General features: G+C 41.0%; 1 protein-coding gene across 2 annotated transcripts; it reads left to right on the top strand.

Moving 5' to 3' along the window:
- The first annotated feature begins 50,621 nt into the window (after nucleotides 1–50,621).
- On the top strand, nucleotides 50,622–99,806 carry KCNJ15 (potassium inwardly rectifying channel subfamily J member 15). 2 transcript variants are annotated; one of them, XM_055276960.2, is made up of 4 exons: nucleotides 50,622–50,711; nucleotides 53,898–53,979; nucleotides 96,094–96,191; nucleotides 98,401–99,806. In XM_055276960.2, the coding sequence occupies exon 4, from the start codon at nucleotides 98,419–98,421 to the stop codon at nucleotides 99,544–99,546; it is 1,128 nt and encodes a 375-aa protein (XP_055132935.2). In that variant the 5' UTR covers nucleotides 50,622–50,711; nucleotides 53,898–53,979; nucleotides 96,094–96,191; nucleotides 98,401–98,418; the 3' UTR covers nucleotides 99,547–99,806. The 2 variants fall into 2 exon arrangements, with proteins under 2 accessions (XP_055132935.2, XP_063495367.1); XM_063639297.1 differs by lacking the exons at nucleotides 50,622–50,711; nucleotides 53,898–53,979; nucleotides 96,094–96,191 and adding an exon at nucleotides 97,402–97,449.
- Nucleotides 99,807–109,365: the final 9,559 nt, after the last annotated feature.

Here is a 109,365-nt window from a genome sequence, read left to right as displayed (position 1 = left end):
AACTTACCTAACATAACATAATCTACATAAATCTACAAAATAATGTTGTTCATGAGAAAGGCATATTCGATTCAAGCTTATCCACCTTAAATTGCTTCTGCATAACCAACCTAGAAGTATACAGAGTCCCTTCTGTTAGTTCTTTTGATGGATTTTTGCTTTTTTTCTCCTGAAAGTAAAAAGCAGGAACATATACTGTGATTTATTAGGTTTTGCGTCTGTGACAAGGAATGCAGTCCTGGAGAGGGCGGTAATTAGCTAATGCTCCTGGAATGCTGCTTCCTTCCCACCAGCCCCTGGAGGTCAGCAGGCCAGGGGCGAAGGCAGCTTTGTCCTGCCCCTATGGGAGGTTGTGTTTCTAGACCCAGTGTCTTGAGTTTGCTTCGGGGCTGGCATCTATGGAGAGCAGGGAGCATTTGCACTCCTTGGGTAAGAGGCATGAGGAGGGGCAGCGGTGTCCTAAGCTCCTAGGGACTCAGTCTATTCTTGACCTGCCATCACAGGGGTGAGTTTGGCCTGAATGAAAGTCACACACCCTGCGCAGGCTCAGGTTTGGTTTAGTCCACAGTTTTTCAACCTCAGGACTATTGACGTTTTGTCGTGGGGGCTACTGGATGCACTGTGAAATGTTAGCAGCATCCCTGACCCTCCACCACTAGATGCCAGTAATGGCTGTAACCGTAATAGGTTCGCTGCCTGATGGGCAGCCAGCAAGTCAGTACACCGAGACAGCCAGTTGCAGCAGAGAAAGAGGGTTCATTGCAGGGCCGCTGAATAAGATGGGAGGAAACCTCAAATTTGTCTCCCCGAGGAGTTTTAGGGTTAGGGTTTTTAAGTGTTTTAGAGTGGACCAAAGTGCGGAGATAAGTGGTTGATCAAAGAGTGCAGGGTGAAGGCATTGGACAAGAAGATGAAGACGCTGTATTCTCATACTGATTCGGTTCCTCTGTGAGGATCTTGTAACTGGTTGGTGTCAGCTGTTCCACTGAAATTCAGGATCTGAAAAGCATCTTAAGTAATTTTTTTTTTTTTTTTTTGAGACGGAGTCTCGCTCTGTCATCCAGGCTAGAGTGCAGTGGTGCGATCTCGGCTCACTGCAAGCTCCACCTCCCCGGTTGACGCCATTCTCCTGCCTCAGCCTCCCGAGTAGCTGGGACTATAGGCGCCCACCACCACGCCTGGCTAACTTTTTGTATTTTTAGTAGAGACGGGCTTTCACCGTGTTAGCCAGGATGGTCTCGATCTCCTGACCTCGTGATCAGCCCTCCTCGGCCTCCCAAAGTGCTGGGATTACAGGCGTGAGCCACTGCACCTGGCCGCATCTTAAGCAATTTTTAAGCAAAAGCCTTGTGATTCTAACCTCAAAGATGCTATCTATAAGAACAACAGGGATACAGATGGTCAGTGTCTAGGCCTACCTGACTTTCTGTTACAAGGAAGTGGGCCAAAGTGCAGCCTGATTAATGCTTAATTATAACTATATTTCTGTACAGAGTTCTTGTTAAGAATTATTGGGCCCAAGATTGACCTAATTTTCCCAAATTATTTAAGATTAATTATAACATGGCCTCTCAGATTGGTTCAAGGGTGGAGTGAGGGGAACCATGCCATTTGGGAAGAGCCATTCTGACATGTCTAATAAGTAAACATTGCTTTTCTCTACCTTACTCAATATTCTTTACAGATTTCAGCAACAGCCTAAAATAACATTCCACACATTGAATGCATATACTAGTTCACAGTGAGGCCCTAGAGTACTGGAAGCAAAGCTGGGAAAAATTAAAAGTCTAAATCTTCTACACAGTAAATGCAAACATGAACTGGACACTCTTCATTTCTTCCATATTTCCTTTTCTACCATCTTTAAACTATTCTCAGCCTCAGATGGACTGACGCATTAAAGCCCTAGAATGTGGATAATTTATGGAACTTGAAAAATGCATGTCTGGGAGCCATGGAGAGGGGAAAAGGGCAGTCCCAATCAGACCCTCAGTCTCCTCTTTGTCTTTCATGTACTCCCTAATGTCTACTCCATTGAGTGTACTCTTGGTACCCAACTCCTTTAATGGGAGAAGCTTTCAGCTGTTGCTCAGGGTATTGCTGCTCATATGCACTAAAGCCATTGAGCACACTATCCAGGGGACCCTTACCAGCCCTATTGGATATTTGCACTATTGGTTGTCCTGAGGTGACCTCAAGGATGAGTCACAGGAGTTAGTCAATCTTTCAAAGGGAGTGTCTATTCCCTCTGCTGGGAGATCGTGTGTTATTTGATGCAAATTTTCAATACAAACCCACTTTAAATACAGAAGACATCCCAGATGGAAAGGAATAACCTTTTCAGACAGCTATTCTTCAATTTTGTTTCTGGAGACATAATTTACTTCGATGGTAGGCAGGATTCTAAGATGACTTGCACCTTGAATAATCCCTTCGTCTTGAGTAGGGGCAAGAGCTGTGGATATGATGGGATCTCACTTTGTGTTATAATGTATGGCAAAAGGGACTTCTACAGATGCAATTAAGGTCTCTTAACAGATGAGTTAAGGTAAAGGGAGACTGCCCTGGTTGGGCCTTATCTAATCAGGTGAATTCTTATGGTCTTAAAGTCTGAGACAGAAGTCAGAGAGAGGCATGTTCTTGCTGGCCTGGAAGAGGAAAGCAGCCACAGTAGCTAGAACCAAAGAGTGGTCTGAGAGCTGAAAGCAGCCTCAGCCCAGGAGCCAGCAAGAAAATGGGGACCTCAGTGCTACAATCACAAGGAACTGAATTCTGCCAGCAACCAGAGAGCTGGAAGAGGACCCTAAGCCTCAGATGACCTTCCAGCCCTGGCACAATAACTTATGTTGTTTTAAGTCACTAGGTCCATATGTAAGTTGTTATCTGGCAATGGAAAATCAATACACCTTCATTTTTGTCAGGCCTCTGAGCCCAAGCCAAGCCATCGCATCCCCTGTGACTTGTACGTATATGCCCAGATGGCCTGAAGTAACTGAAGAATCACAAAAGAAGTGAATGTGCCTTGCCCCACCTTAACTGATGACATTCCACCACAAAAGAAGTGTAAATGGCCAGTCCTTGCCTTAAGTAGTGACATTACCTTGTGAAAGTCCTTTTCCTGGCTCATCCTGGCACAAAAAGCGCCCCCACTGATCACCTTGCGACCCCCACTCCTGCCCGCCAGAGAACAAACCCCTTTTGACTGTAATTTTCCTTTACCTACCCAAATCCTATAAAACAGCCCCACCCTTATCTCCCTTCACTGACTCTCTTTTCAGACTCAGCCCACCTGCACCCAGGTAAAATAAACAGCTTTATTGCTCACCCAAAGCCTATTTGGTGGTCTCTTCACACGGATGCGCATGAAAATTTTATTTTGTTGCTAAATTGGATATTCACTGTATTTTCTTATTTGCTTTGTTCTTGATGCTCTGGTATCTAGGGCCTTGTTCACGAGAGGAAACAGCCCTTCCCAAGGCTTTACTATCCCAAAGATTGTAAAGGACTTGCCCTGGAGCATGCTTTTCATATGAAAACTAACCAATCCAGAGGCCTTACTTTGAACCATCTTCTCTCTCTGGCTCTTACACTCCAGGAGGCAATGTTCCTCTGCTCTGATCATCTCAGGACCAGGTACCAGACAGCTAGAGACAGCCCCTATACCCTGGAGCCTACCAACATTACTTAATCTAGCAGATTGTACACCTACCTAGTCTGTTTACCCTGCCTCACCTGTTCCTTCCCATGAAAATCACAATAAAGATGTCTGCCTCTGCTTTCCCCATTTCCCCACTCTGCTTCCTTATAAACTCTGGTCCTTCCTTTTGTAGCCCCTCCTCTTGGGACCTGTGAATAACAAACTATCTTGTCAATGACAGTCATCTTCTGATTTGTTGGCCTCATCATACTGGAATAATAATAAAACCTATTTAAAACAAACTGTTAGGGTCGTTTTGCTTATACATTTCTTCTCTATGTGTTCTAGTCAGATCCTCCCAAACTTCAGAAGTGTCAAAAAATACTAAATGCAGATTATTAAATCTTGACCTTAATTAGGTTCCATTGAGAATTTTTTAAACAAAGATTGTTTTAGTATTAAAAAAATCCTTCACAAGGGATAACAAGCACATTTTGGCTTTTGGCCCTCCTTACAGATTTTTAGCGTAAGCTGAAAGGAAAATAAAAGTATGGGAAAGATTTTGCCAGACGAAACAGAACAATAGGCAGAGTTCCATGTAAAATGCCTGATTGGTGCAGGCAGCCAGTATCCTCTAATGGAAAAATTCACAAATGTAACAAAAATAAATGGTGCATCATACATTATGTTTGTCAATACTTTTGTGATGATTTATGCTAGAATGGCGAGCCAGAGATTGCCTAATTTTATGTCCTATGCTTTAAGACCAGCCTCCCATACTTTCCTGAACGTCTGAAGAGCTTACAAAAGGGCTTTTGCTTTGTTTTACTCAAAGAAAAGTGAACTCTTTCTCTTACTAATGATTTGAGCATTTTCCTCTCAGGAAACAAATAATATTTAAGCAAGTGATTTAGCATGACACTATTGTTTGCTTCTAATGTAAAAGGCCTATTACAAAGAAAAACTAGATATGTATAAACAAATTATTTTGTTAATAATGTGCTGTTCCTTTACACATCTTATTATCTTGTATTAATAGCTCTAGCCATATTGACATTTTTAGTTTTATCTATACGTGATATTTTCTCTAAGAGGCAGATTTTAGAGGCCAGTCAAGCATTTGGATATAATTTTCTGCAAGGAGTTTTTTTTTTTAATTTACAAATAATGGTATCACATACCTGAGCATCTGCAAATAAATTGGTAACTGCTATAGTTACAAATAAACACACACTCATGTATGCACACACAACCACGATCATACATGCCTCATACATGCCTCATCCCTATGCCTCTCCCTTTTCTATGCACACCTCATACATATAGGGGGTATGTATGTGTATACCTGTGTGTGTGTGCATGCATGTTTTAAATACTAAAACAATCTTTTCATTTAAAAAATTTGCAATGGAACCTAATTAAGGTCAAGATTTAATAATCTGCATTTAGTATTTTTTGACACTTCCGAAGTTTGGGAGGATCTGAGTAGAACACATAGAGAACAAATGTATAAGCAAAATGACCCTAACAGTTTGTTTTAAATAGGTTTTATTATGTTTGTGTGTGATACTCTTATCAACTAAATGGGCAGTAGATTTGTATTATGGCAAATATATCACTTTAGAATTTGACATACCTGTGACTGACACCCACACTACAGCATACTTACTTCATCATTGTAACTTTGGATATTTTAACATATTTGGATGTTCATTTATTTTTACAACAGGAAGAATAATTCCTATCTCACCAAGTTACTAAGACGGTTAAATATGGCTCCACCTGCCTGAAATCCTTTTTCTCCTGACCATCCACACTGATGTCTTCTTGTCCTTCGAATGTCGCTCACTGTTTTAGAAAGGATAACCCTGACTAATTAGCTAACATAGCCATCTAATGACTGTTATATCCCTTGATTCCTAGCACTTGTTTATGTTTGCTTTGATCATATTCACTTAATTAAATATGTATCTTACTCCCTCTGTAAGAGAACAAATGCTATGAGAACAGGACCTTGTTTGTCTTGTTCATTATTCTAGCATCCAGTGCCTGAAAACATGCCTGACACATAGTAGTCACTTGACCAATATTTGTATGAAGGAAAGAAGGAAGGAAGGAAGGAAGGAAGGAAGGAAGAAAAGGAAGAAGAGAGGTTTGGTGGGAGGGAGAAAGGGAGGGAAGGACAAAGGAGTGTGAAAGAGAGGAATGAAGGGAGGCAGGAAGAAGTTTAAATGTCCAACACGATGACTAACACATTACATAGGCACTCAATATACTTCAATTTTATATTTTATAACCTGTGAATTTTGGTAAGTTTCTTAAACTCTTTAGGCCTCGCTTATCTTATCTGTAATAATGGTACATGCAGTACCATCCATTAGGATTGTTATAAGGAATAAATGGAAAACAAAGAAATAAATGCAGAGTATATTGCACTGTGCAGAACTATATACTCATTAAATATTACATATTAATATTTTTGTTACTTTCCCCAAATGATATCATCAGACACAAACTTCTGAGCTCAATTAGAATTTATAACTTATGGATATGAATTTGCTCAAATAGTGTTACATTTCCTTTTATAAAAATAACCATTTGAGATATCTGAAACTTGAACTCTTGGCCTCAAGTGGTTCTTCTGCCTTAGCCTCCCAAAATGCTGAAATTACAGGCATGAGCCACTATGCCTGGCCATTTGTGATGGAACTAATAAGCAATCAAGGAACTGCTTAACCGTACTTATAATTATTAAGTTAATGTGACCAAAGTTAAACTTTAATACAAGGAATGTATGAGCCCTTAACTAAAAATTATAATCCCTTTGCTTGTTTGATGGCTGAATCAAATAAACCATAAGGAAACCACTAGGAAATTATACTCGTTTTCAATACGTCCTTATACTTCTGAACAGATACAGAAGCCACCTTAAGTTTTAATTAAGAACAGTTTTTCTGACCCCAAACAAAAATAAAACAATAAGGTAAAGTGCCACCAGAAAATGAAAACGTGAGTAATGACTTTCTTTTCATTGCCTGATGGGTATAGAGAGTTATTTTTTCCCATACAGCATAGTTTAATTTTTTTTAAGTTTCTTATAATGAAATTACTGAGGTACTTTAATGAAGATTTCCTGCAAAATAGATTAAAACTTACAAAGTGATACAAGATTTGTGCTTTCAGCCAGAAATTGTCTTTTAATTGGCCAATACAAAGACAAGAGAAGCTAAGGGAAATGGAATACCATTTGTGTCATTTCCATCACACCATTTCTTATTCTCAGCACTTACTGAGTGTGTAACTGCTGAGAGATTTGCCAGGTGTTCACTCACAGATTGATAGCTCCATGTATAATTCCAAATGATAGAGATGGAGTGTTGTGTCCTCTGATAGCAGAAGCAGCAGCCACTGCCTTCCCCACAAACCTGTCACGAAGAAATCAGTGGGGACTGGATTTTGCACTGACCTGGATAAAAGGACACTTCATCATAGCAACAGCCTGCTGGGAGAGGAGGGAATAGACCCTGCTCTTGCTGCTGCAGATGCCTGCAAAGGATCTTTACTTGGAGGGGTCTTGGAGCTCCTTTCTCCGCAGCTACACCAAGTGGCCAGGTATATCTGCACATATACAGTAGCCACCTGCTTTCACTGTTGCATGTTACACAATGAATCTCACCATGGGAGTAAAGATGCTTCTGGTTCTTCAAAGTGAGAGAGGAAGAGGAAGAAGAAGAAGAAGAGGAAGAAGAGGAGGAAGAAGAGGAAGAAGAAGGACGAGGAGGAGGGAAGAGAAGAAGAAAGAGGAGGAGGATGAGGAGGGGGAGGAGGCAACGGCAGCAGTGGAGGAGGAGGGGGAGGAGAAGGAGGAGGAGGATGAAGAAGGAAGAAGAAGAAGGAAGAAGAAAGAAGAAGGAAGAAGAAGAAGAAAGAAGAAGGAAGAAGAAAGAAGAAGAAGAACACTGTTTGGTGGGAGCTATATTCCAGGCTCCATAGCTTGTTACTCCAAGTGAAGAAAATGGGGCTTCAAGAGGTTATGAGGCTTAACTGGCAGGATGAGGGAAGTGAGGGTATGGGCGTGTGTGTGATGTAGCAGCAGCAGCTTGTCCCAGTGGGAAAACCTCACCCTGAGAGGTCATGGGAGATCCCGAGAACCACATAGCACTTCCCATCCTCCATCTTTCCTTTCAGTACAGTTCCCCACAACCTCTACTACCACCCCCACCCTCTGCACCAGGCTCTTATCTAAGATTTTTGGAAAGAAGACCATCAGTTCAACAAATGAGCATAAAACAAGACTCTCACAGCTGGACCCTCTCCCACAGTTTGCGCTTCCTCCTGAGAGACTCTTTGATCTCTCTTGCCATTGTCTTGGGGCCATCCCAGTGGTTCTTCAGACGTGCCTGAATATGTCTACATTCCACCAGCAAATGCCCAGACTGAGGGTCACACACCTACCCACACAGACACAAAAATAATCTCACTCATCAACAGTGGTGCACTAAGTCTAAGGTTACAAGGAACAGTGACACATAGGAAGTGTGTTGTCAGATAAGAGAGTTATACACTTCAAGGGACAACCAAAATGGACTCTAGTGAGGACCTGCATGGAAGGGTCCTGGTGTCTGTGCGTGAACATGGGAGGGACACTTAGGTCTGTGAGACCTCAGGAAAGGCTTCTGAAAGCAAGAGGCCCTGAACTGAAACAGCTAGGTGTCTAAGTGTTCTGTGGCTGCAGGCAAGAAGCAAGGACAATCTAGGTACAGGGAAGTTGATAAGGGAAGGCTCAGAGGCAGAAAATACCTGGGTGAATCCAGAGCCCCCATCTCGCTTAATATGAGAAAAACCTAGAATCCCATGCGGGGAGTGGCAAGAGACCAAGCTGCAGTCAACAATCATCCTGCTTTTGTTCTTCGACTGGCTCATAGTTTGGACACAGGCATGATCAATTTGTTCATACCATTGTAAGACTCTTATCTCTAAAAGCACAAAGAGAACACATCAGAAGTAGATCTTTACATGAAACGAAACCAACTAACCATTTTGCCCAATGAGCTACTTTCTCGTCTGTTTATGTTTTTCTGTTTCCTTCTATTTCTATTTAAAAGGCAAGTTAAAAAAAAACCCAGTAAGATAGCATAGTATATGGAAAATAGCTCAGGCCTTACAGCAAGACATCCTAGGTTGAATTCCATTTCTGCCACCTACTAACCTGATAAACTTGGATAATTTCCTTAACCTCTCTGAGCCTTGGTTTATTCACCTGTGATATTGTTTGGCTCTGTGTCCCCACCCAAATCTCATCTCAAATTATAATCCCCACATGTCCAGGGAGGGACCTGGTAGGACATGATTTGATCATGGAGGCAGATTTCCCCTTTGCTGTTCTCATGATAGTGAGTGTGTTCTCATGAGATCTGATCGTTTTAAAAGTGCGGCACTTCCTTGCTCTCTCATTATTTCTCTCTCCTGCTGCCTTGTGAGATGTGCCTTGCTTCCCCTTTGCTTTCTGCCATGATTGCAAGTTTCCTGAGGCCTCCCCAGGCATGTGGAACTGTGAGTCAATTAAACTTCTTTTCTTTATAAATTACCCAGTCTCAGGTAGTATTTTTATATCAGCATAAGAATGCACTAATACAACCTGTAGTGTGAACCTCAAAGTCAAGTTGAGAGAATTGAAGAAATGATGTAGATTATGTACCCTGCATGAAGCCTCTCATGTTATTCAGTGGTAGTTGGCTCCCTCTCCTCACCTTCTTGGGAGATTCTAATTTTGTCAAAGGATCAGTCCTAGATCACAGTGGCAGTGCTGACATTACTGTAAACTTCAGGCTAATGTGCCAGCATACCATCTAGCCATATTGCAATGGAGAGGTCATGCAGGGGTACTGTAGGAATCAGTGCCCAGAGATAAAGTCACCCCTGCTTTATGCTTGAATTCATGCTCTCTGAACAAGAGAAACTCATGTCATCTGTCTCATCCTGTAAAGCACTGCTGAGAACAATCATGCTAAAATAATTTAGAGAGAGAAAATGTTAAGCAAAGACTGTCAAAACAATACTCAAGAATACCAATAAGGAAGCCTGTTTTTAGTTAGCAAAATCTCTAACTAGGGGAGATTAAACAGCTCTTACAAAAGTGCACATTATACAACTATTTCATCACACGTTGAGAGCCGACATCTCAGGATCCAGCCATGAACCAACATCTGAAATACCTTTTCCTGTAATCCCCTTCATCTAAGAATAAACACTTTTAATGAAAGTCCCAAGAGGAAGTAAAAAAGAATTTGTTTTTCCAGTTTCTTTTAACAATCTTTCCTAAAATAGGGGGCTATTCTTGTTTACACTTTCCTTATAACAGTTCAGTCAAATGTGGCCACTGCTACAGCTTCTAGCAAGTTCCCTGGGTGCAGAGAATTGGGACCTGGCACCAGCAAGACAAGCAGGAACCAGGATTTGGGGGGATTTTAATTTACTAACTACTCTTTATCCTTTTGGTGAGCTCGCATTTCCAACCTTGCCAAGAGACACATCTCCTTGAACTCTGCTGTCCTGTCTCAATGCAAAAGGCTTAAGAAGGATCATTTTGTTATTTCAAAACACTAGAGCAAATACTTCCAAGACTGTCTTGAAAAATTCTTTGGAATTAACATCAAGCACTTACTATATAATGAAAGAGTCATGCATATACGATTGTTCTTTTAGCTAGAGGAGTGGTTGGTGGTAATAATGGGAACAGAATTTGAGAGCCAGATTTTAAGTAGGAATGTAATAACAGACTTGAAGATAAAAAAATATGGCTTTCCCTTAGCAGGAGGAGTTGTTGAAACCTGAAAAGCTCTGTTTATGGTTTTACCAGGAGCTTCTAACATCATGTAGAAAATGGATGTACAAATGTAATTAAACACAGTAATATGAAACTGCATGGAAAATTTGGCGGGGAATCATATTTTTTTCCTGATTATATAAGTAATACACATGTTCTTTGTGGAAAATATGGACATAAAAATATGGCATGTAGAAGAAAATTAAAATCATACAATTATACCACAAAACAATCATTTTCTGATGTATATATATTATTTTTCTAAAAAATTGTATTTATGCCTTATTCTTATTTGTCCTGTTGCTTTTTGCTTTATGCTTAATTTAATCATATCTTTAAATTGTAGTATGTGAACGGCTATCTCCCTAGGACACGTACTGCAAACGTTATATTTCTTTAAGATCTAGAGTTTTATCTGAAACATTTATTTGAATCTTGCAATCCACTCCAAAACATACCCACATTTGTTTTACTATCAAATATGTAGCATATAAATATAAAATGTAAACTGCTTTGTAGGTAAGTAAATATTATATACATATAGACATAAAATATAAACTACAAAATTATATAAGGCATATGAAAATAATATTAATGAAATGTATAAAGCTGTACATAAATGAAAGATGCTATGTCCTCTTTAAAATTTTAATTTCATACCATTTAAACATGTCTGCTTACCACATGCCTAAGAATTTCTTTGCCCAACTTGAAATAGCAACCTTAAAATACTCTATGTCACTGGAAAAAACTTGATGGCAATTTTTTATATACAACCCCACATGCACACACACCCACACGCAGAAGAATAACATCCATTTAGGGACTCCTTGGACAAAATTTCAAGTCTTGAAGAAGTAGGTTTACTCAAGCAAAACTAACCTCCTTTCCAAGTCTGGAATAGGTATGAAATGTCCTTTCACTAGATATAAATTTATCAATGTACAGAAAAGTAAAATCAATGGGTCTCAATTTTTCACTTCAAAATTTCCTTCCTTAAATTTCATACAGTTTGGGCACCTGTTGTTCCTTGCTGGCCTGTAAGAAAATGAGTCACCATGTGCAAAAGATGAGCCATAGATCTGTTCAGAAATAGTCACTCATGTTTGACATGACAGCTTGTTTTCCATATATTCTCTTGGTTGTTATTTTACATTGCATACATATAATAATAAAGTCATATTTTCTCCCAGCATGGCTTTCTAAATGGAGTTAAATATATCAATATTTTATATCATACTTCACAGAGTGTCATGGCTCCCCATTTTGCCACCTGATCCAGACTGACAGTCACCGCTGTAGGGGACCATACCATATACTTAGGCATGAGAAAGGCCCATGGGTTGAAAGACAGAGAAGCATCCCTGACCCAGTAACTTACCATTTGCTGGAGGAACGAGCCCAGCCTCGGCTGAAGAGCTAGTTGAGGAGGTGTCTCCACCACCCAATGCAACGAAGTCTAACATTTCACAGCTAGATCATCATTCCTTTGGCTTTAACCTGCAGAAATTGTATTGCTTCCCAAAATGCATATATAAGTGAGGCAAAGCCATACACTTTAATCAGTCATCTGCAATAGTGTTTCTCCAAAAGGGGCGGCCAGGCTGTCTGCATCAGTATCCTGGGGTAGGAAGGGGGAGGGTGGATGATTGATTGGAGATTTCTGAGTCCCATCATGAAAGATTCTGATTCTGTAGATCTGTGGAGGCCTCTGGGAGTCTTCATTTTAGCAAACATTCCAGGAAATTCCTGTGGACATTAGAATTTGAGAACCAATCATTTATACTCGAAAGTGAATGTACTTATGAATCCTTCCTTGAGAGCAGAGGAGTTGCTTACTAATCTCTGGGGTGAATTCAGTGACCATCACTAACAGACAGAAAGAGGAGTCTGGATAAAGCACAGGACAAACCTCGCTTTTTCTGGAGTTGTCATCTATTAAGTGCTTTCTTGGAGAGGGTATAGTAATTGTATATTTCATATAAATACACTGTAGAAAGAGAAAAACAAATATTTAGATATTTGTGTCCCCTTCTGGTCACCTACAAAGGGATTTACATGGCACAAATTAAATCTATCCACTCACCCTGGAGTTCTGTCCTTCCTTCAGGCAGGAACCCCAGCAGAGTGGCCCAGGGACAGCTGTTTTTAAGCAGCCTCTGAGAGCAACACAGCAGGTCCCACCCAGGAGACCACAGAGCTACCGTGGGGGAAGCCACCTGCCTCCTGTATGAGTTCCCTGGGGTTGCTGTGACAAAGGACACTGACTGAGTGTCTCAGATAATGGGCATTCATTGTCACACAGTTCTGAGGCTGGAAGTCCGAGATCAAGGTGCTAGCAGGGTTGGTTCCTTCTGACAGCGATGAAGAAGAATCTGTTCCTGGCCTCTTTTCTGGCTTCTGGTAGCCTTGGGCATTCCTTGGCTTGAAGGTGGTCATCTTCTTCCTATGTCTTGAAATCATCTTCCCTCCATGTGTCTGGCTCTGTGTCCAAATTTCCTCTTTTTGTAAGGATAGTGGTAATATTGGATTAGATCCCACCCTAATGGTCTTATCTTAAATTGATCATTTGCAAAGACTATTTCCAAACAAGATCTTATTCCACAGGTACTGCTGGAGATTAGGGCTTCAACATCTTTTGGGGGTCACAGTTCAGCCCATCATGTCCCCTCTTCTCCTCAGGTCTGTCTGAGGCTTGCTGCTCTGTCCCTTAGTGGCTGAGGACAGCATGCTTGCTTGTGGCCATGCCTGTAGCTCCACTTTGCTCTGAGAGGCTGAGCAATGCCTCTCATCAGTCTTCCCACAGCCCCTCGAGGGGCCCGGCACCTACTCAGTGACCCATAGGGATCCGGTAGAAGGAGCAAATCACAGCAAGGCCATAAAGAATTTAAAGCTTAACCCAGATGCTGAGCTGGGATGCAAAGCAACAAGCTAGAAAATTAACAGGCAGGCCCCAAATGGTCTTGCAGAGTCTAATGTCACCAGGTTTCTCTGTGATGTGGCTTTTATTAAACACTTCTTAATAATTTGTGTTATTATGTCTGAGCTTAGAAATAAATTATACTCATTCTCTGGAAATATTTTTAGACTTTGCCTCTAGGTCATGACCAATAAAAGGTTTAAATTCAAATACTGAATGATCCAAGGGCTTGCTTCCTATAGAAATATCTTCATCTATGAGAATGATAATAGTGATAACAGCAAATATCCTTGGGGTGCCATAATTTATAAAAATTATTTGTTTTTGGCCGGGCGCGGTGGCTCACGCTTGTAATCCCAGCACTTTGGGAGGCCGAGGCGGGCGGATCACGAGGTCAGGAGATCGAGACCACGGTGAAACCCCGTCTCTACTAAAAATACAAAAAAATTAGCCGGGTGTGGTGGCGGGCGCCTGTAGTCCCAGCTACTCGGAGAGGCTGAGGCAGGAGAATGGCGTGAACCCAGGAGGCGGAGCTTGCAGTGAGCCAAGATTGCGCCACTGCACTTCAGCCTGGGCGACAGAGCGAGACTCCATCTCAAAAAAAAAAAAAAAAAATTATTTGTTTTTACAAGTAAAGAATTATTTACTTGTTACCTCAGAGGAGACTCAAAAGGAATATGACTATTAGCCCTCAGTGGAAGCTGAAATGTATCACCTATCATAAGGTATCTAATCTATTTCCCATGATGTTTACTTTTTGTGTCTGAGAATGTTGCATACTCTCATTCAAAGTCTTTCCCAGAAGGAACCAGTTGATAAAGCCACTGGCTCTTTCCAGCATCACACCTGTACTGATGCCACAGTGGACAGCCTTTGATGCCACAAGACCACAGCTCAATCTCCTGATTGTGAGGAGAACAGTGGGGGTGTTCTCACTGCCCCAGGGCATTACTAAAACAGGTTTGATCAGCAAGACATTAAACAACAGAGATTATGCTTAGGAATCTAATATGCCACTGTGTGCTTACTGTTGTCTAAATATTAGGAAACACAATCCCAGATTAGTGGGTTAGATTTGTGTTCAAGGGGATAAGTTGGAATGTGATGCCCTCGCTTCAGGTGAACTCTCTTTACTTGAAACACTTTTAGGTTTACTGGAAGGACTCATTCTCGGGAGGTCATGCTCTTTTTTACTTACGTCTTTCATCATGTTAAACATTTATTTTATATTCTCTTTCAGATTGGCTTCTTATTAACCCAGGTTACTGAGGTTCTAATTATATTTATTTTGTTCCCACTGACCCTTAAGTGGAGTATATTGTGTCCTGGTATATTTTTTTTTGAGACGGAGTCTTGCTCTCTCCCCCAGGCTGGAGTGCAGTGGCGCGATCTCGGCTCACTGCAAGCTCTGCCTCCCGGGTTCACGCCATTCTCCTGCCTCAGCCTCCCGAGTAGCTGGGACTACAGGCACCCGCCACTGCACCCGGCTAATTTTTTGTATTTTTTTTAGTAGAGACGGGGTTTCACCGTGTTAGCCAGGATGGTCTCGATCTCCTGACCTTGTGATCCACCCGCCTCGGCCTCCCAAAGTGCTGGGATTACAGGCTTTAGCCACCGCGCCCGGCCCCCTTGGTATATTTTTATATACCAGGTTTTATATTTGCTTCTGCTAAGATTCCAAAGAGGCATATTTGTTTGGGAAAATTTGCAAGCTAATTTCTTAGCTAGGGAATTCCTGAACAAAGAAGGAAGTGAAAATCTGAGCCCCAACTTTGTGTTTGGAAAAGGGCTGCACTAATGAATTAGGAGATTCCTGCCTTCACACCTAAACCAGGCAGAAAGGGATAGACTTCCCTGTTGCAATCCTGTGCTAATATGCAGGTAATTTTCTGGTCTTACCTTCAGAGTTCTGTCCGAATGGAGGAAATCTCACTTCCCACTCTCGCTTTGTGTGGTTCTGAGACCTCAACTTCTGTCCATGTATGGACATTGAAAATTTAGGTTTCTGGCTGGCATGTTGACTCCATGCTTTGGGAGGTAATCCCACTACTTTGAGAGGATAAGGAAGGAGGATTGCTTGAGGCCAGGAGTTTGAGATCAGCTGGGCAACAAAGCAAGACCCCATTGCTACAAAAAATTTAAAGAAATTAGCTGAGCACAGTGGCATATGCCTGTAGTCTCAGCTACTCTGGAGGCCGAGGCAGGAGTATTTATTGAGCTCAGGAGTTTGAGGCTGCAATGAGCTATGAGTCAGGCTGGGAAACAGGGTGAGACCCTGTCTCTATAAAAAAAGAAAGAAAAATTAGTCTTATATGTTTCTAAAACCAAAATCCACTCCATTCCCACCTGCAAGCATTAGGTCACATGTTTCTGGCACCTCAATTGAAGCATTTTTTTTTTTTTAAATGCTATACAGACTTTCTAAACATTTGCAGCATGAACATTTTCAGGTTATCCAGATTGTTGTCACGCTGACCACATACTCTGACATTTCCACATCAGCATTTATAACCTCACCTGGGCTGTTTTTGAAGCTGAACTCAAGAATTTTTCCTTAGATTCAGCATAAAGTAGAATTGGAGAGCCAAAATATGAAACATATCCTCTTCTAAAAAATACCCCTAAAAGTAAAGCTAACACCTCAGGTGGCCCTCTTGGTGTTTTAAATGATGAATGGCATATCTGTATTTCTTCCATTAGTCCACCAATACCAAGGCCTCCGTTTTCTAGGAGGACTTGGGCACAGAACCATGGTACTGCGGCTTACAGCAGCAGGTGCAGTCCCACTAACAACCAGCAGATGGCGTAAGTATAACCAGCCCCGAGGGAAGGGCCCAGCGCTCCTGAGATCAGGAATAAGAAAGGAGGGAGTCGTTTGTTATTTAAAGGAAAGGTTGAGGACGGGCTTGAGCTGTGTGAAATTTGAGATATTCAGGGAAGCTGATATGTGTTAATTTGTTCCAAGTAACACATGAAAATATCTTCTGCCAACCCAACTCTGTTTACTTTTTTAATTTCCTCAAAAGAAAAAAAGAAGTGATTGTATCAACAGTGGGACAGGAGGAAAAACAAGGAAAATATCCAAAGGCAGGGACAGAAGTCTGCAGGTTATATTAATAAAACATTTTAAGCAGGTGGGTCTTTCTTTGAAGGCGAAGCACCTTTCATTGGCTTGCCACTCTGAATAAAAATTACCCTCCAAACACAAAATAAACACAACATTTACCATGCCCTGCCAACTTTGCCTTTGCATGGAGTTACCATGGACTTTCCTCGTTGTGACAGGAACTCCAGCCCCTTCTGAACCTTCAACTGCAACTCTGAGCAGGTGAGAGTGCATCCCTACTTTCCCCACTGTTCTAGGGTATGGTAAGACAGGCTTGTCTAAATCCTGTCGACTCCAAGGACTTGTAGAAATTCCTTGTGAGACAAGAATGTCTGTGGAGAAGAGTGGTTTGGTAAATAATTCTACCACAAAGACACATGCAAGCAAATGTTAATTGTGGCCTTATTCACTATAGCAAAGACATGGAATCAACCTAAATGCCCATCAATGACAGATCAGATAAAATGTGGTCCATATATGCCATGGAATACTGTGCAGCCATAACAAATGAATGAGATCATATCCTTTGCATGAACGTGGATGAAGCTGGAGACCATTATCCTTAGCAAATTGACCAGGAACAGAAATCCAAATACCACGTTTTCAGTTATAAGTGTGAGCTAAATGATGAGAACTCATGAACACAAAGAAGGGAACAACAGACACTGGGGTCTACTTGAGGGCACAGGGAGGGAGGAGGGAAAGGAGCAGAAAAGATAACAATTGAGTATTGGGCTTTTAATACCTTGAAGCAGAAGTTAAAAAGAGAAAAACAAGTTTTCCTATACTTGGCTGACTCACTCCAAGGCTAGCAATAGGCAGGGCCCTAGTGGGGCCTTGATAACACTATCTGAAAAGCCAGAGCCCAAAGGAATGAGCTCCAGAGACTCTCCCAACACCTCCTCCCCCAAGCAAGTATAAGAAAAACAGTTTCTTCTTATCAATTTCCTCCTTTGAAATTCTTTCCCTATACCATTATCCTTTGATCTGCTTTCACAACTACTTTTGTAACTATTTCTGCAAGTTTGCAAGGATTTTGTAAGTTCTTGTTTTCCAGCTGTGCCATATGGTGAAGGTCACAAGACAAGCCTGAGTTGTAAAACATGTCGCTGTTTGGTAAACTGCCTTTGTTCTGCTTCTGTGAAGCTTGCTTGCCCGCCCTGCAGGTTTCACACCACTAGCTGGCCAGCTCCCTTCAGTTGCATGTATAAAAGTCAAGCCCTGTCTTTGTTCAGGGCTCAGCCTTTGGATGTTAATCTGCTGGGCCAGTGGCCACCTAAATAAAATCCTCCTGTTCCACCCATTGGTCTCTTCTGTCCCTTAATTCCCACAACAACCTGAGTGATGAAATAATTTGTGCAAGAAATCACCGTGACATGAGTTCACCTAAGTAACAAACCTTCACATGTACCCTAAACCTAAAATAAAAGTTTAAAAAACTTTATGGTTTGGCAACCTCAGTTATCAAGGGTCTCATCCTACCTCACATGCTCCACATAGCAACAGAGAGGCACCCAGGCACAGGAGCACACATGCACTCAGGCGCCCACACACACTACATGGAGGGCTGCTTCAGCCTCTCCTTCCCTCAGCACCAGCATCCTGGGATTTCCCAGAGGAAAAAACCAGGAGCCAGTCTGGGTGGTCAATGTTGAAGCACAGAGGATTTAGAATGGATTTGCACAACAGATAGCTCTGTGTCTAGGAACATCCTGATCTCCTTCACTCATGGCCCAGGTCATCTGGGTTTTGGGATGAGGGGTGCTACATGACACACAGGGCAGGATGTCAAGATGAAAAAGTCCAGTGTAGAATTTAGTACCAGAGGAGAGAAAAAAAAGAAAATGTGCACAGATCAGGGTGTGATGACTTTGATGATGACCATTTCTTTGAATTGGGCAGGTTGGAAAAGAAAAATAAGCATTGAGTGGGGCAAGTGCAGGTTAATCTGGGAGAATGTAAGAGACTGTATATTGATCCCTGGAGATGTTCCTGAGGACACAGGGGATACTTCATTAGCATGTAGGCTCAGTGATAGAAAGGATTCATCATTTTGTTGCAGAGGAAAAGTTCATTGCTGTGAGATGTCCAGTTTTCATAATATGAAAAGAGCATATCACAATGAGTATTACTACTCAGTGATGAGTAATATGTGTTTATGAATATGCATGTGTAAAACTGAGTTTTTTTAATCATTATATTGAATGTGGTTTTCCTTACTCCCTCTTATTGCTGCAACTCTTTGTGAAAGTGATGCAATTCCCTTTATGAGTTACTGATTCAACACCCTCTTATCCAATTTGTCACATTTTTCTCATTTCTGGACTCACAGTTCTAATTCAGTTTTCTCCTGGGGTTTCAACATGGTTAATTTTTTTCATTTGTTCCTTTTTAACCTTTGTTTTAAATAGTGGTAGAATAAATCACACACCTTCTTGCTTTGCTTGAAAATTAACTTTTGCATCTTCCAATCAATAGAATTTTTGTTTAGGTCCTTGAATACAGATTGAGAAATGTAATGGCTACATTACCAAAATCCACTAAATTCAGGTAAAACATTTTTGTTTTAATTCCATTAAATCTTGTTTAGGTTTCTTTTTCTTTGCATAGGTATTAATAATACTTATTCTATTTCCAATCTAACATTGATAAAAGATAAATGCACTTTCATTTCTCTGAATACTTCTGTTTAGGAAAACCTTCTACTAAATGTGCAGTGAGTAATTTTAATATTCTATTGAACACTCACTAATGTTACAGTGCTGAGTATGATAGTTAAATGGAGACCCAGAGGAAGCCCCATCTGTGGACAGTTATAATTGTACTTAGACCATTTTCCTAACTGGGCTGTCCTTTAGTTCCAGGATACAAGCTGAAAGTAACAGTAATAATCTACTCTTTAGATTTAATGTGAAAAATAAGGGCAAATGTTTAAGCTCCTAGAAATATAAAATTGTCAAAGTTGTTAATGCTAACTTTGGTCATTTAAAAATAATTTGCAAAACAGAATCCCAAACCAGCTTTCTTACCTAGTGATAGGGCCCAAACTGAAAAACCACTCTCTGCTGATGCAGAAGCAGACAGGCTCACAATTTTTGATTGAAGCGAGTGGAAACTCCCCTGAAAAAGGAGTTTTTTAAACAGCAACTAAACCTCAGCCCCCAACTGAAAAACACTGGAAGATCAGGGATTCCTGGAGGAAAGAGGTCCTGGACTTCAGCAATCGTCCTGTTGGTTTAGGCTACAAGCCAGCACCAGGCACCAATAGGCAAGCTGCTACAGGCCAGGTCACCTTCACTCAGGATCCCTTTGTGGTTACCAGATGTCAATTGAGGAACATTATGAGACAAGTCTCAATCATTTTAGGAGGTTTATTCACCAAAGTTAAGGGCGTGCATCCACAACACAGCCTCAGGAAGTCCTGATGACATGTGCCCAAGGTGGTTGGGGCACAGCTTGGTTTAATACATTTTAGGGAGACAAGAGACATTAATCAATAAATGTAAAAAGTACACTGGTTCTGTCCAGAAAGGTGGGGACAACTCAAAGCAGGGAGGGTCTTACAAGTCACAGGTAGGTGAGAAGCGAAAGGTTGCATCTTTTGAGTTTCTGATAAGCCTTTCCAAAAGGAGACAATCAGAATATGCATCTATTTCAGTGAGCAGAAGGATGACTTTGAAATAGAATGAGAAGCAGATTTGCCCTGAGCAGTTCCCAGCTTGAAGGGGCCCAAGATATCTTCCTTTCACAAAGTCTTAATAGAAGCTGAAGGCTTCAGATTTAACCCAATTACTGCTGTTAAACATTGCATACAATGGTTCTCAACTAGGAGTGATTTTGACCCCCAAGGGACATTTGTCAAAGTCTAGAAATAGTTTGGTGATAACAGCTGAGGGAAGGGATGCTGTGAAATCTAGTTGGTAAAGGCCAAGCGTGTAGCATTCTGAAATACACAAAACAGCCTCTTGCCCCACCCAACAAATAATGATTTGACCCAAAATATCAACAGCAACAACATTGATAAATGCTGCTACATTCAACCATTTTTCTAAAAGTACTAAGAGATTAAAATTTATATCACATGACTAATTTATGGGATTAGAAGTTTTTAAGAGCTTTGTCAAGATATGATTCACATACCAAACAATTCAACAATTGAAGTATGTAATACAATGGTTTAAGTTTGTTTACAGAATTGTGCAATTGCCACATTACATTCTATATTTTAATTACCCCAAAAAGACAACCAGTACATTTTAGTCATCATCTCTCCATCCTCCCTCTGCTCCCTACCGTAAGCCTTAGCAACCATTCATCTACTTTCTATCTCTGTAGTTCTGCCTATTCTGTACATTTCACATTGATGAAATTATACAGTATGTGGCCTTTTGCATCTCATTTCTTTCACCTAGCATAATGTTTTCAAAGTTCATCCATGTTGTTGTCTGTATCGGTATTTCATTCCATTTTATTGCTGAATAATGAGATTTATAACTATACTGCTGCGGAAATCAGGAAAATGGAGAGACCACTGGATGGAAAAGGAGGATTTTATTGAGTTCACTCAGACACGGTGGATTAATATCCAAAGGCTGAGCCCTTAACAAAGGCAGGGCTTGACTTTTATACACACTTTGGAAAGGGGGCTGGATAGTTTGAAACAAGCTTATAGTGGCACAAAATGCAGAGGCACGAAAGCAGGTAACAAAGGCAGTTTATCAAACAGTGACAGGCCGGTAACTCAGGCTTGTTTAAACACATAATGTGACTCCTGCTATGTGGCCTAGGTGGCTGTTATCTAGGCTTGCCCAAGCTTATCTTGTGTCCTTTGCTGTGCTGCCTGGATGGAAAGCAGGAACTTACAGAAACCAGCCACAGAAAACAGGAATTTGCAAACTTACAAAACTTGCCAGGGTACAGTAGCACATGGGGCTGGGGTGGGTTGGGGGGTGGTGGGGGGCAGGGCTTGAGCTGCCTAAAAGAAAAAAAAATTTGTTTTTCTTCTTTTTAACTTCTGCTTCATTCCCCCCTTTGATGCTTTTTATAAATGAGGTTTAATGGAAAGCATCATTATTATTTAATTCTTCATGTGAAGGTAGTTAACTCTTTATTTGGCAAGAGTTGATATTTAGTTAGAGCCATTAGTTGAGTGGCAGTTTGTTTCTCTACAAGAGCCTCTGTAGCTGTTTGGATGTTCTTAACAAGGAGAGGTAGGAGACAAGGGAGTATGAGGCAGAGTCCTAGTATGGCTAAAACTATTCCTACTAAGGTTTTAAATCCTTCGAGGGATAAAAACCAGCCCCCAAAGAGGAAATCTGAAGACCATCTTTTCCAAGCCTAGACTGGAACATGGGCTAATTTTTGGATTTTTGCAGTTATATTCTTGATGACCTTTCCATTGTCATCAATCTCTAGGCAGCAATTAGTTAAACTGAACTTTCCACATACCCCTCCTTCCTCAGCTAGGAGGTAGTTTAGGACTAATCTATTTTAATAAATAGCATTCATTATTTTTGTGGCTTGCTGGGCTAGCAGATTTAAGGCCTTTGCTCTATCATTTGTGATAATTTTAAGTACTGCTTGTAACCTTATCATGTGGTCGAGCATGTAAATAGCGGTGTGGTATTCCCTACATTCCACCTTCTGCCCAGGTGGCTGGGTCATAATATTGGATTATTCTTTCAGGGGGCCATTCATCGTCCTTGCATTTCCCTATGGTTATGCCCCTTTTATTTCTCCTTTTAGTTTCATCATAGACAGGGTACCCTAAGGCTTCTCCTTGTTTTAAAGGGATTAGAAAGAAAGATGTTCTAATTGTGCCTAGTATGCAGGCCCTTGGCCATTTAGTTGGCAGTTGCCAATATGCCCACAGTCCACAGATTCAGTAGAGGCCGGAGGGTGCCTGCCAGGCATTTGGAGCTTCAAATTGGTACCAAGAGTAGCATATTTATACCCAGCAAGGACAAAGGAGGTCTTTACCCTGGGGAGGGGGCTGAGCAAAGTGGCAAAACAGCAGTAAAACACTAATATTATAAGGAAAGCTACTGGACTTAAGATTTCTAACCATATTGACTTCCCTGATGATGACTCAAGCTTCGGCCATGCGTAAAATAGTCAGCTTCCAGGGTGACTAGAGCAGGGCTGTTGCCTCCTCAGTCTTCAGCCATGCATCGACCGGTCAGCTTCTGGAGTGACCAGAGCAGGGCTCTCATTGTCTTCAATGGCAATTTGGTCCCGTCATAGGATTGGCCAGCACAGATGGTCTGGATCCTGTTGGCTGGTCCATTCATCTCAGGCCACTGGCTTCAGCCAACTGTGGTGGATCCATGGTACAACTACTGCAACTTTAATGGCAGAGTGAGTGGGCAAGATTACAGTATGGGGCCCATCCCATATGGGTCTCAAAGTGGCTGGATTCCATTTTTTGACCCAAATAGCATCCCTGGGTTTGAAGGGGTGTGCCAGGTCTGTCAGGCTTATGGGCATTCTTTCCCATACCCAGCCATGGATACCCTGCATGGCTATCCCTAAAGCCTGCATTTGCCTTCTTAAAGTTAGTTCCCCTAGTTCATGGAGATCACCCTTAACTTGACCTATGATTGGGGTTGCCGGCCAAACAAGATTTCGTAAGGTGAATATGTGGTTTGTTTGGTGGGGGTGCACCTTACTCAGAGGAGGACCATGGGCAGGACCTGATCCCATCTTAGATAGGTCTCTTGGCAATATTTTTTTTAGTAGCTGTTTGAGTGTCCAGTTCATGCACTCTATGTTTTTTGAGCTCTGCAGCTGGTAGGCTGTGTGTAATTTCCATTTTATTTTTAATAGCCATACCAGTTCTTGAACTATTTCAGCTACAAATGCTGGTCTATTGTCTGACCCAAGAGTCAGGGGCAGTCCAAATCTTGGGATAATGTCTCTTAACATTACTTTAGTTACCTCCCGTGCTTTTTCTGTTTGGGTGGGGAAAGCTTTGACTCATCCTGACAAGGTGCAGATGGATACTAGCCTGTACTAATAGCCCCCTGCTCAGGGCAGCTTTGTGAAGTCCATAAGCAGGTTTTCACAGGGTGTGGCTCCCATTTCCTGAATTCCCAGGGGCCAAGTAGGTTATTATGGGTTATTCTGGGCACATGTTAGACATTGTTCGCAAACAGCTTGGGTGAGGGCAGTGAGTCATGGCACATAGAAGTGGCATCCCAGTAGCGATTGTAGTGCCGTTTTCCCCATGTGAGTCTCTTGGTGGAATTGTCTTACAAACTTAGGGGCCACCATTTCAGGGATGGCTAGTCTCCCATCAGAGAATTTCCACCATCCTTCTTCAGTGCATTTTCCAGTTTCTCAGGCAAACCAGGCCTTCTCATTCGGAGAGTAACTTGGGATCTCGGGGAGGGGAGGTTCTGGGAGGAGAAGCATAGCTAGGGATTCCTTTTCAAAGTGTGGAGTAGTCATTGCTGCCCGTTTTGCCTCTCTGTCTGCCTTTCTGTTTCCTTTGGTCTCTAGTGTTCTTGCTTTTTGGTGCCCTCTGCAGTGCATAACAGCTACCTTCTTTGGGGCCTATACAGTGTCTAAGAGTTGTAAAATCTCCTCTTTGTATTTTATTTCTTTTTTTCCCAGCAGTTAAGGGTCCTCTCTCCTTGTGTATAGCTCCATGAACATGCAATGTGGCAAAGACACGTTTGTGTCTTTGTGATTTGGAATCAGTGTAAATATTGACCTTTTGGTCTCTCATCAGCAAAAGAGCCCTTGTTAGGGCTATTAGCTCTGCCTTCTGGGCTGATGTTCCAGTGGGCAGAGGCTGAGCCTCTATCACTGTGTCCAATGTTACCACTGCATAACCTGCCTGACGGACCCCTTCCAGTACAAAACTGCTCCCATCTGTGAACTACTTAAAAACTGGGTCCCTGAGGGGTTGGTCTGTAAGGTCTCTCCTGCTCAAGAATATTTCATCTACCATTTTCACACAGTCATGGAGTGGAGTTCCCAGTTCAATCAGGAGCAAGGTGGCTGGGTTAAGGGTGTTTACTGTTTCTAATGCTATGCGGGGATTTTTGCATAGGAGTCACAGGTACTGAGTCATTCCCAGATTTGATAACCAGTGATGCCCGCTCTGGTTCATTAGAATTGTAACTGAATGCAGTAACTGGATGGTCAGCTGCTGCCCTAGAGTCAGCTTGTTAACTTCTTGTGCCAGTAGGGCAGTGGCAGATAGTGCCTTAAAGCAAGGAGGCTATCTTGGTGCCACTGAGTCTAGTTGCTTGGATAAGTATGCCACTAGGCGATGCCACAATCCTATGAATTGAGTCAGGACTCCTACAGCCATTCCCTTTTGTTCATGGACATATAGAAAGAAAGGCTCAGTTATGTCAGGCAGTCATAAGACTGGGGCCTGTGTTAAGGCTTCTTTGATTTTTTTAAATGCTTTCTCCTAGTCAGCCTCCCAGAGGAGGGGTTCCTTTTCTCTCCCTTTGAATCTGGCCATGTTCATTATAATAGAGGGGTCCCTGAGTTTCCTGGGGAGGCATCTGCAAAGCCTGGGCATGGCCAGACTGGAGGCGGCTGGCTTGATCATCCTGACTTTCCTCCTTGACCTGGGGCGGTGGTTTTGATTTTTCTTTTTGAGGCAAGGCCTGGGGTTCGTTACCATTTGAATTTGACTCCTTGGGGGCTGGCCTCAGTAAAGGGGGGTAGATTGGACTGTGGGGAGGAGGGATTCCTATCTCCTCTGGTGATTCTTGCAGAACTGGTTTTTTCCTGTGGCTTTCCCTTTGTTTCTGTAGCTGACAGCAAAGCTGATTTTTCTTTCACTTTAAGCTCGGCTTGAGCCACAGGTGTTTTGCAATAAGCTGTCAGGCAGGGCTGCAACCATGCAGGTCAGTTTTGGACTATATGTAGCCATGAGTCAATATAAGGAAATTGGTCTGGATGCCCTGGCTGTCCTCCCACCCCAGTCACCACCTTAAATACATGGCCAATTTTTTCCCTATCTATAGTTCCTTCGACCAGCCATCTGACACCAAAAGAGGGCCATTCTATTTCACAGAGAGTTCTCAACCTCTGGAGTCAACTTGATCCCATAACACTCTGCATAACTTTTCTTGAAGTTCTTTAACATACATTGTAATGGGGTGGGTTTCGACTGCTTCCCTCCCATTTCCTCCCAGTTACGACACAACTTATTCACTCTTTTACTTTCTCTTCAGACCGATTAGACTGTCTCCCTCATGGGAACTTTCAGATGCTGCTTAGCTTTAATGAAGGGTTCATATGAGTCCCAAACCTGGACCACCACAACTGCTAAATTGTGGGGTGCCTCCCTAAGCCATATGTGGTAGCCCCGGAGGACGTTCGCCACTAGTCCTGGTTGGTCCCACGCTTCACTAGGGGCGTATGGTCTATGCTAAGAGACCTGTGGCCCCACACACTTCATTCCCCGCGTTGACTCCTTTTAGAACTGCCTCTTTCACGTGCATTCACACACTTGCCTGCTCCCGGTTCCTTTTCTCTGGGTGGGGTGTAGGTTTCATCCGACTTTGTGAGCCACTCTCATGTCCTGGGTCAGACTACTCGGTGCACCCCGGGAGTTGATCAGGCTCCCTTTCTGTGCTTATGGGATGGATGGGTCCTGCCTTGGGACCCAAACCTTACCATGGTCCTGTGGTGCACTATCCCTGGAATCATCCTGTAATCTCTTAGGTTCTGTTGCGCTGTTAGGGAGGGGTACTGGATCACGGGAGAACCGATCCCTTCTCTGGGTTTAAGTTCCCCGATGGCGTGCCTGAGGTCATGGGTCTCCGCCAGCTTGGGGCCCCAGACGCACAGGCAAAGGGGACAGCAAACCTGTCATCTACACTCCTGGCTGGCTCACCAAAATATTGCAGGAATCAGGAAACTGGAGAGACTACTGGGTGGAACAGGAGGACTTTATTGAGTGCACTCAGGCCCAGTGGATTAACAACCAAAGGCTGAGCCCTGAACAAAGGCAGGGCTTGATTTTTATACACACTTCTGAAAGGGGGTTGGCTAGTTTGAAACAAGCTTACAGTGGTGCAAAACGCAGTGGCGTGAAAGCAGGTAACAAAAGCAGTTTATCAAACAGTGCCAGGCCTGTAACTCAGGCTTGTTTAAGCATGTCATGTGACTCTTGCTATGCGGCCCAGGTGGCTGTAATCTAGCCTTGCTGAAGCTTATCTTGTGTCCTTCACTGTGTCACCCGGATGGAAAGCAGGAACTTACAGAAACCAGCCACAGAAAATAGGAATTTGCAAACTTACAAAACTTCCCAGGGTATAATAGCACACGGGGTTGGGTGGAGGGTGGGGGTCTCGAGCTGCCTAAAGGAGAAAAATTTGTCTTTCCTCTTTTTAACTTCTGCTTCAATACCACATTTTGTTTATACATTCAGCAGCTGATGGGCATTTGGGTTGCATCCACTTTTTGGCTATTCTGAAGAGTGTTACTATGAACATTCATGCACAAATTTTTATGTGGAGGTATGTTTTTATCTCTCTTGGGTATATAACTAAGAATAGAATGATTGGATCATATACTAACTCTGTATTTAATATTTTGATAAATTGCCAAAATTTTTCTTTTTTTTTATGTTACCACCCATAACGGTTGAACATTCCAATTTCTTTGCATCCTTGCCAACACATGTTATTATCTGTCTTTTTCACTATAACTATCCTTGTGGTTTTGAAGTGGTATCTCATTGTGGTTTTGATTTGCATTTCCCTAGTGGCTAAAGATGTTGTACATCTTTTCATGTTTTTATCGACAAGTTGTTTCTCTTCTTTGGGTAAATGTCTATTTAGATCCATTATCCTTTTTTAAACTCAGCTATTTATACTTTTATTGTTGAGTTTTTAAAAATTCTTCATGCAGTCTGGATATAAGCCCATTATCAGATATGTGATTTGCAAATATTTTCTCCCATTCTGTAGATTGTCTTCTTTTCACTTTCCTGATGGTATTATTTGCAGCACAAAAATGTTTAATTATACTAATGTCTAAATTATCTATTTTTCTCTCTTGTCAGTTTTTTTGTTTTTTTTTATTGTCATCTCTAACAGCAGTTCACAAAGTTTGCTTTCATGTTTCCTCTCAAGAATTTAATAGATTTAGCTCTTCTATTTAGGTTTATGACCTAGCTCAAGTTAATACAATGTCCTTAGTGAGTTATCTTGGCACTACTTATTGAAATTAAGTAGTTTACTTTTGGACTTTCAATTTTATTCTATTGATCTATATGTTTATCCTTATGTCAATACCATACTGTCTTGTTTATTGTAGCTTTGAAATAAGTTTTGAAATCAGTGTGAGATCTTCAATTTACTTCTTTTTCAAGATTCTTTTGGCTACTCTGGTTCCTTTGAATTCCCATATAAATTCTAGAATCACCATGTCAGTTTCTACAAAATAGCCATTTGGAATTTTGATAGGTATTGCATTGAATGTATACATCAATTTGATGAGTGTTGCCATTTTAACAATATCAATTCTTCCAAACCATAAACATGGGATGTCTTTCCCTTTATTTTGGTCTTTTAAAATTTCTTTCAACAACGTTTTGTAGTGTGCAAAGTGTTACATTACAGCATGATAGTATTCACTGTACAAATCTTATAATTTTTCATTAAATTTATTCCCAAGTATCTTATTCTTTTTGGGTGTTATAAATAAAATTGCTTTCTTAATTTCTGTTCAGATTCTTCATTGCTAGCATATAACATTGCAATTAATTTGTGTATATGGATCTTGTATAATGCAACCTTTCTAAATTAATTTATTCTAATTATTAGTAGATTACTTAAATTTTCTACATACCAAATCATGTCATATATAAATATAAGAACTTTTCCTTTTGTTTTTACAATCTTAATTTTTAAGATTTATCTTGTTTACCCAATTTCCCAGGCTAGAACCTGCAATATATTGTTTAATAGAAGCAGTGAGAGTGGACACACTTATGCTGTACTTGATCTTTGGGGAAAAGCATTCAGTCTTTCACCATTAAGTATGATATGAGCTGAGATTTTGTATTGTTTGTTTTGTTTTTGTAGATACCCTTCATCAAGCTGAAGAAGCTTTCCTCTATTCTAGTTCATTGAATAGCTTTTTTTTTTTTTTATCATAAATGGATTTCGGATTTTGATACATGCTTCTTCTGCTCTATTGAAATGACCACGTGTTTTTTTGTTCTTCTTTCTATTGATATGGGGCATTACCTCGACTGATTTTTTAGATGTTAAACCAGCATTGTATTTCTGAGATATATCCCACTTTGTCATAGTGAGTGTGTAATCCTTTTTGTATGTATCCATATTTAACTTGCTTGTATTTTGTTGAGGACTTTTGTGTTTATATTCATAATAGGTGTAGGTCTGGTTTTTTTGTGGTATCTTTTGTTTTTGTGTCTATATAACTGACTTCATAAAATGAACTAGGAATTGTTTTCTATTTTTTCAAAGAATTTTTGAATAATCATAATCATTTGAATAAATGATTCTTTAAATAATTGGTAGAATGCACTAGTGAAGTTATCTGGGTCTGGGCTTTTCTTCTGGGAAGTTTTAAAATTACTCATTCATTAGAGTTTTTTTTTTTTTTAAGATTTTCTATTTCCTCTTGAGTCAGTTGCAGTAGTTTATGTATTTTTAGAAATTTGTCCATTTCATTTATGTCCATGGCATACAATCTTTCATACTATTCCCTTATGTTTTATTTCTGTAAGGTTAGTAATAACATTCCCTCTTTAATTCTTGATTTTAATAATTTGAGTCTTCTCTCTTTTTTTCTTAGTCAATCTAGCTGAAATTTGGTCAACTGTGTTGGTTTGACCAAGGAATCATCTTTTGGTTATTAAGTTTTGATATAACTTTTCTAATTTTTATTGCATTAATCAGTGCTCTTTTTTTATGTATTACTTTCTTATGCTTACTTTAGGTTTCATTTTCTCTCATTTTTGCAGTGTCTTAAGGTGGAAGTTTGGGTAATTGATTTGAGATCTTTCTTCTTTCATAATGTAGATATTTATGGCTATACATTTTCTTCTAAACATTGCTTTAACTGCATCCAATTCATTTTAGTTTGGTGTGTTTTTGTTTTAATTTATCTCAAGGATTTCTGAATTTCCCATATGACTTCTTCTTTGAATCACTGGTTATTTATGGTTATTTATGAATGTGTTATTTAATTTCCAAATATTTATACATTTTAAAAATTTTATTCTACTATTAATTTCTGATTTGATTCCAATGTCGCCGGAGAATATACTTTGCATTATTCAAACCTTTTAAATTTACTGAGTCTTGTTTTATGGCCTAGCATATGGACTGTCCTGAAGAAAGCTCCATGTGCACTTGAAAAGAGGATGTATATTCTGTTTGTGGGTGGATGGTCTATATATGTTTGTTAGTTCTAGTTTGTTATAGTGTTGTTTGTTTATAATTATATATCCTTTGTGATCTTCCCATTCTATGCTTTCTTGAAAGTGAGGTTTTGAAGTCCCTGACTATTATTGTTGAATTGTCTGTTTCTTCCTTCAATTCCATAAGTTTTTGCTTTATGTATTTTGGGACACTGTTGTTAGGTATTTATATGATTATAATTTTTACAATTTTCTCATAGATTCTCCCTTTTATCATTATTATGTGTCTTCCTTATCTCCACTAACATTTTCTGGTCTTAAAGTTGATTTTGTCTGATATTCGCATAACCACTCTGGCTCTCTAAAGTTGCTAGTGGCATGACATATTGTTTTTCATTCTTTTACTTTCAATCTATCATCTGTGGACAATATATAGCTGAATCTTGTTTTTTTATCCAATTCAACAACTTATGCCTTTTGATTTGACTGTTTAATCCATTCACTTTGCATAATTATTACTATGATTGGATATATGTCTGCCATTTTACTCTTTGCTTTCTATATGTCTCATATCACATTTTGTTCCTCTGTTCCACCTTTATTATTTTCTTTCGTATTAATGTTTGAAGTATATTATTTTAATTTTTAGTGATTTTTACTGTATTTTTAGCTGTTTTCTTAGTGGTTGTCCTAGGGCTGTGTAGACTGACTAAGAAAAAGAGAGAAGACTCAAATTATTAAAATCAAGAATTAAAGAGGGAATATTATTACTAATTTTACAGAAATAAAAATTATTATAAGGGAATAGTATGAACAGTGTATACATTGACTTATCAGAATGATGTGTACCATCTTAATGTGAGTTAAATATAGACACTTTACTCTTACGTAGCTCTATTCTCTCTTCCTCTTTTTAAATATTGTTATTATACATATTACCTACATATGTAACAAACCTAACAATATATTGTTATAATTATTACTTTATATAGTTATATGTCTTTTAAAGAAGCTGAGAGAAGAAAGGAGAGAAATACGTATTTATAGAATTTCTTTCATTAATCTTCTTATTTATTCTTTCTGAGTCTCTTCATTTTTTTCCTGTGCATTCAGATTACCAACAGGTGTCAACTTCCTCCAACACAGCTCCACTCCCTTTCACCTCCTTTGGGCTATTTTTGATAAATATGTTAGATTTATATTTGTTATAAGCCCTAGATTGTATTTTGAATGAAAGGTCTATACCAAGCTTGTCCCACCTGTGGCCCAGGGACCACATGCAGCTCAGGATGGCTTTGAATGTGGCCCAGCACAAATTCATAAACTTTCTTAAGACCTTGGGGCTTTTTTTTTTCTCATGAGCTATTTTTAGTGTTAGTGTATTTTATGTGGCCCAAGACAATTCTTCTTCTTCCATTGTGGCCTAGGGAAGCCAAAAGATAGGACACCCTTGTGTCCAATTATTCTACACAATATAGAAAAATGATTAGTTACTGCCACCCTGGGTTCCTAGCAGACTAAAGAGAAACAGCCAATAGAAACAACTTCCTTCTAGCAAGATTTAACAATGGTAATTAAGAGACTTTGTAACCTTGTGATCTGTTCAAAAGACTGCCCAAGGCTAAGCCTAAAGGAACTTTCCAAGTTATTAAAGAGAGTTGCACAACTCCGGAGCCTTTAATGAACAGGACAGCAATGCACTGCGACTATCAGAACCACTTCAATGTCTGATATTCCTAGGGTTATCGAGAACCAACATGAATATTGCAGTTAGAATTACTAGAGAGCTCCTTTTTCTTATAGAAACACTTGAGTTTATGCATAAAGATATCTTTTTTCAGAAGCTGAATAATGAGCAAATGCTTTTTTACAATGTTTTATATTTTTGAATTTTAAAATTTGTTCAGCATCCTGAGTCAGACAAGTAAGAATGAAATCAAACGCAAATCTGACAACAGAGATGTTTTGTGACTCATGAGTAAGCCATTCAGGTACAGACGATACCTGTCAGGCAGGTTGGGTGTGTTGCTAGATCACTTTCTCCATGCTCAAACACAGATGTGATGTCTAGACACCGACATAAGGTATTTCATGCTAAAATCAAGAAATACTGGGAGTTCCACTGAGACCTTAACTTTCAAGAAAAATAAAAACAGTGTACTCAATTGAAGAGTAGCTATAATCACTCTTTGGACACAGAAACGTTGCACTCTTTTTTGAAGGTTCTTTCTTGAAGCAGACGTTTCTTTCCATTTCTTTTTTTCTTTGTCAGAAAATCATTTCACAAACTGCTTTGAGATTTAACTAAATTTTCTTATGTTTTTAAAAAAAGTTGAGCTGGGACGGGGCATGGTGGCTCACTCTGATCCCAGCACTTTGGGAGGCCAAGGTGGGTGGATCAAATGAGGTCAGGAGTTTCAGACCAGCCTGGACAACATGGTGAATCCTCGTCTCTACTAAAAATACAAAAATTACCCAGGCGTCGTGGCATGCACCTGTAATCCCAGCTACTCAGGAGGCTGAGTCAGGAGAATGGCTTGAACCCGGGAGGTGGAGGTTGCAGTGAGCCAAGGTCGTGCCACTGCACTCCAGCCCAGGCAACAGAGCAAGACTTCATCTCAAACAAACAAACGAACAAAGTTGAGCTGGAATTTGAGCTTATTTATTATTCCTTGAAAATAAAGTGTAGATACCCTCACTCCTACCGTAGGGAGTGCCACAGCAAAAGCTCAGTGAGTATAATTTGTCTTCCTGTTTTTTTTTTGTTTTGATTGCACATTTATTCTATCAATAATATGAATGTATCAAATTTTGTCTTTGCAATGTGGACTGGCAAAATTACTAAGATACTGAGTACTTAAAGTTACTTATAAAATACTGCTTAAAGATATCAACATCTGTTCATCTGTAAAGCACTCTAGAAGTTGTTTGCAATTTTTACTGACAACTACGTGAAATATAAAACATTTGGATCTCTGATGAACTTCAATTAGAGATTATTCTTTCCAGAATATATCATTTTTCTAATGATAAATGGTTTAGATTGTGTTAATATTTCTGTTCCACAATTGTATTATTTCCTTTTGCCCATAGACTTTTTATTCATGCATTTCTTCAAAAAATAAATATTATATTGTTTCATCCCAATGCTTATATGGAGGCTCAGGAGGCTCTGCATCCCGACCCCTCCGCTTTCTGTCTTACCTGCCAGGTCAGGATGGGAAATACCATTGGGTTTATTGAGGCAGGGATGGTGAGTCTAGCTTTCAGTTTCCTGTACCTGGCTGACATGATTTTCTTCACTGTCACTTGCTCTGACTGGTACTTGTATCCATATAGAAAAATATAGACATAACAAAAGCTTTGAACAAATGAAATCAAATTCTAATTCTATTAGAAGCCACCTGATACCATTCTCTTAACGCCTTTTTAGAGTATTATTGCCCTAATACCCTCCACCGGGGGGTAGGGGAGGAAGCCTGTATTCTCCTCTCTCTGCATATCTAGTACTTTGCTAGTGGCTGACTTGGTGCTCCATAAACAGGCCCTTTCTTCCTGACACTTTCATTTTCTTAAGCCCATTAACAGCATGAGATAGACACATATGGGTGGATTCCCAAGTCAGATGCTTGGTTCTGAAACTATCTTTAAAATCTACTGTAGACTGATTTTCAGACCATTTTCCAGCGATGGAAACAGGCTCTCCCTGTGAGTTTATGCAGCCTTGTTTCCCCTACTGTTTCACCCAAAATGAGGTTAGCCCTGGAAATTCCAGTGTCCCTTAGCTACAGGGGCCCTCCACTGAGAATGGCTTACTCCTAGGTATGGTACAAGTATTATGTTTGTTGCCTGTTCACATCCCAGGAAAAATACTGATTTCTGCTCCTGAAGTCATAAAAGATTATTCAATCGTGAGCTCTATGTTTGGGACTATCTTCAACTATAAGCGGCTGCACACATTCAGCTTGTTCTCCTGACTGAAGGGTCCAGAAGCAGACAGTCTATGGGTGGGAGGGTAACTCACAATGTCGTCAGGGACCCAGTTCCTTTTCATTTCTACTCAGTCATCCTTGGCACAGGCGTGTTGCTCTGCGTTACAGGAGGGCTGTTTGGTCCACCAGCAGCAGGAGGAAGGGAAAGGGGCAATGGGCAGAGATGACATGTCCATTGGCAAACTCTTATAAAGAGATTTCCCAAAGGCAGGACCAACTTCTCACCCAAAATTTAGTTCAGATGTTGAGACTGATGATACCATATATGCATCCACTAAGAAAGTATGGAAAGGTTTATTACTCACATAATGATCCAGAAATAGCTTTAGAGACCGGAGAAGAGAGACTGGCTTGGCATTTATTGTGGGTAGAGATGAGGCTGGGGTGAAGGCTTTTGCACGTGGGTAGAGGCTTGTGGGGTTTAAATTTCCCACCAATTCCAAAGGAGGGAGCACCTGGGCCTTCTTATCACCTTCCTGGATATGGAACAAAAGGAGAAGAGGGAGTAATGGGATTTGAGTGCAGCCAGACATCAGAAATGTAGTCAGACTCTTTATTGCACTGTCTCAATACCCTTTTCCTGGCATCTTACAGCAGGCTGAGACGTGGTGTTTTAGACATGTGGTGGCCACAATGGAGGGCTGTTAGCACAGAAGGAGTGCAGGATGGAGGTGAGCGGGGGGCAGACAGCAGGCTCTGCCAGCCCAGCCATCTCATCTTTCCTGCTGACCTCCATTCAGAGATGAAAAATGACCTTGGCTGTCCACCAGGAACAATGGTTTTGAGGCACCTGGCTCACTTTTGTTACATAATCAAGTCCAGTGAACTACAGTAATGTGGCCTTTTCCAAAGCTTGAAGGAGTAGGAGGAAAACCATGAGAAGGAAGAAGAGAGCTACCCTTTGGGACAGAGCGGGGCCCAGTGAGTGTGTTCAGCTATAAATACGGGCATCCTAAAGATCCATCGCAATGGTATGTCCTTCTGTTAATTGCAAAGACAAAGGGAACACACAAGTTAAAAACAAGAACAACAACAATAATAACAATAGAAAGCAAAACAGCCTAATTCTGTCCTCTAGGCTGGAGACTGTAATTTTTTCCCCACCATGGCACACTGTTAAGTTTATTCTAGGGTGAGTGGGTGCCCAAGGGAGGCAGTGAGTATGGCTGAGGTCACCTGTTGGCAGGGTGCTCAGGGACGGCCACAGGTTCTACAGGGCCCTACAGGGCCTGAGTCTTTAGTCAGTTGGGAAGCTCCACCTTCTGCCCCAGCCCAAGGAGGTTGGGGCAGTCACGGATGTAGCAGTTTTCGTAATTCTCAGGGATCAGTGATGAGCACTGAGCAGGCTTGATTCTCATACACATATGCAGTGGCCTGGTCTTCCTGCCTTCGGAGGGTACTCAGGAAAGGCAGCCAGTGGGACAGGAAACTCGAGGGGTCCCCATCAGCCAGAATCAGCACCATGTTAGGAATGTAGACAGGGTGGACACACTGCACCAGAACTTTGGTGTCCTTGGCCTGGCAGTCTCCACAGATCGCGATCTGCCTGAGGGTCTGCTGCTGGGCTGAGAGGGCACGGACCATCTCCAGCAATGCCACCGGGACACGGTGCATGTGCTGGGAGAAGGCAGTCAATAGGCACACACACTTGTCCATCCAGTCCTTGTGACTAGTGAAGCTGTGCATCCAGAGCAGGTTGTGGCCTGACACGGAATTGGCGCTGGGCTCTGGAGACTGTAATGTTTTAAACTCTAGGAGGAATGTCCTCTGAAAGATTGCTCAGAAGAGGAAGTCTTTTTCTCCACTGGAAGGAAAAGAGGGGAGAAGAGTCAGAATGATTAGATAAAAGTGATTTCCAATATGTTATTGTCCAGAGTGTGGTGTAGAAAAACAAAAGTATAGTAAAAAATGATTCTTCCTTTCAGTTCTCTCTTTTACCTTTCTCTCTCTCACATTTTTGTACTCAGATGTTGCTCCCTGGATAAAAATAATTCTGCAGTTGAAAAGCAAGTCACTTGGGAAGATCTGGAAGTTAAAGCCCTACCAATAGTTTTCAAATATGACAATAAATGTCTGGGCAGTGATGAAGGGCAACTTGCAGAAATACCGTTTTTCATTAAGAAGGTGGTTATTGGTTTGCTATTAGAGGAGGAAGAAAAGATCTATGTTTATGGTAATGATGGAGAAGCATTCAGAACTAGCTGTTTTTTGTGTTTAATATTTCAGTGAGGCAGGTGTCCCTGAAGGCATATTGACACTTACCTCTAAGTATTCAACCAGAAATCTCTTTGATTTGACATTTATTTTACAACTTTGATGTTTGTGACCACTGCTCAGTTCCCACAGGTTGCTGTTTGACCACCCCAAGGTCACAAAGCCATGAAGCCAGAAAATATGTTCAATTCAATAGCTAGTTATGGCTCTCAGCTCAGGGACCCCACCTCCCCAAAAACTAGCAGTCTAGAGGACTCCCTTGGCAGAGAATCTGAGCACATGCGTTCTGACAAGCCTCTTCGGGGGTCCTGATTTATTTTTATTTTTTCCCTTTTTCCCCTTTATTCTCTTGATGAGCAAAAAAAAAAAAAAAAAAAAAATTCCATTGTAGCTGGAAAGGCCAAAAAGGTACTTAACTTCAACCACATTTTTGGTACCCTAGGAAAACTAATTAGAAATAATACACAGAGAACAAGGTATGGCATAGATGCACAAGATCTTTGCAGGCCAGTGAGCGAACCAAAGATACAAGAAATTATGGGTCTGCCAACCTTAAAGTAAAAAATTGAGTTACAAACAAAATACAAGTGCCACCACTCCTAGTGTGGAGAAGTCAGCTTGGGCGCATATCCCAACTTTAAGTAAAGTAGAAAACATTTCTTTTATGCTTGCTTTGCCGTAACTCCCCTACAGTGGAAACAGGACATTTTTGCCATGAATTTATCATTTGATGCAGACGTTTGGTTCAAGTTTCCTGATCTTGTCAGCAAAGTTGACGTTAAAACATTAGAACAAGAATTGTGGTTTATTTACGTTTTCTTACAAGGTGTAAATTTGCATATATGAGCATTGTTTTTATTGCAGCCTCTTTGAGAGCCTCTAGTTTTGGAGCGTATGCCCTATTTTTTCTCCATGAATAGTTTGATAGTTGTACTTAAATTTATGGGTTCTTTCTACCTCTTTCTACCTCTATTTCTCCAAGTACCAGCACATTTTATTACAGTGATTGCTGCTTTCCTGTTTTTTTTTTTTTTAATGGCCATCAGGAGATATAGACTCCCACCGTAGCATTGCAGGTGGCTAACCCCGTCTTGACCTCTAGACTTTTCTAAGTCTGCAAAGAATGAAAACAAGGAGGAATTTGCAAAGTTCATCAAGTCTAGACCTTCCTTAGAGGCCTAATGACTATATTTGAAGCCACTCTGGCCAGTTTTCCTGATTGGAAATGGTTAAAAAGTAGCTAGGAAGTTCTGAAAAAGCAAAAGTGGTTAAGATAACAAGTTAAGCATTAGCAAGGAAGTTTTTCTTGAGCTCAAGTATTAATACATGGTCCGGGCTTTAGGAGTAATTTTACACCAGTTGTCTGTTTTCCTTTTAGAGGTGGATGGAAAGTTGTTCTCAAAATGCATCTGAGTTGTTGAATATCCATTATGTTACAGGGAAGCCATTCCTTCTTCCAAAACAGTTTTAATTTTATGGAGTCTAAGTTAAAACAGGAACATTTATTTTCTTATGGGTAAAGTTCCTGGAATGCTCTATTACGTGGATTTAGTACATTTTTTGACCAAATAACACTTGACCAAACATTATTTTCAAAATTGACCTCTCTTTAAAAGACAGAAAGATTTAAAAATATGGTTCCTTTTGCTGATGAGCATCATACTTTGGCATTTAGTCTGTAAAGCCCTGGCATTTAGTCTGTCTTCCTGGAGCTCAGTTTCTTGAAATGCACGTCTTGCATTCAGGGCTTTCATACTCAACAGGTGGTACCAGCCACTGGTGTTCTGCTTATAATAAAAATTGTACATGTGTATTAGTATTGCTCTTGAAGTTAATAAACACACCCAAATCTGGTTAATTTGTTCAAATTATTGACAGATTCTCTGTGATTTACTGGGATTAATGAGTATGCAAATACAAGGAAGAATGCCCAGGATAGAGAACATCATGGAACATATTGTACCTTATTGTAAAATAAAAATAGCCCTGGACAGCCCATGGAATGCGTTCTAACAGCATAATCAGTTCTTTACTGTGGTTTTCCTGCCAGCTGGGGAGCCCTGCGTCACACAGGGTGGGTGCCAAGTGTCTGGTTTGCACTTTGGTAAGATTTTTCTTTTTCTTCCTGATAATTTTCAGGTTTGCAGTTTATCCAAGTGCAAAACATCCAAGCTACCTCCCTCTGCAGTGGAGTATTGATTTTGTTCTAGATTTCTTAGCAAAGGTTGGGGTATTAGAGTTCAAAACACAAGTGGGCAGGGTGAGCCCACAGTCTCTGTGATGGGGCCTGCTGGACACTCCCAGTTTGCTGGCAAATGGCAGAGGCCTGGGACAGCACGGTGGAATTTTCATCTTGTTCAAATGAGCTTGGCCTCTTAGATCCAGGTCCTCTGCTACCAACAGCGAATTTGTTACAGTGTGAAGTGTTGAGGCAACTGCCTAAATAAGTCTGGGCAAAATATACTATCAAAGCACTCTGGAATTTCCACCCTTCATGAATTATCTCACATTTTAGTCTAAATTGTTTAAGAATGACTTGCTCACGGCTGAGTGTGGAGGCTCATGCTTGTAATCCTAGCACTTTCGGAGGCTGAGGCAGGAGGATTGCTTGAGCTCAGGAGTTCGAGACCAGCCTGGGCAACATGGTGAAACCCCGTCTCTACTAAAATACAAAAAAATTAGCTGGCCATTGTGGCGGGCACCTGTAATCCCAGCTACTCGGGAGACTGAGGCAGGAGAATCGCTTGAACCAGGGAGGTGGAAATTGCAGTGAGCCAAGATTGTGCCACTGCCCTTCAGCCTGGGCGACAGAGCGAGACTCCATCTAAAAAAAAAAAAAAAAAAATGACTTGCTCCCTTGCTCCCTTTTTGCCCTCTGTCCACATGGTTCCAGAGTCGGTGTTTGCCCACTGTCCAGAGAGGATTATTCTTAACAGGCTGATGATCCTGGAGCCCACGGCCACCCTTCTGGGCTCTAGTCACCTCTAATCCACGTCGTGTTAATTGGTCATTTTGTTTTGTGCAGGCAAGACTTGGAAGTGCAGTTTTCATACCATCTCTTGATTGTTTACCGAAACAGAAAATGTAACTAGGGAACCAGCAATATGGTAGTTACGCGCTTCCCAAATCAACCTGAAGTTGATCCTAAATGCATGCTGTTTCCACTGGTGCTTCTCTGATGCAGTTTCTGCCCCAATGATAGTGAGCTGGGGTTACTGTGAACCAGGATTGCACACGGGGCTATATGTGGAAACTTCGACCCCATGGTGCCTGCCACACACTCACACACATACTCTTTGAGACCCAACCAAACCAGCACTTAGGGGCAAAGAGTTTAAAGAAATGGGGCTTTATCCAACATTGGAACCATTTTAAATTCCCCAAGTAGCTCCATTTCAAGTTCTTCAGATGGCCTATGAAAATCGATAGGGCGTCTTTCCCTAAGCCCTTGCCCTCCTGCCTCCCCTGACACACTCCCAGCATCTCTCTTCTGGAGGCCTTCCCTGCTAAAGCTCTTTCTGTGCAACTTCTTGGCTGACTCCTCCATCCCCACCAGGCTCTATCTAACAGCAGCCTCATCAGGGCCACCTTCCCCTCCTGCCACCTGCTCTGTGTTCCCCCAGCCCACATCTTCATTACACAAACTATTTATTTGTATGCTCACTTATAAGCTTAAGGGAAAGAGACAGTAAGCTTGTCTGGGTAGGAAGTCTGTTTTGTTTACTGCAGTATCCATATCCTATGGAAGGGTGCTGGGCCCACTGTAGATGCTAAATTAAAACCTGATAAATGCAGAACAAATTAAATGATTAAATCAAATGGTGTAGTATGTAAGGAAGAAACAAAGATAGGGATTCAAGCCCTGCCTTTCTACCTGGCTGTGTGACTTCAGCTCAGTTATTGAACTTCTCTTGCTTTTAATCTTCTTATCATTATAATTATTGAGATTTGGGCCACATTTTTAGAAAGTTAAGATTTTGGGTGGCTTTTTGAGCTTTAACACTTTAAAATTGTTTATCTTCTTTTCTGATTTTTTTTTCCTGCTGGGCTGTAATTTTCTTAAGGGCAGGATTATAAGAGATGCATCTGTTTATTTCCTGAAATTTACAGGACAACACTTACACTCAGGTGCTCAATAATCACTTGTTGGAAATAACCTCTTTTGTTTTTTCCCCAGAAAGGCTGTTTCAAAAGGTATATTTTACAGTATTTGATCTGCTAGATCGAGGGTTGGGAAACTTTTTCTGAAAGAAGTCCAGGCAGTAAATATTTTGAGTTTTGCGGCCCTACTTCTTCTTTTTTTTTTTTTTTTTTGAGATGGAGTCTCACTCTGTCACCCAGGCTGGAGTGCAGTGGCATGATCTCGGCTCACTGCAACCCCCACCTCCCAGGTTCAAGCTATTCTCCTGCCTCAGCCTCCCAAGTAGCTGGGATTACAGGAGGCTGCCACCATGCTCTGCTAATTTTTGTATTTTTAGTAAAGGCGGGGTTTTGTCATTGGCCAGGCTGGTCTCGAGCTCCTGACCTCAGGTGATCTGTCCACCTCGGCCTTCCAAAGTGCTGTGATTATAGGTGTGAGCCACCATGCCCGGCCTATATTTCTTTACCACAACTCTGCAACTGTGCCATTTTAGCCTGAAAACAGCCATAAACAATTTGTGAACAAATGGGCATGGCTGTCTTGAAATGAAACTTTATTTGCAAAAAACAAATGGCAGGCTGCATTTGACCTGGGAGCTATAGTTTGCTGGCCCGGGACTAGACAGTTATTGTCATAAAATAACCATTTTCTAAAAATGAACTCTTTGGTTCCACTGTGTTTCTGAGTAAGTTACATGAGATCATTTAAGTTTCATTTCTATTGTTGGCCATTTGTTATATGAATAAAGATTTGCTAAGTGACCCTTAAGCTTGGGTCTTTATTTCATTTTTAGATTATATAAGGCTTGACCCACTTAAGAAATGTAACCGTCTTTTTCTTTCTCCTATTAAATGTTTTTTGTCTTTGTGACTACCTTGTTTACACAAACTGAACCTGAGACAAAGCCTCTAGTGACTGCTTTTTGTGGTTAAACTGGTTTCTTACCCACCAAAGTCTAGAGGAGGGAAAGAAAGAATTGTACCAGATTTGATGTGTTTTGTGTAACATAAGCCAGATTGTACCTCCTTCTCTCTCCCCAGGTCTGTATACAACTTAGGACCAAGAGGTGGACTTTGGTGTCTTAGTTCAAGCTCTAAAAATACCAGGGAAGCAGGGACGAGGGCACATCCCAGGCTTGGTGCAGAAACCTGACCTGAATTGGACCTTAAGATCAGAATATAGACCTATTGTCTTTCCTCACCTGGCTGTTACCAAACTAACTTCCGCATCTCCTGGAAGTGCTTTCTATTTCATCCAGGCAGTGCCCTTATCTGATCTGGAGTGGGTTTATCTCTGGGAGAGCTATTGACGTGCCTGACAGGAGAGGACACTGAGAGTACCTCCAGTCTCCAACTGCCTCCTCCGGCAGAACTGAGCAAGTCCTAACCATGCCAAAAACAGCATTATCTCTGGTTCCATCTTAGTCCCTGCACACCCTAGGATTCAAGGACTCAAGTAAGTTGGGGAGGGGAACATCTTTTCACCCCTAGAAAACCTTGTCTCCTCCCAAGCCCTGAGAGGAGAGGACTGCTGCTAATGAGACGGTGGTGGTTAGTCTTGTAATTTTTACGGTATTATCTGCAGAACGAATGACTACCAGCAGGTACTCTGAATGTCTTTTCTTTCTAATAAGACGTAATGAACGAACCAGATTGTGGCCTTGGAGCTGACCAAAGGATCAGCTAAAGGAATTGGACACATCCTGAGTTAGTTAACACATGGGTATTGTCGGTCTAAGATGCTCTTTAGGGGCTAGTGACTCATTCATGATGTGCAGGAAATGGCACAGACACCCCCATGACCACAGAAGGTTTCTACAGGCGCCGTCGTCACAGGGTCTACAAACAGAAGGAAGTCAGAGAGAGAAGCTCAGGGGAAGGCAAGGCGGGGCTGGAGACCTGGATTCTACATCGGAGTTTACTGCATCCTGGTTCTATTCCCAAAGTCCTCTCTGTGTGGCCATATCCCTGATTCTCAACCTGGCTTCATTCCAGTCATCTCAGGACCTTACAAACAACATTGATGTCCAGGCCCCACCCCAGACCAATGAAATCAGAATCTCTTGGACATTTAAAAAAAATGAGTGATTCTTTCTGGGTGATTCTAATATGTGGTCAGGGTTGGGGCCACTGCTTTACTTCATTACATCATGACACTAAAAATACTACTGGAAAGAAAAAAGGAAGGCTACCATCTGCCTTCCAATCTCTTCAGCTGGGAACCTCTTCATAAACTGTATCTGAAACCAGGATATGAGATCCTTATAAGTAATTCCATTTATAATAACAAAGAAAGAAAAGAAAGAAAGAAAGAGAGAGAAAGAAAGAGAAAGAAAGGAGGGAAGGAAGGAGAGAGGAAGGAAGGGAAGGAAAAGAGAGAGAAAGGAAAGAAGAAAGAAAGAAGGAAAGGAAAGAAAGAAAGAGAAAGAAAGAGAAAGAGAGAAAGAAAGAAAGAGAAAGAAAAAAGAAAGAGAGAGAGGGAGGGAGGGAGGGAGGAAGGAAGGAAGGAGAAAGAAAGAATGAAAGGTGTTTACAGCTGGAACTCAAACAGAACTTTGCCTGACACGTGTTCATTTTTGGCCATTTTTGCCTTTTTTTGTGGTGTGAACCATTACTTCAGCCCAGTTAACCCTGAGACCACCCACAAAGACTGAATTCACAGGTGGCTATCCAGTACAGTGATTCAAGGTGAGGACTGTGAAGTGAGATCGAGATTTGAATTTCTGCTTCTCAGTTCACCAACTATTCGATTTCGGGCAAGTGACTTAATTTAAGACTTAGTTTTATCATTTATAAAGTAAGAAGAATAATACCTATCTCACATACTCTGATTTGTTGATATGATAGTCAATATGCTATAAGAATAAATTAATAGTTAAATGACACAGTAGACATAAGGCATTTAAATCTAATTCCTGATCCATAGCAAACCTTCAACAAATAGCAGCTGTTATCACTAGAGCTAAAACGAATCATGTATCTAAGCTAGGGTCTGGTTTCTTTGCTGTTTTGGATAATGTCTCAAGAATAAGAATAAAGCCCACTGAAGAAGTCTTGATTTTTCTTAAAGCTATAAACTCACTAGAGTTTTTTGCATGTTGCCAATTTCAATCAGTTCCAGGAGTATTGGTTACTGTTGGCATATATGATGAGATTAACTTTTGGAAGAATCTGTGGCATGCAGGCCAAAACCATTCTGAGGCTGCTTTTGATTTGCTTTGAGTTTGTTGCAGCTAATGTGAAGGATGCAAATATTTCCATATTCCCTACTATCTGCTAGGGGTCTTCAAGAGATGAGTTGCAGTGACCTGGAGGTAACATTTTAAAAATGCTAGTTAAGGTTAGTGTTAAAAACATAGACAAAGCTTGAATCTCTCCAATACTTGATTTTAATTTTTAAAAAAGAGGAACATATTACAAAGCAAGCAGAATTTCAACATAATCTTTAGATGGTAAATTATGTTTTACATTAGTCTGCATTATTATTGCGCCTGGCTGGTATGAGGAGTGTGTGTGTGTGTGTGGGTTAAAGGGAGCTGTTATTTACCTGCTTATCTATCAGACTGGTAATACCAATCTCACTCTGAAAATTTAACATCAGGGATTTACTGTTCATAATAGAATAAATGCATATTGAGAACCTCACTTGAACTTAGCCCTTCTGACAGGAAACTTTCAAAGTTAGAAGTTACACTGAGCTTGAATTTTAAGAGAGAGGAAAAGTCATTTAATAAATCTAAAAAATGAAGGATGGATGGATGGATGGATGCATAGGTAGATGGATGGATGCATAAGTAGATGGATGGATGGATGGATGGATGGATGGATGGATGGATGGATGCATGGATGTATAGGTATATGGATGGATGGACGGATGGATGGATGGATGCATAGGTAGATGGATGGATGGATAAACAGATAGATTGATGGATGGATGGATGGATGGGTGGATGGATGGATGGATAAATGGATGGGTGGATAGATGCATAGGTGGATGGATGGATGGATGAATGGATGTATGGATAAACGGATGGATGGTTGGATAAATGGATTGTTGGATAGATGCATAGATGGATAGATGGATGGATGGATGGATGGATGGATGGATGGATGGATGGATAGATGCATGCATGCATAGGTAGATAAATGGATGAATGGATATGTAGGTAGATGGATGGATTGATTGAATAAAATGCTGAAGTTAATAGAATTCTCTGTTACTCTGTATGCCCATATGTTCTTCATGGCCACATGTAAGGTTAGCCTTATGATGGAAGATTGGCATTAGTATTGTCATTTTTATTTCAGCTTGTGCCTAGGTTACATGTTCTCGTATGTTCCTCATAAACATTCACATGGTCCAGTGTGCAACTATGAAAGAAGCTTCCCATGACCTGTGCCTCCCAACCTCACCCCATTCACTGCAATCTGAGGAAGAAATCCAACACCAAACACTAGAAAGCACCTTGCTGGTGTGGGCTTCCCTGTTAACTAAACTAAAATTCCATCTCTAGGACTCAGTGAACTGACAAGTGTTATTGCTTCCAAACTTGGGCTATGTTCACTCCATCCAGGCGCATTTCTACAATTTAAGTAAGCATTTTCACTATAAACTTATTGCTAGTAAGAGCACACCACATCACAAGGAACAGCAAATAGCAGACATATCTTTGCGCCTTCATACAGCAGCACAGAAATTATATCTGGTACTTGACTCAGTGTCAGGTGGTTTAAGCACTTCATCAACAAATGAAGAACAGAAAGGGTAACTGAGCAGCAACAAATATTTCATTAAGTTCTGTAACCAAGATAGGAGATAGATTCTCACACTTGATTGCTGGGAATACACACATCCTATAAAAGCCAGGAAAGTTAACTAAGTGGCACAAACCTTATAGCTTATCAGTACAATGCAAGGCACTTCAGGAAAACTGGTATGATAAAGCTTGGTTTCCTAGGAACAAGCTAATTAAATTATATTTACTCAGGTAATCTAAACTATTTGACTATTGAAGTGGTTCAACAATAAAAGAACTAGAATAAGACTCAGAAAAGCCTAGTACCTACATTGCTCTCCCTGGGAGGTGCAGCAGCACTTTGAGGGCATGCAAATTGTTTAAGATATTTTAAGGCAGCTCAGGATCTCTGCATACGTTCTAGTGAAAACAGCAGATCTTGAAGTAACTGAAGTACACGGCTCCTGTGTCCCACAATTCAAACACGAGAGGAGATGAGAACTCCCGTATTATAAGATGGCTTTGCACATTATTGTTCCTAGAGGTGAGTTTTCAGGCAAAACAGAGGGATCTCCCTGTCTGAGTGCAACCAGCAGGAAGAGGACCTTGATGCTGGCCACCTTTGCCCCTCACCATGGAGCTTCGTTCCCTGATATCTTCTGACAGAACACACGTGGTGCAGGACAATTCCCATGCCCTCCCTTCTCCAAATTACATAGGGATCCTGGGAGGTAAACTGTTTTTCTCAGTTCACTAGTGCAAAACCATCTCAGATAAGTCAATCTGCTTGCCTCAGGTCATTGAGTTAGTAAGTAGCAGCTCTAGAATTTGAATCTACAGCTAAGACCAAACCTACATTTCTCCCTTGCACCCTCAATGGACTTTACTCCTTGCCAGAAAGAAAGAATATAACCATTTAATGTCCCAAGGCAAGAATTACAACTTCGGTTCAATTTTGCTGTTGGTGTCCACACTGTAAAATGAGATTTGACTGGTAAGATAAGACATACCGCTGAGCAATTTGAAAAACAAAACATAATGACGTTTGCCCAAGAGATTGCAATGATTGTTTAAATTGATAACCCAAGTACTCTTTCTGATGTGCGTACTAGGTGATATATGTTATTTACTGATTGATAAATGGTAAGGCTGCACCTTTAGAATTACTGCTGCCTATTAAGTACACACAGATTTCAGAAGGGAAGTGAGCATAGGTGAGTTTTCAGTCATAACTCAACTATCACTCTGAGTTAGGGTGACCACAATGGCAAACCAAAGCCAGTGGAACAGAATGGATGACAGATAGGAAATATTCTCCAGCATGTGATCAGGAATAAATGCATGGAGGTGAAACAACTCCAGGAATTTTTCTTAATGAAGGAGGAAAGAAAATACAGTCACTGCATGTCTAGTCTGTATAGGTGTAGTCAAATACCAAGGAAACTAAAGGCTGTATGTTTGACTTTAATTTCAGAAGCCTGACTTTGGCTCAGTCATAATTCTCTAGCTTTTATTCTTCAGGTCAGACAGTCAAGGAGAAGAAGAATAAGAAAAATCAGTACCCTATTATTAGACATTCTTTATCATCTCTTTTTCGGCTGGAGTCTCCATCATCTCTACGTGCACATTTGATAAGCTGAAGTGCAATGATAGAATAAGATGATCTTGGACAGCTTTCTCTTTGAATTCATTTTTAGCTTAATGTATTTGTTGTGGCTTCTCTAGGAAATGTTTGCTGAATTAGCCCCTGTGCCTTGCTAGGGCTGATAAGGAATAGGCGGGATTTAATAGTCAAGAGTTTGAGTTCACAACACCCTCTTTCTATACTCCTGCTAGTGCTTCAGTGTGAAGTCCCTTAGATTTTTATGACAACTGGGCTGAGATCTTTCACTTTACGTAACTTAGCCAATTCGCATTGCTCAGTTTTTCCACAATAACTAGAATATTTGGCAAAAGGGTACAATTTTGCAATGGGAAAGCTCCCAAAGTGAAAAACCTAGTTGTTTACCCAGTTCTCCTGCTAATAATAAATACCCAAGATGAGCCCTGGGACTTCTCCTAGGCCCTCTTGCATTGATGCCAGGTAGAAGGAGGGGTATTGGTGCAGAATCAGGGTTTGAATGACATTCTTCTGTGTGGATATTAGAGGGATAAACTGTATGGATTGATAGGGAAGTGGTTCAGGATGTTACAAATGAGGACGTTATAGCCTAATATTATCACTACATGCTGGAGCAAATAAAGGGCCATAAAACATGCAGTGCGTACCCAGCTAGCTCTTCCAGAGGCCGAGAACTAAACTTGGAAAAGGGTGAAAGAGGCCTGATCTATGCTCAGGAATTGAAATGTCATAGCAAGAAATATCAGTACAGGAGAGATCTGGAGGTTCACATGCTTCAGACAGTTTGATGGAACTTGGTGATGAAGGATGTGCCGGAATACAGCAGGTAGAATCAAACACCTGGCCTGTCCATTGATATTGCCAACTTGAAAGACAGATCTCCCATTGGCTTGGTGATTTGTTTTTAAAGCTGAAATGTGTGATTGATCATCAGTCAAGCACCAATTGACCAATTGCTAAAATATGAAAATGGAAGGAAATGTAGAATGAATCACTACTTTTGTCTTCCCTAATTGATCTTTGAAATTATTCAAGTGATGATCTCATTTTCTGTAATATTCTATTTCAAATATTGTAAAGTGGGTCTTGGAGTGTTGGGTTCAAAGTTAATCTGTTGTATGTAAGACAACGTGTCTGGCCATCTGGTAGAGATAGGGTCCACGGCACACATACCTCACCGTCTGGTCTAGGAGGCTCCCTGTACAGTTGATTCAGAGTTAAACCACAATAAGACAACAATAGAAGAGGTGGGGGTAATACAAGCCAGCATGCCACACATTGACGAATGATCCGGTGAGGCTTTCAAAGCAAGGCAGGATTACTCTGGTTGCAGTGGGCTGGAGAAGGTAACTATACTTAGCAGATATTGCTTTTCTATTTGCCAGCCCACACTGTCAACAGTGGAAAACAGTCATTATCCTATCCCTTCTTTGATGGGAATTGCCACAAAATAATTCACTTGGTAAAAGCCTGTCTGAGGTGAACCAGGAACAAACGGTGTGTATTTAACATGTGGTGTAAGGTTGCACCAACAATAAAGGAATAAAGTTCAATTTGAATAAAGCAAGAGGAAACCGGATCACCCTTGGGTTCATGTCAGCGGTTGCTTCACAGTTTCTCAATTCTGAAGCCATGCTGCTGATAGGGACCTAGAATCACCAACTAACTGCAGTAGAAGTTTAAAGGACACTTCCATACGGAGCCCCTATAGAGAGAGGCGGGCACTTCATGCACCCAACTTTTAAGTATGTACATTCCCACCTGACAAAGTTAGATTTTACAGACGCCATGGCAAATGTGCACTCAGTGCTAACAAATTAGGATATCAGGCATGTATTAATGCTTTCATTTTCCAATTATTTTTTATTGCATTTAACAGCTGACTTCAAAAGAGATGAGGACACACAGAGGAATAGGGTGACCCGTAGTCGCAATTTGCCAGTGAGTAGGGGATTTCTTAGGATGTGGGACTTTAAGTGTTAAAACCAGGGCAGTCAGTGGAAAGCCAGGATTGTTGGTCACCTGACAAAGGAATGACTTGGAGGTAACATTTTTATTAAGTAAATTTTGCATTTTTGGATAATTTTTGAACCATCTCATTTAAGGAGAACGTGAATAAAATAGCTTCCATGTCTTCCTGAGGAGGAATGCTTTGTGTTGAGGATGGTGGGTGGTGGGAAGATGGGGAAGCCTCCAGTGGGAGGCTAAAGGTTGCTTTCAGCCCCATTTACTTCTCCCAAGGGAAAGCTAAAGGACAAGGGGAGACAGGCCATTCTATAACCAAAGCCATTTTTCTTGTGATTTCTTGCTGTCTAAACTCCATGAGGCTAAGGCTAGAGTTACATTGCTAAGCTGTCCCAGAGGTCAGATCACTTGGCTCTTTTAATCTTTACTTAAATAATCTTTAATTATTTGCTTTTCATTTTTCCTGGAATGTCAACAACCCTACTTTGTCGCTATCTATGGAAATCTTGTGGGCTGCACTCAATTGTTCCCACCTCTGGAAGGCTACCTTCAAACTCCCAGGTAGAGTAAATTCCCCTTCCTGTGGACTTCTAGAATATTATGGTCCTATAACACTTATCACAATATATCATGGTTAGCTATTTGTCCATCTTTCTGCTGAATGATAATTTACTCCAGTTTAGGAACTGGAGGGTCTTTGGAACTCAGCAAAAAGAAGGCATCTGATTTAGTTACTAATCAAACTAAATTGACATGATACCAGTAACAAAGGTTTCTGTTAGTAACAAGAAAGCCCTGCTAGGATTCTCCTGGCATTTTGAGGAAAAGACCATATGCATAATAAAATCTCGTTCATCTTAAATGGAATTCCACATTTTAATGCTGAAATTCACGATTTTATTTTAATTGGGAAACTGACAAATTGGAGGAGGATGGGAACATTGAGGGATTGAGGAGCGATGATTAGGGGTAGTAATAGCACCTGCACCATGGATTGGAACACATTCCAGCACTCACAGGATTCGCCATCACAGCCAGTGCTGCTGGGAGTCTGCCCCAAGCCCTGTGAATGTTCTGCACTGCTTCTGAGAGCCCATTCCTGTGCTTCTGTGTGTATATTAATTTTAACAGCCTGCTGCCCCTACCACCATCTTCATAAGATTGCCCTTGGGCTATGGGAGCCACTTCCACTTCCGTTGCAGATGCAGGAAGCCGGAGCCCTTGGGAAATTGCATGCTCCCATCACCCTTTATACTCTCAGTCAAAGACTGATAGGCAGCATCATGAAGGCCCAGCTCTCCTACCTAGGATGCTATTTTCACTCCAGAACTCCCTCCCCAGGGTTAGGCAGGGACTGGGTCTTGTCCTTGTCCTAAAATTGTACCCTGGCTTCTTCCTTTCCTGACTTGCTTTCCCCACACCACTTTGGGTTCCTCCTGGGAGTACTATTTTAATAAATTGCCTGTGCATTTTTGTCTCAACGTCTATTTCCATATAATCTACCTCCAGACAAGATTTTAATTTTGTGGCTTCCCAGGGCAAGCTTCTTGCTAGAAAGACCCAAAGGCAAGTAGGTCCTCACCTCTGGCCTGTGAGGTCTGGAAATGGGTACCCTTTATGCTTCAAGACTCACCTGTATTCCAAGGAATCATTTTCAATGCCTCTAGGATAAGGATGGTGAGAACAAACTGGAGACAGCTGGCCATATCATGATGTACCTGTGGAGGGCTCTTCAAGCTGCTAGATTCATGGGAGATTCTGAGGAAGTTTTAAGAACTGTTGTAAGCTTCCATAAATAGCTCCATATCTAACCCAACTTAAATAGAATTTATTCCAAGGTAAAAATATTTTTTCCCTCTCATCACACTTTAAGGTTTTTTATGTCTTGATTCAAGCCAAGATGAGGATTGGAAACATTATAGCATTTTTTTTTCTTTTTTGGAAATTATTCTTGGGGAACAGTTCTCTTGAAAAGTTTGGTTCTTGTGAACTCTTCTGCCCAGTATTCAGATGTCATTTCAGATCTTCATAGAAAAATCCAGACTTCTATGCATTTTCTATGCAAATTTGACACACCTAAGAGTCTCTCTTTCAGTTAACTGTGGAGGTGGGGGTTGGGGAGCAGAAAGAAGTAAACACAACTACTGAATAGTCATTTATATTTGTTTTTGTCTTCAGCTAAAAGGTCAGTAAAATTAACCATGTTCAATTATGAAATGATTAGCTATGTTATTTCATGTAATCTTATACACTAGATTTCCCGCTGTACTCCTTAGAACCAGATTGTGAAACAAATTTTACTCATTGGATGAGAGAGAGATTGGATGGCAGAAAATATTGTTTTGTCAGGATTAATAGTTTGTCCTATTTCCCTTAGTCAGCTTCAGAAATTTCCAGAAATACTTAGATCATTCAGTTGTTAAAGCACGCTAAACAAAGCCTGGCCTCTATGACAGAAGTCACATAGATGCGCATTTTAGAATTTCCCCACTCACCTTTCAATGCTGCAGTCATACATTTATAATGTCTCATCTTCTTTGGTAAACTGTCAGATCTGCAGCCTCAAAATCTAATTGTTAACATATCACCAAATGAAAAGTGACAAAAACAGGTAAACATCACCAAAATGAAGGACATTGTCTTAGCATTTAAACTTTAAAATTTATTTCTGCTACTCTGGACTCATTTTTTCCTTCCATTATCTTTAAGATTGTTATAAATGAGTATCCACTCTACTGCATATGGTCCTACAAGAACTAAAACTTCCCAGAGTACTAAACTATGGTTATAATTCATGCAGTGTATAACTCAATGCTGAGAAGAAGCTACACATGCATATATATGCTCAAAATATAAGAATTTAAGAAAAATGTACGATAATGAAAAATGCATGGACTGAAAGTGAAAAGAGCTGTTTTGAGCTTCAATTCATTGCTCTGTAGCTGTGTGACTTTGCACAAATCACTTATCTTCTTTGGCTTCCATCTCTTGCCCTTAAAATACAACTAATCATGCCTACATTTTGGTCTGAGCATGGAATTAACAACATTTCTGGCAGTGTTTTACAAATTGAAAAAAGGTGTTCCAATGTTAGTTTATTAAGTAAAGCTGAGGCTGGAAATACAGATTAAAATATAAGGAGATAATTAAAGTTCCATGGTAATAAATCATATCTTCCATATGTAATCTTTTATCAACCCACTTGACAAATATGCATATTTTTTGAGGGACTATGATGTGCCAGATATTGCTGGAAAGAGGTTTGGTGAACGAGACAGGTACCATTGAGCTCTAGACTGGAACACAGATGGTAAACGAAAAAGCTTTAGGGCAACTTGAGGCAGTGGTAAGTGAGATACACGACAAAAGGGAGTCTTGGGGAACGGAGTTGGATCCAGACCAGATCAGGTAAGGATGTCCCAGAGGAGGTGCCATTTGGGCTAGGACCTGAACAATGAGTCAGCTTGGTGAATGAAGGCCAGAGGGGACCAGTCCAGGCCGAGGAAACAGCCCCTGCAAGTCATCCCACTTGAGCAGCTGGTGTATACTCAGATCCTTTAATTCTCAGTTTTCCCTCTTTCATCGTTCTTCACCTCTGTGCTTACCTGTTTTCTATGGGACTTTTAGCATGTCCTCGCAGGAGGTCTATCTGATTCTAGACTGCTGGAGTAAGGCTGTACCAGCTTTAAGAAGTCCAAATCTTGTGGACTTCTTAATCCTCCTGCCCTAAACCCCTGGGAGCCCAGTGTCTTCTTTCCAGGGCCACCATTTTTACTCCCAGGCTGAAAAGGAGTCCCTTGCTTCCAGGGAAAGAAAGAGCAAAACAGAAGGAGACTGAGGCATACCATCTCCACTGGGAAAACAGAAATGGAATGATTTATGCACTGAGCTTTGAGTCAGGAGGGAGAGGGGGGAGAAAATAAGGAGGTCTCAGCCCTTCCTTCCTAAAGACAGAATGACACCCCATCACTTCCAGCTCCCATTTAGTTCAAGCACCCAGAACAGCAGCAGCTGCACTTGGGGTGAATTGCAGAGCCCAGTACTCTGGGGAGAGGAAGTATCATTCATTTCCAACAGAAGCAAAGTGTTCCTCACTCTGTCTGCTCTATGTCAAACCAGATGCCGTGGTCTGGCCCCACTGATGTGCCTGGGCAGGGGACGTGTGGGTATATCATCGTCTCCCATGGGAAAGAGACCCTTTGCGTCTCTTGGCATTGCCTTTGGACCAGTGTAGAGGGCCCTCTCTAGGGGAAGTGCTTGTGAAAAACCCATTCCATCTCTTAGGATTGACCACGGTCCCCATGAAGTCTGGCCATGAGAAGGCCAGGAGAGCACACGAGCCTTGGACTGGGCTCCCTTGATGTGGTGGCTGTAAGAGTCACTTTGCATAGGATGGACATATAACCCCATTCCCGAAAGAAGCTTCCTGTCTCTGCTTCCAGAGATCTTCCATTAGAAGCCTTCTTCAAGGATGGAATTCTGAACATTTCTCATAAAGATGCCAGACTATGCAAGAATGCTGGAACCTAGATTCCAACACATATCCCGAAGCTCAGTTTCCATGATCCAGAAGAACCAAATTTTGCCCATGTCTATTCAACTTCTTTATATATATATATATATATATATATATATATATATATATATATAAAATATTTATCAAGGAAAGCAGGGCAATAGAAAAAAAATCAGCTCATTAAGGGGGTTGAGCTAAAAACACGAGTTTTCCTCTGTGGCATTTTGCTTAGCTATGTTTGATATAGGTATAGTCTGTATGGGTTCGTTCTGATTCCCCCAGGAGGCAAGAGATTTTGTTAATATTCATTTGGGGAGGAGAGAGGAAAGAGAAAAAGAAAACATGGGATAAAGGAGAGATTGTTAGAAAAGGTAATCTGGTTATTTATTTATAGTTTACTTAGCCAAAGGGACCTTAAAAAAGCTTTGATAAGAATGGCCAAAGTTTCTTCAAAGATTAACTGGCATTCTTTAAAAAGGCATCAGTTTTCTTTTGCACAGGTGTTTGGAGAGCCCGGACTGGATGCCCACTAGAATCCTGTGCTCGTCTGTAGATTTCCTTAAGACCTTAAGACATGCTGACATCATGGTCTCCTTTCTCAGATTCCTTCTCTCTTTTTCTCTTTCTCCCCCACTCTCTCTCTCTCTGTCTCTCACTTTCTCTCCTTTCCTCCCTCCCTCCCTCCTTCCCTGTCCCTCCCTCCTCTGCCCAATGTCTCCCAATCTCTTTCCTTTCTCTCTTCAGTTCCTCCAGGTAATTCTTACTCAAACTTGTACCAACTTGTTTTTGACTGAAAGTGAACGGTGAGAGAGTTTTCTTCATTTTGAGGAACCCTAAACACCTATCTTTCCCAAGGCAACCTGTCTGGACTGAGCATTTCTCTGACTTGACATAACTTCCCATCCAGCCAGGAGTCTGCACTCTTCAGTCTTTGCAGGTAAGAGGTACACGGCACTTATGTCAACTCTGGGGCATGTGGCATGCTGGAGGTATTTTTGAAAAACTTTACTTCTAAAGGTATGAAAACGTTGTGATTCTTTTAAAGCTTATTTAAATCATTCAAGACGCCCGTGCTTATCTGGGGGAATTTACAAGTGCTGTTTGCATGTGGAAAACGGAATTTTACTTAATGATGAGACAAAAAAAGTGTTTTATTCTTGCTCGTGAAACAATATCCAGATGTTGTCTTGTTTGCGGTGGGTGTACGGGGGTCTAGCTTGCGGGAGAAGAATTACTCCGACTTCTCTTTGCAAGGGTCTGTCAGAGCAAGTTTGTTATTGATTTTCAGCGATTACATAGTTCTTTGGCTAATTCTGAAGCAGTTACTTTCCTTTGTCAGTGGGGAAATCAGCTTAGATTGCCGTAAGGCGAAACCTCGCCGGAATATTTTAAAATCTGTTACCTATCCTTATGAGAAAAGTTATGTAAGTTTTCTGTGGTAGGTGTAAGGAATGTAAACAATCCTGAGTTTGGAAACATTATGAACTTTGTTCATGACCCATGATTAATATGTTTTTTAATCTGTGTATAATTTCATGAGACTTTAGACTATCCTCAGCTAATAAATGTTATACTGGGTGAAATTTCCACATTGCTCCTGTAACGCCAACGTTTGTCTCCTCTGTACTTCCGCGTTTAGTCGCTTGAAGGAAATAAGAATTTATTGTTCAATAGATGTTTCTTGACCTCATAATTTCCTTAACCCACAGGTTAGAAAACTTACAACGAATGTAGTATTTAACTGTGGAAAACCAAAGACCAAAAATGTGTACCATTAATTCAAATGTTTAGATTTATCTTTTTCCCCTTAACCTGTAAGAGGGATTTTGAAAAAAAAAAATCCAAGTGATTCTTAAAATTCATTTTTTGCAACCTCAAGATCACATGCACACACTCACACTCATGCACAATCAACCGTTATCCCCAATCCTATCTTATTTTGTCCTCTTGTGAATGTTTAAACAAATATGAAACAATCAGTAGTAATAGCCTTAGGTGACAAATTCTCTCCTATTTAAAATTGTCCTAAAAATCAAAAGAAAAGTGTCCCATAAAGCTATAATACATTTTTAAATATCATCATTTTGTGAAAACTAAATACAGTATCAGAGACACTTCCAGCCAATTAATTAAGTAAGTAAGCACTTACCTCACACACAGCTTCCCCGGGCGCTGTTCTTTCTTTCCATACCTTCTAGGGTTTTACTTTTTAGCAGTTTCTCTCTTTCTCTGTTAATATAATAAGTGACCATCCAGGGAATGACCCAGAGGTCACAAGGCAAGTCTTCCCAAAATACTGAAGATTAGAAGAGTTTAACCAAATTGCTGGTAGCAGCATGTCAGAAACCCTCATCAAATAACGGAACAGACCTTTCTTCACTGAATTAAATTAACGTATAAATAGTCTGGGGGTTTGAGAGAAATTGCCTTAGTTGAACTTTGTGATTCTGGTTGCTTAAGGAAAACACATTTTTCTAAAACGTCCTCTCTCCATCTTTCCACTCCTTCCTCCCACCAACAGTTGTGGTCATTTTACAGAAAGTCTTATTTCCCCAATTTCCTCTCCTCACACTTCTCACCAGTGCAGACAGCCAGTGTTTCGGGGGAAAAGAGAGCGAGACCCCAGGCTGCACATGCCAGCAAACCTGAGAAGCCAACAAAAGCAGGTCTCTGGGCTCTTTCCCATAAGGCTCGGCACAACCTCACTCTGCTTCTGCATCGAGGAAATCTCGAAAGGGCTGTGCTTTCTTGGGGCGTGTGTGTGTGTGTGTGTGTGTGTGGTGTGCAATTATATACCTGAATAACAATGACATACTCATTACAAGAAAACCCACCAATATGTGGCTTTAGGCATGGAATAGAGAGGCAAAGTTATTCGGATTTAATCAGTACATGTCAAATCCTTGAAATATCCTTTCCCGTCCAATCCCCTCTCATCTGTTTGGAGACTCGAAGCAGCCCACGAACTTTTTTGCATACTTTGCCTCAGAGTCCAGGGTTGCTTATGAAATGTATTTGTGTGGTGGATGCGTCAGAGTCTTAGAGCCAACATAACAGTCCAGAGACTGAGCTGTAAGCATGATAAAGCTGTAAATGACTGGCCCGTGGGAATGCGTGTTGAAGGCATATACACCTCCCTAATCATTTTCTTCAGTCTTTAATATGTAAGTCATACAGCTACCGTTATTTTTTTCCCCTGCAACAATTCAAGCATTGCACCCCAGATTAAATCGTGTATCTCTAAATATGTTGTTTTAATTCTTTCAAGTAAAAATAATTCCACACTGAAAATTGTCAGAAAGCCACTACATGAGTTAATATTAACTTTTGTGTCTGCAAAGATGAGTTTGTTGCTTATTCATGGGCAAATACAAGAGGCAAGTCAGACAGAGGTTATTGTCTACCTTCTCTCTCTTCTGTCCTTTACCTTTATCTCATAAAAGCCACCTCAGGAGTGGGGCTTTTGGTGCAGTCGATGGTGGGATAAGGCTGGGCGGTCTGGATCTAGAACAAAGTGAACCAAGGGTGGGCCTTACTCTATGGCCTTCAAGGATGCAGTGCCCTGGAAGGAGACAGGTCTGACCGAACACACCTGGCTCAAGTAACTTCCTGGTGCCAGTTTTGCAGACAGGTGAAGGAGCAGCGTGACCCGGTAGTAGCTCCAGAGACAAGCAATCTAAGAAGTGCTAATCTTCCCTAAAGGAACACAGGGAGCCTGCTCCCACCTTTAAAAAGAGAACTAAGGGCAGAGAGGGAGAGAAACTAAGTTATAATTTATAAATAAAGGTTTATAAACATTTAGGAAATGCAACTGCTTTCTTGGATCCTTTATTTATAAGTTCTAACTTAGTTTCTCTCCCTGTATGCCCTCGATTCTCCATTTAAGAAGTTTTATTTGCTAAATATTACTCTGTTGAAATGAAAGAAAAAAAATGAGGGAGTAGATATTTCTGATAAAAAGGCCAGGCGAGAAAGTTGAACTTGACAAGTGTAGCCTCTGGAACACGTCTCTGGATGAATTCAGATGATAGTAGGGGGATCTCCGCTCATCGTAATGCAGCTGGAATACACATAGTGAAATCTGTCACATGCCCAGGGAGAATTTCAGTCAGAAATATCTGTGCTGTTTTCACAAGGGAAAGGTCAGAGCTCCATGAGGAGTTCATGTATCTGCACTTCTTTTGATGGGCATTGTGCCTTAACTGGAGAAGAGATCAATAAGCCAATAGTCGCCACTATCCAATTTGAATCCAGAAGTTCACACATGACCTAATTCCAGAATACAGTTCGTGCTTCTAGACAAAAAATTCTAAAGCCCACAATTCCAGATATTTTAGCCACTATACAAAGATGAATCAGGGTCACGTGATCATGCTAACGTCAGAAGATGCAGGAGAAGGACAAAGTTTTGCGTTTTGGTACAAAACACACATGTGCCAGCCACCTGATTCTTTTCCAGTAGGGAGCAGTTGAGTGGAGGGGCATGTCTGCACTACCTTAGGACTGAGGATCTACAGAGGGAACACTGGAAAGAATTAGCAACAGAATAAGCCAGGTTTTGTTTGATTCTGTCTCTCCCACCCTGCAGCTCCAATTCAGAGCAGTCTTAATGTGCAGGGATCCACGTAGGACCAGCCAAGCAGGCCCTCTCGTAGTAGCCTGGCCAGAAGTTACAGCGGCTCTGTAGGCCACTCATTCCCTCATTCAGAGTTCCGACATCCTGAGCCTGCCCATGTCCCTGGGATTACAGATAACACGAATCCTCAGAGTCACCGCTGGGCCATCAAAGAAAAAAGAGGGTGACACAGAGAAGGAACACCGCAGCGGGGAATGCAATTCTTAGGGTGCTCTGAGGACCCAGGTGCCTGGGTTTGGGTTTCATTCACATCTTGCTTCAGTCAGAGCTGCCCTGGTGTCAGGCGGATGGCTCTGGAACTCATGTGCATTTTGTCTAGTGTCTATACTGGAGGCTGATGAAGATTTTATGGACCTTTAAGATTGCACAATTTGGGAGCTTTCTTTAGAGGAAACAAATGCAAAATTAGGTCTGTACTATTAAGTACAAGGATTTGGATAGGACCTGGGCAAGTGAGGAACCCTGAAGCTGAAGTTTCATTAATTTCTTGATAAATCCACTCTGTGTCATATATAGTAAAGCCCTGATACTTGTCTCTTGAATGAATGGTTGAATTAACTTATGTAAATTTTAGCTGCTGGCTGCCCTCTCAATAACTCTGAAAAATGATAAGCAAAACATACCAATCATGTTTATCCATATCTAGTGATCAGTGATATATGGAAAACTGATCTCAATGCTATCTAGAATGTTTCTCATTTCATTGGCACCTTGCCATTAAAGGTAGGTCCTTGTACTGTGGTTGAACCTTTAGGTCATATCTCAGCCCAAGGGTAAGATGCTATCAAAGCTGCTTTTCCTATGGTAGAGTATGCGAGTACTGAAATTAACTGTGTACTTTTTCCACTTGAAAAGCCCCCAACTTAAAACCTAAAAACATTATGCCAGTTGTGCCACTAGACCCTAGAATGGTATTGAATGCATGAATAATAAGCATCTTCTTGAGCAGACTTGAGGGCTTGCCCCAGTGGAATATCTGTGTCTCTGGTGAGAAGGCTTCCTCTTTTTTCCTTAGTTTCTATTAATGCTGTTTCCAATTTTCGATAGCAGTTAATTGTGTCATTTCTTGGTAGAAATGCTGGCTAAACCCATGCCTACCAGGCCAGATAATGTTCTCACTCAATGATGTTTACATTTTCAAATATTTGCAGATTGATATCTTGCTTCATCTTAGACCTCTTTGCCAAAAAATACAAGGTCAGCTCCCTGAATCTTGCTTTCTTATTTCCTGAGTTATCCTTCATGTCTATTCCAACCTTTAAAGGACAAATTTGAAAAGTTTATCCTTTGCTTTGAAAGTTCATGAAATTTGGCATCTTTGTACTCTTCTTACCAATGCCATTCCCACATATCTGCTAGGAGGTAAAGAAAATATAATGAACCCTGGAGCACCTGGCTGCTGTGACTAGGATGCTCTAAATACTAAGAAATAAGAAATCTGCCCTGTCTTTTTTATATTGTCAGAAGTTTATGGAAATAATTTATATATGGACAGTAAGCTGTATTACATACACACACATGCAAGTGACAAAGGCAGTGTGGGTATGTATTTAGCTAGGACATTAATAACAAAACTGACTGTGTAGGTATAGAGAGGCTATCCCAATGTCAACAACATCAGAATACAGTAGTACTGTATTTTGAATGTCTTGTTTAATATATTTCAAATCTATAATTTTGACTTACAGTCAAAATTAAATATTAAGTGCACACAAAACAATTGCCCTCTAAACAGTATTTTTAAAAAGTGACGTCATAGTGACATTGACATCTGACATCTTTTTTTTTTTGAGATGGAGTCTTGGTCTGTCACCTGGGCTGGAGTGCAGTGACATGATCTTGGTTCACTGCAACCTCCACCTCCCGGGTTCAAGAGATTCTCCTGCCTTAGTCTCCCAAATAGCTGGAATTACAGGCACCTGCCACCATACCTGCCTAATTTTTGTATCTTCAGTAGAGATGGGGGTTTCACCATGTTGGCCGGGCTGGTCTTGAACTCGTGACCTCAGGTGATCTGCCCACCACAACCTCCCAAAGTGCTGGGATTACAGGCCTGAGCTACCGTGCCTGGCCGACATTGACATCTTAACGTCACTCCTTAAAATGAGTTGGATATAATGTCAAACGACTTGATTCTTGTCAACAGGAATGCTGTGATAATCTGATTAAGAAAGACTCAGGGTCTTGGTTCCTAGGCCCTATGGACAGAAGAAGGCTAGCTTCTCTCAGGCAGGCCAAAGCTGCTTTGAGGAGGGAAGGGGAGGTGAAGTCTCCACTCCATTGCTAGCAGGACACAGCTGCCTGGGAACTGGGGGAGAACTCTCAAAGGCTGACCCTATACTTCCTGTCTCAGGAGTCAGGGGACAGGGGTGATTCTGCTGGTCAGAAGGCAGGAGGGAGTGTCCTGAAACACAATTGAATTTGACAGCAAAGCACTGTCTATCCTGGGAAGTTCTGCTGGTGAGCGGAGTCCTGTGAGGGTCCTGGTAACCCTATCCCTGCAAGAAATAAGAAGGTCTGCACTCAAATAGGTTCAGAAAACCTTTCCTAGTTTAGGTCCCTCTTGAAGCTTCACAGCAATCACTAACATTTAAAAAACCCCAAGAAGTTCTGCAGCAAAGACATTCTTTAACTTTGAATCCAAGTTGTACATCCATTTTGGACTGCAGAACTGTCCACCACCTCCTCACCGACCACAGCTATGATTCCCTCCTCTGACTAATGTTTCACACAACCCCACTGGGGATGCTTTGGCCAACTGTGATGGGTGTGGAGTGGCAAGGCATCATGCGATCCAAGAAAGAACATGTGTGATGTCCAGGCTCCATTTAGGTGTAAGTTGTACTACTGGGGCCTGACTACCTCTGCATGTGACTGGCCAGCCTTCGGGATTGCAAAGTGGCTGCTTACAGTCAGCCCCAAATAATTTTTTTTACTTTCTTTCTCTTTTTTTTTTTTTATATCCACCTTATTCCTAAAAGAATTTAAGTGAATTTACAAAGATACACACACACACACACACCATGAAATAAAAGAAAAATAAGAATAAATGTCAAAAAGGCCATTTGATTAAATCATTTGCTTACATAAATTTGATCTATTTTTAAAAATCACAGTTAAATGCACACAGATCCACAGTGCCAGAATCTTACTTTTGAGCTCAACATTAAATATAGATCTTAACTACATCTGAACTTAACTTAGCTTCCTATGTGAACCTGGGAATCAACTGGGCACTCACTGAATGTAGCTTTACATGCACTGTATTTTACAATTCTTTTGAAAGACAATGTCCATTTTCCTCCGTGGATCTTTTAAATTTTATTTCACCTTTTACACCCCTTTATGTATAATTTGTTTAAACTTTCTTCATTGGCTTAAACTCAGGTCTGGCACTAGCCTAAAGGAATAATCTCTGGTCCATCAGGCCTGGGCTGGGAACCCTCTGTGGGATTCCCTCCCTGTTCCTGGAGATAGCTGGTTCGCCCTGCTTGGCCCCACTTTACAACGGCCTGCCTACTTGTCCTTTTTCCCTACAGGGCCGCAAACTCTTTGACAATGGAGATTTTATGTAATTATTTCTTTGTGCTTTCAGGGCATGGCCCAAGGTATTCCTTAAGCAATATGTATTGAATCCACAGGCACTGACATGAAAGGCATAATTTTTGCTATAATTACATCTTCACTTTCACCATGAACTTACATCTACCTCATCCTGCAAATGCACAGCAGAGACCTTTTTATCTGAAGTCTTTTGAAAATATGTGTATGTGAAAATGGCTAACTGGTGTGTTCTCTCCCTTGGTGAATATTACAAAGTGATAGATTGGCTGCTAGAATTGGGTAAGTGGGGTTATTAAGGAGGCAGACATCTTATTAAGGAGTGAGAAGAAACAGGGAACCATGTGCTTAAGATATAGTAGTTGTGTAAACCCAGCAGAGAAGAAATAGAAAACATGCAGATTATTTTAGAAAGAAGAAAATGAAGAAACTTGAAATAAAACAGAAAAGTAAATACGGAGCCAGCAGGGTTCAGCTTGGGAGTGTGGGCTGGAATTTTGATTCTGAGGAAGAAAACAAGGGGAAAAAAATAAAAGGAAGAATATACTGCAGTCCCAGGCTAGAAAGGGGTGATTTGATCCATGGGGCAGCAAATGCAGAAAACAACAAAATTAGCATCATTTCAGTCTCCTTCAAACGCTATGTCTAGATCTGGCTTGTGTTAGCATACCTGTGGCAATAAAGGTATTTGGCTCTGAATGTGTTTTAAATTTTAAATTGAAGAGAATTTTCTAACATTTCCCCATTTTAAAGATGAAATATTATAGGACTAAAACTTGTAAGGGCCACTTTTCTGTGATTACAATCAAGTGAATTTCATTGCAGCTGGGAGCAGCCTATGCCAGTACATGGCATTTCAGAGTCTAGAGCTGCATGAGGATATGTGCATTTAAACATGAATTGTATAATTATAGACATTAACATGTCTAGTCCAATATCCTGGGAATGTTCCCTAAATGATACTTTCTGCACAGTGCTTTGCTTAGTTTTCAGTATCTGAAGAAATGGTCTGACTTGCTAGAAATGTATATTTGATGGGTTTTTAAATCAACTCTCACTCAGATTTTGGATAGTCAGGCTTTAACCCTCAGTGATCTTCACCAAGTATATTCTTGCCAAGGGCTTACTCTGCAGGAGGCTGGGTGGTCAGTCTTATGTCGATTTAGAAGATATAAGTGAGATCAAGGACTCAAGGAGATCAAGGAGCCTCCAGGCTGCTGCCGGACAGAGGTGTGGATAGGAAGACATGGAAGTAGAGAAACAGTAAAGAAAAACACCCAAAGCACAAGAAAGGCTGCAGTGCCCAGCAGAATGTGATGACATTGACATGAGAGGCCCTGACAAAGTTCCAGGAAAGTCAGAGAGGGGAAAGACCAGATCCCTTTGGGACGACTGTAAGAGGCACTGGGAAATTTGAGACGTGCCTTGCAGAACAAGAGGACTTCCAGGGTCAGGACGGGGAGAAGTCTTCAGAACAGGAGGGTGACAGGAGTTACCATGCACCAGCAGGAGGGTGCGGGAGGCCAACAGTGTGCATAGGGGCTGAGCTTACTGCAGGGAAGGAATGGGAGAGTGAGGGCCACAGTCAGGATAAAGCTGGCAGCCAACAGCCAACAGTGCTGAGCACTCCTGAAAGGCCAGGCAGGGCTCTAAGTATTTCTTTTTGTTTATTTGTTTGTTTATTATACTTTAAGTTCTGGGATACACGTGCAGAATGTGCAGGTTTGTTACGTAGGTATACACGCGCCGTGGTGGTTTGCTGCAGCCATCAACCTGTCATCTACATTAGGTATTTCTCCTAATGCTCTCCCTCCCCAGCTTCCCACCCCGCTGACAGTACCCAGTGTGTGATGTTCCCCTCCCTGTGCCCATGTATTCTCATTGTTCAACTCCCACTTATGAATGAGAATCTGTGGTGTTTGGTTTTCTGTTCTTATGTTAGTTTGCTGAGAATGATGGTTTCCAGATTCACCCATGTCCCTGCAAAGGACACGAACTTATTTTTTTATGGCTGCATAGTATTCCATGGTGTGTATGTGCCACATTTTCTTTATCTAGTCTATCATTGATGGGCATTATGGTTGATTCCAGGGCATTAGGGTTGGTTCCAAGTCATTGCTATTGTGAACAGTGCTGCAATAAACATACGTGTGCATGTGTCTTTATAGTAGAGTGATTTATAATCCTTTGGGTATATACCCAGCAATGGGATTGCTGGGTCAAGTGGTATTTCTGGTTCTAGATCCTTGAGGAATTGCCATACTGTCTTCCATGGCTCTAAGTATTTCTTAATCCTCACACAGGCAGGCTTTCTTACTAACCTCTTTAGAGATGAGGAAAGCAGGGTGCAGAGATTAAGTAACACGCTGAGGACACAGGCTTCAGAGAGGAGTGAAGCTGGCCTTTGAAGCTAGGTTGTCCATCTCTAGAAGCCACACCCTTAAGCCTCTGCTGCAGGAGGTGGGAGTTAAACATAGGCAATGAGGAGTCATTGAAGATTTTGGTTTTCTGGGTCCTGAGCTCCTCTTTAGAAATACCAGTCTGGCAGTGATGATTAAGTGACTAATTCAAAGGGTATTTTGAGAGACTGAGTGAAAGGAATGAAGACCTGGACCAGCATGGTGGCTGTGGGAAGGGGCAGGAGAGACACCCGTGCAAGGGGGATTCAGCAGGTGGAATCCAGGGTTTGCACTGATTGGATACAGGAGTAAAGTTGCTTAAAGAGGGAGAGGTGAGAGAATGAGGATGCCATTGTTAGGAAACAAAAATCCGGAGATGTAGCTGGATTTAGGGAGAATAATATGCCTTCAGTTTTGGATGAGTCAGTTCTGGACTGCTCTCATTCCAGGGGATGTTGGAAACAGAGACTGGATCCCTGAGGAGATGCTGTTGGTGAGCATTGATTAGCACCATGGGACTCTGAATGGGCACTAGGGTAACTCAGAGGATGCCAAAAGAAAACAGAAAGATATAATAAAGGAGGATGAGCACAAGACCTTAGGGAAATAATTACAAAGGATGGGGAAGAAGAAAAACCCACCATGCTGCAGGAGAATGAACTCTCAGAGAGGCAGACAGATGACAAATGAGTCTGCTGGCCCACTAGTAACGAACAGTAGGAACTTTCTGAGGAAGACACAGTTAATGGCACCACCCTTGACTCATATATCAGAGAAGGGGAGATGGAGGGAGTTGAAGGGAAGAAACAGTGGAAGAGGAAGCCTTGGTAGCACCTTGCCAACTCAGTTCAGATGAAAAGCCTGAGAGGAACTGAGAGATTATCATTTGGCTGGCAGAGCAGAGTTCTCAGGGTCCTGGAAGCTGGCTGCCTTCAAGCCTATTAACGGTGAATGTTTCTCATGCTCTTTTTTGCTAAATTTGACAAACCTATTCCCCTTCCTTCTCAAAGTCAACTGAGTTATTCACTCAGTTAAATCTATCATGACTTAAGAAGTATATGCTTAGCTTGGAGAGGGGGTTACATCTGTTCTTGTAGTCACATAATTACTGGAGACATGAAGGAAGATTCCAGCAACTCAGGCCCCTTCTGAACAGGTTGAATACCTGGTTTTTATGAGCAACCCACTTCAGTTTTCTGAGAAGCTCTGAGTAACTACAACTAAACTACAAGTCTATTCTTGAATATGTTTATAATAAAAAAGAAAGATAATGCAGTTATTTGCTAATTGCTGCAATGATTAAAGCAAGATTTTTCAAGTTTATCCTTTCATAAGACCGGCAACCTTTTGAACACAAACAGGATCTGACAAAGATAGTAATAATGAAAGCAGGAGAACAAGGAAACAATGCCAGTTTTCTTTAGAACAATCGGTCGCCACTGACTTCTAACCTACCTACAGTTTCAAGTTTCTTTGGCTGGGACTATATTCTGGTTTTTCAGTGCTGTACTGTGATTAAGGCAAACTTCAGCAAAAAAGGAAGTGCTGCATTGTAGTAGTATTGAAAGTTATGTAGGTGGATTTTTAAAAAAATTACAGCCTAAGTTTTCTTAGCAAAAGTCAAATGAATAACAACACACAGTTTGGAAACATTTGGAGAGGAGAAAACAAATATCTGATAAGAGTACTTAAAATTTGAAAAAAAAAAAAGGTGGGAGGAGAGTGAGAAAAAGCCCCTGACAGGTAATGGTGGAAACCTGACAAATGGAAGGTCATTCTAATGAGAGAGGCGGCCTGGTCTCATGGAAAGAGACCGGCCTTTGGAATCTGACCTTCCTGGATGTGAATTCCAGGTGTGCAGACTCCTGGCCGCAATACTCTTGGGAAAGGTGCACTAATGTTCTGAGCTTCAGTTTCTTAGCACATTATGGGGTATATGGGAAATAGACAGAGGTGGGCTACTTCTCTCTCCACTCCAGGATGCCACCCTCCCACTGTTCCCCACCTTCCTTCTTCCCCAGGACCAGGCTTATCCCTAAGACAGCTGGTAAAGGAAAGGTTCGACTTGGAGGTAGAAGCCCTGGATTGGAGTCCCCACCTATGAGCTGAGGGATCCTCTACAAGTGATTCAACTTCTTAGTTTCTCACCTGCAAAAGGCAGGGAAATTCCTGCCACAGGACAACAAGGAAGTTAAATGACATGATTTTTTGTGAAAGTGTGGTGGAAAGCACTTCTGTCTTCTACCTTATGAATCAGTAGGGAATGAGCATTCTCAAAATGACCAAAATGATTCCTAATTTCCTTTCTAAGGACCTGATTCCTTTTTCATACTATCTTTTTGTTCTAAAAACAAAACAAAACAAAACAAAACTTACTTTATAAAGAAAGCCTGAATTCCAGAGCCAGAGTCTATCCATTAAAAACTTTCAAGCTTTGTTTTTTTAAACTTATAAAAGGCATTATACCCTATGGCCACTCAAACTTTCATAAACAAGAGTTGCAATGTGAAGAAACTCACTTGCTGGGTTTGCCTCTATGAACAACTATTGTTGTCAATGCAAATTGAATCAGAAATTACCCTTGTTATTGTTTTTTTCTGGGGTTGCCTCTCTCATTTCTGTTAAAAATACACAGAAACGTTAAAAAAGTAAGGAGAAGAAGGTGATAAAGAAAAAGAAAATCAACTTGGCATGCAAGTGAGCCTTGCTCTGGAATTTGGGTGGGTCTAGGAAAAAGCACCGACCTCAGTGGAAAACATATATGGGTGTGTGGGAAATCCCTGTAAACTATAAATTGACTACACAGTGCTTAAGCTGGTGTGGAGAGAAACCACAATGCTCTCTGAAACCAGAGAGGAGGGGACAGAGAGTAAGTTTTGCACGAAGAGAGCACAAAGTGTCCCTGGGAGACAGAGCTGCTGGTAATTCTTAGCAGGCTTAACTGGATCTATTGAAAGTGACCACTGTAAAACACCACTGTTGCACCCTGGGGTTCTCTGTGGGATGCCCCTACTTGTATCATCCAGGAACCCTATGGCCTGACTCTGCCTCACCCACACTTCTTCCCACCGCTCCCCAACAAGGCCCCCCACCCTGTTCAATTGCTCCTCTATGCTTCCCTACTTCACTGCCATTGCCTGTGCAGTTCCATTTCCTGGAAAGCATTCTTTCCCTTTTCTATTAGAATCTCATTATGTAGCTTTGAAGCCCTTCAAGGCCTGTCAAGACTCAGCTTTCCCTTCCCCATGGGGCCTTACCTCTTCTACACTTTCTAAATGTTATCTTCTTCAGGCTGAACAAAACCTAGTGTGTCTCTGTGCTACTAAGGACTAATCAGATGCTGTGTCCTGATTCATTCGGTGTTGGTGCATCCCATAGCTCCAATCAGATCACCAGCCCCGGAGGGCTGACAGCACGTTGGACTTGGCTGAGCTAGAATCAGCTCCCTTTTGCACGCTGAGCTGAGTGCATGCAGCTCTGCATTTGTAATCCTAGCCTAATGCAATGTGAAATTTATTATCTCTCTTTTTACAAATGAGGAAACTGAAAATCAGGGAGACAGTGTCGCTTGTCCAAAGTCACCAGCCCAGTTGCCTTTCAAAAGGCATCTCACTCCATCTTCAAGATGACCGCAGGGCCTGAGCTTTCAGACTTTAACTCCTCCTAGAAGCTCATAACCTGAAGATCTGAGATTTGAACCCAAGCCTGTCTGGCTCCTACCCTGTACCTTTCCCACTGTAGCATATTGCCTCCCTGTCACCAAAATGCCCAACACGAAGTTGAACACAGCATAATATCAAATGAACTTGTGATCATCACGTTTTGTCAAAACTAAGAGAACATAAAAAAAATCAGCAAATTTGACCAGAGCAATGTATTTATGGCAAGACCAAGGCAAAACTTGATTCCGCGTTCTTTGCTTTATAGTAACAGACTGAAAAGGTTCATAAGTATATTCATATTTAAGGGAGTGTGTAACTGTTCTGCCTGGGTCAACGTAGAATTCCCTATACGTTGCATGCATCATCAGGAATTTCATATGCAGCAGAAAGGCATACAGCCTGGTTTCTCCAACAGCCAAAGGCATTTCTGAGTGACAACACCACTCTGATCTGGTGAAGCCGAGTCCATCCGGACATTGGGGAGCCCCAGGCCAGCAGGGTTTCTGCTAAGTGGACCTTTCCAAATCCTCTCTGGGACAAAACCTGGTTGGGCATCTTCAAGAAAAGATGCTCTTGTAAAGCTGGTGTAGCTGCTTAAATAAGCCCCAAATAGAGTCTAGTCAGTCTCTCTGTGCTTTTCTTTAAATTTCCCTTCATAGAAAGCTAAAACTTAAAGAGCTTTCAGAGAAGCTAGTCTGACCCCATCTCCCAGTATCATTGAGAAAACTGAAGCTCGGAGGGGCTGGGTCACTTGCCTGAGGTTTTGCAGCACACAGAAGAGCTCGTTCTCCTAATGTGGCCTGGAACTCCTCACCAGGCCTCCTCCTATCCCGGGTGGAAACTGAAGAGGAAAAGATGAAGCTGAACTCAGGCAGAAGCAACATATTTAAACTGGTTTATCGTTTGGCAACAGAGATCAGAGGAGTGAGTGGAAAGAAACTGAAAATCAGTGAAACATTTGCAGTTTAAAAGAGGCATGCGATTCCTGCTTTTCCTAAGCAGTGGAAATGTGTTTATATGTCCTTCCTAGAGCTCTCTCATTGCTAATGTGGTCCTATAAGGGGAATTCCTGGAGACTGAGCTGGGTGTATTTGAGTATTCTTCTCAATGGAAAGCAATGAGCTTGTGTGCTACACTGCTTAGGCCACACGATCCCCCAGGCCTGGGCTGCCAGACATGGCCGTCATTGCTCCATGCAGATCATGCCCATCCTGTGCAGAAGGTCACTATAGGAACACATGGCACAGGGAAGAAAACGCCCATAGAAATTCACATGGCGCTTGTCTAAACCGAAGGCAGGTGAGATCCACCCACTGTCATGGGAAGCTGCTAGCATGCTCCCATTTGTTTATAATAATTTCTCCACCGTAAGAGGCTGCTTTTAAAAACAAATGGCCAAAACCTGCGACCCCGTGCCACAATTGAGACAGAAAGCATGGGACTGTGACAGTTTTAAGAATTACTAAAGTATGAGGCTTGACCAGATCATTTTTCCAAGGATCCAGAGCCCTTTAGAGAGAATTCAAGAGGGAGAATTTCTGGTGACTTCTACCATCTCTGAAGAATTAAAAAACTCACTTGTGCTGCTTTCCAGGCCTCTGTGGTAGTTAATTCTGCTTGGCAGTTTTTGTTATCAAATAGCTTTTAAAAAATCTGGAGCTATCTCAGATATAAATACCTTATGATGCCAGAGGACTATCTTTCACCCATAAAAATTGAAGCCATGTGCCAGAAGCCCTCGTGGCTCAAGGGCTGTGTCCTTGGACACGGATGAGGGCAGCTGGGCGGTGGGACCCAGGCTCTGCCTGAATGCTCAGCTTCTGCAGGCTGGGGTGGAGAGTGTGCTCCCGCCTACCGGCTCGGCCAGCACAGGAGCACGTAGCCTGCAGGTGTGGGTTGCACACAGGCTACCCCTGCAGAGTCAGTTCCCCAGATCTCTTCATCACTTCCCCAGATCTCTGGGATCTTCAGCTGAGATTGGGCCCCAGCACCTGGACTCAAGGTAAGACCCCTTAGGATGCTTGTAGCTGATCAATCAGGGTAGTGCAAAGGAAGAGGGGAAAAAGCCACCGAGACCTCAAAGGAGATTTCTGGAAGATCCAATCAAAGTGATTCACCTTAACCTCAGGCATGACTTTTCCCCATTATCCGCTGTTTTTAATTTCAAGTAGTGTAAATCTTACTGATCTGAAGAAGACTTCTGCTTCTGAAACTACCAGCGCTTAACAATGATTGAGCCCTACTCTATGAGATTGCAAATAAAAATATATTAACCTTGGCAGGATATCAACTGATTGATACGTATACCCTACACTGAAAGCCTGGAACCTCAATTTATCTGCATAAACAGAGGCTTTGGGTATAAAATTAAATGTAGTCGGTTATGCCGAAGACTGCTTTCAATAGTAATGCACCAAACATGCTTTTGAAAATAGCAATAAACTATTCATTTAGATTAGATATACAATAAGTAACTTTCAGAGTTAGTAGTAAGTTTTAAGCCTCAAAGACTTTGATTTCAGTGACAAGATGTGTAAATGCAGCTGTTAGAAAAAGCACACATACTGAGGTTTCTTTCAAGATGATATATAGTATTATTCAAAAGTCTTATTGTATATGAAAAGTGACAAGATTTTTGCAATATGAAACAACAGTAGCTAGCTAATACTCTAGTAACCTTTACAGATTGTCTTGTTGGTCACATTATACCTTAATTTTTCAGGATCTAACCAAGGCTTGGTTAACTCTTACTGGCAATGTTTGAAAGGGATGAAAGAGGTCCTATGTATATTACTCTAAGTTAATCTTAGTGCAGGAAGACAAGTCATATTTGTATAACTTTATTTTGTATCCCTAGCTACTATCGTCCTAGTATTTGAAAAGCTCCTTTTCTCCCAATGTTCACAAAGTCATTTTCCAAACTTGCAAATATTAAAACCTATTCATGTCTAATACATTTCCACTTGGTCTATTTCCATGTCCTGTCAATGACATATCAATTACCCTATTCAATTACCCGTGTCACTTGAGATTTCTCCCACCAGAATTTAGGTTGCATATTTTCACAGGGCAATTTATTTTAAAATCAGAATGGTCCATAAAACTAATAGCTTTGTGTGCACAGACCTAAAAGATTTGTAGTAGCTCTGCAGCTGCATTTTTGAACATCAATAGTTAAACAATCAATGTAAATGTTAAAGAAGTAAATTAACTTTCAGAATTTCACGTGCGCTCTAGCATTCACCATTGACCATGCTGGAAGAAGACTTTGAGGTCATTTCATCCAACCCTCTCATTTTACAGATGAGGAAAACAGGACTAATTGATAGCTGGCAATACTAAATTATAGCTCTTCTAAAACTAGACAGCAGAGTCAGTAGGCTTCTTAATGTGCTCAATTACTGTATGGATTCCACGAGTTGATGAGTATGCTGTGACCTTGAACATTTACATTCTGTGGTTTTCAAATGTTTATGTTTCTAATGTGGTATTTGTAAACCTGGGCCCCAGTAACCTTTAGCACTGAGGCTTTGCCAGTCCCAACACTGGGCAGCCCACCTCTTCCATATGCAGCAGTGCTTCCAGGCTGTTCCACCTGGGCAAAGTCATGTTAGGTGTAATCAAAGACGTGAACTAGTGTTCATGCTTGAAAACCTCACAGAGACCTGCCTGCTGGCTGAATCCTTTCTTCATCTCTTGTTGCCTCTCCTACATGTGACTCAAAAGCTAGCCAAGTTTGTTCCACATCCTTCAGCTTGTTCCTCTTACACCAAAGTGCCATACCATTATCCCCTTTAGCAAGATCACACTTCTCCAATTTCTGTCCTCTACTCCTCAATAAACAGGAAGATGCTGTCTGTGGAAATGCATGTGGAACTCTTGCACACGTTTTCTATAACTTGTCTTCCTTCCACTTCCCCCCAACTAGAATATAAGCCTCATGAGAGCAAACGCCTCGTCTGGACTGTTATCTCCCCTGTGTCTAGTATAGTCAAAAATAGTAGGTGATGGGTAAATACATGTGCAATAAATATATCCTTTCATCTTTCCTTCCTATCTTAGGGAAACAAATGTCCCTTTCTTTTCTGTCTTACCTCCCTAATAACATCAGTGCTTCTTTGTCCCTCCTCCAATATTGACCTCTGAATCATGTCCTCTTTCTTGAAATCTTGCCTTCTTAATTGTCTGCTTGTATGAATTTACATAGGTGTCCAGCCATCTGGCTGGCCTTTCTCCAGTTCTTTTGCTGGAAAATCCTCTCCTCTTCTCTTCAATACAGGCAATCTCTAAGATTGCCCCCTTCAGTTACTTTCTTCCCTTGGTATTTTTCTTTTTTTTGCAGTTCTCATTGACTCATATCTGGTCAACTTTTACTTCTAGATACAATGATTCTTCAATTTCTACCTCCAGCCCCAAATTTAATTCCTAGATATGGACATGTTTGGAGCCAGCCCCACCATGTCACCTCAATACCCTCTGCTTTTCATACAAATCTTCCTTTCCATCCAGGCAGCAAACTCCAGAATCCTTTCCACTCCTGTTCAACCCTTTCTACTTCACATCTGATAGGTGTGTGAATTTTACCTGGTGGCAAACCAACGTGGTGATTCTCTTGAATTCATGTATTACTTAGACAAATTCAACAGCCTCCTAAATGATCTACTTCTAGCTGCTCTCCTCCCTCTCCATCTGTCTTGCTAGATGAGTCTGGCTTCTTTTTTCCTGCAGAAAGATCAAACTTTTCAGTTTAACCCGCATCACCTTTTAAAATTAATTGCCAGTGTAGTTCCCAATATGGCCTCATACTAACTTCAGGTACCCCAGTGTATCTGAAGAAAGTAATCCCAGCTACTTGGGAGGCTGAGGCATGAGAATTGCTTGAACCCGGGAGGCAGAGGTTGCAGTGAGCCAAGATCATGCCACTGCACTCTAGCCTGGGCGACAGACCAAAACTCCGTCAAAAAACAAAACAAAAAACAAACAAAAAAAAACAACAAATGGGAAACTTTTTTTTTGAAAAGAGCAGAGGCTCCTTTTTTAAAAGAGCAGAGCTCAGACTCTTACTCACATCCCTGTGCCCCACCAAAATATTCTGATTTTATTGTCCTGCATCAGAGCCAAGGCATTAGTTCATTTTAAAATCCCCCTAGGTGAATCTCATAGGCAGCCATGGTTGAAAATCGCTGATAATTGATAAATCCTATAGCCCAATCAATTGGAAGTACTTGAAACATACTTTGCCACCCCACAGTTTTGCCTGGGCAATTCCCCTTGTCTGCAATCTTCTTTCTTCTATTTTTTTTCCTACAGAAAACACGTGATAACTTCTTTGATTTTTCCAGTTAGAAGAAATCAGTCCTCCTCCTGGAAATCCTTAATACTTTTTAATATATCATATTCATTCATGTGATCTAGGCAGACCTTGTGTTAGATATGGACAAAATGGAGAGAAAAAAGACAAAGTCCTTGTCTTTAAGCAGCTTATAGTCTTGCCAGCTCACTGGTCACACATGAACTAGTGAGTATCAACTTTTATGATAGAAGTGTCCATGGAATACTGTTTAGGCGTGAAGGAGTCTATTCTGCTTGGCATGATAACAATTTATGTATATGTCATCTCTTGTATCAAATGGTATACTTTTGAGGGCTAAGATCATGCATGTCTCACCTTTACGTATTTCAAAGACCACAGTAGTGTAAAATGTTTGCTGAATAAATGAGCGAATGAATGATGTTTTGGTAATTAGGAGTCACTGGGGAATAATGGCAGCTGTTAGGAAATGGTACCATAGTTCCATTCTTGGGGTAGGGCTGGGTGTGTCCCCATGGAGTTCATAGAACCATGTCATAATTTCAGTACTAAATTATGTGTGTTTTGCAGTTTCTCTCAATCACCCGTTGTATGGTTTATTTAAAATGGTAATAGGAATAGCATGTTAGAAACTAGGTCCTGTACTCATTAACAAAAAGAAGGGAAAAACAGACATTGGGGTCTACTTGAGGGTAGAGGGTGAGAGGAAGGAGAAGCAGAAAAGAGAACTATTGGGCGCTGGGCTTAATACCCGGGTGATGAAATAACCTGTACAACTAACCCCCATGACACAAGTTTATCAATGTAACAAAACTTCATACCCCGTTTTCAGTACCCCTGAACCTAAAATAAAAATTTAAAAAATTAGATTTTAGAATATATTTAAAAAGGAAGATATTATTTCTCAGTTAAAGAAAACATCTGAATTCATATTTTAAAAATATTTTTTAAAACTTTAAGTTTGATCAAGGCATTTACATCCTAGAAAACAAAAGCAATTATTTCAATATGCATTCTAGATTTATCAACTTTGCATACATATTTTAGGAAGATTTTGAGAGATTTCAATATAATATCTAAAAATGACCACTTAATTTTAGTAAAAAGAGACTCCCATCTTCTGGTAACTGACAATTACTATGGTCTAAGAGTGTTTAGATTAAAAAATATGTGTGTGTGTGTGTGTCTGTGTGTGTGTGTAAAATTATCACAGGAAAATCAATATATCAATAGTAGCACCAAAAAAGAAAAGAAAGAAACTAGGTCCTATTTCTTATGACTAAGAAGTTGACAATGGTCTTTCCAAATTAAGACTTGTCATCTTGGATTTTTGCAAGCATATCCTAGAGATCCAATGTGAGCATTTGATGGCTGACGGGAAGAATTGAGGAGGATTAGGGAAGACACTTGACTTTGCCATGATTCTCAAGTTAAATCCTTGGGCCTCTTAAAGATGTTGTTGATGAAGCTGCTAAAATGGTCACCAGATGAATATAAACAAATAGGACCCACAGTAATTTCCAGGCTAATTTTGTGCACGTGCCTTTAGGGGAGAGGCAAATTAAATAAATGAGGAGCTGATGTTCATGTGAAAGTAATTACTGTCCTCCAGTAGAAATCCTAATCCTACAAGTAACTGCAGAAATAATTAATCATAACTAAGAAGCAAACCACTCTCAGGGAGAAAAGCTGTATCTGAACTTCCACGTGCTCTTGGAGGATATGAGTGATTCACGGCATAAGAGTCATCTACCAAGGGATCTGCAAGAGCGAGTGCAGCTTCCAAGAGGGTCTGAGTCAGAACAGATAAAAGGAAGTGCTTCTTAACTCAGAGGATTTCAACACTGGGAAAACTCATTTCCCACAGAGATAGAATAATGTGTACTATAAATCACTCCCAAAAAGCAACTTAGACAACTACACAGGTAATGATAAATGCATGGAGAGCACCCACATGTTTTGGTTTGTGTTTTTGACATTCATTCATTCTTTATAGATTATTAATCCACAGATTAAGTCATTGACTCATTTATAGTCATGAGTCATTAAAACTTTTCTGGAGCATCTACCACATGCCAGCAACTGTGCTACTGAGGGTACAAAGGTGGACATGGCCCAACCCCTGCCCTCAAAGAACTTCTAGGGAGCACTGACTTTGCAGGCATGATTCCGTCTGCATCACGCATCAGTAAACAGCTATGTGTACTGTAGGGTATTGAGACACAATGACGTTCCCTCTGCTCAGCTCATCACCACAGCCAATGTGTAGGAGCTTGCTTTTTGAGACCCAGAGATGCTTTTCTATAACTGGAAGATTCCAAGTTTCCTTTGCTTCCATTTATGCATTCAGCAGACATTAAGGCCCTGCTAGAACCTAGGCATTGGCATGTACAAGATGAGATATGGCAGCTTGCATTCCAGTGGGAGGTGGCGGGGTGTGATGGATGAAGAGCTGGCTTTTGAGTCAGACTACAATCTTAAACACTGTCACCACTACTAACTAGTTTTGTGACCCTAGGCAAATGCTTTAACTTATCTAGCCTCCATTTACTTATTTTTACCAGCATTACTCTGAAGTGTGGAGTTATACATGCATGAGCTGCCGACACAGCACTAGTTACATATTCATTCTCAACTAGTGGCAGTTGTTGGTTGGATCATTATTATGATTAAATATACACAAGCAAAACAGATATCTCCAATACACTGAGATAAATATTCTGGGAGACAGAAGCACAGGTGATCATGTAGAGAAAGCTCCAAACCCATGGGAACAGGTGGAGAAAGCACCTACCTAGAAAGGGTAACATCCCAAAGGATAGACATGAGAACGCTGGCCAAGACAGGAGGTGGGCTTTTGGGCAGACGGCATGGCTTCAAATCAATCAATAGAGGACTAATCCATCTGGTGCAACTGCAAGTCATTCTGCATGACCTGACCAGGTAACAACCTGAGGAGTGACAGGCACCAAGGCAGGTGGGGCCAGTTTCTGAAGAGTCAGTTTCAGGAGCTGAGGCTTTGGTTTGTAGACAATGGGACCACTAAGCTGGGCGGCAGAGTGCTTTAGGGACACCACTGACGAGGGACTATGAAGGATGCTATAGAGAGAGGACAACTTGAGATGGGGACCTCAATTATGAGCCTGTGCTGTCATGCAAGAAATAAAGTATGTGGATCTAAACCAAGGCAGTGTCACCCAAGAAAGAAAGTGTGTGGATCTAAACCAACGCAGTGACAGTGGGAAGGCAGAAAATGGACAGCTTCAAGGGATGTTGGGGTAGACTCAGGGTGCTGAGTATTTTTCAGTGCCTGAGGGTCTATGGGAGGAAGGGAGTTGCCCTGGGTAATGGATAATTAAGCTAGGCTGGGTTTAATTTGGGGTGTTTGTGGGCAATCAAAGGGAGGAACCACACACAGTTGACTGTTGTTCTGGCAGTCTTGCAAGAGCAATCTGGAACACACAAAGTCTAGGCTTCATGAACTGCAAAGGTAACATCTGAAATCATGGGAGTGGATGCAGGAGTGTGTCTTTAGTGAAAATAAAATAGTTCGAGCATGGAGCCTTGGAGAAAATGCCACTTCAAAGATTGGTGGAAGAGGAAGAACCTACAGATGGAACTGAAAAGGCATCAGAAAAGTAGAGGGCAAGTTGAGAGAAGACAGTAGCAGCAGACTGAAATGCTATGGAAATGTCAAGGAAGATGAGGAATGAAATGTATTTGCCTGCTGAGTTGTAAGTAACTCTGACCAAGTGGAGTGGTGAGCTGAGAGGTTACTCCCTTGGTCGAAGAGTAATCACCCAGCCCTCAAGGAAGTGGAAGCAAAGTATCGCTTGTGTCCTTTTTAAAGCTCTTCTCCATATCCATTGACTCTGCTCCCCAAAGCTTGGCTTTTAGTGAAAGCCATTCTCTTTAGACAAACTCATTGTCTCTCCTCTCAACCCCAAGACAAGCATTTTGACCTTTTTAACTCCATGGGTTTTATTACCAATGAATGAAATAGGACATGGCACACAGAGCAGACAGAAGGGCATTGCCAAGGTCTTTCAACCGGGGTCGTACTCTCAATTTTACTTCCTGAAAGTTCAATGTCTTGGCTGAAAATAGGGCTGAAAATAGATCCAAGGAAGACCACTGGGAATTGGCCAACTAGGTTTAAACTGGGGAACAACTCCCCTCAAGTGGCAAATTTAAGGGTCTTCATCCTGCCTCATTGGCTTTAATCCCTCTTGAACATGTCAAAGTGGTTGAAAGACCGAGTCCTGGTGGGCCACATTGTGTTTCTGTGGACTGTGGACTAGTTTCAGAGGAAGCACCTGTCTGACTTAACCAGGGATCACTTAGGATGAACACCAGTTACACAGTATAGAAGACATAAATATTTGGCTGGGCGCTGTGGCTCAGGCTTGTAATCCCAGCACTTTGGGAGGCCGAGGCAGGCAGATCACAAGGTCAGGAGACCAAGACCACGATGAAACCCCGTCTCTACTAGAAATACAAAAAATTAGCCTGACGTGGTGGCGGGCGCCTGTAGTCCGAGCTACTCAGAGAGGCTGAGGCAGGAGAATGGCGTGAACCCGGGAGGCGGAGCTTGCAGTGAGTCGAGATTGCGCCACTGCACTCCAGCCTGGGTGACAGAGCGAGACTCCATCTCAAAAAAAAAAAAAAGGAAGACATAAATATTTGAAAATTTATTTGCAGGCACTGTTGCACAGTGCAAGCTGGCTCAGAAATTAAGGCATATATATAGTTCAAATGGGACCAAAGTAGTCTTTTGGAAGTCATAATAGGGCACACATACATGAATTGTTGAGCAGATCTTGTAAATTAAGAGATTCATTGTATTCAGTCAATAGTGTGTGTGTGTGTTCGCTTTCTTTGGGAAAACAGCATTTGTAAGCCACTCACTCCCAACATCGGGGCACATCAGGGTGAGGGTATATAGAGGTAGCTGTTATTAGTCAGAATATAAGCGACGCCTGACTTAGCACTCTGTTACTGTTAGCACTACCGAATCTTTGATGACTAGGTGTGGTCAAAATGTTGGTTTCCAGCTATGTTTCCCATAAATGAAGTTTCCAGATATAAGCCAAATGCTAAAACAAAATTGCTGACTACAGGATCATTTTGTAATACTGTATGGGTGATTTATAAGCTGTGTTTTTTTAAAGAATGAAGTCATGTAGTGGCTTTGAACTTTCTCCCCATAGGTGAAGTTATAAGTCCAGCAAGCTCCTCAGAGTCTCCTTTCTCAACAGTCATGTGAGAGAAGCCAGCCTCAATTAAGCCCCATGGCATTCACTGATGGAATAAATTACCTTCTATTGTATGTGTCTAGAGTGATGCTTGCTATAACCATCCATGGGAGAAATGAGAAAACAGTCACTCAAACCATTTTCTGGGTTCAGTACCGTGTTGTCTAGATGAGGAACAGTGGCTGCAAAAGGCCGTTTGCTATGCAGAGTGTGAGCTTTCACCTCCAGCCTCAGCCTCGCCTGGGAGCTGGTTAGAAATGCAAATTCTCAGACCTACCACAGACCTTTTGAATAATTTGCATTTAAATGAGCCCTCAGGGAATTCGTATGCAAGTTTAATCAGTATTGGTGTAAAGCAATGGATTCAAAAATTATAGCCTCTCGCAGCACACACAAGGATACTTAGGGACATACATGCACAATATATACATTTTTCATCTTGTTCTGACATATTACATATATTTTATTTATTTTTTCAACTTTTATTATAGGTACGGGGTACATGTGCAGGTTTATTAAATGAGAATATTGCATGATGCTGAGATTTGGTGTATAAATCCTGTCATGCAGGTAATGAGCACAATACCTGACAGGTAGTTTTTAAAACCACCCCACAGCCCTCTAGTAGTCTGCAGTGCCTGTTGTTCCCACATTTATCTCCATGTGTGCTCAGTGTTTAGCTCCTTCTATTATAAGTGAGAACATGTGGTGTTTGGTTTTCTGTTCCTGCATTAATTTGCGTAGGATAATGGTCTCCAGCTCCATCCATGTTGCTGCAAAGAACATGATTTAATTCTTTTTTATGGCTGCATAGTATTCTGTGGTATATTTGTACAAAATTTTCTTTATCCATTCTACATTTATGGGCACCTGGCTTGATGCCATGTCTTTGCTCTGGTGAATAGTGCAGAGGTGAACATACAAATGCATGTGTCTTTTGGTAGAATGATATAGTTTCCTTTGGGAAAACACCCAGTAATGGGATTGTTGGGTCAAATGACAGCTCTGTTTTAAGTTCTTTTAGAAATCTCCAGACTGCTTTCCACAGTGGCTGGACTAATTCACATTTCTATCAATAGTGTAGAAACTTTCCCTTTCTTTGCAGCCTTGGCCAGCATCTATTTTTTGACTCTTTAGTAATAGCCATTCTGACTGGTGTGAGATGATATCTCTTTGTGGTTTTGATATGCATTTCTCTAGTGATTAGTGATGCTGAGCATTTTTTCAAGTTTGTTGACTGTTTGAATATCTTCTTTTGAGAAGTGTCTGTTCATGTCCTTTGCCCATTTTTTTTTAAATGGAGCAATGTGTTTTTTGCTTGTTGATTTATTCAAGTTCACCATGGATTCATTTTAAAATATGTGTAAGATAAAAATACTTAAAAGGATAAAGTGGAAGCTACGATTGAATACTTCTATCATTTTGTCACTGTCCCTGCTTGGGTTACTGGTGTACCCCACGTTGGAGACATCTGGTGTAAAGAAGCAAACAGAGCCGAAAGGAATCTTGGAACTCTTTGTCTATGATGGTCAGTGTACTGGGGAACATGAAATACACAGAGGAAGTAATTTGTTGGATGAAATTGAATATATACTTATGTTTGCCCATAGTTTTTATTGGTTTTGTCATTTTGAGAGATGTACAACTAATTTTCTCTTCAAGATAGAACATTGTGGCATATTCTTTGTGCAACGAATCAGAATAGGAAGACAAAATCTTTATTTCTAATTGAATTGTTCAAATCAGTGAAGTATTCTCCACCCCAACAATGTGCCTAGCTGTGCACTGGATTCCTCTCTGGGATTCCTCTCTGACCTAGAATGTTGGGCATCATAACCTTAGGCACTTAGGCAAGTGACGTTCTTACTAAATCGGATGCTGAGTCCCCTTGAATAGCATCTCTGCCCACCCTGTGCCTCCCTTAAACATTAAGTTCCTACCACATGCCAGGCCTTGTGTTTGCTACTCAGGATGAACTACTGAGCCCAGTCTATGGGGAAAGGTAAGCTCCAAGACTGATCATTACAGCAGCACATAAGTATTATCATGAGGTGTGGACAATGAGAAGGCAGAAGAGAGGAACAAGATGAACTCTACCTGCATGCTGGAGGAGATGACATTTGAGCGGGGCCTCGAGGGATGTGTAGGAGTTTACCAGGCATACAGCAAACAAGAAATATGGAATAAAGGGGTCAGCCTGAGCAAAGGTATAGGGCAGGAAATCAGCTTTATCAGCAGTATCTCTGGGTGAAGTGGAAACTCTTCTAATTCAGTCAATGAAATGAAACCTTAACATGACTGAAAACTAGGTTCTTGGATTTGTGCAATAGATATTTGGAAATATCTCTGAGAGTAAATGATTTCATAATGTTTGGCCACAACACTGTGTGGAAAGTTTCTTTGTGTAATATAACACAGTAAGTACTTCTCATTTACAGTAAAATCTGGAATACTTGGAAATGGTCTGTGCTAGGGAAATTGAATTTTCAGATTAACTGCATAAAAATGGAAAATCTGGTTGAAAAACCTTTCTGATTTTGTTTTCCTTTAGAGAGATAACTGCTGTTAATATTTTAGAGGTGTTTTATTTTGATCTTACCTAGAGAGAGAAACAGAGAGATTACCCTGCATATTTAGCGGTATCACTTGCCTTTTAAAAAACATTTAGCATTTTGCCATGATTTTTAAACACTGCATAATATTTCAGCCTATACATGTTTTATAAATATAAAACCATTTCTATATTGTTGGTGACTCAGATTGCTTGTAATGTTTTAATATCATAACAAATATAGAGAACATTCTTGTACATTATCCTATCATACATTTCCTATTAAGTCTTATAAGTAGACTTACTGACTCAAGCAGTCTAACATAAATAGTTTAAAACTTTGAGTATACATTGTCAAATTACTGCCTCCCTCAAAAAAGTTATGCTAGATTACTCTATCAGACACCATGCAGGAAGCTCTTCATTTCTTCAAACTTGTCAATGTAGAATGTTGACATGTTTTTTAAAATTTTCGGTAATTTGGGAAGTGAAAAGTGATTCCCTGGTGCCTTTGTGTTTCTTGGACTGATGGTCCCTCCTCAGTCTCCTTTGCCTGTATCTCTGACTCTGCCTGATCTTAAGGCTATTCAGGCTCAGTCTGGGTTGCTGCTTCCACACTACTGTCTAAGGGGGAAGCTCCTGCACTTTCATGGTTCAAATCCCACTTGTCAGCTTATGTGCTAAAGGCATCCCTCCTGTCCAGGTCTCTCTGTTGAAGGCCAGGCCCATCTGCACAGACCCTAGTGCTTACTTCTCTTTGGGTGTCTCCAGGCAGCCTCCAGTGCACACCTTCAAACCTGTACCCCAGAGGTGAGATCCTCCTTCTGCATCAGGATTCTGCACAAGCTTGAGTTCCATGCTGGTATAACACCAAAACATTCAATCTGGGTGTCCCATAACATGTCCATAATGTTAAAATCACAGAGGAAGATCCAGTGTCCTCTGAATCAGTAAGATAGCCTCCGCCCACCCCAACACACCTCATTTCCATGCCAGGAAGCCTGGAGTCATTGGTGAGACCTTGTCTTCTCCCTGCCTTGTCTTCTTAACATCCACCTGTTGGAGACGCTTGTCTGGGATCTGTCACCCAGAGCTCCTGGCTAGTAGCTCTCAAGCTACTACACTGCCCTTGTCCATGCATCAGTAATTTCAACTCAGATTACTGAAAGTGCCAATTAAATAGACTCTCAGCATCTATGTTTGACTCTTTCCAATCCATTCCCCATGCTGCGTTTAACATGATCACTTCCAAAGGCAAGTTTGATCCTTTCTCTTCCTTGAATAAAATCCCAAGATACTCCTTGTGCTCCAAGGGTGGGGGTGATGGTCCTCAAGGAGCCCACAAAGCCACATGCAGGGGCTTGGCGTGGCTCTGCCCTCGCTCCTACTCGACTCTGCTCCCCTCTCCCCTACTCGATATCCTCCTTGTTTCCTGGAAGGTGCCAAGCTCCAGGCTCCAACTCCAGACTAGGACATGTTATATACCCCATGTGCTGGTCTCTCATCCGTCCTTGACTTTCTCCCCAGTTCTTCCCACAAATGTCTTTAAATCACTCATCTAATGATGTATTTAATGCCTCTTTTCCTCGTTTTCTTGCAAACTACCCAAGAGCAAGAACCAAGTCACTCTTACTGCTTCATCAGCAGCATGTGTCATGCTTAGCACATAGTTGGTGCTCAATAAATTCTTGCCACACAAACCAATAAATAAATGTTAAAGTGTTGAAATGTCTTTTCGCCTTTTCAACATTTTTTGAATTGTGTTTCTACACACGTTGCCCCCTTAGGACGATGAAGGCTCTTGTTGATTTGTGAAAACTTTATATGAACCCTCTGCTGTTCATCTGTGGTAAATGTCATTTCTTTTGATAAGTCGTATTTTATGTTTTATTCATGGTATGCATATGATGATAACAGTTAACACTTGTATAATGATTAATACTAATCATTATACTAATCATACAAGCAGGCAGTTTTATGGTACTTTATATGTTTTTACTTCACACGACCCTATGAGGCATAGAAATGATCATCATCGCCATTCTGCATATGAGGAAACCGAGTCTCAAAGGGGTTAAAAAAGTTGTCCAAAGTCACCCAGCTGGTGTTAACAGAAGCAGGGTCCCGTGCTCTTAATCTTTACACTATATTGCCTTTGAAGAATTGTTTATTTTTTTTTTAAGTACAGAAGAGATAATGTTCAACCTGACTTTTGAAGAACAGGTGGGAGTTAACCAAGAAAGGGACAAAATGAAGAACCTTCAGGAAGGAATTCATGTGCCAGATGTGGGCTGAGAGGGCACCCAGCTGCTCAGGAAGGGGCAAGTTATACCGAGGCTCTGTTCTGAGGTGAATAAAGCCGGAGAGGGAGCGAGAGCCAGGGCTTAAGGGTCTTTTTAGTTTCCCAAAGTGTTCAGTATTTGTCTTGTCAGCAGTGGGAGATACTGGAGGATTTATGAAAGGGAGTATTGTCTCAATTAGCACTCTGGATGAGTAAGCTTTCTCTTTCCTGGTAAGAGTTATCATGAAACCATGGCAATATAAAGTTGCATGTGACTGAGTGGTATATTAACTGTAAAAATCCACCTTCCTGGCTGGGCACGGTGGCTCACGCCTGTAATCCCAGCACTTTGGGAGGCCGAGGCGAGCGGATCACAAGGTAAGGAGATCGAGACCATCCTGGCTAACACGGTGAAACCTTGTCTCTACTAAAAATGCAAAATATTAGCTGGACATGCTGGCGGGAGCCTGTAGTCCCAGCTACTCGGGAGGCTGAGGCAGGAGAATGGAGTGAACCTGGGAGGCGGAACGTACAGTGAGCCGAGATCGTGCCACTGCATTCCAGCCCAGGCAACAGAGCGATACCCCATCTCAAACAAAAAAACAAAACAACAACAACAACAACAAAAATCCACCTTCTTACTTCCGAGAAGTGCTACAGTAAGGCTATGAAGACCAAGCATTATGTATGTAGCTGAGCTGTTTTCTGTTATTTCCCCCTCTGTTTTTATGTCAGAAGAAACTGTACCATTACTTCTGGAGTAGAAGATGTTGGAATGTCTACTCATTGGTCTTACTGTTCCAATCACGTGAGCACCAATGTAATGTTCATTACTAACATTAGTGCCTGCAAGAATATCCTACTGGAAAGATGATGAGCTGTGATTTTGTTAAGTGTCCAACCAATTTTTATAAAAGACACAGCATCTGAGATGGCTGTTAAACATGTCAAGAGATTGTGTATGAGGGGAATAAATCAAGGAAGATTCTATAGGTTGGTCTGATTCTGTGATATTACCAGAATTACTGGTAATATCTACAGCATTTAAAAACGTCATCCACAGTCAAATTTAATCCCAGAGCTATGAAGCCTGGAGAATATATGGGTAGAACTCAGGAGAATCCACGATCTCACATGAGGAGAAAAGAACAGCAGTTTATTTTAAATGGCCTCTAACTAAAATTTGTACTGAGTGTGTGCAACAAACCACAGATGTACTAGTTGCAACTGTGACTTTGTCATAGTGGAAATCACAGACATTTCAATATCACATTCCAGTCATTTCAGAGACCTTGAAATAACATTGCTGCTCACCACACCTTCAAAACATTAGCTCTGATTTAATGCTTGGAAAAGTATAATTTTGTTTTTTCAGTACTGTAATAGGTGCATTTTAATACCATTGGTGTCTTCTGTAATCTTTGTGACTTTGCTTTTATCTGTTTGAACACTTTATTCTGAGAAGGCAGGCATGTGTCTCACTAGTCCATCAAAAAAGACCATAACATAAAACGTTAAGAGCCTCTGAGCTAATATCTTAAAAATGAGACAAACTTCTTAGCTTTTCTGACACCTCTGCTAAGCCATGCATGAAAAGGCTGCACCCCCATCCTGCAATGGTTAGATTTGTTTTCAGAGTTTTTAGTACTGGGAAAATCTGAATTGCTTCTTTTCTTCTAAGAAGGATGGCTTTACGTTAAACCCTGTCTTTAAGTTTCTTGGCCTTAGGACTGACACTTGAGCGTAAGTTTGCTTTTCCCTAGGGATGCCAGATTTAGCAGATTTAGCAAATACAAATGTAAGGCCACTCTGTACTATGTGTATCTATAGATACATATATATAAATAGTACATATATATCTCTGAATTTCAAATAAACAATGAATAATTTTAGTATAAGCATATAACAAATATAACATATGACAGGCTTATACTAAATTATTTGCTGTCCATCTGAAATTCAAATTTAACTGGGCATCTTGTATTTTATCTGGCAACTCTAAAAACACCAAATTTGGGCCAATAGTCCTCTGGCTAATTAACTACAGATGGTTAGAATGTGTTTTCTTATACAGTACAGTGATGGAAATTAGTTAACTGCCAAATGTCTTAATTTTTGATTGAATGTGAAGATATTTTTAAGTTTGAAATTTTGTATTATCATTCAGTGATCACAGAGTCTGTTTTCAACTTTGGGACAAGCAAGCAACTGAGAAATACTACCAGTCTTTAAAGCAAATTTTGGTATAAACTGTGTTCCACTGAGATACAGTTTCTATGTCAGAGAAATGTGGTCAAAATGTAGACTGATAGTGAGACAGAATTTCAAAACTTTTTGACATTCGTTCCATTGTTAAATAACTTGATTTATTTTGTTTTGTTTTGTTTTGTTTTTTTGAGACGGAGTCTCGCTCTGTTGCCCAGGCTGGAGTGCAGTGGCGCGATCTCCGCTCACTGCAAGCTCTGCCTCCCGGGTTCACACCATTCTCCTGCCTCAGCCTCCCGAGTAGCTGGGACTACAGGCACCCGCCACCACACCTGGCTAATTTTTTGTATTTTTTAGTAGAGATGGGATTTCACCATGTTAGACAGGATGGTCTCGATCTCCTGACTTTGTGATCTGCCTGCCTCAGCCTCCCAAAGTGCTGGGATTACAGGCATGAGCCACTGCGCCCAGCCATAATTTGGTTTTAAATCAAGCACAAGTCGTAATTTCCATTGCCCGGGATGAGATTCATGCTAATAACTAATATGAATGCCAACGAAAATAAGAATTTTACCTTTGCATGCAGGTGAATTATATCAGAGCCCATTAGTCATCAATTTATAGAGACTGACAACTCCACATTTATTTCAAATAAAAGAAAATGTAGTAGTCAGCATGAGGCCAGAAAACAAGCTAGCCTGAAATTGTTACCCATATTTATAACGTGCTTTCTATGTTTCCATGCCTTCATCATAGTGCAAAATATGATAAATGTGAGGCAAAGAAAGATAAATGTGAGTGGTAAAAATTGGCAGACTCAACATCTTAGTGAGAGAGAGAGATTTACTTAAGGGAAAATCAGTTTGGAAGTATTGCAAATTATATAATGATGCGGTGTAAAAAGGCCTGATCCAGTATCAAGCATCTTCTCGTGTCTCACAGAAACAGGAGTTAAGAAAACCAGCATCACTCCTTACTTCCCACGTGTCATCTCCTGTGAATGCTCCAACCATGTCCACTTTGAAGTTTCATTAAATAAAACACACTAAGCCGGGCACGGTGGCTCATGCCTGTAATCTCATCACTTTGGGAGGCCGAGACAGGCAGATCACTTGAGGTCAGGAGTTCGAGACCAGCCTGGCCAACATGGTTAAACCCCATCGCTATTAAAAATACATAAATTAGCCGGGTATGGTGGTGCATGCCTGTAATCCCAGCTCCTTGGGAGGTTGAGGCACGAGAATCATTTGAACCCAGGAGGTGGAGGTTGCAGTGAGCTGAGTTCGCACCATTGCACTCTCCAGCCTGGGCAACAGAGCAAGAGTGTCTCAAAAAAAAAAAAAAAAAAAAAAAAGAGTCAAATACTTGCTTCTCTACCAGTATTATCTGCAAAAACAGAAGCCTTCCACTCTGACTTATACCACAGTCAGACAAACCCAAACGCTGTGGATTTCCTTCTCCTTAACCAAATGGTACTGTTTTGAGCCATCTTCTCCTCTGCTTTAGGTTTGGACTAATCCAGACAAAAATAGTGAGTGAGATTCCATGAGCCTGTTGAAGAAATCTCTTTCCTAAAGAGAAAATTGGGTCCAGGAGCAGTGGCTCACACCTGTAATCCCAGCACTTTGGGAGTTCGAGGCAGGTGGATCACTTGAGGTCAAGAGTTCAAGACCAGCCTGGCCAACATGGTGAAACCCCATCTCTACTAAAAATACAAAAATTAGCTGGGTGTGGTGGTGCACACCTGTAATCCCAGCTACTTGGGAGGCTAAGGAAGGAGAATCGCTTGAATCTGGGAGGCGGAGGTTGCAGGGAGCCGAGATCGTGCCACTCCACTCCAGCCTGGGCGACAAGACAGACTCCATCTCAAAAAAGAAAAAAAGAAAATTGAGCAGTGCATTACGGAGGCTGACACAGTACAATTTGCCTCCTCATGCCCTCCACACTCACTTCCAGACATCAGTGTTCCTGTTTTGCCAGTCATCTCACAACAATGCATGTCCAAGCCACGCTGTGATTAGAGGGAGAATATGCTTATTACCCGAGTTCTTCGCATGTTGGAGCAGGGAGAGGCCAAGGGTGGTAAACCACAGGAAATTTCCATTTGCCCTCCGCTGCGGCACTCTCACTCTGTAGGGAAGCTAGTTGTTATTAAGTAATAATGTTCAGTGGAGGTTGGTCACTCGTAACAACAGACAGATGTGTAATGTTTTATTTGGGTTAGCCAGCTCTCTCACAAATAAAGGGCCTGAAATTAAACTGTCTTTATGAAAATATTCAGTAAATGATACCTCTGGCTTATTCCAGCGCTCAGATTCTTTGCCATGGAAAATGGCAAATGAGTCCCCTGTTGGGCCCGGAATCTGTTTAAACTTGTCTTTGTCGAGTACAGAAGTGTTGATGTTCTATGAGATTAAAAAAAAGTTTTTAAAGAATTCGCATCAAGGAGTAAAGGGAACAACGATGCAAACCACATTTAGAGATGGAAAAGAATTTTTTTTTAGTACTTATGGAATTTCAAACAATAATAATGGAACAGAAACATAGGAAAAAAGCTACATATCTGACCGCAGAGGCAAATTGCATTATTACATGCTCACATGCAATGCAAATGTGGATTGGCCTGTAAAGGAACACTTTTTGCTTTTCTAATGCATAGTAGGGTGAGAGGGGCACCTCTACAATTTACCAAGGCATCACTAGCAAACTCCAGCTACCGAATTGCTTGGGGAAATTGAGTTCTTTTGAAGACAGATTCTTGGGAACTGTACCCCCAGAAATTCTGGTTCAGTAGCTCAGATGTGGAGCCTGAGAGGCTGCATTTCTGATGATGGGGATGCTGCGGTTGGATGAGGGGAGAGGGGTCACACTATTCTATACCACCCTGTTTCCAGTAGCCAGTGAGATGGATAACTCATCTCAACATATAGCGTGACCACGAAGAGAGAAACCTACCCATAAAATGGACTAAGATTCACAAAAGCTTGTTTCCAGCTCTAACCTTGTTACTGGCTCGGTAACCTTGAACAAGTTACTCAAACTTTTTGATCCTTTTATCTCCCCAGATATAAAGTGTAGAGTTTAGACCAGATCAGCACTCCTCAAAGTGTTCTCAAATGTCATAAAAAGGCTAAACACACACACACACACACACACACACACACACACACACACAGCTACAGTTAATCAGGTTTTATAACTGTAGGACGTCTCAGAAACTGTAATAAACAAATGTGCAATGTGACTTTCCAAAGAGTGAAGACAATGGGGTGTTTGGGGGCCCAGCTTCAGCTCCAGTAGGCAAATCCTTCCAAAAGTATTTAACCACAAATCCCTTTATGTGTGTGGAACACCTGAATCACACACTTCAGCAAGAGAACCCCTAATGTCCTCCAGACTTAACTTTCCCAGCCTAGAATCTAGGTTCTCTCCACAGTCCTCCAATGTTCCCAGCTAGGCCAATGCTAAAAGCCTCCCTTAATGATACCCATTATCCAAGGAAGAAACCTGAGAGCAGTTTTCTACTGACTGTTTGCTTTTTTCCAGCAATTCTCAACTTTTTGCCAAGACATTACACCCAAACTTCTAACCCCAAGGAAACATTTTCTAACTAAAAACTCCATCTGGCCACTGCAGTACTTATATTTTAACCCCAGTGACTTTCTCCATTCCTTTGTTTGAAAGTAATGAGACTAAATTTTAGACAATCTAATTTCTTGGCTTATTCATTTTCTCCATATTCCAGATAACTTTTAAGTAGTGAAGAGTATAGATCGTAGTTTTCCAAGTGTAGTCTAAGGTCTAACAGCATCAGGGATATCTGGGAAATTATCAGAACTACAGACCCTCTGGCTGCACCCCAAACCTGCTGAATTGGAAATTCTGAGGTGGGGCCCAGTCATTTCCATTTTTATCAACCCCTCCAGGTGATTCTAAAGCGCACTGAAGTTAGAGACCCAGTGTTGAGATCAGAAGCATGGACTATGGATTCCAACATACCTTGTGCTATATCACAGTTCCTTTGTCTGGAATATGGGAATAATAGTAGTACCTAACTCAGAGTCTATGTGAGAATTAAATTAATATATAATGCCTAATGTCAGGCCTGGCACAGCGTGAGCAATGAGTCAATTAATTATAGCTGCTTAATCTATAATGGATGTTGACACGTAGTGAGCAGGAACTTAGCTTTGTCACACTGCACCACGAGACTCCTTTGCAAGCTAATGCCAATGACGGTGGTTAGATAGGAGTGCAGCCGTGGGAGCAGACAGAGCTGGTTTGCTCACCAGGTGCTCCATTTATTAACTTTGTGAATGTGTGTAAATTATTTAATTTCTCTAAGCTTAGTTTCCTCACCTAGAAAATAGAGAAAATAATTTCTTCCCAAGGTAAAGAGAGGGATTCAATAAGATAATATCTATAACTGCTTTGAAAAGTGCCTGGACCCTTTTAAGTTGTCCCTTCCCAAATGAAAGCTATCAATGACCTAATGACAGTGGTACCTGGGCGGCCCAGTGTGTCTATGTGCTTACAGATCCTGAGGCCACTAGGTCCTTAAACTGGGGCTTCTTGCTCCACAAAATATTAGAATGATAGGATATGATACCCTTACAACTTTCCCTAAAAAGTTATCTGGTCATGATAAATGTAAATATTGACTCAGAAGTAATCAAAAGAGAATTAGTCACCTTTTCTATGTTGTTCTTAGGGATAAGGCAAGCCATTCTTTCCATTACAATCTTGTTGAATTTGGGTTCTTTTTGTATTCAGTGTTTAGTCATAGACCAACATTCAGAGTTTACATTAAGACTGTTGCAGAACTCAGTTGGGTGTAGTGGCTCTCAACTGTAATCCCAGCACTTTGGGAGGCTGAGGTGAGCGGATCACCTGAGGTCAGGAGTTCCAGACCAAGCTGGCCGACATGGTGAAACCCCATCTCTACTAAAAATACAAAAATTAGCCAGGCGTAATGGCGGGTGCCTTGAATCCCAGCTACTTGGAAGGCTGAGGCAGGAGAGTCACTTGAACCCAGGAGGCAGAGATTGCAGTGAGCCAAGATTGTGCCACTGCACTCCAGTCTGGGTGACAGAGTGAGATGCTGTCTCAAAAAAAAAAAAAAAAAGAATATTTCCGAACTTTACATCTTTCCTTTAAATGCAGTACCTTTTAGGTCAGGCATATAATCCTAAGATAAAAAAATATGTATTAATTGTGACAGTGTCTCTGTGGTCAAGTTTCACTAGGTTTTGCCTTGTTAACAACTCTAAGAACTGTGTGGCTTACAGCGACAAGAATTTTTTCTCACCTGTGTTTCAAATCAGCTGTAGTTGAATTATGGCTCAGTTCCAAGTTTCCTTCTTCCCACTTACCAGAAGGAAGGAACAGCCCAATCCATGACCCACCCACATGCAAGGCAAGCCGTGTGATGAACCCGACACCTCTCTTCAGGCATGGTGTGGGTCACTGCTGTTCACACTCCATTGGCCAAAGCAGGTGACAGGGCCACACCTGACACAAGGGAGTAGGAAACACACACCCCACCCCAGGTACGCCCTGGCAAGGAAAGTCCTGGGGAAGGATCCTTTGTGGATGGACCCAGCCGAGAGGCACAGCGAATAGTTGGGAGCAACGTACATCAACCACAACCTCCCAAATTGTCACAGCTCTACCAATAGTTTCCAAGTTCAAACACATCTTCCAGACACAGGTCACTGAGAGGAAACTAGCTTCCAAGTGTGCTGTAATCTCAACTGGTTCTTCGCCTGAAATCCTGATAATTCCCCTGGAGGAGAATGAGTGATTCCGCAGCCTCCAATGAGCTGTCATTCTTTCTGGGCCATCCTTCAGTCCTCAGTAGTCTAAGGAAAAAGTGCTTTTGCAGAAGGAAAGTAGAATTTCCCCAGGAGATACAAACCAAAGGATTGCCCTCTGGAATCTGCTGAGAATCCACTTTGTCCACCTTGCTCGTTTTCAATGAACACGTCTGTTTCTGAGGCCACTTGGCAAAGCTATCTGTGCCCTTGGCTGGTATGGATGAGTTAAAAGCTGAACTTTGAACAGTCAGACCAGCCTTTAAAGCGGATCCTTCACTGCTCTGTAGGGTAAGGAGGAAAACGGCCCAAGGCCAAAGGCCGTGGTGCATGTCCTCCTGTGACCACAGTCGAGGGAGCCCAAGGAGGAGAGCTAAGCCTTTATTCTCAATTGTTTTAAGCCTCCTGAGCTCAGTGAACCCCAAGTAGATTCTTGTCAAGCATTTTTTTTCTACCTAATATTTAAAACTGTGATACTTAAAGTCAAATTTAATCCAGGCATTTTTGATTTCTGAACAAAGAGATCATTGAAAAATTAATTTGTCAGAAATATTCGACATGTAAAAAAGCGAAAAAGCTTTTAAAGCAACTTTTCTTACAAACAGGAAGCTATGTTTTTTCAGAGCTTAAAAGTGAGATCCACCACATGTTAATTTTAGTCTGGAAATCCAAAGTTACGATTTGATTTAGATTTCACTCTTTATGCCTCATCACCCTGGTTAAAAGACGTGGAATGAGGTCACTGAAGGCCTAGTTGAGGAACCCCGGTTTTGGGGAGCCACTGTCTCCCCATTTTTCTGTAAGTGAGAAATGTTTTTTCTATGGGGCCTTTGCTTTGTTAGTTCACTGTGAAACGCAGAATGAAGTTTTCTCAAGATGAGCAAATTGAAAACCTTCAAAATCTGGCCTAACAGAACTCTAAGTTTTAAAGACATCAATGTTGTACTTACTTGGAATAAAAAAAAACATCATTCTTAAACTGAATTTATTTTCCCTATCAAAGCATCCATGTGACAGTGGGACCATCCCCCTTTTATGCATACTTTTGAAAAAAATCCTTTTACTGAGGTACAATATACATATGTAATTTACCATCTTTAGCATTTCAAGTGTACAGTTCAGTGATAATAAACACATTTCAATTCTTTTTTTCCCTTTCATCCCCCTTCAAAGTCTCTGGTAACTATTAAACTCTCTATTTTCATGAGATCCACCTTTTTTTTTTTTTTTTTTCCCTGAGACGGAGTCTCGGAGTCTCACTCTGTCGCCCAGGCTGGAGTGCAGTGGCGCGATCTCGGCTCACTGCAACCTCTGCCTCCTGGATTCAAGTGATTCTCCTGCCTCAGCCTCCTGAATAGCTGGGATTACAGGCGCCCGCCACTACGCCCGGCTAATTTTTGTATTTTTAGTAGAGACCATGTTGGTCGAACTGGTCTCGAACTCCTGACCTCGTGATCTGCCCACCTCGGCCTCCCAAAGTGCTGGGATTACAGGCGTGAGCTACCATGCTCAGCCGAGATCTACTTTTTAGCTCCCACATATGCGTGAGAACATGCGATATGAGTCTTTCTGTGCCTGGCTTATTTCACTTAACATAATGGCCTTCTATTCCATCCACGTGGCAGCATTTCATTCTTTCTTATGGCTAAATAATATTCCATTATGTATATACCATATATTCTTTATCCATTCATCCATTGTTAGACACTGGGTGGATTCCACATCTTGGCTGTTGTGAATAGTGCTACAATGAACATGGGAGGGCAGGTGTGTCTTCAAGATACTGATTTCATTGCCTCTGGATCTAAACCTAGTAGTGGAATTGCTGGAGCTTATGGAAATTCTCACTTTAGTTTGTTGAGGAGCCTCCGTAGTGTTCTCCATAGTGACTGCACTAATTTCCCACCAGCAGCATAGAAGGGTTCCCCTTTCTCCAATCTGGAGGAGCTCAGTTTTGAGACTTAGAGAAAAGTGATAGCATGTACACACGGGCTGACTAGCATAAATGAGGGCTGAAAATCTATTGTGGGAGTTAAAGATTTATCTGAACTTAATTTTAGCTAATGTTTTTACTAGAATTATTTATATTATATATATTTTCCTATAGCTATAAATATTATAATACATGCTTATATATTCTACAACATATACTATTTATATTAACATTTATAATAATACATGTTAGTAATATGTTACAGTTTTGATCAGGTTCTCCATATATTCCTGCTTTAAAACATTCATGACCTTGAGTCCCTGGGTAGTTGGCATTGAACTATGGGAGGATGGCAGAGGTTGTGCATTCCTGGAGTGGATACACAGCTGTTCTCAGTGCCTCTGTGAAATGATGTTATTTTAGGATGCTAAGGGAAAGTTGAGCCATAAGGCTCTTTGTCAAGGGGAAACCGTATATCACGTGTGGTTCCCAGTGTGTGTTCCTGGAGCACCAGAGACAGCATCACCCGAGGACTTGTTAGATGTGCAGATTCTCAGGCTTCACCCCAAACCCACTGAATCAGCAACTCCGTGCCTTTCAGGTGATTCTGATACGGCTAAGATTGAGCCCCTCTGTCAGGGTGGTTGCAGGCATGGGCACAAGAGCCTTGCTGTGGAATGTACCACTGCCCTATATCTGCTGTTGGGAACTTGGGCGAGTCACTTACCCTCTCTGTGCCTCAGTTTCCTCATCATGGGGATAATGATGGTGCCTACCTCTCAGGGTTGCTGTGAGGGTTAAATAAGTTTCCATGTGGAAAGTACTTAGAATGGTGGCAGGCATGTGGTGGTTTATGTGTTATCTATTTATGATGATGATGATTGTCATTATTGATTTGAACCTTTATTGCTATCATTACTTCTCTGAATATTTATCACATTATCTTATTATTGCTATAGTTACTATTTATCTGCATCTTTCCCACCGTGGGCCACTCTAGCTCCGTTCTTGCCTATTATTTGCTTATATATTTCTTCCAACTGGTCAGGTAGCTTTCTGGTCATTTCCAGGTTGATTTCTCTGATGGAACAGTGTGTTCCCGCTTGCTGTGGTGGGTTTTTGGATTGTTCATCCTTATAAGAGCCTCTGTCTTTGATGGAATATTTTTCCTCCCTCAAGATGGCAATGGGTACCACCCTTCCATTTCCCATTATCCTTGCTGTGTCCCCAACACTGGAAGTGTAGTTTTCCATATAGCTAAGTACCTTTTTCAATGTGCCTTCTGTTTCATTCTGTTTCGGAGTGTGTTTATTTTCTTTCCTTTAACTTCAGAAAACAAATGCTCACAGCATAAGCACTCAGTGACCTCAGACCGTGAGTCTTTTACTGGTTTGAAGTAGGAGAAAGTAATACTGACCTATCCATTCAATAGTTGTAAGAACACTTAGGTAGATATCGCCATTCTAAGAATTGCAACCCCAACCCACAAACTGAAACGATATAACAAAAACTGCAGAAATAAACATTTTCAGAAATTAAAGAAAACTGCTAATGGTTTATATGAAATATTGCATAGCTGGGAGGATTAACCCTTTTCTCATTTGCCCTGAGAATACTTACTGGCAGCACTTGAGGCTGCAACGTTTACCTGGAGATGATCTTGCCACACAGTGTATCACTTTTATTATTATTTTCATGTCACTGTAGTATATCAACTTTGGAAACAAAAGACAACATTCTATTTATAGCATTCTGCTTTTAGTAGTGGTATTTTTATTTACAAAATATAGTAATTCTTGATCGCTGAAAATGTCAAATCCTGGAAAACACAGCATTCCTACACATGATGTTAATGTCGGTCTCCAACAGTTGTTGGCCAAAGATTCATTTGATGAATCCAATTTTTCCGAAATAGACAATTCTGATGATTCAGGTGATTCTGATGTTAGTTCTGTTTAGAAATAACTCCAAGAATGATTTTTATGTTTTATTTTCACATTGAAAATCAATCAGATTTGCTTCAGCCTCGAAAAGCATGTTTATGTAAAATTAAATGAGCGCTGGTGGCAAGCTGCACTTTTTTTTTAAGGGGAAAAAGGTTAAGATAGGGGAAATTAGAAGAAAATATTCTTCTCTCATTCTTTGTGTTTTTATCTTTTGGGAAACTGTTATTGTTGCTTACCATGTTACACGTTAAGCCAGGTCTATTGAACAATCACTAAGGGAATATAACCTAAAGCAGTAACATAAAATTATATGAAATAAGAGTATGTATCAACAATGATTTAAACTTCATGAAAGAAGTCTGCTGAGGAATAGAATTCTATAAATTAAGAGCCTATGATGAAGTGCAATTCATAAAGCCTATGGTAAGATTGATGGGCACAAAGAAGATTCTGGGTCTTAATAGAGCAATGACAAAGAGGTCATTTGCCAAACATGCTGTGGCCACACTGGCAGGATCCAGCCTGTACGACAATGTGTAGGTTAATTGGGAATACTTTAAGTATAAGAGAATAATAACTGTAAATAATTGGCAGATCAGAAGAAACGTAGGAAGTGTGCCTATGTGTGTGTGACAGACATAAAAATATACGGGTGTAGACAGATGGATGATTGATAGATACAGATGATAGCTAATTGATAGGTAATAGATCAATAATTGATAGATGATAGGTAATATGTAGGTAGATATTTAGACCGGTAATAAATAGATAGATAATTGACAGGTAATAGATTGATAGGTGATAGATAATAGATGATAGATTAGATAGAGAGATAATTGATAGATAATAGATTGATAGAAGATAGATTAATAGGCAGATAGCTTAGGAAGAATTATTTTCAAAAAGTAGATCAAAAGAACCTCTTGAATTTAAAGGAGATTACATGAAACTGTAGATGTTTCAGGGGATTTTGTGGTGGACTGACAGGAACCCTGGGCTAGCTTCCAAAGACTTTGGACCTCGTTCTTTCTGCCAGGACCCAGCTGTGTCAAGTGGGATGGTTCTGACAATCTTTTCCACTCTAATGTCCTATGACTCAACAGTAGCAATGCATTTCCACAGGCGGTAAAAATATTCTAGACTCTTCCCTTCCAGTGCTCACTGTTTACTTCCCCTGCACTTCCCCTTCCTGCCTCCCCGTGTGCTGGTCAGTTCATAGCGGGCTTCAATGAGGGTGGGTTAACCCTCTCTTTCCAGGGTGTTTTGCTACGGAGCTCCCTCCAGGGGCTGGGAACTGTGTGGTGAGGGCTGTGGTTGGGGTTCAGCTTCCTTCTTAAATCGTTCCTTGAACCTTTACCTTATTCTGTGCACTGTGCCAGATTTCCAGGGATTGGAAGGTAAATGCCATGGCGTAACTCTTAGAAAATCATCGGGGGTCAGTTTTACTGGGGTGCACTTGGTAACCATCTGTGAATCCATGTGTCCCTCTTTCTTTCAGGCAGTAGCAGAATCCCATGGTAGCCAGGTGGGTGAAGGGGAGCGAGGACGTTCTACCTGCCTTGAAGAAGACACCTGACCTGCGGAGTGAGTGACCAGGTAGTAGACGGTTCTAAGGGCATCACACACTTGAGGGAGGGAGGAGGACAGAGAGGGCCATGGCACCCTTTGACTGCTGACCGCCAGCTGCTCTCTTTCCCACTGAGAAATGCTGCCCCCAACACACCCAGATGCTCTAGGTCTTGTCTTGTGATTTCTGTCCATCAAGCCTTGATAGGAGGTATGATAGATGCCATTAACTCCAGCACTAGATACACAGGACTGCAGCAAAAGCGTTCTCAGCAGAAAGAAGAAACAGATCCAGTTCATCCCAAGCCTGGCTTGCTGCCCCTTTGAAAGAGAGTTTAAAACAGAAGCTTCATGGTGCTGCCTTCATAAAAACAGGGCCAAGCTTTCCAGAATCTGGCAGAGGGCTGAGTGCCCGCAGGACACTTGTGTATCACTCACACTGGAAAACTTAAGCTTCTGTTTTTATTTCAGTGGATTGAATGGCATGCAGTTTCCTCAGCAGCTTAAAAAAAATGCATGCAGTCACTTGCAGACAGGCTGCATTTGTCTCTGCTGGTGCTCATGTTACAAGTTTGTCTGTGCATTTGGGCATGCCAGCATGGCGTTTCATTTCCAGACCTTTATTGGGGTCACTTTCCTCTTCGTTACACTGAGAAGTGTTACTGAGGGTGTAGTAAGGCCCTAGTTCATCAATTATGTCCTGTACTTTTCTTCTAACTTGATCCCAAGAACAGCGGAATTTGCTTCAAGGTAAACAAATTTTGAATAATTGATGGCCCTTCTTTGCAACAAAAATGAAAACACGACTTTCTAAAGAAAAATCAATTTCAAGGGGGCATTTAGTAAATAACACACTCTTAATAATGTAACAGGAAAATTAAAATGCCCAGCGGACCCATTGCATCCTGAACAGGTGTTTGCTGCTAATGGATACAGTTTCCATTTCCTTGAAGGGATTTGCCCAGAGGATTACTTTCAAAACTTCTATTGAGATAATACTGCTCTAACAGAAAGAGCAATGCATGAATCTGTCTATCAGTTCCTTAATAAAAGGGAAGTTTTTTTAATTCTTAAAATACCAACGAGGTGAAGAAAAACATGCCACTCAGGTAAAGTTACTCTGTAATCACCCACATTATTTTTTTCAAGGAATGTGGGGGAAATTTATGTCAGTCACCAGGCAGGTACTAGAAGATGCTAGGGGCCTCACAGACAGCTTGTTCCCGGCTGTTAACATGGAGCAGAGCATTCCCTGGGGCTGAGCATGGAAGCCCAGCACTTCTTATAGGTAGGTCTTTCCTACTATAATATTAGATGCCTACACTTATTGACTTTTTCATTTGCTCTTTAAAATAGATTTCTCCTGCTGGTTCTGCTTAATTCTAAGGAGTAAGGTAGAATTTTGGTGCCATACCTAAATATCATGTCTAAAATGACATTGGTAGCACTTTTCCAAGAATAACCAGCATATTGATCAAGCCATTAATAAAGCCTAATTATTTGCTATAAGAATGTTTTGGGTTGTTTCAAACTGAGTTTTCTCCAAAGTCATAACAAAACTAGGAGAGGTTGTAGATTCTTAATTATTCATTAGATTAGGGGGAAAACGAATTGCTATTACAAAGAATATCATGCAAAAAATAGGTTTTAAAAAAATGCATTACTACTGAGTTTTAAAAATGTATACTAACATTCTCCATATCAAGAACTGTTTCATGGATGGTAGATTTTAGTTATAGCAGTACTGGACTTACACTCAGTCAAATAATTTTACATTTTCTATAATTGGAAATACATGGTAGCTGAATATATGTAAACATATTACTCTATGAGATATATGCATAAGAGTTTGTTATCACCAAAAACAGCATAACATTATTTTTTTGAAATATGAGGCTCTGTTTTAACACTTTACCTTATTTAATGGTAACAAAACCCCTGAGGAATAGGTTGTATTGCCATTTTAAACATTGGAGAGCAGAGGTCCAGAGAGGTTAAGTAGCTTTCTCTAGGTCACACAGCTGATGAATTACAGAGTCAGCATTTAATCCCGGTCTGCTTTTCTGCAAAGCCTCTGCTCCTCACTCTGCCCTACCGACCACCTGAGTATAGATCAGTTAATCTTGCCTTCAGAATTCTCCTTTCTTGTGTACTTCCATGTACATTCACATGATGATTCTATTCTCTGGAAGTTCCACCACATATGGCGATAATGAAACATCTTTGTCATTTCTCTAAGTGTTTCCAGAGCCTGGCAATGGATGCCATTCACATCGGCATGTCCAGCGCCCCCCTGGTGAAGCACACTGCTGGGACTGGGCTCAAGGCCAACAGACCCCGCGTCATGTCCAAGAGTGGGCACAGCAATGTGAGAATTGACAAAGTGGATGGTATATACCTACTGTACCTGCAAGACCTGTGGACCACAGTGATAGACATGAAGTGGAGATACAAACTCACCCTGTTCGCCGCCACTTTTGTGATGACCTGGTTCCTTTTTGGAGTCATCTACTACGCCATCGCGTTTATTCACGGGGACTTAGAACCCGGTGAGCCCATTTCAAATCATACCCCCTGCATCATGAAAGTGGACTCTCTCACTGGGGCGTTTCTCTTTTCCCTGGAATCCCAGACAACCATTGGCTATGGAGTCCGTTCCATCACAGAGGAATGTCCTCATGCCATCTTCCTGTTGGTTGCTCAGTTGGTCATCACGACCTTGATTGAGATCTTCATCACCGGAACCTTCCTGGCCAAAATCGCGAGACCCAAAAAGCGGGCTGAGACCATCAAGTTCAGCCACTGTGCAGTCATCACCAAGCAGAATGGGAAGCTGTGCTTGGTGATTCAGGTAGCCAATATGAGGAAGAGCCTCTTGATTCAGTGCCAGCTCTCTGGCAAGCTCCTGCAGACCCACGTCACCAAGGAGGGGGAGCGGATTCTCCTCAACCAAGCCACTGTCAAATTCCATGTGGACTCCTCCTCTGAGAGCCCCTTCCTCATTCTGCCCATGACATTCTACCACGTGCTGGATGAGACAAGCCCCCTGAGAGACCTCACACCCCAAAACCTAAAGGAGAAGGAGTTTGAGCTTGTGGTCCTCCTCAATGCCACTGTGGAATCCACCAGCGCTGTCTGCCAGAGCCGAACATCTTATATCCCAGAGGAAATCTACTGGGGTTTTGAGTTTGTGCCTGTGGTATCTCTCTCCAAAAATGGAAAATATGTGGCTGATTTCAGTCAGTTTGAACAGATTCGGAAGAGCCCAGATTGCACATTTTACTGTGCAGATTCTGAGAAACAGCAACTTGAGGAGAAGTACAGGCAGGAGGATCAGAGGGAAAGAGAACTGAGGACACTTTTATTACAACAGAGCAATGTCTGATCACAGGGGTGCCATCCAGGTTTAACTCTGCAAGCTGTTTCCACATCAGAACTCCCTTCAAACACAAAGATTGCTGTGAAAATGCAAATGGGTAGACGCACTCTCAAAAACTGCACGGACATACAAAATCAATCTTTTCCTTTGATCTTGTGGCTAAACCAGCATTTCTGTGTTTGAGAGATTTCCTGTTAAGTGCTTCGTCTGAAAGTGAACTCTCATAATTCAAACTGTATAAAATAAAGCTACATTTCTAAGAGCTTGGTGTAGGGCAATTGGAATAATGTCCTGTTAGATAAACAGACATTTAGCAATGCTGACATTAAAAGGAAATGTATTTCTATACAAAATTATTAGCTGTAATACAAGATATTTATTTAACCAATGGCCTTATGGCTGAGAGTTGAATTGTGGTTCAGTATTCATTGATCTCACTGCTTTAAAACATGCTGTTTTTGTTCAAGCAGGAAAAATATTATATCTAATTATGTCTATGTGGTAATACCTAAAAGGAGGTAGAGAGACTCTATGTTCACAAAATATAGCAATTTCATTTTTACCTTTCTTCAGTGGACTGAATTGTATGGAAGGATACTGATCAGATCTGTAATTCACAACTGTGGAAACCTACACAAATGGGGCTGATGCCATTGTTTCCTCTTTTTTTTTTTTTTTTTGAATCTACTATCCTCTTTCCATTCAAAATGTTTCCATTCAAAATGTGGTTCACAGACCTGCCACATCAGCACCATCTGAGAGCTTATTAGTAATGTGTAGATTCTCAGGTCCCAGCCAGACTTACAGAATTGGGGTCTGTATCTTAACAAGAACCCCAGATGATTTGTGTACAAATGAAAGTTCAAAAGCTCTGCTCTGGACATCGTTTTCAAAGCAACTTTCTGAAGCCATGTGGAAAACTGACTCTGTGGGTCCCGTATCCCCGTGGCGTCCAGACCTGGCCTCTCTTCATTTCATTATTATTGGCCAATATTTCTTTCAGCCATTTCATTTCTTATCTATTAAAATGCCTTGCCCATAAAGGAACTGCATAGGATTATCCCCTGACATTCCAAGAGCAAAATAAAGCTCTTGAGAGTAATTGTTGTCTCAGTCATGCTTGCTGATTACAGTTAGCACAAAAGAAAAATTCAGCTGCCTGACAATACAGGAAATGTTCTCAGATGCTGAAGTTTGTAAGGTCCAGTGGGGCCATGAGGAAGAAGAGGAGCTGAAGGTAAGAAGCTCATAAACAAGATGACTCTTTGATGCATGAACAAGATTTGAAAATCTCAAGCCTGTAAAGAATACCCCTGCTATTTAAATAAAGCTCATACCAAGAGGTAACATTTTGCTCCGGGCCAGATTCAGGGGTCTAGTGCCCTGCATTCCTTTGAGGCAAAAAATAAATGGGCTATGACTGGTTAAATGTCCAAAAGGTGAATTCTCATTTCATTCAAACAAAGACAGATTTGTGCATTCACTCAAGCAGAATGTGGCCATGAATATTCAGCCCCTGCATACATACAAAGATGTACACATGATTCCCCCACCAAACACACACACAGTCACACACGCACACACACGCACACATGCACACACACATGCACACGTGCACACGCACACACACGCACACACTTGCACAGGCCCTGGCTGTTCAAGCGTAATCATGGTAGTCATCAGTGAAGGACATTTGTGATTAAGACAGCAAGTCCTTGACAAATATGTTCATATCTATTTGGTTCTAGTTCTATAAAAATATGAACACTGGGACTCAGAGAAAATGGGGAAAATAAAGTGGATTCAGGTTATCAGTGAAATGATGGTATAGATTACAGCAAATCTGGATATATATTGATGTTACTGCATTTGCAAATGTCCTCCCATTAAACAGAAAATGTGGCTAAAACCCCTGGCTTGGAACTGAAGTAGTTTAAGGCAGGTGTAAGGATAGTGGGAGTAAAGTTTGTGAAAGTTTAAAGAATGCCCTTAATCCATGAACGAGAGGGAGGATGTTGTCTTTAATTATTTAGATGTTTTTTTTTCCTTGTCTGTTGATAATTTTATGGAAGGTTGCTTTAGATCTCCATTCCTTAAAAAATATTACATGTCAGTGTAGTTAGATATTATCTCTTTTAGTTATTATACTTGCTATTTTTACTGTATAGTGTGGTATAATAAAACAAAATAATGCCATGGGCATGTTTACACCTTTTCTGTTGCACTATTAAATTCTTTTCACAGTATTTATATCAATGCTAATTTGAATGTGATGCCGATTAAAAATCTTGTTCATTTATATTGTATATGGTACAAGGACGTAGCATAAGATCCAAAAAAAATTTTGTATTGTCATTTAGCATATCAATTTCAGCCAAATTTGGAAGACTTGATCATCTTATCTTTTGCTCTACACACTCAAAACAAATAGTGCAGCAGAAATATCACCTTAAAAATATATCTTAATTTATATTTAGATAATATTGAAATCACAGTCTATTAAAATTGGAAATTTAATTCAAATAAAAATCAAACAAAATAGTTGATTCAATTTATCTAAATATCTGGTCTTAAGAGTGCCTTAAGAGTGTCTGGTTTTTAAGAGTGTCTTAAAAACCAATATATGTGTAAGTCAACAAATCATATAATATTCAATAAATAGCTCTGAAGTTGTATCTGATTTGAAACTTACCATTTTCCTGGAACCTTAACTATTATTACTTTGTACGTAATACTTTCGTGTTACTATGCTAACAAAGGATTTAGATAGCAAACTTAATTTATTATATCTGGTCAGTCTTCTGCTTGAAACAGATTCATACTCAACACCCAACTAAGGAGGAGCCAAAGTAGTGGAGTATTCCTGACCCAAAAAGGCTTTTGAATTTTGAAACATTTCTAATGTGTTAGGTTTTCTCAATGAGACCATTAAAAAACGTTGTGTTCCATTTGAGGAACCAGAGTCAACAGCAGTAAATCAGTGTGCCCCACAAGCCACATCTTATTCAGCAATAAAATAGACGGCGCTCACATGGTGCCTGGCAGACGGTGGCTCTGCACAGCAAAGCACTGAGTCACCCAACCCCACTCCTTTGGGATGGGGTTGGGAGTCATGCATTGGCTCCCTTTTTTATCCTGGGGAAATTACAACACAACGCAGAGTGTCCAGAAATCTAAAGAGCTGGTTTAAGGTGAAAAAAAAATGCCATGAATGAATGAATCAGATATTTAATAAATCAAAACAGCTATTTTGTTGGATTTTTATTTGTATTAAATTTCCCAATTTTTAATAGACTGTCATTTCAATATTATCGAAATGTAAATGAAGATATATTTTTAAGGTGGCATTTCTACTGCGTCATTTCAATATTATCGAAATGTAAACGAAGATATATTTTTAAGGTGGCATTTCTACTCCAGCATGAAAAAATAGTGGCACTTGCACTCTAGTATTATTCTGTCTCCCTTATTTGAGTCTTTAATATATATGCCCAGCTGGAGGGAGAAGAAGAGAAAAGAAGAGAAAAATGAAAGCACTAGGCCTTTGACTAGGTTTGCTTCTATATTCATGATGTTCAAAAGGTCAGACATTTGACCACATGGCACAGTGAAGACTCTCAGGCTCTCAATTTTGGCTTTCATTCTTGCTAGACTTTTCTTCTCTTAAATTTCTGAAATAACTAGTTTTATCATAGCTTTCCATGATGCATTTTTTTTAAGTGAAAGGTACTAGCATTTCCAGTCTTGATTTCCAAGTTCTGTGGTGTGCGCTCGAAATCTAGTCTCGGATTGTTAAACTCTGGGTAGGTACAAGAGTCTCTTAATTTTCTTCCCCCGGGGAAGACTGACTTACACTTGAAAGTCAAAAGCTTAACATTCAATTCTAAATGATTAACTGCATACACTTTACCCTTTGTAAACTTCAATTTATCTTTTTTTTTTTTTTTTTTTTTTGGATACTGGGTCTTGCTCTGTCGCCCAGGCTGCTGGAGTGCAGTGACGCGATCTCGGCTCACTGCAAGCTCTGCCTTCCGGGTTCACGCCATTCTCCTGCCTCAGCCTCTCGGGTAGCTGGGACTACAGGCGCCCCCCACCACGCCCAGCTAATTTTGTTTTTGTATTTTCAGTAGAGACAGGGTTTCACCGTGTTAACCAGGATGGTCTCGATCTCCTGACCTCGTGATCTGCCCGCCTACAAGCCAGGTGCGGTGGCGCGTGCCTGTAATCCCAGCTACTCAAGAGACTGAGGCAGGAGAATCGCTTGAACCCAGGGGGTGGACGTTGCGGTGAGCCGAGATCGCGCCACTGCACTCCAGCCTGGGCAACAAAAGTGAAACTCCGTCTCAAAAAAAAAAAGAAAAGAAAAGAAACATGAGGCAAAACTAGACCTTCAGCCACCTCACTTCACTTAACCCTATGGCCCTCCTCATCTTGCACCCAATTTCTTTTCAACATCATATGTGCTTGGTTGACTGTTTCTTCATATTTGCTGTTCATTCTATAAAGTCAAATAGATTGGTGGGTTAAAAAATAATCAATTCAAATTCAAATTAGGAATTTATGGGCATTCAGGTATCCACATATTGAGGGCAGGAATTTTTACTTTTCAATCGGTATGTTGGCAGTGTGTAAAAATAGAAGACCAAGAGAAGGCGGTTGATTGGAGTTGATAGTTAATAGCTAATAAAAATTATAAGAATGGATGGTGGAAGTCAAAGGACAGAACTGATACAAGAGTATAAAAGCCAACGATGTCATATATGTAGGTAAAGTCTTTGTAATCTGAATATAATGCCAGAGAGCTAGGGCTGCCAGGCAATCTGTATGTGCAGAATATGTCCTATATGGAGTAATTTTTGATTTGTGTAGACTTTTTAAGGATGCCTTAAATGTCTTACATGCAACCTTTTTTTCCCCATATATTACAAAATTGCCTTGGAAATTAGACAAATCTTCAAACTTAACTGAAACTCCTGTCCTGAATAGTTATTTGCCAAATCTGACAAACTTACAAAGAGTGTTCACATAATCCCAAACTATGCCCATTTCTACAAGAGAAATACATGCTTCTTTATTTGGAGTTTATGATATTCATACAACTAGTAGTAGAGGCAGGGAGTATTCCAGAAACATATTTCCCTGGCTTGCCCAATTATCAAGGGAAAATTTCAGCTGAACACAGGGAACCCGATCTTTGACAGTCCTGTGTGCAGTGTGGAGCAGCGTGTACTGTCTGAGCCTCCATAGTGAGGAATGGTCTTCCCTGGGGCATCAATCACCCTAGAAGGATGGGCTCAAAGTCGCCCTCCATGTGGGTGCACAGGAGCCCAGATTCTCAAGCCCCAGTTGCAGAATTAGGCTGATGGTTTTACAAAAGAGTCCTCCTAAAAGTCCATCACTAAGTTTTGTTTGGTTAGCAACCCTTGCCACATGATGTAGTACTTAGCTATAATTTTATCTTTATTCAAGGCCAAATCTTACCTAGTGTCCATGCCTTCCCACCTACTTAAAATTTCTAATTTCACCCTCAAAAATATTTAAGTAAATAAAAGTTAGATCTACTCAAAATTAGACTCCAAGGGAATTACTATAGTTGATTATAGAGTATCTATTTCCTTAAAAAAAAAAATCAGAAGTTGTTGACTCTGAGCTAGGAAATGTGTGATCTCTCAGCTGTTACTTTATGCAAATTTACTTAATATTATAGAAAAATAAAGAGCTTCCAAGAAGTTAATTGGAGGGAAGTTCAAAGGGAAGATTTTTTTTTTCATTCACTGTAGTTTTAGCTGTATTCTTTCATCTGCAATCAAATCTCAGGATTAAGGATGTTGTATTAAATCAAATCATTACAGGAAGTATGACTGTATCAGCGGCTTTTTACAAAAACAAACCTCCAGATCACAAAAGGAAGCTGTGTTTGTGTGCTGACACGAAGTGTTACATAGCAGCCAGGAGAGGAAGGTTAGCAGCCGACTTGGATCCATTTTTGAGGAATTATTTCTGTAAGGTGTCATGGAATTGTAAGTTACAAAAATAAGGCTTTTGTAAACAGAATCTCCATTCCAGAAGGATGGACTCCAAAATGCTACTTAATGAAATCCATGGGAATGTTATGGTGATGGAAATCCCAAATGACATGCAGATTTTATATGCAAACAATCCCACTACTTGTAACTCCTGGCAGTGTGTACTTACCAAAATCTTGATCACACTTCAGTCTCTTGCTATCTATAGAACCACATCTGATCCTTATACAGTGTTGCAAGATATATGTCCTTGCTTTCCCATGGTTCTTAAGCAAGTCTTAAGCTTGGATTTGCTCCAGCAGAATGGTGGTTCATGTTTCTCAAGGCTGAGCTACTTTTGGTGTATGTCGGAAATCTCACACTAACTGTGGATACTCTGTCATCACTGAACCCAATCATACAATGACCACACAGCTTTAAATATCTACTTTTGTATGTTATCAATTCATCCCTTTATTTGTCAAATCCTTTATTTCCGTATGTGTCTCCATCACCTTTTTTTTCTCTTCCGATAAATGGAATTACTGTAACTTGTGAAACAATGGCAAACACTATAAAGCTAATTTTACAGTCTTGAGTTTCTTTTTGTTTCACTGGAATGGTAATGGTGTTATAGTGGTGCTCTGACAGACAAAAACCTAATATGTCCTTAGAAAGTTCAGAGGTGAACTTATTTGAAATAACCTTTTCCAGTGATGACAATCACAATAATGTGGGGATGACTAGGTCCTAAAAACTTATCACAGTGTTACTGTATATCAGTACCTAAAGAAATGTATTTTGCTTCTTTCCAATCACTGAATAGAAAATGAAATCCCTGCCTCATCACTCCTTTTTTTTTTTTTTTTTTTTTTTTGAGACAGAGTCTCACTCCATCACTCAGGCTGGAGAGCAGTGGATCACTGCAATCTCCGCCTCCAGGATTCAAGTGATTCTCCTGCCTCAGCCTCCCAAGTAGCTGGGATTACAGGTGTGTGCCACCACACCTGGCTAATTTTTTTATTTTTAGTAGAGATAGGGTTTCACCATGTTGGCCAAGTGGGTCTCAAACTCCTGACCTCAAGTGATCTGTCCACCTTAGCCTCCTGAGTAGCTGTGATTAGAGGTGTGAGCCACTGGGTCCAGCCTCATCTCTCTTTTTCTGCCTGATGCTCTCCTGCTCCAGAATGATTATTTCATTTTAGTCAATGATTAAAAATCAAGCAACCATTTAATAACAAACATCCTTTCAGCACTGCAACCCTTACCAAAGTGCGTTTTGTGCTATTGCTCCTTTACTTGGATGGATTAAAAGAAAGAAAACACTTAACTACATAAGTCCTACAGGCATTAGTATGGGTGTGACTCTAAAGCGGCACACCTAATTAAAACCCACATAGCCAAGGTATGCATCCAAATGGCAGTAGTTATCCTCCAAGCAGTTTCCTGGGAAAACTACACACACATGCAACAAGATAGTTGCCACAGCTCTGAACATTCCAGAGTGTCTCTCTTAGAGCCCTCTCCTTTGGAGTCTTGGCTCATTCTTTGTAACATTCTCGGGGTGGCCAAGCTTTGTTCTTGGAGGGAGCATGTGACAGCTGGAAATAAACAAGGCTGATGCAGATAGTAGGAAGTCATCTTTGAGGATACCGTTTGAACAAAAAGGCAAAATGTTTTCTAGAAAGTGCACAGTCATCTGAAACACAGTCATGAAGCTAGCCGGTGAGATACATTTTATTGATTTTAATTTGCATGGAAGTCTTCAGACACACGTTATTTTCTACCCCATTATCTTAAGCGTCAATTGTCCTTCCAGGGTGACCTTGGCTAAGAACTGAGCTAACCATATCCAAGCCATAAGGCAGCATTGCTTTCACCACACCATGTCCTTGGGGCAGAGAATAAGGGAATTTGTCATAGCAACATGGGAAGCTTTGATTCTGGGCTGGATACGCAACATCCCGGCAGGCATAATTTCCCTTCTCAGAAATCCTGTCTTCATAAATGTTAGACAAACAACTTTCATGGTTTAATTTTTCATGCAAAAGTCCATATTCTTCCCAGAAACTCTTACATTGTTCAAGTGATTATTTTCTAAATTAGTCTATTCCTTTACTGGAATTTAACACTTGCATGATAATCCTAGCTGATAAGGTATTTGAGTGATCTAAATGTGTTTTCACCCGTCCTAAGGGCTGCTTTCTGCATCTTTCTTAGTTTGCCTCTATTGAGTCTGCCAGAAACTCTTACTCTTTTTAAGATTTTGTTCACATTTTTATTTTTATTTTTTATTTTTTGAGACGAAGTTTCCCTCTTGTTGCCCAGGCTGGAGTGCAGTGGTGTGATCTCAGCTCACGGCAACCTCCGCCTCTTGGGTTCAAGCAATTCTCCAGCCACAGCCTCCTAAGTAGCTGGTATCAGAGGCTTCCACCACCACACCCAGCTAATTTTTGTATTTTTAGTAGAGACGGGGTTTCGCCATGTTGGCCAGGCTGGTCTTGAACACCTGACCTCAGGTGATACGCCCACCTCAGCCACCCAAAGTGCTGGGATTACAGGTGTGAGCCACCACGCCCAGCCCACATATATTTTTAATTAACAAATAATAGCTATATATAGTTAGGGATTACAATGAGATATTTTAATATACATTTTAGAATAATTATATCAAGTTAATGATATATCCATCACCCCACATATTTTCTTTTTTGTAGTGAGAGCATTTAAAACCTACTCTATTAGCAGTTGTACTTGCTCTGACAGTGTACCTCTCTGTAAACTCTGTTTAACGTGCCCACTCAGCATGTGATTTAAAGATCTGCAATAAAGAAGTCCACTATGACCAACAGACTCACAGCCTCACAGCAGCCCAGAACAGTGTGCTTCTCCTTACCCCTGCCCCCACAGTAAGTCTGGCTGACCTGCTACATGTTCAAATATGTTGTGGCATGTTCTATTGCCAGCGTGCCTCTTCTGCTCATACAAGCCCCACACCCCCCAAAATACACAAGTCTCATGACATCTGGTCACATCTTAGATATCCAGAGAGCAAGCAATATTCATATTTGTAGGGCTCTGAATGCTAAAAACAACTTCAAATATTCAATAGTCCATGTTATACCCAATGAAAGGGTAGAGGAAGGACGTATGCAGTTATCTATACTTTGCAGAAGACCCTGTAGCCCACTGACCTCACTTCCAGAGTGACCCAGCGAGCCGTTGATGGCAATCTGGGTCTTTTCCTTCTTTTATTTTCTTTCTTTTTTTTTTTTTTTTTTGAGACAGGATCTCACTCTGTCACCTGGGCTGGAGTGCAGTGGCGCACTCACGGGTCACTGTAACAACTTCCCAGGCTCAAGCAATGCTCCGACTTCATCCTCCCGAGTAGCTGGGACTGCAGGTGTGCGCCACCATACTCGGATAATTTTTTAATTTTTTTGTAGAGATGCGGTCTCAGCTTATTGCTCAGGCTGGTGTCGAACTCCTGAGCTCAAGTGATCTTCACACTTTGGCCTTCCAAAATGTTGGGATTACAGGTGTGAGCCACTATGCTCAGTCTGGATTTTTTCCTTCTGGCCTAGTGTGTTATCTCCAAGATTTACAACATGTGAATCTCATGGTGGAGCAGATTTCCACGTGAGATGGATCAAAACTAGGGCAAAAGTGATAGCAGAAGAGATAACCCAGGTGAAAGCATGAGACTGGGAGTCTGGATAAATTGCCTAAAGGCCTAACGTGCTTCAAAGGGTCTGTTATTTAGAGGCTGGCAACATGAGATAAATATCTCGAAGGTAGAGAAGATATGAAGGGATCAATT

This window comes from Symphalangus syndactylus, chromosome 5, assembly GCF_028878055.3.
Source record: "Symphalangus syndactylus isolate Jambi chromosome 5, NHGRI_mSymSyn1-v2.1_pri, whole genome shotgun sequence".
Taxonomy (NCBI): Eukaryota; Metazoa; Chordata; class Mammalia; order Primates; family Hylobatidae; genus Symphalangus; species Symphalangus syndactylus.
This window is presented reverse-complemented; position numbering and strand designations above follow the sequence as displayed.

Coding starts and splice junctions, on each gene's coding strand:
- KCNJ15 (XM_055276960.2), top strand. CDS start 98,419: ATGGATGCCATTCACATCGGCATGTCCAGCGCCCCCCTGGTGAAGCAC.